This window comes from Lutjanus erythropterus, chromosome 3 (assembly GCF_056507025.1).
Source record: "Lutjanus erythropterus isolate fLutEry1 chromosome 3, fLutEry1.hap2, whole genome shotgun sequence".
Classification (NCBI taxonomy): domain Eukaryota; kingdom Metazoa; phylum Chordata; class Actinopteri; order Lutjaniformes; family Lutjanidae; genus Lutjanus; species Lutjanus erythropterus.
Window position 1 is genome coordinate 6,260,221 of NC_139319.1, and position 130,072 is coordinate 6,390,292.

Here is a 130,072-nt window from a genome sequence, read left to right on the forward strand (position 1 = left end):
TAAAAAAATAAAAAAACGCACTTATCAAAGATTTACACACAAAGCTACGAACTGTGAAAGGTACTGTTTACACACTGGTGTGTGAACGTGGAAGTTTGTGTGTGTGCGCAGTAATGCCAGTGGCACTGAGGGCCACATGTGTTGGTCCAGAGGAGATTGAAAGTGAATTGGAAGCTATTAATCTGACCTCCCTTTGCTATCAGATTTGGTTTGGAGCAGAATATATATTCACCCCACGTGCTCCATTTCTCTGCCACACAGCCTGCTTCTCTTTTCTCTCCGTCTTTATCTCTCCCTCCTGTCCTTCCTTCTTTCCCATCCGCAGGTACGGGTTTAGATGTGGAGAGCAGCGTTTTACATCTCACCCTTTGAAACGATCTCTATTATTCCCTCCACCCGTGCTGCTCTGATTATCCCTTCCCTATGTGAATGAACTCAGCTGTGTCTCCGCCTGAGAGCTGGTTAACGTGATATTTGCAGAGCCGCACTACGCTCCACTCTCACTTTCAGCCCAGCATCAGTGGAATCACACAGATGCGGATACAATGACAGTACTCCCTGCTGGATACAGCTTTGTTGTTACAAAGTAGGGAAGAGAAACCGCAGACCGTGACAAGTTTGCCTTGACGTTTCATTTCTTATGCAACTTTGCAGTTGATTCAGCATGGGAAATGTACAATTTAGCAAAAACAAATAGCAATTTTACAGGGATGGTAAGACTGTTGGCAGCACCCCAGTGTGAATATGTTAGACTGTGCACAACCACAATACTTAGTTCCAATTGAAGTATTTTTCTTAAACACTTTTGTTGTGCTTCTTTGATTCAGTAAACTGAGTTTGTTGTTTATAGGTGCTCTCTCGCTAAAGATGAAAGCCTTGGGGCAGCAATAAAGTTAAGATTTAATCAGATAAAGTTAGTGATGTAGCTTCATAGAGCAAGCTGCTGGAAATTGTGTCAGAGAGAAACAATTTGGCCTCCTTTCCTCAGACAACAGTTTAATTAATGTTGCCTGTCTTCATATCTACAGATCCAGGTCTTAAATAGAAACAAAAAGTCTTTAAAACTGCATCAAGCACAGTTTTTGACAATAAAACTGAATCAAATGACTCCCTCTGATATAAGGTGGTGTGTAATACCACAGATCCCACTGAGAATCAACACCTCGGGTTGCAGCTGTGCCGAGCAGCAGCAGTTTCCATCTTAAAGTTAATTAAGCTCTAAAGGCACTGACCGTCCTCTGTAAAACAAACCCATGTCACCTGCAGTAACTTAAAAAAACTAGTATCATAAATTCTAAATGTGCACCATTTGCAAAGCACCGAATGACCAAGAGGCAAAGTAAATGGTGCAGAAGGTCAAAAAATGCAAATATTTTCTCAGCAGTTGAGCAAACCAAGGACGACAAGCGAGTGAATACTGGACTTACATTTAACAAGCAGCCTGAAATACAACTGCAAGAGGAAGCTATACAAAAAGTGGTTGATCAGTCTTCTGCTACTGGTGAATCTGCACTTTATTTGAAATAAGTCTATTAGCTATCAGCAGCACAAAAAATTTTTAGACCATAGACAATTGGTCTATAATGTATATCATGTGATCCTTTATGTACAGTACCAGGTTTTCAATGCTCTGTTAGTGAAAAATACAGCATTTCTACACAATGAAAGAAAGTAAGATTTGTATATAAAGTCTATAACAGTGTCCTTGCATTTTATTTGTATGTACTTTTGCAGTCATCAGTATGTAGGATATAGGGAATATATACATACATGGGTATATATACATAAGACATATGATGTTTATGATAAGTAAATGTTAAATAATTGACAAACTTAACTTGCACTTTTATAATTTATAAAAATGCACCAAACTAACTTTAAAAAAAAAATAAAAAATACACAAAACCGTTAGTGTAAACATACTACAAGGAGTTTTCAACTGGTTATGAAACAGTATATGACTATATGACCTACATATGACCTTCATTAGAGAATAATGCCTGCCACCAAGTCGGATTCTGCTTTAAAACAGATGTGTACCTGGTTATCTGTGCTTTTGAATGTAAATGTTGCGGATTCTTCCTTTAACCAATGATTTGCACATAAATTGCAAACTGACATTCAGAATTTGTAAAGTATTACCAACCATTAATGTGAAAATGCATGAGGATTAACAAAGTATTATTATTATTACGTATTACTCTTGACTCTCTCCCCAGTAGAGCGTCGAGCTGCAGACCGGGTTTTTGATCCTCAGTGGGATCGGCAGAACTACAATAGCCATATTTTCACATTGAAGCGAGTCATTTGAGTTCTTTTGCGGTGTTAAAAATATCCAGAATATTGCTGCGCAGAGCAGTAACGGCAGTGTTTTTGTAGGCCGCTGAATAACATTACTTTAACATTATTCCTGTGATAATTGGTGTTTTGCACCCACCCAGACATGTTCCTGGGTTAAGCTATTCACAGTTTTGCTGTTGCAGCCACACTGTGATCCCAATCGTGTCAAGCTGCCGTTTCATGACTTGGCAAAAAAAAAGGGCCCTCTATGAGAAGTACACTTACATGTGAATACAATTAAAGTTGTACACTTATGCCCAAGTAGAGCAGAAGTACATTTCTGGTGTTGAAATTTCAAGTATATGCACTTGAAATGTAGTGCAGCTCAATTTGCAGGGCATAAAACATATCTAATATGAAGACTTAGAGTGTCAGAGTGCATTTAGTGCACTTGGACAATTGACACTGGTGCAACTGCAGTCATTGCTGACTCAAGTGCAAAATTTTAATACTTTAAAGCTGTCATATTTGTTAAAGTAACGTACAAATGTGCTACTCACTGTGGATTTGACTGGTAATAAATAAACACAGGCTTGTTTTATCTGATTTCAAGGGAAATCCAACCCAGTAGCGGGGATTAAGAGCAACCACACAGAAACTGATAATCTGATTTGCTTATGTAGGTCACTTAGAGGCATCAGTAATAACTTGAGAATATTTCATAACCAGTTATAATTTCTTTATAGTAGCTTTAAGTACAGGTATAAAAACACAGTTCTGATATTTGTAGATAATTAAAAATACTGCACTATTTTGGTAGCTGATGAAATACAAAAATACATACACCTTGCTAAAACTACAATCTGCGATATAGTTCTGTTTCTGAAAAAACAATTCCTGGCAGGTTCTTTAGTCTTTCTTTTCTTTAAAGGACAGAAGGAAACAACTGTGAAATTGACATTTTGGGTGTGTTAATGTGGATGACAGACAGAGAAAAAGACTAAAGTGAGCGGATGAGTAACACATAAGCCGACGAGACTCAGCAAGCAACAAAAAAAAAAAAAAGTGATTCACAAATGTAAGTCGCGGGGTAATCGGAAAAATTATGTCACATACAGCGATTTGGAATAAGTGCAGAGTGACGAAAGTTAGATCACTGCACATGACCAAAGGCATTTTTTTTTTTTTTTATCCCAGCTGCCAACTATCCCACTCTGCTTCTGCAGAATGATTTAACACAATGAAAACTACAAATGATTTACTGTCTAGAAGGGAAGGAGTGAGGAAGAGTGATAGTGACAGAGGGAGAAGGAGAGAGGGAGGAGGGAGCTGAGCCAGCAGCCATCACAGAACTCCTTAACAATAACTCCTCTTTTTACTTAAAACTCTGTCTTCCTTTCTCTTTTAAGACCCCTCTTCAAACCGTGCTCTTTCAGTCTGATTTCTATTAGCTCCTCAACTTGACCCCTGTCTTTTCTGAGTGTGCCCATATACTTTTCATTTGATAAAAATGAAATACTCCTTTCAAGTTGCTCTCCTTGACTTTATCAGAGAGCCCTCAAATTTTCTCCAACGTTCACTCAACTGTGAAGCTACATTTTTTTTTCAATTTCCACCCATATCACTCCATTGACCTTTTTCAACCTCACCAGTCTGACTGTTCGAGCTCCACATCTTTCCTCCGTCATCATGTAAAATATCATGTTTAATATTGTGCTCTTTTAATGTTTATTATCTGCTACATTATAACTTCTTATTAGTTGTCAATATCACTTCCAATATTACTTTTAAGTGCAACTGCTAATACTACTTTTTCTTTTTTAGCTTACTTTTGTACATACTTATCTTGCTTCTATTGTGATGCTATTAGAAATGCTTTCTTTGCAGTCATACACTTCATATTTTATATTTCACATTATTTTAATACCCTTTGTTTTATGTTACCGTAATATTTGACATAATCAGGCACAATAAAGTTCTGTCTTATCTTATCTTAAAAACTGCATTAAAAATGCCTGTAATGGCCTGTTATATTGTAAAATTCAAGATGCAATAAAAAGGCTGTGTACAGTTGATGCTTTGGTTAATAAATTGTGCGAGTGCAGCAGAGTGGCTGCATCCCTTGATAATATTCCTGCACAATGGCATCATAATCAATAGTAATGATGGCCAAATTATGAAAATAAGGCCCAGGCTGGAAAATGATAGTACTTAGAGAACTTTGAAGAGCTTTTTTTCAAACATTGCCACACAAGTCTGAAAATTATTGGTGTAATTTTAGACATTAGCATCCATCTTCATTCTTTCTTTCACATTTCCTTTATTAATTCATTCATTGTCCATTATTTGCATAATCGGTGGTTTTAAGGATTTATTTTTTTTCCAAATTAAGTCTCACTGCTGTACTCCTTCCTTGCCCACATTTTGCCGATATCCCTCCTGAGTAAAATTAAGCGCATCTACACACACATGCTACAAGTTCCGGGAGTTCCTGAATGTGTTCGGACACATAAAGACGATTTCACTGGTGGATCAATCCACAGCAGCACTCAATCTGAACTCACAATGAGAGAAAGTGGACATGGTCAATATGAGCCTTTTCATTTTAGGGAAGTAACAAGGACACACACACGCACATAAGTACACAGGCACACACTCATACATTCACTTTCCTATATTCGATTTCCTCCTTTAGTTACAGTGATTTGATTGGTGACGTGTGTCTTTGACACTGCTGCTGGTTTCAGACTTAACAGAAACTCCACCTCTGCTGGTTAAACTACTCATATTCTGCAAAAGGTTTGCTTTCATCCATAATTAATCATAGGTGTGTTTTGGGCGTACCGTGAGTCAAAGCAGAATCAGAGTTTCATCTCCCATTCCCTTTAAAAGCATTGTTATTTAAATGGCGCTTTCGGCAAGCTGAAGACGCGAATGGTTTACTGCTGAGGAAATGGATCAGCGTGTGGGAAGACATGCAGTGCAGCAGTGACTCTGACAGCAGGGAGTGCATATGTCTCCAAATCATCCGACAGGAGATTACAGAAGACTGGTACATACCTGCGGATAAGTGAAGTTAACACCAACATTTATCCTCACTGAGAGACAGGCCCTTGGCTGCTGGACCTTCTGCCTCTACTGTCTTCCAATCCTCTGTCCCATCATCAACTCCGTTTGACTACATATGAGCTAATGCATCAATATACGCTGCTATGCACCATATTCATCGAAAAGTCCGAACACAAGGAGGAGGAGGAGACTCACATCCTTATTGTGGAGGACTTCCTGCTTTACGCCTGCAAATCTTTGGTTGATGTGCTAAACCAACGAACTACATGGTGCCAGATTATTTGGTGCTAGTTGGAGAGATGTCTGCCTTTTCTGCAATATAATGGAACTAAATATCATAAGGCTTGTGGTGCTCAAAGTACCCAAAAAGTGCACTTGAATTTGAAAATTCAAAACCAATGTCTTGTTCAAAAAATCATTGTGACCAGTTTGATGTAGGAATCATGTTCTTTCTGCAACAGAATCTACCGGAACTACTTTATTTTCTACTAGAATGAAAGTAGCTCCTATATGGAGGTCTGTGAATTATCTTGAGTAACTGGGTAATGATTTCTAGAGAGAGACACTTGCTTTGAGTTTTGTATTTTTGTTTTTTTGGGTTTTTTTTTTTTGCTGCTTGGACTAATTTAGTCCTGTTCATTTGAAGAAAAGGCAGACTTCAGTGTAGAAAGTATCTCCAAAACTCACACCAAAACAATTAAGACCGACAAAGAGCACTACTGGCCAGGGGGATTTATGCACTTTAAATTTGAGAAGGAGCTGTCCTTTTAACACCAATATGCCCAAAGGCACACAGATGGGTTTAAAGTCTGTAGCCAAACCCCGTCTGTTGCACCACAAGGCTGCAACACTCGCCACCACAACAAAAACATAATCGTTGGACGGGTGAAGAAGTTTTTCTATCACCAGATCCTTACCAGCAGTGTAGATAAAAAACGTAAAGCTTTACCAGAGGGGCGAACTTGAAACAGTCAAATGTGGTTTTACTTAAAGCTGTTAAACAGGTGAATATCTTGACCTGCTGGTGGCACTAAATGAAGAATATCATTAGAAATCATTAGAATTTATCCTCTTGGCACCATAGATGACAATGTAATCAAGTGGTGTCACTATTACGAGTGCCAGTCCACCAGTATAATGAATAGTAGGCTGCACATCATTACACATTAGCTTGCATAAGATCTTGTTGTTAGCCAAACAGCAGTAGAACATCAGTTTTGGGTGCGAGCATAGCACTATTTGATACAAGAATACAGAACTTTAAGCCATGCCAGGCTTAACGTTCTGAGTCCATATGAATAATGTTCTGTTGAGATCAAGTTCTTAGCTCTCCGACAAATCTCTGACTCATGCGTCATCACCGTAATTGCACCACAGGACTGTAACAGAGCCTTTGTTTGTTCCTGGCAGTCGGTTTATTCACCACACATGAGCTTAGTTAGTGGAGAAAATTACACTTCATTCACTTGTGAGCTCTTCAAAGTAACACAGGAGAGACGGGGCAGGGACACTCGTAACAGAGACATAGAAAGAGACGCCGGGAGAGAGTGGGAGAGTCAGAATTAAAGACAAGGGATCAAAACACAGGGAAAGATGTTTCATATAGACATGAATGGACGGCTTGCCTAATAAGAACTCTGTTTTTTTTTTCCTGTCTCTTTCTTCCTCTTTCGGTTATTAATTCATGTCAGGCTCGACCAGTGGCTGATGTGCTGCCTGCTTAATGGAAAGGTAAGAAAGGAGAGTGTCTACAAACAGAGCATTTATTTCAGCCTCGTTCTTTCTATCACAGGAATCATGGCCTGGGAAGAAAATGTGGTCCCTTATTTATGGGACAAAACCATAAATCATGGTTCTGTCTGACACATGCTGACATCCATGCAAATAAACCAAAATGCATCTTTAAATATACGCAGCCACACATCCATAATATATTTGCTGCATTCATTCTATCACCATCTCCTTTAAAACACTTCCTATTGACAGCCTTTCCCTCCTCCTCCTCCTTCTCTATGCCTGCTTCCTTACTCTCTCCTTGGTTTCTCTCCATCCTTTCATTTGTCTCTTCCTCACTGCGTCTCTTTTCATCCCTTGTCTCTTTGCTGTTTCCCATATCGTATTCTTATCCTCCATCTCTGCTTCAATGAACTCCAACCAGTCAGTCTCCGCTTCTCCACACACTCACTCTTGCTCTTTACACTCAGCGGTGTTACTACTTACAGATATAAAAAAAAATTCTGTGTTTGGGGAGTTTGCGTCTAAGTGTGTGAGTCACACATGACTTCACTGTAAGTGTTGCTCTTAAGAAGCTTGATAAGCAGTCTCTGCTGAACCTGGGGGAAGCTAACGCAGTGCAGTGCTTGTGCTGTAATCCAGCTCTCCTGTCAATTTGTGCTTGTGTTTGTGCGGCTACACTGGTGTGACAGAATACACAAACACCACAAAAACATATAGAGCCTTGAGTACAACAGTACAAGCTGAGGATGACAAGTATTTCATAATCGAGAGGAGAGTAAATCTTTTGAACAGGAACTTTTAACCTCTTAAATAGTGTTTCTACATCCTGGTCCTTGGGGCCCACTGAAACACATGTTTAGGGGTGCTTTTCAATATGTTGAGTTTTGTAAGCTAGAAAAAAAACCGACTCAAAGTCTCATTGAAATACAGTTGAGAAATGTAACAGCTATTGTGCTTTTAATCCAGAAAAAAGGTAACTCCGCCACTTACATTTATTTGTTCACAGGCCAGTCTTTACTGGACCAATATGGCAGTGATGCTGATGTACAAACCAAAATGGTATTAAATGTCTATGTGCAGGAGCCACTGACCTGCATGTTTTAGACATTCCCCTGCTCCAGCACAGCTGATTCAAATGATTAGGTCTTTGTCAGGCTTCTGCAGAGTCTTGATGACAAGTTGATCATCTGAATCAGGTTTGTTGGAAGAGGGACACATCTCGCAGAGCAGTGTGACGGGGGAATCAACCAAACTGTTCTAGATCAAAGTCCCAAAACTGTTTCACTCCAGACACACCAAAGTAAAAGGAGTCTTAGTCCAGTATGTCCATTGGTTGATAGTGTTTACACTAAAATATACATTTCAAATGAAACAATTTCCAAAATACCAGGACGAATCAATTTTGGACAATAACCAGAGGTCTATAATGTGTAAAAAAAATTGTTGCGTCATAAATGTTGGCTCCTGTTTTCAATTAATGTGCAACTGCAATCTGCATATATTAATTTATTAAGGGAAACAGCTCCCCACAGAGTGAAGGTGATCTGGCTCAGTGACGGGCCACACAGCCCACTTACACTTGGCCCAAACACAGCACCTTCCTTCCCTTCCTCTCATCTCCTCTCACCTCCTTCTTCCACTCACATCCTCTCTTCCTCTCTCCTAAACCCTGTCAGAAGTGCCTGTGACAAATAGTCAAATGAGAAAGTAAACACTCAGCCTGAACACTGAACACTTATAAACCATTGCTTAAAAGAAAAAAGAAAAAAGAACGGTGCTGCATAGAGTCAGCTATGGTCATACAGTTGGCTGAGATCTGACTATGTCATGGTTCATGTGGCTACAAGACCTGGACCACCTGCAGCCTGTAATTCATCGCTGTATTTGGGCTGAGTGTAAGTAGGCTATGTGTCCCGTCACTGGGCCAGACCAATTTTGCTATGTGGGTCACGGAGTCAGCTGCTGGAGCGCAGCAGACAGATATCAGGACGCATTCTGCAAGCGAAGGAGAGCTCACAGGCTCAGCTCAGCAGGGGGATTTCAAAGTGATCACCAACTGTAGAAAATAAGTAGTAACATACTGATCTTGACTCTGCAATGTTTGCTTTAACCTTTAAATTCCTTATGAAGTATGATCCTTGGTCCTTATGAAGGACTGATTCAATCTGATATAACGTTACTCCATCATTGCTTGTTAAATTTCATCTGTGCTATATTTACTCGTGGTTTTCAGAAGTGGAGAATCTTTCCTGCAGAACTGGTGTTTGCAAACTGTACGACATAAATAAATCCCAAAGAATACATAATCCACCTCTGTTTGGGGCTTAATGTGTCAGATCTGCAGTGGAAAAACAGATGCAAAGCATCAGTAAATCTGGCCATTGATGTGATGTACACATTTAGACTTTGATCCAGCTTCTCATGCACCACATGCATATATCAAATAATGACACAGCAGTGCTGATTCACTGTGGGGGGGTAAGTTCAGTGAAATGAAACTAACTAGACAGAGTTTGTGTCACAGCTGAATTCATCAGCTACTAATAGAAAATTAAACTTTAATATATAGTTTTCTTAATGTTTCCTTTATAGACTAGAATTGGAAGACTGCTGAGTGATTATATGATGATGGATTAGGACATGAAAAATCTGCATCCTTGAAGATAATCCACCTCATTCACAGTATAAAAAGGATATGGGTTGGAGACCATGCGGATGCACCAGCTGCGAGGACGGGTTGTCTGTTTGAGGCAGAAGAAGACCACAGGTACCAGCTCAGGGTAGGGGACAACTAACACACTGGTATCACTGCTGCCATCATCATCATCATCATCTTCATCATCCCCATCACACTCCACCATCTCCTCCTCCCCCTTTTCGATCCTCTCCTCCTGAATTATCCCTTCCTCCTCTATTTCCTCCTCTTTCTCCTCCTTTTCCTCGGGACACGGGAGGTGGTAGGGGGAGGGCCCGCGGGGGGAGGAGGAAGCAACGGCATCGTTGCCATCACCCCTGGCTATGGCTGTTGTTGTTGCCCTGGAGATCGCTGCCGCCGACGGTGTCGTCGCTGTTGATGTTGCAACGCTGGGGCCCTCCTCCTCCTCGCTCGTCATGGCAACGCAACGGTCTGGGATGAGAGAAGCAGGGAAGACACACAGAGAAAGAAGAATTGAAATTTAAAAACCGCTTCATCGACTTCAGGTTTGAAATCAATTCTGAAAGCAGCAGTTCTTAGATCAGGATAAACAACACCGATCTTACATTTATCACGACTATGGAGGGAAAAAACACAAGCCAAAAACCTCTAAAGGCACAAGACAGACTCAAGAACTGAATCATCTTATAAACAATTTATGATCAACTAAAACTACTTTTTAAGATTACCAAAGGGCACATCCTTGGTTAAAGATTTGTCATGGGTGGAGGAACCTAAATTGTGTGTTAGTAGGAGTAGAGTGCAAACAATGTTACGTTGCAAATTGACTTCACGCACTACAACCCTCTCTACACTGTGGACAGACAGACTGTGAAGTCCTCTGACAAAATTAACAACCACTACCTGGTCAGTGACGACACATGTGGTCTTTATTCGGCTATTTCAACATTTAAAAAGTCATTACCAAGACCAGAGTTTAAGGTGACCAAGACAAGACCAAGACCAAGACCAAGACAGGTTGAAACAGAGACAAGAATCCCACAATGCACGATGCAGTTATGATAAAATGTAGAACATGCAAACCTTGGACACTCCTCAAATTGTTCTGAAAGATCTGCATTTCCATAAAGTCACCCACAGGAAACAAATAAAGATTTGTTCTTGTGTGGGAATTTTCCTTTATTTTCTATGATCAATCATACAAACACTAAGGAGCTGAAATCAACTGAACAGTCGTTGTGAAGGAAATTTTGTGAGCTGGTTAACTCATGACTGAAGAAGTTTCAGCAGACCTTGATGTATTATGCAGAGGACTGTCTTGAAGCTCGGTCGAGGAGCAACATGGAGTGAGTCATGGCGTAACTGCCACCAAATTCTGAAGATGTCCTCCTGTCGAAGAGAATTTAAACAATGCTTTTCCTGAGATGAACTCAGTCATGTTTGCAAGTCATATGCAATGCCTGCTACACCAGCTCTGTGTCAGACTGTTTGGTTTAAGGTATAGTGCAAACCCATCCTCCTATGGGCTCGGTCTGTGAGAGACGGAGACTTTTCCCTCATGATCCTCATTCAACACTCCTTATCCATGTTTTACAACCCACCTGACACAAAGCAGCTTTTTGAAAGCATCAGGTTTTCCTGGTGACTCTTGTCTTCGCCTGGAAACCATCATTAATTCCAGAATGTCTCAAACAGTTATGCAATACTTAAGAATTCACTTTTCTCTGTCTTTTCTTTGACAATATAGTCAATTTTTAAGGTCCCTAGACAAGACTTTAAAAATGTGGCCTCAAGACCAAGACTGATCTGAAGTACTGTAACACTACTGCCAGCATATCTTTCCATTTCTGTTGTCAGACAACAGAACAAGTATGAAATAGTTATTTAATCATATCTGATAAATGCTGCCTCTTATTAACCAATCTCAGGTTACTGTCAGGTAACAGCTCTGCTGCTTATTTAGCTATGCTGACATTTTAAATTAGTAATCACAGAAAAGGTTTGAGGCTACAGAAAAGCCTTTTTTGGCACAAAGCCCCCAGTTCTCACATGGCTGGCTTACCCAACTGTTCTGAAAAAGTTTAAGATTTACACACTCTGGAAACCATTTTGAAAAAGCTCAATTATTGGGTGACAATAACACCATTTTAGTCTGAACGGGGGGCTCAAATGGCGAGAAAGAGATGCGTTTGCAAATTTAACCCGCTCCCTCTTAAAGACTTTTATGGCATAAACATAAAAAGACAGAAAGACAATCTACCCTCGCACAAATCAGTACATTAAAGTAAACACCAAACTGATTTAATGACATGGATTTTATCATCAAATTTAGGGACAATCCAATATCTTTCATTTAAGTTATTGCACTTCACTTAAAGACAATTAAACAAGGCACCCAGCTGACATTCATTATTTCGCAAATATTTCTCTATCAGGAATAAGTCTGATCACTGGCAGAAACAAGAGAGAGACAGAAAGGGAGCGCAAATGAGAGAGGTTGTAAACGAGAGCTGGAGAGAGAAATAAAGGAGTAAAGAATGAGAGTGTTAGCAGGGAGAGTTCAGTGGTTTAGTCAGAGGCTTAGTGTTGAGAGGAATCAATACTGTGTAGCTGGAGAGAGAATAAAGGGAGCAGAAGTCCTGATATGACAGAGTGGCACCTGCCCATGGATTTCCAATGAGCGAGCTGAGCGCACAGTTCTCGTAAAAAAACTACTGAAAGCTCAAGTCCACTTCAGTCATGGCTGAGAGCTTTGGAAGGTCTTTAAAGTAGACTGTGTTCATTTGACTTTCAGGTTGTTTTTCAGGTTATTTTTATGACAACCAAAGAAAGGAAGTTTGCTAAGACAAAACAAAACACTTTATATTTGTGTTCCCTTATTTACACAGTCAACATGGAATCAATTTGGCAGCGGATGAAGAAGTGCAACAGCAAACGTTACAGTCGCCACACCTTGGGGAAAACAACAAGGTGTTTGGTGATTTCAGCTCAATTTTCAACACAACTTCCCGCCATGAAGCTGATTGGAAAATTTTACACTCTGGGCTCAAAACCACACTCTGTAACTGCTTATCACAAACAGACCCCAGACATTTCAAACCCATCACCTGAACACCGGAGTACCCCAGGGCAGCGTGTTCAGCCCCTTCCTGTTCACACTACACATCCATGACTGCAGCCCCCGACATGGAGAAAACTCTATTGCAAAGTTTGTAGATGACACCACCATCATCTTCTGGATTTCAAACTACAACGAGAGTTCACATCAGGAGGAAATCAACAATGTTGTAGAGCGGTGTATCGAAAACAACCAGCAAAACTGGTCTACATAAGTGGAGCTGAGGTTGAGAAGATGAACAGTTTTAATGTTTTGGGAATCACAGAGAACCTGTCATGGACATCACACATCTCCATTCTGGTTAAGGAAGCTGAGAAACTGCTGTATTCTTTCAGGGAACTTAAGGAGGCAAAATTTCTGCACCAGTTCTGACCGGAAACATCACAAACAGGACAGCAGGACTCTTGAGCAGCTCCCTAAAACTGCCCAGGACATAATTGGTGCCCATCTACTGACAATACCCATCTCATCCATGGTCTGTTCACTCTGCTGCCATCAGCCAAGAGATAGAGAGGTTTCTGCTGCTTTCTACCACACTACAGAGTCGATAGCACACCACCAAGAAAAGGAGTTTCATTTTTATGACTGAGGATATTATTTTTTCACCCATTCACAGTATAGAATTTTTTGTGAGTAGCATAAAAAGGGACTATTACTGCCATCTCATTACACAGCATTGTGTTGATCAATGAATGAACCACATAACCTTGTATATCTTCATCTTCCCAGAGAGAGGAAAGCCAGCTAATTAGATCTGAGATACAGGGGAAATGTCTTGTGAGAAAGGACTACTGTATAAAAGTGACAAGCACCGGGTTTCTGTTGCTAAATAACAGCAGGGAACAAAACAACACTTTTCAAAATACAAGAAATCTCAGTTCCTGGCAGAGAACTCGTCGATTCATTGGTAAGATAACATAAAAGTTTATAGAACCCCTGTGGAGAAATTTGGATGCTGCAGCAGCTGCTGAGTAATAAGATCGCTGCATGGAAAGTAAAAGAAGAACACAACTAACATGAAAACGAGCACTGTTTAGAACGAAAATCAAAATGAATAGATAGACAAATCGATAGATGTTGTTTTTCACAGTCTCGCGTTTTTGATCCCGATCAGCTGTAAACAAGATTCTATGCAACCACTTTTTAGTAATTTGCGCATTTGGATTTTATTAATCATGCTGAAAGGCTTGTTTACTAGTTCTTAAAAATACTGCCTGTATAATAACATGCCACTTATCAGAGGGGATCAGCATTGGATGCAACAGATGGTCCTGATGCAGGACTGATTTTAAGTCAAATACCCATCTGTGGATTCTTGTGCTCATAAAGTTACCGCAAATACAGACCTGCTAGGAAGATGAACTTCTCAGCAGAAGTTCGTAAGATTCCACATTGATATTAAGTCTATATAAAGAATCCAAAATATGACTTAGATTCTCTGAGTCTCTGTAGAGCCACCATTTCTTCCTTAAAACTGGAGCACTCATGGGAACCCTAGATCTGCAAACCAATAGGGAAAGTGTAGCTAGGGGTGTATTGCTGCAGTCTCCAGTCATTCAACATCATAATACTTAGTGTCACAGCTCTACTTCAACATTAACAGTAACAGCAGGTGTGTCATTATCTGCTACCTACAGATGGTATAGCATTAATGTGTGTGTTGAGTTTTCCCTAAAACTTTTCCTAACAACCCATATGGCTGAATGTGCAGCAAAACAGAAAAACCTGGCTGTAAAGTGACAATGGTCTTATGTCCAGAGCCTGCAAGTACAGCAACTTTGCAGTTATACATATAAAACAGTGGTTTTCAAATGTGTTCTGCCCAAAGCATCCAAAATATGACTTAGATTCTCTGAGTCTCTGTAGAGCCACCATTTCTTCCTTAAAACTGGAGCACTCATGGGAACCCTAGATCTGCAAACCAATAGGGAAAGTGTAGCTAGGGGTGTATTGCTGCAGTCTCCAGTCATTCAACATCATAATACTTAGTGTCACAGCTCTACTTCAACATTAACAGTAACAGCAGGTGTGTCATTATCTGCTACCTACAGATGGTATAGCATTAATGTGTGTGTTGAGTTTTCCCTAAAACTTTTCCTAACAACCCATATGGCTGAATGTGCAGCAAAACAGAAAAACCTGGCTGTAAAGTGACAATGGTCTTATGTCCAGAGCCTGCAAGTACAGCAACTTTGCAGTTATACATATAAAACAGTGGTTTTCAAATGTGTTCTGCCCAAAGCAGTTTTTACTTACAAAATAATTAAAGAAGTAATTTTAAACTTTGTAAAATTACATGTAGCCACACATTCCTTTGAAACAGACATTCCTCAAAATTAAAAATGATTTCTGCCTGGATGGGTCTCATATCCAGCCATAGTCCTCAATGTCCATCACATGTGGACAATAGCAAACCTCTTTTTTTAAATGTCTGAAGGTGTTCGATAAATAAAGCACACTCCCTGACTGCCTGCGGTGTGGCTGATGCTATTTGGCAACTTGGGTTTGCTTTGATGGCAGTTTCCAAAGACATTTGAGGGGGAATTTACCTCTGTACTGGGAACAGAGTGCATTCAAAGTGCTGATCATTCATAACTTTTTATATAGTTGTATAGTGCAATAATAATGTATGGTTCTCATAACATCCCAAGGCACACCGGAGTGTCCCGGCACAGCTTTTAGGAACTACTGCAGAAACAAAAGATGGTTCTCAGAAAACAAAAAAAGTGTCGAGAGAATGGCAAACAATAATCCTCGGGTACAAAGAGAGTGCATCTGGGTAGCTCTTTCCTATTAAAAGTCCTTTTCCTATTAAAATGCAAAGTGCAGGATTCAGTGACACATTACTGCTCATTAGGGCCAGTGGGACCGGCTAGCTGCTGTTTACTGTCTGCAGCAACACTTTGCTCTGGCCTCACTGCTGTGTTTGCAGCTGTTGTGAATTGTCCTTTACAGCAAGAGCAAGTAATGCACTTTGCATCATGAACATGTCTAGAAGTTTCAAACTTTGTGCCTTTGTTGAGGAGCTGCATAACATTTACCATAGTTTTAGGTGCAGAGGGAATTGTATAAAATGCGATTGCTTTGTGCATTCAGTCTCTGCACCATCTGCATAATGTACTCTGGTTTTCTGCATATTTCTGCATAGTCCCTGCACAATGGCTGGTGGACATTATAGCGTGATACAATGACTTCCATGTACCTGAAAGGGACACTTGTCATATTGTATGGTCTTGCACATTGCTGGTTATTTTCTCCTTTGATATATCACAGACCATTAACAGTCTGTAAGAGACAATCAGGCGAAGAGGAGTGAAGTAATTTTGGCTGTCCTGTTCACCATTGTTTTGAATGGACTCATGATGGAAATTACAGGTTGTGACCGTCCTGAAATATGTCAAGATTCAGCGAGATAATAGGTCATATCCATCAAGACAGAAATACAATGCAATTTTAAAATAATTGTCAGCATCACCGGTAAAATGATTTGGACTACCTTTAAAGAAAATTTAAGAGCGAAAAAGAAAAGTTCAAGTGCATGTTTCATCACGGTGATAATCCTGTGGTAAGTAACTCAGACATAAAGGCACAAAGTTCAAGTGGGATTCAATTTTCATCCAGTGGTGTCACACATCTAGGAGCTGCGTAGTTCAAGACGTGCTTGGATTAACAAAATGTCTATTTCTGGGAACAAAAAAGGAATACTTTTGAGCTGCAGTGATTAGTCAAATGTTAATGATCAGATTCCCCGATCATTAACCCTGAGGTGAGGTTCACTAATATATGACGGGACACGGCTCCCATTAATCTGTCAGAGACATAATAAGAACAAAGGCTCTAATATAGCCTAAAATAATGATTTCAGCCTTTGAAACTTTAAAAACAAAGTCTGACAAAATCAAAATGAGGTTACCTGTTATAGAACAGGTTCTCTAATGGTTAAAGGAACAAAATGATTATCATTGATTATCATAGAATATCCACATGGTGCACTGCTGGTTTACTCAAAACAACTGTCAACACATTCCCAAAAGTCAATCTTATTATTAAATCATACAGAGGATGAGAACACGCACGTCAACATTACTGCCACTGCCAGTGACCTGAAAAACTAATAATTCATTTAGAGGAACATCATGGTCTACTTGCATGTCTGCCGCCTTGTTAAATCTGAACTAATGATCCATGCTACTGAATCACACTGTTGAATAATAGCCGTGATTTCACTGGGACAACAGTGACTGTTACACAATGTTTTCTTTTACCTTTTATTTTTCAGCAGCATGAGCAACCAAGTAAATTTACGCCTTGTTGCAGAGGTGGGACAAAATAATTGTTTTTCAAGTCAAAAGTAAGTCTTGGTACTGAAGTCGTGAGTTTTGAATAAAAATTGTAATAACTGAGTGAAGAAAATTAAATCTAACAAATTTATATATTTTTTCTTTTTTCTCTGGGGCATGATGTTTATGTATGACTACATTTTGTTTTTTCTGGTAAACCGCCTGCCACTTTGGACAACAAAGCTAATTTTCTCCCTCAAACGTGTTGAGTTGGTACTCAGCTAAAAGGCAATAAAACAACACAGCCATCTCCTGGATGGTGTTGTTAAGTCCGAGTGGCGTATGTGTGTGATTAATGACATGTGTCAGGCACGGATTGACCTTTGCTGATCACATGTCAGCAGCCAGCTCATATATCATGGTGCTGTGCAAAGCTAAGGGTCACGATGGACATTGCAACCTACCATAAAACCACGAGGAGGGAAAGGGAGGGGCATTTGAAATGTACACGCACACACAGAAGTCTGTACAATGAATTATTTCTGAGAAAATTAAAAGACGGATTGAGTTTTCTGTCACATAACTTTGATTTATTGTATTTTGAGCGCCAATCAGACTAATGCATAAGAGGTACAGTACATACTGCACGCTGCACACTGCACACTGCACACACACACAGATTACCGGCAAAGCTCTGAAGAATTTAGATAATTTGCTTAGTGTGTTTATATTTCATGAACATATCCAGCATTTCACACCAATCACATGCACAGAACTTCTTGTCCTGTGGTACAATCGATGCTGCATGTTAAACTATTTTCAACATCCAGCAGGTTCCTTTGAACTCATACTGAAAATTTTTCACTAGCCTCACATTAACTAACTAATTTATCATGATCTTATTCATCTTAATGCTGTGATGAGTTTTCACTGTCTTGGCAGGATTTCCAACTTGTGCAACTTGAAAAACCTGCTCTGAAAACTTAAGTGCCTCAAACCACAGCAATCCCACATAGAAATGACTATAAAATCTATAAAAATTAACAATAATAAATAACAGATTTTAGCTTTGATATAGTAGTAGTATAGTATTAGGTATCACATTTTGATGAAGTTCAGGGACTTAGAGATGGTAAGACTGAAAGATGGTCTACCTCTGATGATGAAGAAAAAACTACTCCAGAGCTACAGAGGTGTGAAGAGTGCCTCTTTAACCTAATTTGGTTTGGACATACAGAGTGATCCGAACCATTAAATCCTATTTTGTTGGATCATTTGATATAATTTAATACACTGAGGCATTATTGTTTCTGCTGAATAGGTGACTTTTACAGGTGAAGCTGTGTTGTATTGTCTGTCTACCTGCCGTGGCTTATTCAACCAAACCTGAAGGAAGGCAAAGGGATGTGAAACTATTCAGGCGTAGTGGCTACCTAGTCTAGCAGAGCCTTATGATCAAATTATTTATCCCAGTCAAGTGTGTGGAACAGCAACAAGCAAACTAAAAAAAGAAGTGCTCTAGACTTTAGTGCCAGTTCTACTTAAGTGTATATAAGGTGCAATGTCAACCACGCTATTTGGAGACCAATAGCAAGTAAATGAATGCGCTTATTTGGAAAAATCAGTCAGTATGCTATTCTCTGATGTGTGTTCTTTCATTTTTTAGAGGCATTTCTTCATCAAAGGTCATACAGCATAGATAAGTTGAATTTTAGTGTGCTTCTCCATGCACCAAACAGAGCACTGAATGCTCTGTAATGATGTAATGACCCTTCCTTCCTTTTTGATCTCCTTAGGTACCAACAGGAAGTCAGCTGCAACAGCTTTCATAGAAACAAATGGGATGCCATCTTTAAAAGCAGTATACTGTTCTCCTTAATACTAGGGATGTTCCTGGCGACTAATTTCCTGGTCACTTAAACGCAAAATTTAATTTAGACTAGTCAACTACTCTAACACTAAGAAAACACTCAGAAAGCAGTTAAAACTGAGCAGAATTTATTAGTTTATAATGTTAAACATTGTCCGAAAAAAAAGTGCATAAGCCATTAATCAGAGTCTACAATCGCCAAATTCTCCTTTAAATGCCACTGAAGTGCGGACTACTTTGCACTGTGCAATACAAACCGTACACATTAACATACAAAATATGACAACCCACTAAACGCTTCACCTTTTCAGACCGCAGAAGATCAGTGTCAGCAGGTAAATGACCCAGTGCTAACGTTAGCTGTCAGTCTGCTACACACTGTGGCTAACGTTAGCAGTGCTAGCAGCAGCAGCTCCTCTGCTCGCAGGTTAATGTCTGTGTCTGTGCTGAATGTGGTCGCATGTTGCTCCAGTTGCTCCAGTTGAGTGACTATACACCAGTTTATTCTGTCACAGTCTACATTCAACATTATTTCCATTTTCTAGATTAAAACACTGCCAAACTGCGCTGGTTTTATGAGCTGTCATCTGTCTGACTTTGCTGATATAAACATCAAGGATTGGCTGGGCATTCAGGGCATAATATCTTAGATGCAGTTAACTGGCACTGTGCATGAATGGTGCCGACTAGCGAGGGTGCCGATGTTTAATCGTATAGTTGCCCAATTGTGTGCATCCCTACTTAACACATCCATGATTCTAACCACCACATGCTAACATTTTTTCAGCACACACTGCTGTACTCAGTGACTCAAAGTTAAATATTTTTTCTCCTACAAAAGACATTTCTATCTCAGTAAAATGCTCTATGAAATGGGCAGGTAAAATGCAGAATCACCCTTACATCAATATGCAATAAAAATATTTTGAAGTTCTATTATCTTAAATGTATTTCTTTCCCCATTTTTGTGGACCTTCAAATTCAAAAGACAATCATCTGCTCCATCCAGTGGTGCTGAAAATTGAGCCTCTCCTGGCCTGTTCCGACCTCGATCAGCCCAGCAGGTAGTTTTATATTCACCTGGCACTGTAGCATCTCTTTTTGGTCCGTAAAGCTAAACACCCCGCAGGGCCTCAGTGACTCAGTGGGCTTGGGAAGATGAGACACAGCAAAGAGCTGATGAAAAAAAAGGGCAGAAAGCGAGGGCCAGGCACAAACACACATGCTTTTATTATTATTATTATTATTATTATTATTATTATTATTATTATTATTATTATTATTATTACATGCATACACAGTGCGTGGTACCAATTAGCATCTAAGGCTAAAACCTATCTAACAATAAAGTGATGCACCATAAGAGAAAATGCAAAGGAATGATCAGAGATAACCCACACACTAGTATACCTACACATACACTTTTAGCTAACTGTTGCAGTGTTGGAAGCTAACACTTAGCTAACTAGGTCTGGTGTTGATGTGTTTTGATGTGACACAGATCCTCATTAGCGGGCTCCAGACCGTGCTGAAGGCTTAATGGCCCGTAGGCACACACACACGCATACACGCGCACACACACACACACACACACACACACACACACACACACACACACACACACACACACACACACACACACACACACACACACACACACACACACACACACACACACAGATAGAAATACCGCTACACACAAACTCATCAAGACCAAACTCAGTGAAACTATTACACGGGCAGACAGATGAGTGTGAACACACTCAAACAGGCCCATACACACTCATTAAGACCGTACCTCATCCCCACGCAGCCTCAGACAAGCACACAAACCCAACTGCAGGCACCAAAAAACCAAACATGGCAGGCTCTTAATGATGTTGGCTAACTCAGATCAAAGGCTTTAGCGGGCCCAGTAGAGCCCAGTGCTGCTCCCACTATCCCCCATTGACATTTCCCTCAGCTAACAACACAAGCCGTTTGCTCATCGACTTTCCCATAGAGAAACAAACACTGACAAACGAGCGCTTATCCCCGTCCGCACCAAACGTGCACACTTGCTCGGCTCTGGAATTGATCTTTAAGTGACTGAAGAAGGAGCAGGGCACTGACGGTTAGAGGTTCGATTCCCTGTGGAGTTCATCGGGTGGAGCAGGGCCCTAAAATTCCCATAAGCTTGACACAAAATGGAATAAACCCGTGCTACCCGGTGTTTCGACTGCAACACTTTCATCTCCTTTGTATTTAACAGAAATCAGAAGCTGGCAGAGAGCCACAAAAAAAAGACACAAGATCATTTGAACTTGATTTGTTGATTGTCTAACTTGATTTGCTTTCCCAGCTGAGTGAATATGCAGTGATTTCTTATGTTCCTGACAGCTGATTTATCATTCTTGCTAAGACGTGTATGTGAAGCCATTAATTAGACCAAACCACATGGAGGTTCTCACACTATACAAATAGTTTTGTGGTGAAGTGTGGAAACACATTCGACAGGCTTCACAAAAATCATTGCTTGTTTACACAATGTACACTCAAGTCCCATTTGAAATATAAAAAGCCTGTTTGCACAAATACTTACTTTTCAGGCAATTTTTAACCTAATTAGAATCTTTTTTTGACTTACAAATGAGTTCCAGGGAGAGCGATTGCTCGAGATTGCTTGACGGTGCATTGTTTTCAGACAGTAAAAAGGGAAATGTGAGTGTTCGGCTCATATATAAATGCTAAATTCTTTAAAGCTTAATGGAAAAACACAAAACAAGTAAAACACAGAAGAAAGTTCTTCTCACATCACTAAAAATCTAACTTTCTATCTATCGATCCATCTATGCAACTGTAGAGACGCACGTAAAGCTGTAGGTGAAATGTATCTCAGTGTGCTACACCACATAGCTCATGACTTCCTGTAAAACACAACATAAAACGTTAATGGGATGCTCGAAATCTGAGTTCTTTGAAGTCACAATGTTGCTAGAGGCCAGATCGATATTTGGCTGAAGCTGAAGGAAGGGAATGATGCAATGGGAAACTGGAGGATGGTTGAGAACATAAACTTGGTTTATGTTTGGTTCTGCTTTTGGGCTGCAGCGTTTGTCTCGTCCTACCTTTAAAACCAGGTCGGTTAGGAGAATGGTAGTAACCACCATAACTGAGCATTTTGGCCGCTTGTATCCGCGATCTCGTTCTTTCTGTCATGACTGCCAGTCATACCCCTTGATAATAGAACGTGCTACGAGCGACACATGAACATTTCACAGGTGTGTTGTTCGGTTGCCACGTCAACACATGAAAAACAGTATGGATTTACATGTGAGATTAAAACAAACAGCGACTAAATGAGTACGGACAAAAAGCGACAGGTCGGCTCACCAGTTTGGCAGTTTTTTCTAGGTCAGCGTGAGGGATTTGTATGTTTGAAGGGGATTCTGAGTAAAATCACTGCTCCTTCACATTGAAAGGAGTCAGCTGAAGTGGAGAAGCTGGAAAATGAGAGGGCTTCCTATGCAAGACTTGTAATACAACAGACTTAATTTATCACCTCAGCCACTTGTCATCAATATCTACTGATATGAAACTTCACTATCGTGACATACTTTTCAGATATATCACCCAGGCCTAGGATTCACCATGGTGTCACTCCAACAGCAAGTCTACCACTATAATTATTCACAAAATTCATAATTCCCCAGATGCACTTTGTTTGAATTAGTGGGACAACATCCAGTCCAGCTGCAGTGGAGAACTATGAAGAACTCTCTTTACGTTACTGAGTTTCAGTTGGTAACAGTAAGACGGTAACATAACAGCTTTAAACTTTGTTCGACATTTGAAGTTGCACAATGAATGATAAGTCAGCGACCTTTTCTTACAATTACATTTGGTGAAGAGCCCATTACGACTTCTTTTGGACTCAAAGCTCAAGGTTTAGGATTTGGGACGTCTCAGTCTTGACTTGAAATTTTATTTGGGACTTATATGCAAAGACTTGAGACTTACATGTGACTTGCAAAAAGTGACTAGGTTCCAACTCTGATATCATAAATAATGGTTTAGAAAATATTATGGTGCCACAAGTTAGACTTTTTCCAAGAAATCTACTGTATTCCTTTAAAAGTAGAAATGGAAATTAATTTGTGGCAACAGAAAATGTTTTTACCCTACAATAAAAATCCAAACTTCATTCAGGTGAAAGATAAAGGCTACTCAGGGGAAAGCAATATTGTTTCTGGAGAATGTAAAATATTAGACAGTACCTTTTAAAAACAGAAAGGACTGTCAATGACTTGTTAAAAGGAACAGTTTCTGCAAAATGCAGTCCTCTGTGGTTTTACCACTGTGGAAACTCACAGCAGCAACCACTTATCCAACAGCTCGCTCAAAGCTTTTCATGATAGCTGCTGACTAAAGGGATTTAAAATGCCTTTTGTGCACCAGTCAACTTATATTCACTTAGAAATAGTGTACATTGGTAAAGCAGTATCATTTAGAAGATGTACCCAACATCTACAGATGCTGCACTCATTTGCACCATCCATGGCAGTGGGTATATGTAGTATCTGTTGTGGATCATATCTCCTGTCACCTGACTACAGTATGTATCCGTCTTGGATCCAACACAAAGCCAGCTGGCTCCTCTCCATAAACCGCAATCAGCTCATCTCCCCGTCTTTCCGCAGCATCAAACAAAGGAGATGCCGCTGAGTCCTAAGTAGCTGTTTGGCTGCAGCGGCTGTGCTGGGATGAAATCATATCTGTGCTGTCTCTGCCTTAGCAACATTTCCTACTCAGATGAGAAGCACGTGTGATCGCCTCTGGGCTTTTCAGGGAGTAACTGTTACCGGTTAGGCTTCAATGATTTGCTCGAAGCATTCTTACTATTGCTGAGAACAGGGGCACTTGTGCTGGTGCGTGCAGGTGTGCCAACTCTGTAGGTGTTGATGAGTCTGCGGTTGGCAGATCTTTATGAAGCTACGTGTGGTTGTGTGGGAAATTTTTGTGTTTGACCAACAAGTGTCTATGTATCTGCCTGCTTGTCCATCTAGGACAAGTTTAACTAGTTAGGCAGGCCCATTTGGGGTCTTGCCATCCCCTCTAACCTTCACAAACTGTATGTACTGCGGGTCTAACTCCATTAGCCTATTTGTATGCATTTTTCAGACGGTCCCTTATGTCAGCTCCTCAGTTTCACTCCGCCGTCAACGACTGGTGCCGGGTTTCAATATCAGATCATGAGCTATTACAGCAAAAATGTTTATCTTTTCAAAGTGCGTTATCTGTGCACAAAGCAAAGAATTGTTACTCACTCATCTCCGAGATACTGTTATCTACACCACACACAGCAGACAACACATGACAGCTTTATCAAACAGTAGCATAAACTCCCCATAAACCTTACACCAGAAAACTGGCCCACAGCTTTTCATTTATCAGATATCTACTGTGCTTTAATTTAACACAACTTAATTAAAGAATATGCATCATGCAGGTCTAAAATTAACTTTTTGGTCTCCACTTGTACTTAACCACTGTTCCAGACTGAAGTTATTTGTTTTCACTTTACATAATAATAATGATACTTTAATAACTTTCTGTAACTGGCATCACTTCCTTGACTCACTCTGGTCCATCATGGGAGCTCTGTTATTTGTTTCTTGCACTTACTACAAAATTGATATCACCCTAGATGTCTGACCACAATCTGTTTTGATTATTCTTTTAGTCACTTATTGCTTCTTGTTTGATCGATGAATCCATCAGCGCAACCTGCAGTGCAAATGCAAATCTTTTTCTGACTGGTATACAGCAATTGGTGGTAGAGGGATGGATACACCATACTAGTACCTTGGATAGCAAAGGGATTGAATACAGATATCGATTGACTGGAGAAGGTTTGCTTGTTACTGAGTTATTTCAACTGAAACCTTAATGTTCCCAGTCAAGCTGGGACTGCTGGGCTGGGTGGTTGCCTTTCTTGTTTAGCCTTCATGTATATCACATAAACTTACAGACCACAATTTGCCAGGAGTACCTCTTACCGTCTGTGTAATCTATGTCTTCATCCATTTAGAGCATGTTTTGGTGAGGTTATGCTTTTTTGGTCTTTCATTTTATTTTCTGACCAAAATCTATGAACCAGATCAATACCATGACATACAACACATTAAATGACTATAACACCATTCATGTAAAACACACTTTTAATTTGAAATATTGTGCTGCAGGTGTATTGTGAGTGGAAAGTGACATAAACCCAATCTTACAATCCAAATGGTTAAACGGACCAGGCATGTGGGCTGCATATTAGCAGAGCAAACACAGAGCAAGGGTGACTTGGTTAAATTTATTTGGCTTCTCTATTTGCAACCAATTGTTTCCACCTGCTTAATCTTTTTAATATTCGCAATATATTTAATATCCTCCCCTTCTAAGTCCCACAATGTGTAGGTAGTATTAGAGGTGACACTTGCTTAAAATGAGCTGGCATTTTCATAAGCTGAGGAAATACCCTGGTGCTCCATACATGACAGCTAACCGAATTAGCCTTTAATTGATGGGGGAGTTATCCCATAAACCTGGTAGAGACAATGAAGGAGGCCAACGAGGGTTGAGGGGGAATTAATTTGTGGAGCTGATGTTATTTACTGCCTCTGCGTGAAGAGGAGGATGACCAGAGGGAGGGCGAGATGAAAGAATAACACAGTAAGGAGACGGAGTGATGGAAAGAGAAATATTCATTAAAGTGTTGTTGATTTCTCTGAATAGCTGCTGAGGAGGCATAAAAAAATCTCAGTGATTGAGATTAAGCTGAGGGGGAGGCGGAGCCAAAAAAACAATTTCTTCTGTGGTTAAAGTGAAGCCCACTGAAAAAGCGAGGTATGATAAAGATGCTGTTTTAAAGCATATGGCTCAGTCATGTGCAGCTTGTAATGCACCGGTTGCACAACAAATATTTTAACTTGTCACTGCAGGAAAAACACAGATAGACTTATGAACAGTAATTAGGGCTCAGTTCCATTAAGTGTCCCTGTAACTTTGACAGTGAGCTAGCATGCACAATAGAAGGGCCTCCCCGAAATGAAAAAGTCATCAATACACTTGTGAGTTTTCTGATACGTCATGTCAAAATGTCTGTGGTGCAACAAGTTCATTATGTTTAAATGGACAAAAAAAGCACATTTAAGGAGAAAAACAAACTGATTAAGTTACTGTGCACTTTTTGGTGTAAGGTAAGGAACGCAGCATCCATGAAAATGTAATACCAAAGCCACTCCCCCAAAACACGTGAAGACACGCAGCCTGACTACTGCTGGAGGACAAGTCGCAAACCATATCCAACTACCTCATGTCTCACTCACATGAAATAAAATACTCATATCTAGACAACAGCACAGGACGATCGCTGGTGACTCAGAAAATGACATAAATGACCAGTGGAGAGTACCAGCAGTGACGACTCACTGGACCTCAAGTCATGTGACATAACACACGTGGTTAACAGTGTAAAGCTGCTGTAGTTTGGTAAGATATTGGCACAAAAAACTATTTGGGTTGGTTTAAATTAGTCTGATTTGTGTTAAAATAAGCATGTTACGTATGTTATGTTAAAGGAAGTGGCATAACTCATGTGACAGAAGTTCACGTACAAAACAAGATTCAAGTAACTTAAAACTAAACAACACAGCTTTGACTTTTCGTGTCGCACAGCACTTGAACCGACCATTTGATTTATTAATTGCTATCAGGATGTGCGGAGAATTTTAACAAATATATAACAAAAGTGGTTCCGAAGTACATTACCTAATCCACCATAAAATATTTTGAAGCTGGTAATTACCGATGCAAAATACATTCTCTGTCAACGTACTGTATTTCATTAGTTTTTCCTCTCTCCTGGAAACAAAATAATTCTCAACCCTGCAGCCTCACACCAAAAATTGTTACACTGAGCAAAGATTTTATACATTAATATTATTTTGCACTTTCATTTACTTTTTTTTAAACCAGCATCAGTCCTGATCATAAATACCAAACATTCATTCATTTTCATGACTTTAACTCTTTAAATGCCAGTTTCGTTACATAACACCACTGCTGTTTTTTTTTTTTAAACGCACAAAAAAATAATTATTATTTTCCATATTCTAAGTGCTAATGGGATTTGTTAGGATGGGGATGACCACAGAATGGGATATGTGAGCGATGAGAAACTCATAGTCCATCAATACCTGCCTAAACTGAGTGATGGTCTCAAAAACAAAAGCAGTGTTTGTTTCGGTTTCCCTGATGGCTGCATCTCTGAATCCCCGTGTTTTTATTACATGAAAGCGTGCATGCTTGGGTGTATGTGAGCCTCTGCGGAGGTGTGTGCATGTGGGGTGCATATGATATGAGAATAGGAGCTGAAAAAGAAAAAGGGGCTTTGAATTTCTGTTTCAAACTCGAGCTCACGTTCTGTTTCAGCACGATTGAGTTGGAATGCCTCTGCATGTGCATGCATGAGTGGGCAGATGAGTGATGTGTGTGTGTGTGTGTGTGTGTGTGTGTGAGAAAGAGAGCGAAATATTGTAACTACTGCCTGCACAATATAATTTCTATCTCTGAACACTGCCATAGCGAATGAGAGCTTGAATTGTCTAGTGAGGTCACCATGACCTTGGCCTTTGACCTCTGATCACCAAAATCAAATCAGTTCATCTTTGAGTCAAACTGAACATTTGTTTCTCTTGAGAGAGCGTTCTTGAGATATCAAACATGATGCCGCTGAAAACAAAAGTCTTTTTAAAAAAACAAAACAAAAAAAAGGTAACTACATTCTGCGGGACAGGCTGCAAATATTCTGTGCGAGAGGCAACCTATTATTCATCCCATAATGGTTTTATCTAAGGCACTATCAGGATTAAATAAAGGACATGACTCTGTAATTTACAGTACATCATGAGAATATAAAAAGCCTCCATTAGCGGTAAAGTATGGAACAAATACCATCCTGAATCAATAATAGACTGGACCAGAATGTCTTTCATTCATCCAAAAACCTAAATCATAAATCAATAAATCTGACTTTCACATAGTAAAGTCATTTGACGCCATATTTCATACTTCATGATGAATATAATCACTTTTTCAAACTGTACTCGAGGTGATTTGAATCAAATGGGGGCATTTTGACTCATTGTGTGGGAGCATCATGTCTATCAGTCAAATAAGGACATGTCTATCAGAAGGCATGTGGCTGCGATATTAACTGCTCTCCAGATCCTTATGTTGCTGAATGATGATTTATAGACAGCTGTGCCTATCAAAGACAGCTGTGGCTATCAGCGTGTACGGTTGTTAAAAAGATGTTGGCTGTCAGGTAGCAACCAGCACACACTCTGTTCATCAGTGGAATCACTCTTCAATAGAGATATTTACCATGGAGCTCTCAGTTACCAGGACGAGGCAAGGGAGGAAGGAGGCACTCAAGGCAGCTAGAAATATAATACAAGTGCACAGTTTTATAGTTGTTTTTTTGCTTACTATGTATTGTATGGTGATAAAATATCATGCATGTATAATGGGATCTTTAGAGACCCATAGGGAAGTTTGGGCTAACAAGCAATCAAAAATGCAGCCGTATGCTTTGTGTAGCTGTACTGTGTCTTGATTTGTCTTAATTACATTAGCTGGGCTGTGGTGTGATTAAGTAATGCATTTATTAAGAGAAGAAGTACTTTTATTTAATTTGTTTTATTTTCTGATGTATTTGTGCCTATTTTCAGTGTCTTCTGTGTGATTGATGGAGTTTATTTGCTGACGTACACCTGCAAACCTTGTGCAAAATATAATAAAAACTTTAACCAGAATTTAACCAGAAAGGCTCTTGAGCACAGTCATGAAGGTGCACAAAAAAACTGACTAATCCATCCAGTAGTATTCGAGATAAACTGGACAACCTGTAGTTCCAGGTATCATACATGCACACTCACTCACTCACACGCACACACAGAAGCAATTACATGATAATAATACCTTCATTAGTTCCATTATACAGCAACAGTTCCCTTATAAAAACTATGAAAAAAGCATGCATTTTCCCTTTAGGCCAAACATGGGAAAATGGTAGAAATCTGGTGGAGATTTACAATTTTGAAGCGCACACTTTAGAATAAAAGTCTAATATCATATCATACATGTTTTTATGCTGTAATGGCTGTGGGATCAAACATTTTCGCTTTAATGGGTTTCATGGTACATTTTGTGAACTGGGCACACTGAGTGTACACTGAACACGCACACAGTTTATCATAGACCTGTTTTAGGTTTTGAGGTTGATTCCCAAAATTCTGCACAATATGGATTTGGATTTTTTTTCAAACAACCTGTAGTTTATACACACCTGAGGGTAAGAAAGGCTCAGATGTAGTGAGCAAAGACAGATGATTTAATGTTTCACAGCTCTGTCTGGACCAAATCTAACTGACATCATAGAAACAGTTCTGACTCTTCAATTTCATTTTCTTCAGTTATGTTTTCTAGTGAAGGTTATCAAAAAACTTCATAAATATAATTTGTTTTGCTTTTATAGATCATATGCTGATGCCCGCTATATATCAGCCTATTTATCGTTCCTGCGTAACTTTTAGAATATTTTACAAAAGCCACAATTTCTCTAACACACATGACATAGGACACAAAACTTAGATTTTATAGTCTGAAGTTCTGTGCTTTATCCTTAGTATACCCAGCCATCTACTATCTACGCCGCACTCATGGAGATTTAACTAAGCCACTGAAATTATTTCAGCCCACAAAGCAGTTCTTCCCCCAATAAATTTATATCTACAACTCCAGTTTGCAAAAAGAAAATAAAAAGAAATGGTGTCTTTCTCCCTATTTGTTCTTTCGTTTCGCATGCTTTACTGTTTCTCATGCTTTCCCTTTGTACATACATACACAGTGCCTTTCAAGACACTCACACACACACACACAATTGCAGACACTTGTACATGTTATGATTCCCCAAGTTCAACAGTTGTGTCAGTACATTACTTCTGATATCTCCATTTCTTCATCGCTTACTCTTACACTGCCTCTCTAGATCTCCTCTACTTGACATTCTTACAGCTGCTGTGCAGTTTCTTTTTGTAAAATCAGCCAGCAACAACAACAGGAATCAATGACATGCCGTTCCAAACTCTCTTATTTGTTCTCTGTGCATCGTAGACCGAGAGAAAACAGTCTTTGCATTTCCTGCTGGCCACTTTTCACATTCAATCTTCTCAATCTTTCGACTTCCTTTCTGCGTATTGTTATTACTTTTTTTACTCTTTTGCTCTCAAACACATGCGCTCTGTTCACAGTACATAATATACACTTTCACATGTCGGCAACAGGCTTGTGGACAAACACACGGAGACGGACGCACGCATGCACGCGGACAGGAATCCAATTTGCCTCAGCAGGCTGCACACGAAACACATGCTGTCTTGCTGTAACTTGCCTTATTGCCCCCTGTCTTATATATATATATATAATGCAAGAAGCTGTGCACACAAACACACACACACACACACACCTCCCCTATGTGTCCTCAATTATAACCCACCAAACACACACAGACGCTGAAAGGTCCATTCTGTGCTGACGACAAAATCATCATAAACCGGTTAGGCAATCTATTATGATTCTGTGGCAAATATGCTCGCACTAGCATGACATAATTATCTTATATGGACTAGTGTATGATTTATGAGACTGTTATTGCAGTGTTAGTCATGCTGTACTCCACAAGTCTAATGGGTAGTAGTTACACTATTACCATAGATGCCTCTAAAACCTCGGTCTGAGTGTTATGGATGCGCTGACCTGGAACACTGAATTGCAATTCTCACTGATATTGACCTAAGATGCAATTTAGTTTTAGTTTTTAGAAGTATGTGTATTATAACATGTGTACAGCTGTGGAGAATCATGTTAATCTGGTAGATGCTATTGATTACGGTTATGGCTTCAAACTATATAGGGTGCAGCCATTTTTTAAAGGTAAACTATGCAGGATATGCACCCCTTCCAAAAAAAATGCATAGGCTTATACGAAAATAATCCCTCTCAATCATGACTCACAACCCACCAGAAGTGTGTATCAGTCCCTGCATCTGCAGAAGCAATGCCGTCTGCCTGTACCTTCTTATTTTCTCTCTTTTTTCAAAACATCAATATTTTACCTCCTGGGAATGAGACTCAGCAATCAGCTATTTTTCTGCTGCATTTACAAACAGCAACTGACAAATTCTCCTTATTCTACCTTTAAGTATAGTGTAAGTATAGTATAAGACTGCAATTGAAGGTGCTATATACAATATTCAGCCTTATTAGTAGGGGTGTAACAATTCACTAATGCATCTGATGCATCAGACTTTAATGTGCAAGATACGAGCGCATCGGTTCAGTCGGCCCACATCAGTATAAAGCTGAACGTGAATCAGAAACAAATCGATGCAGCACTGGTGTATCGATACATTTCATTAGGATGCGCATATGTTTAATTTTTGGCATCAGGGAGCTGCCGTTGTAACTGTAAATATTTCATGCTCATCACAACTTCCTAGAGCCCGTGGTGATGTCTTAAAGTGTATTGATTTGTTTGTCATAAAGTCATAAAACCCAAAACTATTCAGTGTATTATCACAAAAGATGAAGAAAACCAGAACATATTCACACTGAAGAAACAGGAAGCAGTTACCTAAAACATTTTTTAAACCATTAATTTTCAAACAGTTGCCAATTAACCATCTGTCACATAGTGAAATCCTATGTTTTATGCATATGAGTCTGCATATACACTGTATACGTGTAATATTCTGTGCAGGAAGCACCTCCACAATTTCACCAACATGTCTTCAGCAGTGGAGAAAAAAAATAGATAAATAATGTTGAATGTAATGTATTGTAAATGTGATACATTCAATTTATTTGACAGAAGCTGTTGCCCAAAGCAACTTGCACACAAAGGTGCATTCAACCTTCATAGGAAGAGCTAGATATTGTTAAAAATGTGTTCAAATATACAACTGAGAGTGCATTCAATGTGACAGCAAAGTGTAGGTTTCTGTTTATCTTACATGAAGTACGATAAACATTAAAAAGGGCTTTCATTTCAATCAAAAGCCCAAAGAAAAATATTTAGTGCAGCATCCAGCAGCAAACTCATAATTGAGACCAAAAAGCCACATGAAGAATCCAAATCAACCAACAGAAACAACGAGACCACTGCAGCGGTCTAAAAGTCCAGCTGACAAAATCCATTACTGATCACACAAGGATACTGTATTAATATTGTAAAATAAATTGACCTGAATCAAACTCACTCCTGTTGTAAAACTCTTATCTGTATGGTTTTACTTTATTTAGTTTTTAACTATGTATTACATTTTCTTATCTACAATCCAGCAGTCCTTCTCCATCCACTGTCTAATAATCTCCACAGTCGTCACCACCCACCCACCCCTTCTCTGTAATTAACCTCCTCTGCTTGCCGCGTCTGTCCTCGCCCTGACCAGCATGAAACTGACTGAGCCGAGTGCATCTGTGTGTGACTCCGAGCATCTGTAAAACTGTGTTGTTGTGAGTTATAACTGCATTGTACGCACACACACGCATTCAGACGAACATACAATTTCTAAGTCCAACTGCAGCTTGGGCTCAAGTTATCATTAGCATGCACTGTCAAGCAAAATAGATAAATCCATAAACACAAAGACCTATTATAAGAAGTTGAAACTTCTTCGATTAAGTGACACCATTGTCAAACTGCTTCGCAGACAGCTCGGCTCAGGTGCCCCCAGAAAACGAGTTTGCACGGCAAGTCTTTCAATCACTGTTGCTAGACAGTTAAGCCCCTTTCACGGCAGACAAAAAAATCCACTGAGATCAACTAAAATCTGGCTTTTGTCTTTAGAGGGAAAGGGTTCCATTGACATTCATTCTCAGGTCAAATAACTTTGCAGTAGTCACTATTTTGTGCATTTTTTCAGTGGAAGCTATGGAAGCTTGTAACCTGGCCTGACTCAGTTTGACTTGAAGCCTCAGCAGTATAACTGTTGTGTCAGGGTCTGAACCAAGGGTTGTGTTTTTGTTAGACTATAAATTTGATAGGATGAGTATTGGTTTGGTTTACACTAAAGAAATCTGTGCCTACATATACTTGCAGCTGACTGGTTTGTCTGATGCCAGTGTTTTATCAGTTTAATCCAATTCCTCTCTCTCTCTAATCCTCCTGGAAAATGATTGAAAAGTGTCAGATCTTACTAACTTTATAAAGTTGTAGGGACAAATATGAATTAAACATTTGGTGTCCTCCTCTCCCTTCTCGCGATGACAGCTTATTGTCTTGTTTTTCCTTTTTTCCAGTTGTCTTGTTATAACTAAAAGTCCCACCATCCAAAGAAATTTTTTCACGCTTGGTTCAATACGATCTGGACCGGGACCACCTCTTTTGGTCCAACTGAGGTTCAGCTGTTTGGCCCAGACTGCGGTGCAGGCAAGGTTTTGTAATTTTGCTGCAGTCTTTTTTTGTCTATACAACGATGCTGTCACTGTTCATATTACCACTTTCTTCCTTCTGTTTATTCCAAACAACCTGCTGTTGCTGCAGCCTGAAGCATAAAACACATCTCTCCATACAGTATCAAACACTCTGGATGTTTAATCCAGCAAAAGTCAAAGCATGTAGGCTGAAACAGCTAAAGAAAAGGGCAGCAAATGAACATTTATGTAAAAGATTTACATATCACTGCCTCAAATTAGTTTTTACAGTGGACTCAGCCCACTCTCTCGCTCTCTTTACGACTTCTATAATTAACAGACTCATTCAGCAGGTAGCCTTCATTCTGTTAGCCAGACATTATAAAACTCAGTGGTGTACTGTGATTGCCCTGCAGAGAGAGAAAGAGAGCAGACTGGAGTGTTTAAAAGGAAAGGAGTAAGATAAGTAAAGAAAAGAGGTTGAAAAAGAAGAGAGAGGCAGAGGAGGGTGGAATAGGACCAGAAAGGGGGGGGGGGAAGAAAAAGAAAAAGATGTCTTGTCAAATCGGGGTGTAGCGACACGGCGAACACAACAGGGAGCTGACATAAGCACCAGTCTGCTCAGGGGGCAAACAGTGGGGCTTCCACAATAACAGAACTGCAGTGAACGGGGTGACTAGTTGAGAGGCTGCTGAATTATTCAGCTCCTTGTTCAACTTTTCAACAGCACTGTTTTAGCCTGTCTGTGTCCTCTTTTGACTGGAACAGGTACTGGGATGTGTGTGTGTGCGTGTGTGTGTGTGTGTGTGTCTGTAGGTGTGTGTGTGTGTTTGCACTTTCATTTATTGAACAAAAGTCAACTCAGCATGCAGCTTTAAAAAAAAAAAAAAACACATACCCAGTTACCATTTCCAATACAGCTACCACCTGCCACAAGAGACCAGAGCAGCTCCGCTCGAACATGAGAGTTCAGTGCCTTGCTCAAGGACAAAACCCGCTTCTCTGTTTTGCCAAGAGGCAGGAGTGTTTATTAGAGCCTCTGTCCTTGAATAAACAGCCCTGTTTATATGCCCTCTCCAATGCCCGGGGCTGAATCAGGAGAGGGCACATCTCTCCGACGCCCGGGGCTCCCCCTCGGGGGCCTTAAGCAGACTGGCTATTTTTGCCGATTCAGTCGTCTCGTAATGACAGCACCGACGGGTCAAACGAATGCTCATCTGGTCTTACCGAGGCAATTAAAGATGGAGGGAGGAAGGGGGGAGCGATTAAAGTGGAACAGGACAAGAGGGAGCGATGAAAGATGAAAGATTGACGAATGGGTCAGAGTTTGAGGCTTCCTGTGTTGCAAAAGGTTTCATTCCCTCTCCCAAGGTTTACACTAGCTCACTTTGTATTTCTCTTCATGTACTCAGAGGTCTTCTTCAGTGACGATGCTAACATGCTGATGTTCAGTGATAATGCTTACAGCTATCACCCCATCTCAGATTAGCATGTTAGCATGTGACTCGAGTCACAAACTTGATGACTTTAGACTCCACTTGACAAATCAAGGCCTGCAGTTCAACTTGAACAGACTTGAACAACTTGAATACCTGATCCCCTCCCCCAAGCCCAAATCTAGATTCTGTAATCCTGATCTTTTGGTATCTGTCTGAAAATTATTGGGGAAACTTACTTACAGTCTGAACCAAAACCTGACCGACCAACACAGAAACAGGTTTGTGGATTTCCACCACATATACAGTAGTACGATCAGCTGCCACACATAATATACTGTATATCAGCACTAATTCCATTTTAGTTCCTTCTAAAGCTGATGGATACAAAGATGAGAACAAAATATTCTTTTTGGCCTGTGTGGGAAAGAATTTTATTTAAGCTTCACAGAGAGCAGCACTTTCAACAAAGGTCTATTAAGCAGAAGTATTTCTTGGACGGTTTGGAGTTCAGTGGGTGTATGTGACAGTTAGATATAAATAGGCTTTTAGGAGTTTAATGTGGTGGATGAAAAATCAACATTCGTCCAAAAACAACAGGACATGGAACAATGACTTAGAACAAAAAAAACTAAAGATGCTCAGACCCAGCTTTTTTTCTCCAGATACCCGTTCGATGATTTAACTCTGGCTGTATTCCAGTAACAAGTTCTGGTCCATTACCAGTGCTGTCATTTCCCCAAATTCACAATTCGTATACCTCACTGAGATTGAAAACATTTTTATGTGTAGTAACACAAGCCATGGCTTGCTGTGGCGCTCCAAATCTGAATGAACGAACTGTTGCCAGCAATTGATCGGTATCAATGCTGCTATCAATCTGGCATATCAAATTGGTGCATACAGAAAAAAAAAAAAAAAAAACATCAGAGACATTCGGTACGGTAGATTTCAAAACCAAGAAAGCTCTCAGGAAAGAATATTTCAATGTCCATCAGATCTGGTGGAATACAAAGCAGCTACACGAGGGTGGGCCTGAAGAGGGAGGGTCACAGGGGTCGTCAGCGATCAATAGGTTTGTTCCTGCTGGGAGTACGATGTGCACAGCAAACAGTTCACAACTCAGGGCTGAAGAGATGAGGTCGTGTGGAAATTTAAGGGTTTTGGCCGGTGGCGGTGTCAGAACAAAGGCCGTGACAGACAACGAAATCAATAGGTTTCCTCCTTGAGGCATTTCAAATTTTACACCACTGAAGCCAATAATTTGATCTGATGTTGGTCAGAAACAAACAAAAATAATCAAATTGGTCAGTGAGGATAGTAAGCGATGAAAAGTCATGTCCGACTATTTCATTCTATTCGTGCTTGTTTAAGTTTGCTTCCCAACCAATGACATTTGCTGCTCAATCTTCTACATTAAAAGGACTGCGCTATTTATTTTACCAATAAAACTAGACTGTCAAGCAATGCAAAATAGTTTTTTCTTTTAAACTTGTCCGGGTTTTGAGACATGTGCTCCAACACAATGGAGGTGAAAGGATTTTTGAGAAGAGTATTCAAGAATTAAAAGCAACATCTCTCTCCAAGAACAACGGGCCTCATGCAAGAACCACTCATCCGAACAGATTTGTTCTTGGACAAGTGATTCAGGAGAACTCACTGCTTTCACCAGTCGTCTCTTATTTTGAATTTTCTTTCAGATACACACACAATTTATGACTGACTCAGACCTGTGCAGTTAGTCTGCTGTTATCCAAACCAAGGCTCTTCACTCCTGACTGTATAATTCATTAGAGCTCATCAGAGTTTGAAAAATAAATTACACCTCATAATTATGTCGACAATATTCTGTGTGACTCTGCATTTTGAATTATACTATTAATTCTAAATTCATCCATATAGCCTAACAATATCATCATTAAGTTAAATTTGCAATTACCTGCTGTCAGGCCGTATCTTCACATGCAGGTTTATGAAGTCGCTGTCCAGTTGAACGTCCTCCATTGCATTATCATTTATAAATGTCATGTATTTGTCAAATGTTTACTTTGGCTGCTTCTTTGATATAAAGTAATTCCACTGAAAACAGTGAGGTCTGCAGATGTTTCTAGAGAAAGATATTGCCTCTGCGTTAGATACTATGCATGAAAAGTGAGGAAAACTAGCTTTTTTCATCTGTGATTTGGTTGAACTGAACCTTTGAAGCATCACCTTGGTCATGTGAAGTCATTTAAATGTTAAAATATTGCCCCTGACAATGTGCATCCGTGCCTGACGCTCTTTTTGCAACAGTGCCTCTGGTGCTTCTGAAACAATGGTGGAAATCATGCAGGACCATTCAGGACTCAAAGACAGCACACGGTGTGATAATTTGGGATACATTGTGTGTTGCAGGTGTCATTCAGACCCAGTGTTTTCTCAGTTTTATTGAAGAAAACCTGACACATTCATCAAAAATGAGCTGAGAAGATGAAAACGGCTTCGCAACCTGACACACGTTTGAGACCTGTGAATTCCATATTCCTCAGGTGTATCCGAGTTAGCAGGCTCGCATTTGCATGTGTGCAACGCGTGTTATAACTCTTCCTACGTGTGTGAAGCATCATCAGTGTGGTTCTCAGCGTGTCCCCCATTAGTCTAGATGTGCGGGCGTGACAGTACCAGACCACTAGGATCTATGGCAGGTAAAAATAGACCGTGAAGCAGCTGTAGCGCTCTGTAAGCTGGCACTAACACAATCTGTCTGTAGTCACACTATCGGTCTGCAGTGCTGAGGGACACAGGAAGCCGTGTCCATAAATCACGCTTTTACTTCCTGGGTTAAAGGACCCGCAGATAACAAGAGAGCCGTTAGGTGGAGTGTAAATATACATAACCTAGTTAGTGTGAGTGATGCGTCACTGTCACTGACTGGGAGAACTGGGAGCTGAGCAGCGTGTTACGGCTCTAATTTGTACGGCAGAGTTTGTTTTAAGCTAAAAGTGTCACCTCTCTAAAATAATATTTTCATTAAGCAAAATTAAGTTACCCTAAAAATTTATGATAAGTTAAGTGCATACAAATGTTGCTTAATGGCCACATGGGAAATAGCCTCTGTTCTTGATTTGGAAGAGGAAAAAATATAATATTTTGACAGTGTTTATTTGGTTCTGAGCCTGATTAGTTTTTGGAGAGGATAAGAAAATAACTGTTCCCTCAAATTAGTTATTTGTACCCTCAAATTATTTAATTTGCTCCCATTATGTAATAACCTGTGTCCTGTAATTACTAAATTGTGCCCCCACATTACTCGATTCATTGCCTAAAAGGAATATTATTAGGTTGCTGTTGAGATCGGAAGTGAAGTTTAAGGTTTTCGTGGCTGGGGAGAGATAGACAGAGTTAAAGAGGTGGTGTTAAAACACATTTTTTTTATTTTAGATGGACGTTGTTTCAGCAGTCATTGTTTGGCAGTTATGTGGTTGTCCAGTCCGTACATTTCTGTCTTTGTCTGCCACCATGACACCATGTACGGTATCCACTAATAACCAGACTGGCATGAAATTTGCAATGCATAGTTACAGTTACTGTCAGTCTGTTCTCATTAGTCAGTGGTCAGTAACCCCCACGCTTCAATTTATGAAGTTGTGGGTATCCTTCTCCAGCATTTTGTTAATGACATCTAAATCAGATGACGCAGTATAAAGAGTAAAAAAGTCTGCATATGGAAGAGGTGTGGTGGAAGGATCGATGGATGAATGAGTCAAGCAAACAGAATACTTCACTTTGACCCACAGGCAGGGCTGAAAATCAGCACCAGCCAGCAGCCTAATGCTGGTAAAATATGCAAGTGGCTGGCAAATTTGCGTCACTCACCAAAAAAAAAAAAAAAAAAAAAAAAAAAAACACAATGGCAATTTATTGAAATTTGAACATTCGCTGTCATTTGGCTGCACAAAATGCACAAAAAAGTGAATTTTGCACTGCGTTTAGAAGGCCAGGATTGGTGGCCTGCGTGCAACCAATAGTCACAGTTTAACAATTTTTAACATATGTACTCTATGCAAGTTAAGTTATGTAACTTATGTCCGAAACTTAGAATAAGTTCAATAGTTATGTAAGTTAATGTATATAACCTAACTTATCTAAGTCAAACCATGGTCTAGTAGTTTTGTTGCGTAAACCTAACCAAGTAGTTTCTGCGCCTTTATTTTGAAAATCTACAGAGATGCTTTATTCTCAATATTGTTAACTATTGACCACGGAGCCTTGTGCAAAAGTGACACTAGAGAGGCACCTGCAGCGTCAGAGTCTGAAGTGTACAGCCACTTGTAAAGCTGCCATATTTTACGTGTTGGGAGCGAGATGGTGCCATTACTAGAACAACAAAAACAGGCCAAACCTTTAAGTTTCCTTGATGCTTTAGTCATGCTAAGGCAGAATTTATTTGGTGACTGTATGGTCACCATCAGCAGGGTAATTTGGTATAAACCACATCTACAGTAAAATATAACTAAGAAAGTGTCGAGAGAGAGATACATGATAACATTTTTATCTTTACACGTTCTAAAACGTTCTTTGTCTTAAGCTCAGTCGATTAAAATAAATGTACTGTGTGGCAGTAATGTGCTGATGTTACTGAGCAACATTTCAGTTTCATGTCCCTGGTTTATATCTACTGCTCACACTATCAACAAAACATAAATACTTCATAACTCAGTGGTTCGAGATTTTATGATATACAGTACAATAAATACAAGGTCACACATTCCAGCTCTGTGAGAAGTGTGATGTTCCAGGGGAACATATATGTCATCTGCACAAAACAATACTGACAATGAAAATAAGTCTACATCCAAGCAGGAGATTTTAACGGAGGACATTTCAGTTGATGATTAAAAGGTTTAAACAAACATAGCAAAATAAATTAATAAATAAAACAGGACATGATAATGATTAACTTGCCAGCGTTGTTAAATTATGATGTATTGATTGTTTAGCATGTTAATGTCATGCAAATGCATTCCAGATAATTATAAAAATAATTTGGCTCGGTTTTTGGGTCATTACACACATTTAACACGTGCCATACAATTTCATATGGTAATGGAAAGACTGAACAACATTAATTAAAAGGACATATGGCTTGTAAATGACATGACATTTTTTTTTTTTTTTTGCATCTTTCCCAGCTGTGGAAAGTAAACTGCTATTCAAGTTCCTTTTAAGAATTGTATTGTAAATGCATTTTTTTTCTGTGGTTCATCATTAACATTTTGAAAGCTTACTAATGTAACTAAAGGTATGACTAAATTACTGTTGTGAAAAAACAAACAATAAAAGCTTAAGTATGCAACAGCACTTAGAAAATCTTTTCAGATTATGGTAATGTTTATTTGCTGAAACGGGGCCAAATAAAAGCAAATTACAACTCGAGCATTTCAAACTGATTATGCAAACGCGTTTGTCTAAGATATAATTTGAGCTGTTAATTCTACTGGAATAAAACAGACTTTCTAATGGCCACACATTTTTAATGTTTGCTTTCTTAGGAGCAGGTTTTTTTTAAAACATAGTCTAATATTTTATAGCTGATTGAAAAGTTTTGTCTAAAGATAATAATTAGGCATAATGAACAGATGCAGTCAGATAATTGATGTATTATTAAGAAAAAAGATGCCTGCTATAACTGCATGACAAATGGTCCATATTTATGAAATTAAAGATAAATACCAAAAGGAACATTTAATTATTCTATTCTATTCTATTAAGATTTACATTTAAATAGAAAGCAACATTTAGATGTTGCCTCTGTAATTAAACACCTTTCAAGGTGAGGGATAAGAGCAATCCACCGGTGAGCAGAGAAACCCCACCACATTATGTTTGCTCAAACTTTTAACTGTGAAAACACATGCACATTGTGATATGATGAGCTAGAAGAAGACAGCTACTTAATAAATAATTTTGGAAATTATTTACACGGGATAAACTTTTGCGAGAAAACATGCTAATGAGACAGCAGTTTTTTCGAGCTAAACTGCTAATGTCAACCTGCTGATACGCTCATGATGACAGTTTTCACATACTAGTTTTTTGCAGGTGTAAGGTTTAAAATGTTTTCGTGTTAGCATGCTAATAGCCAAACTCATCTGGCGTAGACTGTTGGTATAAGCCTGACACTGGATGCCTATTTCAGGCAGCATTCTCCTCAACCTCCAATATCTGCATCTGTTTTCATCACCCTTCAAGCTAGCAATCTACAAAAACTGAAAATGGTAAGTTACCCTAACCCGAACACGAACAATCTAGCAGTGGTTATATTTTCTTTTGCAGGGATTTAACACCAGGGTTTGCCTCCCTGAACGTTCCACCAAAATAAGTTCCCCCTGACTCTACTTTGCAGGGACACGGTCATTTATATCCTGAGGTTTGCGCCACTCGAGACAACTGTGATTAGATTAAAGAAATACAGACAAGCCTTTTTCACCATATCGCAGCATGAGAATGTGTGCAGCCAGATCTTTCTCTATAGGTCTGGTTTTGCTAGACTAGCATGCTAACAGTTACTAATTAATACTACACACAAAGTAGAGCTGATAATGAAAGAAATGCAGACTAATTATTTTTAATTTAGATACAACCCAAATACTCATCCATTATAAGAATCATTTGGATATTTTATTTAAGGACCTTGGACATTTGAACCAAATTTCATGGCAATCTATCCAATCTCTGAAATTTGTGAAAATTCCATCACCTGTGATGGAAACATAATTATCAGTTTCTTCTTCTTCTTTCATTTTAAATTGTCGGTCATTCAGTGTGCGAACTCAACAAGCCATCCTCCGCTATAACAAATGACAGCTCATCACATCAGTGAGTCACTATCCCCATCAGGGCGTCTAATGGCTTGGATTCAGTCCCTAACACACACACACACACACACACGCACGCAACAGTGACACCAACAGCTTTTGATTTCAGTTTAGTCACAGAGAACAAAAGGGGATGCCTCTCACACCTTACAGTCACAGCTGTGAGACTAATGATCGCCGGCGGCTGAATATCGACAAACGAACACACAAACACGCGAAATGATATAATGAGGAGTGTGTTTGATGAGGTCAGGGGGCAAAGCGGGGAGGTGCGGAAGGTCAGGGATTGGGGGATCAGAAAAGACTGTGCTGAGGTAAAGACCGAGAGCAAGAGAGGCTTTATGAAATGAAAGATGGTGAGATTGCAGATGTGAGATTCGTGTGCATGTGAGAGTGAAAGAGGGAGAGAATGAAGGAGAGAGAGGGCGGGGGTGTGAGATGATGGATGGGAGGAGAAGGGAGGGTGCGTGGGGGTGATATGACAGATACCTCGTGAGTAACGGCAGGCTTGGGGCAAAATAACTCATCTGTAGAATTACACAGGGGGGCCCTGTTTCAGAGTGTGTGAGTGAATATGCACTACAGAAGCAGTAGAATATAGTGTATATATGTGTATGCAGATTCCTTTATGTACTGTATGTGCGGGGCTCTATGTGTGTAAGATGTGTGTGAGTGCAAGGAACCACGCAGAAAGAAGCAGAACCAGCCTGCAGAGGGAAAAAGAAAGGATAACAACCGCTCTCCTGAGAGAGCAGGGGCGGACTGAAACAATAACTCAGGCCAGGAATTGGACTCCAATTGTTAATGTACCAGACTGGTTATAAATTTGGCCACTATGTTCATCTGAGAGGGAAATTATCCAGACTACAAACTACAAAAGTGTGGGACTAAGCAAGTTTTCAAGGCTATAGGTGCAGCCGTACAGATTTTAGGGATATGAAGCAATTTAAAATAGTCTAAGAAGTTATGTCACAATGAGCAAAAAGAAAATGTAAGCTCTGTCAGACCATTTCCCTGACTTCAGAGGGTTAACTCACTTTCATTCTACTTCAGTGTAACCAGTAAATAACTACCATTACCTTTGTAAACCAGTAGGTGGTGCAGTCACTCACTGCTCTTAGCAACTATGTCAAGCCATGTAAGAATCTCTATCTCTGTTGCCATCGAAACAAAAGCTTCAAGGCACTCCTGAGTGAGGGAGGATCTTAGACAAGTTCATGACAAATCCCAGGGAAGAAGGTCTTCTCACAGGCCTCCTGAGCAATGGACTGTGAGGAGGAACTTGCCGCCCAGACCAATAATGTGGTAAGCATCTGCGAAGCGATACATGCAGACCAACTTTTACTCACTCTGTCTTCACGATACTCAAAACCTTCCCCTGATTCATCACTAGCAGCAGCCCTGATGCACTCTTCCACAGGTGACTTCTCCAAACTGTCCCAATGTTGTGCGAGGCTGATCAACTCAGCTTGCAGCATCTCAACTGTTGCACGCTCATCAGATTCCAACAAGAACTTGCTGAGCTCCTTCGTGGCTTCCATCTTCAGAAGGCCTTTTTCTCTTATCTCAGCAAAGCGCTTTGGACATTTGAGCGCAGCACTGCATATGCTGCATTATGGCGATGTGTGCAACCCACCTGGCCTCCTCATCCTTTTTTTTGTTATCTTCCCTGGGAGAGCAGTCTGAACTTCAGCCTTTGCTACTCCAGAATGCCACTGGCCCGCTCATAAAAACATCCGCTACCCTCTTCACACCCTCAAAATCTTGGGTAGACTCTCTCCAGTTATCTTTCATTCCTGTCACCAAGCGCTGTGCGGTTACGGTATCTATACCACTTTTTGCAAATACTAAGAGGGGAGGTCGGCTCATATTTCCTGGGAAAAACTGCAGCAGTCAGTATGGGTTCAGGAGTGCATCTTTGTACCCTTCAGTCTTGCTTCTGATGGAAGGTGTTATGGTCACATCCTTCTCAACTCTTGCCCTAAAAATGAGCACATCAGTGTGAAGTGCACAGTCAGTCTTATTTAAGCTTCCAAACAATTTCCTCAAGGCCTTGTCTTTGGCCCAGTTTCTCCAGTTACAATGAGTCTCTTGTCCTCACTGGTTTCCTCCCATGGCTTCATGCACTTGTGGGACTAACACAGCAATGTCACTGAGTAGTGAGAAAAATTATTAATTTGCCAGTATAATGCCAGTGGTAACAGTTAGCACAAGGTTGAGGACATGTGAGTAACACCATACATGTAGCTGGTTACAGGGCTCTTATATATTAGTTGCTCCATTTGTTACATTGCCAACACACTGTTTGATGTCTTCATCCATCCTCTCAAGGATCTCTTTCACAAGGTCCACAAATCACTGTCCAGACGATGACTCACAATCAATGACAGCAATGAGATTCTCGTTGCCTCGTTGTGTCCAATTGTATTGAGAACATCTCTGCCTTTCTTACTTCAGCAGCCATTGTCTGCCGAATCAACACTCCGAAGACCTCAGTGACTTTATTTCCTCGCGACCAGGGACCCTATTCCTTTAGTCCCCTTCGGCCTCTTGCTCTTCTCTACACAATCATCGGCTTTTTCAGCAAATAAGATGTTGACCTGCAAGAGAATTGGTATCAACTCCAGACAGCTCCCATGATGGACGGCTATGTTTCCCAAGCTATACGCAGCTTTACATTTGTGTCCTCTGCAGCTAAGCCAACATTGACCTGTGCTACATCAATCACATTCATGACACATTCCATGACCTGCCTCTTATTTCTGACCTGGTCTTTCTGTACTGCCATTTGCCCATCACTCAGAAGGCTATGGATGTCTGCTTTGCTGGCCCTGAGAAAATAGGCCTCTGCATTTTCCCTATGGGCCCCGCTGCTTTCATGCTCCTCCACTCTCTGATGGGCATGTTTCCAGGCCTGCATTCCTCCTTTGACAAATGCACTGTCACTGGCTGAAGGCTTTGGGAATGCGAGACACACTGAGCAGAACAAGGAGAGAGCTACCTCAGTGTGTGTCAGCTGTTTTATGATTGTGTCATCTTTGGTGTGAAATACTTTGGGAAGGACTCTTTGAGGGATTTGTTTTCGGCGGTGCTGAAAAAAATTAGTGCAAATCTTTGGACTGAGGATGAGCAGAATGATAAAGTATTACTGCAGTAACTTGTGTACCTGTAGATGGTGATAATGTCCTGTGCCTGTGTTACTGTGCTACATTACTGTAGCTTTTAGGTTATAGCGTATGCAATGTACTAGTTTCACTGGATGAAACATGTAGTTTAAAATGTCATATAATCACTATATTGTTCATTTTCTCCCTCTCGCCATCAAAATGTTAGCAGTAGGAACAGATGAAGATAGCTATGTACAGTAATCAGTCTCGTGATGGGCAGACAAATCATACCATCAGGTAAATCAGCACATGCACACACAGACATGGGCCATGTCACATGCACATCCACATACATACACACAAATATGACGTGCCTAATGCCATCCACCGGCCATTGCTGGTTTTATTGACCTGGAAACCCCAGCTGTTTCGTTCTACAGATCCAGCTTGACACCGTTTTGTTTTTTCTTTCATTTCATTTTGCCAAGTTCAACTATATCCTGATTGACTGTCCAGACCAGGCCAACCTGACGGTCAGTCCACCGGGAAAAGTCTGACTGCACTCAGTTCATGTCTGAAGGTGAGAGAGAGAGAACTGGGCTGAGAACAAAAAGGAGCGAGGAAGAAGAAGATGAAGAGTGCAAGGGGGAGACTAAAACAACTGTAAAGAGATAAAGACGTGTCCCAAGGTGAGTTATAAGGAAAAGAACCAACAAGAACAGGGAGGCACACGCACACACACGCAGACAGCTTAGCTCATGCTGACAGATAATGATGTATTGACACAAGTGGCCTGGTAGGTGAGATTCTCTGCACCTTTCCTACAGCGACTAATCCTTCAACAGAGTCAGACACACAGGGTCATCACACTACATCATTGGACTAAAGAGGGAGAGGACAGAGAGGAAGAGAGGGACGGAGGGAGGGCAGGGGAGGGGAGGGGTAAAATAATGTGCACCATGAAGGAAAAGAAGGTGTTGGTGACGGGCATCATCATTGTAGACTGAATGTAAGAAGAAGGTATAAAGAATGCAGGCGAGAAAGAGAAAAATGGGTGGCATAGTGGAGGAATCATTTAAATGCATTACATGAGGCTGCATGTCTTGTGATAGTTTATATAATCAATATGTCATGTTTACATGGAACAGACAGAACCCTGATTATTGAGCTGTATTATTCTGATAGCATAGCATGTGGGTTTCTGATAATTTGTGTTAGTGCATGTCTTGCAGTGGACTGGAAGTGAACAAATCAATGTCTTCACCACTTCTTGCTTGTTGCTGTGGAGTATAAAAGCTGCTCGCTCCATGGCGAGAACTGCCTAGATATATAGAGTTAATATAACTTTGTGCCCAGCCGCACTTCATTTTTGTTTATCTGTAATCCTTGAGGCAAGGGTCGTAAAAAGAGGTATACCAAAACTGCTATTATGAGCCTCTCCTCCATGGACATTTACTGCATCCACACCTGATGAAGACAAAATTCCCAGACCCAGATCTATAAACAATCAGAGCGACAAAACATGACCTGCAACCAATCAGATCGACGACACATTGGAAGTAGCTGAAGAAATGGTGGCCTGGTGGCAAACCCTCTAAAAATATATCCAAACAGACGACTTAAACATGTTTCTGAAAACATTTGAGGACAGAAATAGTCGACACAGTCACAGAACCTTGATTCATATTTTATCTGGCTGTTGAGTTGCACTCAAAACGTGCGACACGTGACTTTTCAAATCTAGACCGGTCCCCCTCCTCTGCACAGTCATTATATCAAACCTGCCCCATATTAAACAGATGTGATTGGCCAGAGGAGATCCTGTATGGTGGGAAATCTGTCTGAACAGGAGGGTATCTGCCAGAGCAAATGAAACAGGAGCTTGTAATTTCATCTGGTTCCCAGGCTAATTATGATCTTCTCTTCCACAGAAATTTACTGCATCCCCATCTGGTAAAGTCAAAACTTCCTAGCCTAAAATTGCATCTGTTCCTCTTTTTTATTTTATCTGGCAAATCATTACAGAGCTTACTGCTGACTGTTACCATCTTGTACAATGTTCAACTTCCCACTCCTCTCTTATTCTTACGTTGCTGGTCAATCCTGAATCACTTGCTATCCCACAACACCTTGGAATATGAGTCACTATTTTCATAGAAAATAAATAGTTGTAAACCACTAGTGGAGTACTACAGCCAGCTATTTGGGTTTCTCAAAAATGGAAGAAAGGCTTAGACGGGTGTGGGATATTGTGTTGTGTTTGCATGCACAAATACATGACAGGCATAGCAAAAGAAGATTATAATTGGAAAACTGTGAATCCTGTGAAAATTGCACTGGGATACACAGTCAAAGAATACTGCAAACATGAAGACATCAGCAAAAAAATAATGAAAACAGGAAAGGCAAGAAAGGAAAGAAGAAAACTGTGCAAGTGCTCAAAGAAATATAGGAAATGTTGTCTGACACTTGGGCAACAAGGAAGGAATCAGAGTGAAGAGAAGGATAGGAAGGATGTTGGTGAATATACACAAGATGAAAATAGGAAAGGAAGGAAGCAAGGAAGGCAAGACGGGGAGGACAGTTGTTAGGAGTAAAAGTAAAGTCAGAGAGGGCAGTTAGGCTTTCGTTAGGAGGCAAGAAAACCGGGTAGGAAGAAAGAAAGGAGGCCAGACAGGTGAGCCGATTGGGGGGGAAGGAAAGAACGGGGCAAGAGAGAAAGAACAAGCAGTAAGACAAGAGGAAGCCAGGTGATTGGGAGGTCAATTAGTAAGAAAGAAGTCAGCCAGACAGGAACCTAGAGCATCATTACAGAAAAGAAGATGGCAGAATGAAACACCACCATATTCAACATGTCTCCTACACCTGAACAGCCAGGTGCATGATTGTTGTGCAGCTGTGTTAGTCAGCTCAGAGGGATTCTGTACAGCTCTGTAGAATACCAGGCTTGATATGAGGATTAGGATCCGTGTTCTATGTAGTTAAATAGGCTACAGAGTGCTTAGGCGTAAAGTCAAGAAAGCAGTGCAGATAAATAAACACCGCACTGCACTTGAACACAAACCCACTCACATTCAGCGCTATAATCGGCTCTATCCTTTTTTATTAGGCTTTGTCAAGACTTTTAGCCCCACAGCCCACATGTAGGCAACATGCAATCACATACACAGCACATACACAGATACACACAAGAGCATTCCAATTGTGTAACATGCCGGTTTTATGTAAGTGTGTCGCACACCCACTCCCTGGGAGTTGACAGTTTGCAGAGCACCGAGGTAAAGAGGAGGGAGAAAGAGAGAGAGAGAAAGAGATGAAGGGAAACCATAACAGAGGGAAGGTACAAAAAAGGGGAAGATCGAGAAACGTAGGAGACCGTTCCACTTGTTTTCAACCAGTGTATACAATATGTAAGAATGCATGAATGCGTAGCATCAGCACGGTCTCACGGCAATTTGTGGCGCAGTCAGGAAATTTAATCTATCAGATTTGTGTACATGGACACAATTTTATTCATGACATTCAGCACGCCTTTCAAACTAATGTATTACCCACCGTTGTTCTCATTCAGTGGTCAAGTTAGCAATAATAAATATGCAATGTCTGGATAGACTTTCAAAATAAAGGTCGGGGATAGGTTTGAGGATAAAAACTACATGGTTAAGATTAGGAAATGATCGTGGTTTGAGTTAAAATATCTACTTCCTTCCACGGACCAGTGTGTTAGTGGCCAAGAAGAGAAGAAAGGAACTTTACTAAACATTTTGACAAAACTTTTTAATGACATATCCAGTCAATACTAAGGGTAGTTTCTGCCTAACCTCTTCAATGCAGTTAAAACAAACTCTCACGCAGTTGGTGTAAAATCTGACTATTCTCAACCAGACCAAGACCAATGAAGGTGAGTCTATGAGTGGGAAAACAAGCCAGAGCCTGATTCAACTGGTGCTACTAGTAGCGTGGTGGCTGAATTTTATTGCCTCACAGCAGGAAGATTCCTTTTTGTGTGGAGTTTGCATGTTTTTGTTGTGTTCATACAAGTTTCCTGGGTTGCATATGCGTTGATTTCCGTTCACTGTCTGGAGACTTTATGCTGCCTTAAGGCATGCACGGGTGCGTTTATCTGCACGTGTGCTAGCTGTGGTAAAAGTTCTTCCCTACTGCCTTCCACCCATCGCAGTATGTAAAACCAAACGAATGAATGCACTCTGCTCTGAGTGATCCGTCTAACACCAACAGGCATATTCAAATGCTCCCCTTCAGTTTGATGGAGCAGAAAATGCGAGGCGATTGCATCATCCATTTTCCACCAAGCAGGGTGTTGCATTTCCTTCCATCTGCTCTCAGTGAAATATGTGATGTTCCACCATCTATCACCACAGACTCTCATTTAGCCAGGATGCTTCTGCTCAAGCTGTGCGACAATGTGCCAGGAAAAGACGTCTAAGGTAGCACAACATGTGTAAACAATTACAAGGCGTGCTCGGCGTCTGAGTCCCTCGCTGAGCGGGAATCCAGAAGGGGCATTTTGCACTGTGGCTGAGTCTTTGTTTCTTGGCACTTTGCTTCCAGGCACATGCTGCATTTCAGAGAAGTCGTCAGAGGTCAGAAGTAGTAAAGTGGAGCGTCCCTGGAGCAGGTTCAGCACTTTACTTAGAGAAACTTTGATGAAAAAGAAACATGTTGCCTTGGGGAGTTTTGATCTTCCACTTACAAAGCCAAAAATCTCTGACCTCCACAGAATGCTTCTATACCTTCTTGACAATATTATTAATATCATTTTTCATAGAAGTTGGTTTAGTTTTTAAAGCTCTAAATATTGTTTTAGAGAGGAGCTCCTTTCTTTTCTACCCCAGTGACAGCCGTAGCAAGAGGCATTTTGTTTTCCTTCCCACTGGTACAACTATCCACTGAAATTTAAGGATGAACTGATTAGATTTTGATGTTCAGGTGTCAAGGTCACTCTGACCTCATTTCTATCCCGTTCTCGTAAAGGTGATATCTAAATAACGCTTTGAGGGAATTTCTTCAACTTTGGTGCAAGCGTCCAGTTAGACTTAAGAATGAGCTGGTTAGATTTCGGTGGTCAAAGGTTAAAAGCCAAGGTCATCGTGACCTCGTTAACCACATTTTTGGCCACAACTCAAGAATATATAATCTGTAAAAGGATAAAATAATGAGGTGATGATATTTTATATCCAAAAGGCCATAGATCAACTTCACTGTTACATCATATTTTTCTGCGGAAACATATACTCCTCTGAACTTATTCACTGGAATCACACATGTAGAGTGATTACTTCCATTTAGCCAAAAAATACACCTTTTATTAAATTCCTTCAAAGTTACGGGTCATTATAGTGGTTCTATGTTAACTTCCATCAAAGTCTTCACAAGTCAGTGGTTGGTGGAGTGACAGCTGACGTCCCACCCTTCTTAACTGGTCGCTGAGGGCCGCTCGTGATCAACAGCTGCTTCAGGTTGAAACCTTGTTTCAACTACAGACAGAGTAAGTGGGGGTCATGTTTACGTTGACAGCAAATCTCTGCTGGTTGTATCTGGCAGTTGTGGTGGCGTGCAGTATGTGCGTCATCATCTGTTGCCTGGTGAGGATATGCACTTTACTGGTGCGCTCTTCTAGTCTGTTTCAGATAACTTGAGAACTTGTAAAAACTTAAGCATTCAGACCAACAGTAGCCCTGTGTTTAAAAAATGCAGCCCTCTTATTTGAATGGAGCTGTAGGGGCTCACAAACACAGGGGCTCTGGCAAATCTACTTGAGGTCATCTTGCAAAAAAAGTTGAACCAATTTCAACTTTTCCTGTAACAGGACATCATCTGGAAGGAAGCTGTGTTTTCCGATCAAATACATGCAAGTGCACATTCCTGGTAGAATATTGTGCAATGTGAATGTCACATTTGTGCCACAATCCTGAGTATTGCACACTGTTGAGCAGTGTTTTGGCTACTAATAAGCCTTTAAACACATTAATTTATTTTAATGCAGGGCTGTTTTCAGTCTGAAACCCTGTTATGTGTTTTCATTAGAAGGCATACTGACCAGAGGATCAAGGAAAACTGCAGCAGAATTCTTCTTTGTTGTTCTATCAGAACAATATTATCTGCAGTCACAGTGCAGGCTGGTTAGCCTCCAGATTTGTTGCATTATTATGCAACACAAACACCAAATGGCAGTTACAGTTTCTGAATCACAGCTGAAGCTTTCGTCACTCTGAAATAGAATCTATAGGAATCTTTTACAATGCTTTTCAATCAGAACTCAAAAATAAATGGATGGCTTTCAAAAACAGGTGAGTACACACCTCTGCTTTGGTTGATTCTTCTAATCTTAATCAACTTTTGCTTTAAAGGAAACAGACACAGAGATGCAGTAAAAATCAAGACATGAGGTAGAAGTAGCTCCATGCTGCCACCATACAGTTTACAATCAGGGGAAGGTCTAGGAAATTATTTGTAGGGTGGCAAGAGGATGGTGCAGAGCTTTTAAGGGGTGACAAAAATACATATGCTGATTTAATCGTATTCACATATATCAATATTTGCTTGGATACTGTTGTCATGTCCTGTCTTTTCATTGAACATAAGCCCCATCACATAGCCTATTAGCATGAAATTATGACACATTATTTTATTAAAGACATTATTTTTTAAAATCAATCTAACTTAATGTGTCCACATAGATAGACAGATAGATTAAAACAAGCTGACCATCATGTCAAGTAATTAATTCATGCAAGAAATCCTGTTTTTAGAAGGTCAGAGTCGTGTTCACTGCAAACTGCGTGAAACAAGACACAATGGACGCCTTCTTTACATCTGTTTGTATTTTCTTCACGGCCATGAAGAATTGCAGTTACACAGCAGGACACAAAACCAGGACCAGTCTGCTCAGTTTCCCCTTCGATCCAGCACAACTGTGTTGTTTGAATTCAAGAAACATTAACAAGACTGAGAAACGATGTAGCGCACCCCACACCAACGGTGAAAACAGATTGACAAAGGAACCCACTCACAGGGTTACAGAGAGAAATGACATGAAAGAAGCGAAAAACATCTGTGATATTGTCGAGGTGTTTGCGTGTTTACGACCAAATTAAAATGCCGCACCATCATTAAAGAGCGCGACACATTCACCTGCTCTCTTTCAAAGCCCCCCCGTCTCTCATCACTCCCCTTATTCCAGCATTTCCCCATTTTTGTCTCCGCTTTCCATTTCCTCTGTTCCTTTTCACCTTTCTTTCTCTCTAAAGCTGCGGTACAATGGCTCCTCGGTCCTCTTTCAATTTTGTTTTCCTGCCTTTCATTCATTTAGTCGCTTTCCATTTTTCATTTCCCTCTTTATTTTGATGTGTTTATCCTATATCACTTTTTGCCTCTTTTCTCCTGCTTTCAATGACAGCCTCTGTGATTTTCACATTTTATAGTAGCGCTCTCCTTCTTTTGAAGTCTGTCCATTGCAGCACACCGGAACAAGCTGAATATTGTCTCCTTTTTTTCCAGTGCTTCGCTGGGTTGCAAGACAAATTTTGGGTCACAAGATAACTAATGGGACATGAAACAAGTAATATATATTTTTCTTCTCCATAAGATGCATTGGATTTGTCTCCAGCACTTGAATATTTTGCACCATTTCTTGTCATATTCTGATCACCAGACATCAGAATAGATATTGGAATTCTGCAAAAACCCCAGTTTTACACTGCCTTTCTGTAAGATGTGCCCATGGCAACTACAGCCTGGTTAAGGTTAAGCAAAGCTAGAGAAAGGTTATGGTTAATATAAAGGCAAACATTGATTGAAGGTTTGTGACTGAAATCCAGACTTAACTCTTGCCTTACTGTATAAGACACATTACTTCCTGCATTGACATTGGTGGTACATTTCCTACAGTTTCCAGTGGATTGGTTTATAGATTTTTTTTTTTCTTTTTTCTCTGCATCGGGGTCACCACAGCAGATCATCTGTCATCTGACCACGTATCATCTGTGACTCACTGGCAAAACTGGGCCCCACCCCAACCAGGCATGGGAATCTGATTTTATGATCCGCAAATCTGATTTGTCGTAGTCTTTTTGTGCTGGATGCCCTTCCTGACGCAACCCTCTCCATTTTTTCCAGGCGTATGGCCGGCAATTAGGAAAGCACTGTGTATTCTCAGTGGGTGGGAAGTAACCTGGAGTTCAGTGTCTTGTCCAAGGATACCTCAACATATGGACAAGAGGAAGTGAGGATCAAACCGCCTATCCTGTGGTCAGTAAATGAGCCACATCCGCCTGTGGTTGGTTTGTACATATGGGTCATAAAAGCAATCACATTGTGAGAATTACTGTTAATTCTCACAATGTCCCCCCTCCCGCTGGAGGTGGAGGGTGAATACAGGAAATGCCTAGTCCGTGGAGGTTGTGGTTGAGATGCAGTCTCATTTCCCACTTCCTCCTGTACCCCTGGCTACATCTTCTGTCTCTCCCTCCTGTGCTACCTCCCTCTTTTCTCACACTTTTCCTCAGTCAGTCTGACAGCCGTCCCCTCGGCCTGACCCTGCGCTCACCTCCATTTGCTTATGGGGCTTTCACCTTTCTTGGACAACGACTGCCATCCTTACCTCATTGTCCATCCCACATGGGCACCTTCTTTGCCTGCCTGGCCCTGTAGGTCTCTCTGGCCTCTCACCTTCTCAAACTGATAGGCATCAGCCGGTGCCTAGCCTTTGGCTCTCCATCCCAAACCGAGTCATCGGAGTAGCTTGGGGAGGGTCATCATGATTTCTACACCTAACCACGAACCCTATAGTAAAAACTGTATCTGTTGTCATGGTTGTTATCTATCTAGACTATATGCAGCAGTGTCTCCATGATGCTCTCACCCAGATTATATAGTATAGAAATGAGTATTTATAGTATGTAGTTAGAAAATATAGATCCAAGACAGATCTGACAAAGGGATGGGACTGAGAGAGTGGTACAATTACAAATCTGTCTGCTACTGCAGCACCATGGATTTATCACTGCACATCACAGTCAGGCTACTAATATTTCTTAGTCATGGTCGTGGCCATAGATTCTAACTTGCACAAACCTCAGTTAGATAAGGTTTTAACCCCCCTGCACCTGTGCTCTTTCTGCTACTAGGGGATTTTCAGAGGTAATGGCAGGTTAACCAGGGGGATGTATTTTGGTTTGCTAACAATGGGGATGGCGTACCCCCTAATCTTCCTTAAAATCAGCCACTGGCCTAGACACACTACCTGGTGTGGCAAAAGATGCAAAGATGACAAAGTCACAGAAGCAAGACCAAAGGAGTGCTACTTGCCATGAGCAGCAAGGAAAGGGTGTCTCTCTGCCTCTACATTTGACAGGAAGTTGTTACTGGATTGGTCAACACTCTTCTGTCTTTATTTTTATCACTTTGCAGGCTCTAGTAAATACTTTGTTGAAATGCACATGCTGGTGGCTGTAACTTAAGATCGGTTGAAGATCCTTTAATGACCGTTTAAAAGCTCCATAAAGCAGAGGGGAGCTGCAGATTAAGATAATTCTCTGCAGGTTAATCCCTACAATTGACCACTTTCACATTGTCACTTGATGCTTTTTTAATTCTAAAAATATCAATAGAGAAGACCAGATAAGACTGTTATTAAGTTAGAGTAGCGAGCCATTATTGTCTCTTTGATTTCTGTTTCACACACTGTGCACATCCTCACTGTACACATCTGTCATCCCTCTTTATCTCAAGGGAAACTTGATGGGAGCTTTATTTTCTCCGGCTCTTCGGTAGCCCATCCTACTTAACAGCCATCCACTTGAAGAGTGATCGCTCCAATATCACGCTCCTCTCTTCACTCCTCTGCAGTAGCACATATGTTCCAGTTTTCCTCAGCATGCTTTTCCTTTTTTCCTGCCTTCAATAAAGTCTGAAACCATTTTGGTTTACAGTAGCTTTGTGCTCGTTTAACTCCAGAGAGTGATTCTCCTTTAGCTTTTCTGTCGTGCCACTCTCGGGTCAAACGCCGCGCTGCTGAATAGCTACACTGTGACTTTACTTTCGAAAATTTACTATGAAAAAAAAATGTCAAAACAGACATTTTCTTTGGACAAAAGACCATCGAATTTGCTGAAAACATTCACGCTCCCAGCAGCATAACCTTGTTTTTGATTTAATGATTCCATTGTCCTCATATTGAAAACACACTTTACAATTCTAACTCAACAACTGGAAGGAAAACTGAAAAAAATAGCAACAATTCCACAACCTGGAGGACTGATAACAAGAAAATTACTACAGACAGATGCATGGGGACAAAAACTGCGCTTAATAAACAGTAAAAGTGAATGTACTGACTTGAAACATCCACAATATCCACTTATTTATGCCTTCAATTGTTTTATTAAGCCAGTTCTTGCTTGTTCCTCCAGAATTGTGAGTTAAATCATCTCTGTGCTGATTTTGCATGGCTTTTTAGCATTGTAATACATTAAAAACCACCCTGGCAATGTTTAGTCATTTTGGACTGCACTGCCAATAAAACATTGTTGAATTTGCCAGAGAAAGATGGGGAGAAGAGAGGAGGTAGATGTGAAGGGTACAAACAGATGGAGATTAGACAGGCTGAGCAAGAAGTAGAGAAAAGACACTAACAATCAAGTTACAAAAAAAAGGTGAATTTGATTAAAACGAGACGATTCAAAGAATACTGGATACAACTGATTACACAACACATTCAGCTCAAAAGAATTTGAACGAGCCTCACTTCACATTTTTGTTGTGAGACAACAAACAGATTGTTCTTGTTGTTCCTTTCAGCGAGTGCTAGCAATCGCAGCAGGTTAATCAACCAACAATTGTAATGAAATGAAGCGATGAGATGAAGATACAAATGATCTTGATTTTCTGGTGACATTTGAGAAGTGAGAGATGAGTCACTTCTTAAAAACAGCCAATTGTCTAAACATGAGGTGATCAAATCATCTGTACTTGTTGAGAATGATACAGTCATACACAGCATTAATAATAAGGGAAGGATTGTGTGAGGGGATCTGGGACTCTGCTGGGGTCACGTCAGTGTCATTTTGCGTGCAAAGTGGAATATTTCAGGACCAAGATGTATTTGTGCAAATGCTTTTTATTCATAAATGTGCAGTAACAGCTCAGTTAGATTGTGCCACAAATTACACATATGTTGTTTTCCAATTAAAAATATAATTTTACAAGTCAAGAAAGTCTTAGTTTATGGTAGTTTAGTTTTGGATGAAAACACTTAGTGAGCTACATCTCCCGTCTGGCACACTATACGTCATTAACACTAATTTCGCTACCCCTTGTAATGTTATCTTAATGAAGTGTTTTATCCACACACTTTTGTTCCTTTTATCACCCACAAAGAGAAAGAACAAGTAAGACTCATTGTTGCGTGACTACATCCTGGTACAAGAATCGCAGCTTCAGTGGCTAACGTTAGCTTTTGAGGGACAAAGTAATGATATCACTTTCATGACTTCTGGGTGTGTAGTCTTTCTAATTATGTTTCTTCACAGTCTGATACCTCAACAGTTTTATGACAAACTGTGACTTTCTTGACTTTGAAAATTATCTTTGAAATTGACAAATATCGTGTGTGTGATTCATGGCACAGATGACCCTTCACTAAGCCCCACCTCCAACAGCAACTGTGCAATCAGAGCCTAGCAAGAGTAACTAGAGCTGACAAGCTTTCCATTTCTCTCCATGTTGAAGATGCGCAGGAGGCTCAGAGAAGAGCGATACTCAGAGTTTCACAAGTCTGGATGGTGACGTCTTTTCTGTAGTTTCTCAAAAACATGAAACACAAGAGCACACATGTGGTGAATGGAATAAACTATGTCTCTCATCTGCTCCAACATAAGCTGCAAACATTAGCATTTCCAGCCAACTAACACTAGCTTACTAGCTGCAGTAACTTTACCTCCAGCCAAACTTGTTAGGTACCACTGCATCTGCATTTGTTATGTTGGGGGTTTGAGGAGGAGGATGCGGGCTGATGCAGAATTAAAGGGGGTCGACGGCGATGCATCTCTCTCTGGCTCGCTGTCTCAGGTCTAAAGGGAGTTAGCTCTTATCCTGCTTATCTTCTGCAATCACGGTCCAACTGGTTTGGCTGGGTGACCTGTCTCCAAATCTGTTGCACTAACCAACTACCTGCGCTTCCTTTCCCCACATTAATGAGTGTATTTCTGTTATCTATCATGTAGATATACCTGCTGTATTTCACCTTCCAACCAATATTTGCTGACATGTGCAGTGACATTAGCCTGAGTATTTTAGCATTTACATTATACCAAGTGCACAGCTGTCAGGTAATATTACATCTACACTGTCACAGGGTTCTTGTTTTAAAACATGTCAGATAATAACAATAAAACTGACTTTTTGGCCGAGTCAGGTTGTTAGCAGTAGCTTACATCAGCCAGCTACACTTATAAAATCTGCTTGTGAGTCATTATTTTAGCCGACAAAATCCACCGTCATCAGCCAGAAATGAGAGGCTGCTTTTGTTAACATCTCTAAGGATTCAAAGACCTCATGTTTCAATAATTAACCCAAATTTTGATGTTATATCTGCCACCGTTGTCACTGTAAACTGCATAAATGCAGTCAGAGAGTGGAAAGTTTGGCAGGCTTAGTAACAGTAACTAAGGAGGGCGGGGCTTAGCGAAGGGTCAATTAAAACAGGATCAAAAAATAATTGCTGTCAGCTGTATAGGAGTCGTGTTAAGTTACTGACAATGAAAACCCAACAAAAAGTCAACAGGCCTTCATTGGAAAAAGGGGCCATATTTATTTTAAAACTAAGTGTGTACAGTTGCACAACCTCAGATCTGAACCAATTTCTGTGTCTGTATCTCCATCGTAAAGCATATATACCACATACACAGGTTTGTTTTAAAAAGGACAGTATAAAAATATAGAAAATGATGACCACTACATCATGTCACAACTGAAAAATGTAGCTACATGAGCTATCTGCTGTGAAGCTGGAGGCCAAAATATTTTCTCACAGATATTTTCACTTGTCTAAACTCCAGAAGGGGTCAACTGCTACTGAAAAATCCGTTAACTGCAAATATTTCCAACTTTTTTTTTTTTTACTTCAATGGAGAGATTTCATGATTCCCTGACTGAATTATAATAATTAACCTTTGTTATTTACTCTCTATTTCCACTTATGTTGTTTTAGCCATGCGTCCATGTTTAACCACTGCATGACTGCCACAGACTAAATACAATATGAACTAAAACACACAAGCAGCATAAGAAACAAAACTAGTATCATTCTAACTTATTTTGTTGCACTCAAAATGTAGATATATTGTTTTCAATGATGGTGAGAAGCATTTAACCTTTTGCCAGATCTGATGTCACCGATGAGCCATCAGCAGGCAAGTCCCAGCGCTGGATGATACTGGATCATATCTGACATTCAAACGCCTCTGCTAGAGCTTGATGCAACAGTCTGTGGGAGTGGAACTACGCAGGAGCCATTGATTAGCTTGTGGGTGTGATAACAACCATATTTTGCTTCACAAAAAAAAAAAAAAAAACATATAATAGGCTAAGTCTTTTCTGCTGCACTGATACATTTGAGCGGTTTATTATTGATGTAAATCTTCAGACACGATAAACAGACAAGCAGTAAAGTTGGGCCAGTTAAACCCAGGCGCCTCTTACCACCACATGAAAACATGCTGGTAAATTCAGGTTATTTTATATAATTTGTTAAGGAGGGTTTGCAAATAACACAAGAGTAGCAGAAGAGAATGATGAGCTGAAATCATTTTTAGTGACTTCACCAATTTTCTGAAACAAAGTCAAGCGAGAAGGAGTGAAGACGATGAAACGCAGCCTGTCAGTTCTGTCAACAACATATTCTATGTACCACATCTGTAGCCATGCACTTCTTATATTCACCTGTCAGCTGAATTGTTTAAATTGTGCACTATTTAATGGTGCAGAGTCAAATACACACTTGCAAACAATACGACTGTATGTAAGGCAGCTAGCAAGTGTGACAACAGGCAAAGGAAGCGGCTCCACAAAGCCAATCACACTTGTAGTTCTTGGAGCCACTTTTATGTCCTTAAATTAAATAAAAGTGCTTCATGAGCCAAGTGCTCAGTGGCAAAGTTTGGTACTTGTTGATTAAAGTATTTATGACAACATTTTTGGTGCATCCCTCCAGCAAACCGTGGTGGTTAACCTGCACATATTTTACGAATCAGACAGTCTGCAGCAGGATCGATGAAGACAAAAGAAGCAGGTCAGACAACAAACAAGCAGCAAGCTAATGTTCTATGTTCAATAGTAATGTAAATCTATGTTTTATATCAACTAGCATGTACCTAGTTTAAATTATTCTGCAGTGGTCCTGCATGATATACCGAAATTATTATTATTATTTTTTTTTTAATAGTAAGAAACTGAAGTGAATTTTCACCTCGCCCAGCATTGAGGGTGTGTGAAGACAAGCTGCTTTTTTTCTGTTATTTTCCTCCAGTCTCTTCATTCTCCCCTCTCCTCTCTGTAAGTTCATGCAGTAAAATATGTCGGACTGGACCAGGATCTGATGTGATGTGAAGCTCAGGCTCAGGCTCTGCCTCTGCCTCTCTCTCCCCCAAAAGCTCCCCAGAACTTAGCAGCTGTTTGTGGGCGAGCAGCAGCTCTCCTGCCTCCACTCCGCGTGATCCTCCCAACGCAACACTCTACAAAACGACAACTCATGCTTTCAACTCGCGCTTAATACAATGTTGCCTGTGACACTGTATAAAGAGCGAGATATTTAGCCTTTTGTTGTGGTGCTTTTTAACAGCTATCAAAGTATAGGGCTATTAGCACCAGCATATAACTTCTAAACTACAGTGGCTCTGTAGGGTCAGATTGCCCCCCTATGAATTTAGAGAACATAGCAGCATCCATAGAGCACATTATGCCCCTGAATAAAAAAAGTTAGAATTTTGGTATATATATAACAACACTATTCTGTAGTGTATGACCAAATACTACTAATTTGTTTTGCCAGTTACATTTAGGGGGAAACCTAATTGCTGCTCTCCTGTGTCTCATGCTTTGCTTGGTTTAGGCTACTAAACCACTTGGTGAGATTAGATAAAGATTTCCGTTATGTTTGACTAAAGTCAAGTGTTCTTGCGGTTCAGAACAATATTAACACTTTCAATATTTAATCAAAACCACAATCTTTCCCTAAACTAGGAATGGAATTCTTATAATATAACACCAGGAGTATCTTTGACTATTTTGAGTACAACAGCTAAAATTTGAATATGGAGGAACAATCCCCAGTGGGACGTTAACTCCTGGAAAGATGCATCGCTTTGAAATCCTATTACTATGAATTGTAATGTGCTTTACTACCTTGACTCCAAGCTACTATTTTGTTATCTTCATTTCATCATTTCTCAAGCCCTAATTAACACAACAAAGGGCTCCATGTCCCTCGATGACTGCACTCAGAGGAGAAATCCTTTCTCAACGAACCCAATGAAGCCAGGCAAATGGGCAGTACACTTAAAAGACATGTCTAAGATTCTGTTTATATATAATTTTTTCATATTTCAGTTCAGTGCTGAAGAGACTGAAGAAAGAATACAAAATACAATGGCAGAGAATGTATAACATTTAGAGGTAACTATATTTTAATTTTTTAATATTGTTCTGCTTATAATAAGAGTCATAAATAAGTTGGCTTTGTATTGTTTTTATATTTTTGCAGTTTTGTTTTATTCAAAATAACTATTTGTGTATGCCTATTGAAAACTAAAGACAAGTTTTTTGTAAAAACACCATACATTTTTTTAAAAGACAAAAATAAATTTCAGGGCTCAACAATAAGGACTGCCCACTCACCCAGGGCAAGTTAAATACCACGTCAGGCAAGTAAATCTGGCAACTTATTGTGATAATAGATTAATCGTTAAAGTAATTTTCCTTTTAAATAGTTTTTGGCTTTTGTGCCTTTAATTTATAGGACAGCTGAATTGTTTTCAGGCTCTAAAATATGGATATTACCCACTTTTCTTTGTCTATCATCATATTAAACTTAATAACTTTTATATTTGGGTTTTAGCCTGAAAACAATGAGACATTTAAAGACATTTCCTTGGACTTTCGAAAAAACTAGAATGAGATTTTTTCACTATTTTTTAAAACCTGACAAGTAATGTTACTATTTATTGTCATTTAATAACCGCTAATAAAACAATTTGTACAGGGGCAAGAAAAAAATTACTTCAGGCAAGTAGATTTCTGACCTAAAAAAATCTGAAACAAATTCACATTGAACCCTGCAGTTAATATAAATGTCAGGTTCATTTCCTAAGAGGGCAAAATATTGTCAACATAATGACAAAACATTAAAAATGTTGTCCTTGTTCTTTATAGGAAAAAACAAAGATACTGAAGATTAACTTCATTCTCATTGATTAAAAGGGTTATTACACTCCACCAGAGTCCATGATGCCTCTGGCTCCCTCCATTGATACCGGGAAAAGTCTTTCAATTAACTAAAATAACGATCACAGCAACGAGAGAAACAAAAATGACTGTAACAAAAATACAGCGGCAATTAACAGCAGGAAAGAGAAGCAGCTAGCATCGCTAATTATGATCCTCCACACTGTCCAGCTATGAATGGGCTAAAGAAAAGACCCAAAGGGAGAGAAAATCACCACTCCTCCTCCTTCGGGGCATAACCATTATGACAGGTGGATCCAATGAGCCAGAACCAGCCAAACTCTTGGAAAACTGGGTCTGTGTGTCTGTGTCTGTGTCAGTGTGTGTGTGTGTGTGTGTGTGTGTGTGTGTGTGTGTGTGTGTGTGTGTGTGTGTGCATCCCCCTGGCCTGGCTGCTGGACTCCCCATGGCCAATTTCCCTGTAATGTTCCTTCCTCCAACCAGTGCTTATTAGGCCAGTTGCCAGCCATTACAACTGCACTCTGGGGAACGAACCCCCCCTCCCCAAAAAGAACAGCGCCTTACGAAACTAGTCCACTGGCCAGAGCACAGAGGTACACAAGAAGAAAACGATGTGCATTTTGGCTGATAGAAATTTTCTAGAAGAGGGGTTTGATTTGATTGTCAGCAGTCCCCAGTGAAGTTAAGCTAGAGAACGAAACAAGCAGTGGAATTCAAACCTCCCTGAAGCGTGTGTTTGTGTGTGTGTGTGTGTGTGTGTGCATTTTAGGTGATATCTGGACCCGGGTGTGTGTATACTGTAAACCTGAGGCAGGCCTGTCACACGCCTAAACGTGTAATTCCCAAGATAGATTCACAAGGGTATATGTCAGTGCCATGTCACTTTGAATGTATAAAGATCGAGAAAGTTCGCTTATTCAAGTATATTTTTGAGCCAGTAATCTTTTCACTTTGCCAAATACCTTAGTTACAGCTAGTCTGCTCTGAATATGGGGACTGAGTCTCCCCTCTATAAGACTTTTCACACCGCATTTAGCCTCAGGTTGAGAGATCAGTTAGCGTCAGGCTAAGGGAGCTGTTAGCCCAGAGTTTGCAGGGTTATCCCCTGAAAATCAACTGAACCCAGGGCTAAAAGCTGCCTGTGTGAAACAGGGCTAAAAGATTAGAAGAAGAAGATAATCAGCCAGGTAAAACACCTGCGTCGGGAGGCTTTAACCCAGTGTCAGAGTCAGAAGAAAAGCAGAGTAAATCATAAAGCCTGAGGCTTAGCTTAACCCCGGGTTAAGAATGTGTGTGAAAATGGGGCTGAGTTACGTCAGGGTCAACTCTAAGAATATGCAGTGTGAAAAGCCTTTATAAGTCACTGCCTGGATGAAAAATAACCACCAACTGTCTTTTGACCTCGAAGATGATGATGGAGCATAACCCAGAACAAGAGGCAGCCTCCAGTGACAATCCCCGGCCACATTTAGCTAAACTTTATATACTAAAAAGAGACAACAGTTACATGATGAAGTGCTGCTTTACCTCTCAAAAATGCTGATCTTCATTTTTAAAAACTCATTAAACCTGGAGGTTATTGACTTTAATTTATCCTGTAGCTCATAGTCTGTTGGGCTTTTAAATTGGTGTACTTTAGAAAGATGTTAACCTAAATAATGCCACCTTCAACATTAACACTACTTTCATACTCACAGTACATCCTAAAATAACAACCTAAAAAATAATTTGTAATTTATTAACCAGGTACTGTTTAACTTTAATTTGAGTTGATTTCTCAAATGGTAACTTTCACTTTTACTTGAGTCATGTTTTACAAGAGTAATTGTACTTTTACTTGAGTATAGATTTTCTCTACTCTAATCACCACTGGTTCCTGTATGAAACCAATAACAAGCATTGATTGCTTTAAGGAAGTAGTCATTTTTACCCAAAACATGATCTTTTTAAGCAGTTTTGTTCCTTAAATCTAACCTAAGCTTTATTTTGAAAGAGCCAACATGTCATATTTGTCATTGCTTACTTGACAGTGGAATCACATCCTTCTGACGAGGCAAACTGACACTGTCATGGTGGACTGGTGGGTCTATTACATGCTTTGACACGATAGCATGCTGCATGAGGACAGTGTGGGTAAAACCAAGGCACAAAGCAAGCAGTGGAAACTGCCCCTACTGTTGTGTGTGTGTGCACATGGATGTGTGTGTGCATGATGGATCATAGTCAAGAGTTCGAGAGGGTCAACCTCCTCCATCTGGAGTGTGACAACCCCGCTCATCTCTGTTCCCCTGCTCTGCTTTTAGCTCTGTGCTACCATTCATCCTAATCACAGTCTTTCTCTCCTGCTCTCAACAGCGAGCCAACTCTCTCTTATGTCTTTGCTCTCCAACTGCCTGGCAGCCGGAGCACCTTGGGACGATGGTGGCTTTTGGCAGTTTTTGAAGCGACTTTCCTCTTAGCAAGTTTGATATGCGCTTCACATTGCTGGCAACACAGCCACAAAACGTCCAAACATAGCCATGACGCTATCGTTACACTCCGACAGGCCGACTGGCTTATTAGGGAGCCAAATAAGACGGATCACACAAAACACAAGCTGTATTTCCACAGTTTTCTTCTGCAAGTCCTCTACAGGTCAACAGGCCACATTTTCACCTCCTAAATTTTGGCTCATTATTTCAGCGACTTCAAGGCGCGAAATCGCTTCAAAACAAAACCTGAACCTTTTTGTTCAAACTGAAGGCAACAGACTCAACAAATTCCCTCATGTCCACTTGTTTACTTTATCACTGAACAACCATGGGTATAAGCCAGCGTGTGGTTAGTCAACAAGTGTGTCGGCCAAGAAACGTTGGCCACAGAGGAAAGTTTTGTGGTCATCAGCCACCTGCAGCCAGTTTTCCCTCGCGATGTGATTTTACACTGTGAGTAACAGCTCCTTATTTGACTACAGCCACTCAATGCTTCTTTAAAAGGTTTGCAGAACTTAAGTAGACATTGTGTATGTTTTAGGGTAGGCTGGGGACAGTTGCAACAGGGGGTCACTGCAAAATATCTGATTTTTTCCCCATGAGCTGTCAGGCCATTTGTATGAATTAATCAAAACTCACTGAGCTTGAACCATAGTTTTGTTTTTTTCTGAGTAACATGGTTAGCACGTGTCAAGGTCAGTGCTTCTAGTTAGCACAAGATGTTTCAGGATGGCTGATAGGGCAAGTTGTTGCAACTGTCCCCATGCTAAGCTGCCACATCAAAACAGATCACACAACAGTATATTTCAACATAGACTAGTCATTGCTGCAGTTTGTACAATAAATACATGTTAAATAAAAATTGAATGCATTGCAAATTCAATTCTCCTTGTCTCACACTGAAATATAGTGATTTAATTGCATTTTTAACATCTGCACATTAACTCAATAACTGTTATTTAATAAATATTTCTAAATAACGTAATGATACTGTAATATTATTACAAAATAATCCACGCTTTTACAATACAAAGCTTATTGAGACAAAAAGTAAAAACTAATTAGGGAACTTTAACATACTTTTAAAATGCTGCAACTGTCCCCGGGGTTGGGGTCAGTTGCAACAAGTTATATGCAATGATAATTTAAAGTGTATTGGTAATTAGAAGACAGACGGAAGTTTAATATACCAAGATATCTGGTCTGAGTAACTGAGAGAAATGCGTAAAGTGTTGCATCCATCCCCTGTCTCCCCTACATGTTTCAGATTTCGAGTCACGTGGCGTCACATGAGGCTGTGATTTCTAACAGACATGGCAGGGCATGGAAGGCAGGCAGGCAGACAGGGAGGGTCTAACAAAAGACACCATCAAGTTGGATTATGGGAAGGGTTTTGGAGCCTTATATAGGTGATATTTTAGATTGACAGTGTGATCTTGATTCGCCAGAACAGATTACAGCGATACCTGCGATTGCATTTGATGCAATCCAATATAATTCTGTTGAGTAATTAATTTTTTCACCTTTTAACTCTGTCATGAATATATTATCTTTGCTGTTCATACAGAGGTGCAAGCAGACCCATTAGACAAGCAGATATTTTGTTCAAAATGTTGCTAAAGTCACCACTAGTTAATTAAATGCTTTTTCCAACTCTCAATAGAGCGGAATGAATCAGCACCAGGCAAACAAATTTGTCACCACCATGAACTGCTTCCATGATTTTAGAAATAAATGTGAGGGTTTATAGTAGTCATCTTTTCTAAAGCTCTTAACAATGGTTTTCATTGAAGCTTTACTCAAATAACTGATGCATTTTTTAACACAATTTTCTACAGCTGACTTGTTCTGCCTGATCAAAAGTCCAAAACGTCCACAAAGATATTCAGTTTGCTATCATAAAAGAGCAAGACAAGCAGAAAATCCTCACGTCTGAGAAGCTGGAAGCATATTTCGCATTTTTGCTCGGAAAACAAACACCTGATTAACAACATGGCAACGATAAAGCAACGGTGACACCAGAGAAAGGAAAACGGCGTTACATGTTCATCCTTTACAGATGCATTAAGCCACAACATAGATGTAACCAGAGCGTCTCACACCACCAATTATCGGTTAAACCCTGAGTCACTCTCTGGTCTCCGGGGCCACTGTGGAAAGACTGCAAAGCTTTAATAAATACCAATAACAACAGCAAACACACAGTGTTCTTTTTTTTTTTTTTTTTTCGGACTTGTGGTGTGTTTATACTCAGTAAAGATATAATAAATAAAAAAAACAAACAAGGCCAACATTACCTGATTTATTTATCACACTACAATTAATGTCCCCATGTTTTGTATACTAAAACATGAACTTAATATTGCAATATTATGTACCATTCTGACTATGTTTGAAGCAATTTGTTTCCTCCTGTCCCTTCCTTCTCAGACAGGAAGCTCAGGCAGGTTGCAGGAACACTGCAGGAGTGCCAGACGGGTGCAATATTGTAGTTTGACAGTGACAAGTAACAGCGAGTCCTCCTCTGTTAGTTGATCAGCTGTTTATAACTGTAAATCATCTGTCAATGAAAAGCAAAGCCCGTTCTCCTGAAAATAAAAGCCCACTGCTCTGAAAATACACCCTTCATTGTAGATCAGTGACTGTCTGCCTTCTACCTGCCAGACTCCATTAATATATTGCTCAGTTTAACTGTCACAAACATCTACTCCCTCTAAAAGATTACTGATGATTTCCTATGACTCATAAACAGACAATAACTTATTCAGTGAACATTCAGCATTAATTTAATGGAGCAGACTTTTCAAAAACTGCACACCACGGCTGTAGCACTGTTTCCTCAATCTTTGATGACGTATCATGGCCATCCTGCAGTAAATATATTACAGATTCCTCCTTTAAGAGAACAACTCATGTCATGCAATTCATAAAAATAGTCAGGACATGCTGTTTCAATTTAACTTAATAAATGAACCTACGGTAGCTGCAAATGGAAAGTGCAGGGCACTATAACATCGTTCCGACAAAGTGGTGCATAAATCTGACTGAACATTTCTTGGAAGACAAAGGAACCATGATCATAGAGTCATCAAGATGTTGTTTCCTTTTAAACGACAAACAAACGGCGTCCAATAATCTGAGACTCAGTTTGTCATCATAAGCATCACAATAGATGCATTGCATGCGATTTCTAATGGAGTGTACAGCAGTTCATAACTATAAATTGCATCACCCATTTTATCAGAAAGAATGTCACATATATCAGACAGATGTTATATGTCTTGGTTTGAATGACCTCTTTCCTCAGTTCTCTGTGACTCTGTACGTGGCTGTAAATCATGAGCCTCGGTATCACTCTGCCTCCGCGTGAGATCCATTTAACCACTGAGAAGCGATAAGGGAGAGATCTATAATCGCTGACTGACACAGGTTATCGCAGATGCGCTGAGGGCAAAAGGTCCATACAGAGAGGAGAGAGAAGATTTGAAGACGAGCAAAACGGTGCAGCAGGTGATGGATGAGAGGGGAGACGGTACAGTAGAGAAACTGCAGGGAAACAGAAGAGATCTGCTGTGACGTTACTATACTAATAATACACTCCATTTTTACATGAAAAAAATGTATGTAAAATAATGAGAGAAAATTAGGAATTACAAGCAGAGGGTGAGGTCTCTACAGATACAGACACCACACACACACTTCTAGTGGGTCATAAGAGAAAGAGATTATGATTATATGAGTCTATGCATTGTTTTTAAGGAACATATTGCATATTATAACATTTAAAGAACCTAATACCAGAACAATAAATGTTTAACACTAAATATGACATCATGAGCAACCAACTGGCCTCGTACATTATGAACTGAGTGTGTCTGTCTCTGCTTACTTGAGAATAATTTAATTTTTCATCCCAGCAGTGTTTGACCTGGACACAAGAAACCAGGTTATTTGGAGAAATCAGGTTAAGTCAGGAAACCACAGAACAAATAGCACCTGTGCAGTAACCTGGTTACTGTAAAACCTGCGTTAACATGCAGCTGTTCAGTAATCACGTCACTCCCATGAATACAGTCATATTTTGGAACCATGGCAGGCTGAGTTTGATGGTATTAATTACAGTCTTCTATATTCTAGCTTATTAAGCCTTGGGTTTAATTTTCATAGTTTTGTAATCTTTTTCACTATGATAACACTGAACTTCCAAGGTTATCTCTGAGATCTGAGAACATGGCAAAATCACTACTGGCAGAGTAACACCAATGAGCAGTCTGACTATAAAACAGGTTGTTGCTTAGTCAGATTATCTAACCCACTTTTTTAGAGGTCAAACTTGACATGAGAGGTACTTTTCTCTTTTAATCTGTTATTTGTTCAGTTCAATTGCTGAAACACATATCACCTATAAAAATATATACAAAAGAAACCAGGTTATTTGGAGAAATCAGGTTAAGTCAGGAAACCACAGAACAAATAGCACCTGTGCAGTAACCTGGTTACTGTAAAACCTGCGTTAACACGCAGCTGTTCAGTAATCACGTCACTCCCATGAATACAGTCATATTTTGGAACCATGGCAGGCTGAGTTTGATGGTATTAATTACAGTCTTCTGAGAGAACAGGCTCTAGTGAGAAAGTGTAGTTTTATGTCGGAGTGTAAAAGTGTCTGTGCACTTTTACAATATTTTGATGCATTTTTAGACCTCTGAAAGCGACTGTTCTTTATGTTGTTGCCATTTTATGTTTTAATGAGATTTTGTCAGATTTTTATTATTTTGGTTAGGCAATATTGCTCCTGAGTGCAGTTATTGATTTATCAGAAATTACTGATAACTCTGCACTATCAATTAATAACATCAAAGGGATTTTGCACACTGATCTCTGTGTTTGGTTCGTCTGTTCTGGGTTATTGTAGAAATGGATTCTGTAGAAATGGACCTGTGCTCTCTGTAGATATAAACAGCTCATTCTAAAGTTAGCAGTAATTCTGTTACTTAAAGGACTATTCTAGCTTATTAGGCCTTGGGTTTAATTTTCATAGTTTTGTAATCTTTTTCACTATGATAACACTGAACTTCCAAGGTTATCTCTGAGATCTGAGAACATGGCAAAATCACTACTGGCAGAGTAACACCAATGAGCAGTCTGACTATAAAACAGGTTGTAAACAAGCCAGCAGCTTAGTCAGATTATCTAACCCACTTTTTTAGAGGTCAAACTTGACATGAGAGGTACTTTTCTCTTTTAATCTGTTATTTGTTCAGTTCAATTGCTGAAACACATATCACCTATAAAAATAAATACAATTGTAGGCACTGGAAAATGAAGCATTGGGTTTGGATTAAACAGTGCACACGGCATCTTTCAACCACGCAGTCAGATCAGCTGGAGGCACCACCCCAGCAGGAGAGGAGGAGAGCGGGGACAAGAGCCATGCTACAGCTGGGAGCTACAGCTAACTTCAGGCTGCTCCTGACTAATGTCCAGCCAGGAAAATGAACTTATGAAAAGGGCCAAGAGACTGCTGTGCCACATCCTACAGGGACCCTGAACACAGCACATCAAACTATTGCGCTTGATGGTCAGATCGTACTCCAAGCTGACAGGATGCAACATGCAAGACTCCAGCAGGATGACGAAAGGAGGACTCTGTTTTTTTACTGGGACTGACACCTGCAGGTCGGTTGATTGATTTGTTTGTCATTATGATCCTGTCTGACCAAATTCCCACTGGTCCGACAGTCGCTGGTGTTACTTTAATGACAAGAAAAGCACTAAATCTATTACGGTCAGGGAGCAGGACTTGTGCAGACCTGATGCATTTTATTTCTGAGTGAGAGGCTATTTACTGAACATTTACTGACTCCAAACTAATTAACACCAAGACAAACAACCAGCACTGAATAGTACATTGGCTCCCAGCCTCAGAGGACAGAAGAGCTGAGAGAATTAATAGTTTATTTTTGACGACATACGTATGTGTGAATTTTACTCCGCTGACAACGTTCTTAAGAAGGTCCTGCCAGTTTTTACGTAATTACACACATTTCCAGCTCAATGATGGATAAATACCAGCTGTTTGTGACCTGACTTCAAACCGGAGCTGTAAGTTTCACTGTAATTTATCATGTTGTAGTGTTTGCCCCATAGGTTAACCTGATGAATCTGGTGCTAGCATGTTTTTAATGAGGCTAGTTCCACAAGAGAAACTTTGAGAACGTTTAGCCAGTTTCAAAGCCAATTAAATAACGATAGCAGTTGGTCGCACGCTGTAACCGTTGTTTCATGTCGCTTTTTGTTGAATTTTATATACAGTGACAGCTGCTTAAGCTTTTTTTTCCCCCATATGAAAGCTGGTTTGATCCTCATCATTGGTGTATGCCTAATGCATATATGTGTGCGTCTTGCTGTATGTTAACTTACTTCATAGCCATGCCCTGAAGGAAATGATACGGCACCACGTGAAAAAGAAATGGTCAAACTGCAGGAATTCATGTGCTTGACAATGCTGTGCAACTTTAATTTGCATTTATTTAGGTTACCAGGTAGAGTGCACACATTTAATTGATAACTCACCCCATTGAACAATCAGTTTGTTGAGGAGTGGGAAGCATTTTTTTATTTGGTTACCTATTTTTTCATGGATGAAGCTTGGTGCCTTGTTGCTGTTGTTTACTTCAACCAGATGCCAATTTAAAAAAAATGCACTGCAGGATTATCTCCTGGATGTGTGTGTATATACAGTATGTACTAACTGTATATGTTGTTTTTTGTTGTTTTTATATTTTATCCTATTCCATTCTGAACTCAATTAATTATCTGTATGTTGTTTTTTGTGTGCAGATGATAATAAATGACCTTGGTTCCTTGATTCCTTAACTGATCTTCCACTGCAACAAGACGAATCCGTGCTCCCTCTCATAAATGGAATTCCTACAACTTAAATTAGAGATAGCAAGGTTGTCGACGGTGTGCAGGTGAAGTGATGCAACAGCTTTACAGATGGTTCAGAAGCAGGAGCAAAAATAACAGGATACAGTGTGCCAGTAGAGGTGGGTGGATTTGGTTCGGTTGCAAAGGCAGAGGGAGAGAGACCAGGAGAGAGAAATAAAATGGAAATGGAAAAAAAAAGGGTTTCGAAGGACATAAATTACATGGTTCCAATAAAAATCACTAAATAAAATTAAAACCATGGGCATTTAGACTCAAACGTGCACACGGACGCACGCACATCGTCTTTGTGTCTCTGAAGGCCTTGTGTCTCTTTTGCTTCATGGCTCCCTTGTTTCCTCTCGTTGCTCATCCCTCTCATCTGTCTATCTTTCTGCGCTCAGCTTTGCTTTAATTATCAGCTGGCTGCCACCGACACCGAGTAACCACTCCTGACAACCAGGTGTGGAATGACAGCGACGCACACACATTCTTGCACCCAGACACACTCAGATTCACACTTCAACAGTATGCATGCAATCATGTGCCTCCATAAACATAAACAATGGGAGACACCGGCAGATATGAACAATAAGACTCGCGCAGTCGCACACACACAACCTGTGCATGTGTGTGTGCGGTCTCTCAGAAACAAGCGGTGGGAGCAGCAAACAATGGTGGCGATATTGCAGCCTGGTTGGAAATGAGAGTGGGGGCGAGAGAGGATTAATTACAGGTACGAAGGAAATGGAGAGATGAGAGGACAGGGAGAAAATATGAGGAGGAGAGGAGGCGCATGAGAGCGGAGGGGAAGAGACGGGGACGTGGAAAAGAAATAGAGCTGTGCAGGAGACAGTGAGGAGACAGCGAAGTGCAGGTTGAGGAGGAAGAGGAAGAAGAGCGAGCGAGGTGGGGAAAAAAAAAAGAGTTGCTTTGTGGCTCTTGCTAACAGGTACATGACAGACTCATCAGAAATGACATGGTTTAACTTGTTCAAACAAACTTCCTGTGTTTGCTTTCCTGATGAGTAACCTGAGAATAATGACTGTTGTTAGTAAAGATTATAAGTAACATTTACTTGTGACTAAGTATTGGGCCCAATCATAGTTGGCATATTACAAAACAGTGATATGAATCTTTCTTGTAATGATCATTTATAAAGCACTGAGAAGGCCAAGACACAAGGATGTCATCCTGCTGATAAATTATGATAACGGTAGGTCATTTTTCAACGAGCCACCACCAAACCAATAACTGTCGACTGTGGATGTATTCGCTCCCTTCCCTTAGTTTCATCTGGGAGATGTGTGACAGCAGGGACGTTCCACAGCTTTTTACAGTCAAATAAATAAAAACTCAGAAAATATCAATGAAGGACATATTCTTACACTTACACTCTTGTTAAACAGAAAAATACAACTCACCTGCTTCTGAATTCAAGTTTCTGTTTCACTGAACTAAGACGAACTAAGGCTTAACTGCTTAACAATCACCTTCATTCAACAATGACTAACTACGGTTTGGACAAAATATTTTCATTCTTTAGAAGCAGACTATTGAATTAGCAAACTGAAATGAAAAAAACAGCAACCAGCACTGGACTCAGCCAATTGTGGATAACCTCTATGGCCAACAAACTTCAGTCGCACCCCATTTGCATTTTGAATGCAGTTCCACTCCCACTGCATTTGTACAGTGTTAAACTTTGTGTTACACTGATAGCAATCATAGGTGCTGTGCACTGAAGCAAGACAGGTTTTCTTGTGATAGATGATCAGAGGTCTGACTTGGAGTTCAAAACTTCCAAACTCTACAGTGATTGACAAAAACAGGAAAATTACAGTATAAGAACCTTTAAAACTGGCCTGGACTCTCACATTTTCAATGACTTCACCTACAGCATGGATTTAAGGAAAAAGAGGAGAAAAGGCTTCCCTGCCTCCACGGACAGACACAGGCTAAGTGTAGATGCCACCGGTTTAGTAAAGGTTTTGCGGCTGTGAGTTTGCAACAATCCTCACACCTCATTTAAATTCATAGTCAAACAAGCATTATGTGTTATATATATATATATATAACACCTAGAACACAACAAAAATGCAATCACATAAAAAAAAATCATAAACAAACTGCAATTGCAAGCAGAGATCACTTCACCGAGAAATTGTCTTGTTGCATTAAATAAGACACTAGTGATGTCACAAGAACAAATGCTTCAGCACCAAGTAGCCCAAAATTCTGAAAACTTGAAGGTACTCATTTTTCAACAGTACTGTGGTTAACAGGGATGCAGTTCTCCAGACCTGATGGGGGTAACATAACACCTACAAGTGTTCTAGTCTGCAATTAAATACCAAACAAGGAAGGACAAAAGAACAACAATACAGTGAAAAGTGCAGGTGCAGTAATCGCTCCGGCTGTGTAACAGCGGTAACAGCTGTGTTTGAAAGTAAATTTGTGCTTGAGGTGAATTATCAGAGACAGTCATAAATTGGCTAAAACTAGCATGTAAACAGTGCCATGTAACTTTTTACAAGAAAAAGAGAAAACTTGTAACTTAGCAAAGCACTTGAAAGACAAACCTCCAGATGTAACACTACATTAACAACGTATCCCATCGTATCCCATCATTGTTATCCTTATTTTGAAACACATAAATTTACACTTTGAACCAAACTGTATATATAACAGTGCACTGAATCAAAAAGTGTATCTAACTGTGACATTAAAATTAAATCAGAAAATGTGTGCATTGTTACACCCTGAGTCCAGACTGATTATTTGTAATGTTTGGTGTACCTTTGTTGTAGTCAGCTGCACCAAGATGAACTTTGCCTTCACACTAATGTTGTGTTGCATTTGTGTTGCACTCTGTCCGCGTTGCATTGTGTTGTCATTGCGTTGCATCAGATGGAAGTGCCAAACTTCAAAGGTAATCTGTGGCAAGTTCTTCCAAGTTATTTTCATTGAAATAATGAGCAGAAAAGTTCACATCGCTTGTTCTCTGGAGTAATGATTCATGTGAAAATTAGAAAAATTATTAGCAGCCCAAACATGCTTTAACACTCCAATTCCAGAAACATTAACATACAGCATCTTTCACCGGGACAAATATCATTCAAAACAGCATAACTGCAAACTTACTTGTATCTGGCTGCTACCTGTGGGTGTATTGTAGGTTGTGTCAGCTCAGGTTTTGTTTACAGTTTGGCACACATACCTAAGCTTTATGCATACTGATGAGGAACGAACAGATGCCTTTCCCCTCTGCTCTACTTTCACAATAAGAGTACTCTGTAGAGAGGACAAGCAAAACCACCAAAGCAACAATGTAGTCCAAGTAACTTTATCTCACACTCGCTGTAAAAAAAAACCCCAAAAAAGCCAGCAGATGGTAAAAATGTATAATGAAGGAGAGAGCAAAGGAAAGAGAATGTGTAAGTGATATAGGAAGCAGATGAAGAAATGTAGATGTTATTAGGAGCTGATATATCTTTGCACTGTGCTCACAAGTCTCCTGTATCCCATAATCCCTTGGCACTCTGATTTTCTCTACCAATTAGCCCACAGAAATCCACCAAAGGCACACACAGACACACACACACACACACACACACACACACAGATCTAATCAATCCAGTTGATTAAGGTCCTGGTCAGAGACAACTAGTCAATTATTTGTGTGTGTATCTGTGTGTGTGATTACCGCTGCGTCCTAGGGCCGCAAATGTCAGGCTTTCTCTCACTTTAATCGCTTTTGCATGACAGTCTTCTTTATTTCAGTCCACGCACAAAATATAATATTCACCTCCACACACACACACACACATCTTCAGAGCTGCAGGCATCAGTGTGTGACTGTGTGTGATCCACCCCACAGAGTATCACAGTTCAGCCCCTGCTGCTGCGTTATTATCCGAAGTCTCCAAGCACAAAGGGACACTTGAAAAAGGACAAATCACCTTCCTCTTCTCAGGTTTATGTAATGACATTAACCACAAAAAAAAGCTACATTACTCCCACGTCAAGTAATAAGCCTCACTTTCCACAGTACAGTAGGGCAGATGTAGATTTTCCCAGCAGCACTTCAAATGCTGTAATGTTTTATTTCACCAGTTATGTACTATTCAGCATGATCATTTGACACACAGACTCACACATGCAGAAACACGTTTACATAAACAATATTTATTGTATCCCTTCAGGGTGATGGTTCTCACTTTGTGGATTTTCTGACTTTTTCAGGCAACACCAGTGCAGCACTGTGCACTCCTCAGATTCAATTCAGTTACTCAGAAATTCAGATGAGACCGTCAGATTCAGAGATCTATGCGTCTTCAACCACACCTTCATCACAATGTCTGATCTGAGAGTGAAACTCCTAGGTCCAAATCATTATTTAAATTCTACTTCTTTTGTTCTTTGTTTTTTGAAGAGAGGAAAGAGATGCTGCATCGGCTGAGACAAATAAAAAAAAAGAAAAAAAAAAGAGGTAAAACAACTGATGAAGTACGAGAAATAGGGCGACACTAGAGCTCCTCTGTGGTGTTTTATTAGTCTCAAAACCTGTGCACATAAAAATCAGGCTCATGCACGTGATGTGAGCATGCAGAGCGGCCTCCGCAAGCAGAAAAGCAGAGGGAGCATTTCTGCTCAAATATGGCAAGTAGTATCGAAAGCACAGGTCTGTGTAGCATGAACACAACCCTCCTCACGTGCTGACAACCAGAGTTGGGAGAGTAACTTTAAAAATGTTTTCTGATACAATTACTAATCACTGATCACTAATCATTAATCTGTTTAAAAACCTAATATTAAAATATTAATAAGAAGTGGTAATAATAAGTAAGTAACATTAAAGTAATGTAAAATGGTGAAATTGTTTAGCTTGACATGTTTTATGTTCGAGTGCTCTCTTCTGATTTACGGACAAAATTTTCACACAGAGAAAGCATTTTATTTTCTAATGATAAGAAATTGGCAACTGTAAGATTAGCTGGTTTCAGTTAATTTAAAAATGCATTTTATGATTGTAATCCATCCAATAATCCCCATTTTTTTTTTACTAAATTTACCTGGAGTCTGATAACATCTTTTTTTCTGTACCTTTTATGAAATACAGCTAATGATGTAACTCCCATTACATGTAATCTGTTACTCCCCGAGCCTGCTCACAATTGATCAATACTTGCACACTTGTCAAGTTAATTTTCTTGATGGGGATGGAACAGACATTGGCTGATACGTCTCCTCCTGTCCTCGTCTCTCATTTGACTCAATAATAGCCAACTAGATAATTACAACAATAGCAAATTATGAGTCAATAATGGCCACAAGTTTGAGAAAAGTATGATGCAAAAGCATGTGCTGCCTATAGTTTTTGCACTACAAATTATTTTTATAATCTGTATAATTTATTATCTTTTATTTCCTAGATAGAAAAGCAGCACACAGTACAAATACTGTGGACATTTCAACACAAGAGTCAAACTTGGCAAACAAATAATCTACAGAAAAGTTAAAATAAAACAAAGTTTGCAAGGGAATGATTTTAAGCCATTAATTCCTGGTTGGCAAGTGTGTTTTAATCTAGTCTTTTTTACTTGTTTATTCTAACATATACTGCCTAGAATGGATGAGGTTTACAAAGAAGAATTAAAGATGAATTAGCTTCCCTGTAATCACAGTTTGATGTTTTTTTCCTTGCTCCCATTATTGTCTTCGTTGTGCATTAGTGCGCTATTTAAAATGTTCTAACGTGGTAAGATTCATCATTCATTGAAATGGCCAGGTTTTGTCCCTGCTTGGCTCTTTCTTTGATGGAGGAAGCGCTGGCTCAGCTGTTGACTGAGTGGAGTAAAAGGGGCTGTTAAACTCACATTTGAAGACCAGATAGAGACGTCTGAACCAAACGCCAGAGGATCATTTAAAATTTTGGAGTACGGCTGGAAAATTTCCTCAGGACAAAACAAAGTGTTGAAAAAGAAACAAGGATCTCCAGTTGATTAAAACGTTACATAAACCTTGAAAACAGTGGAGTAAGAATATTGTGGGGACCTGCTTAACAATGCAAATTTTTCCCTGTTTGACATTTGAGACTCTGTACAATCCAGCAGTCACAGAGGAAATGTTAACGCTGGCTCTGTTGGCTCTGCATTTTGACTCCAAATGACCAGCCACCTCTGAGCAGTTTGGGAGTCGAGGAAGTGCTCTGAGGGTGTCAACTAGTCATAACGTTTGTGTGTCCAAGGAGCACAGCCTCCATAAATGAGGGAGACAGAAGCCTAAATATAGATACGATGGTGGGAGAAGCACAAACACTCCACGACAAACACTATTAAGGCCGGGTCAGAGATGGAACTGGAAATAGCTTCACACACACACACACACCATGAACAAAAAAATAAGGAACACACACACACACTCAAACCTGTAGACCATACAAATGAATGTATATTACAAACCGCCATTGATAAAACTGACAGAAATCTGCTCGTTACATCAGCTTCAGTGTTCAAACAATTAGTCGTTAAAAAAAAAAAAAAAATCAATCAACATGAAATTATTTGACACAGATTGATCGTGGAAGAGGATTATGCTAAGCCCTGTACTTCAGTACAAATTCAAGGTACTTGTATTTTATTGAACGGAAGGGTATGAAAAATTGTCATCTGCCTGCCAGACAAATGCAGGTGAGTAAAAAGTACAATATTTGTCTCTGTGATGTAGTGGATTGAGTTTTTCATACCCTTCCCGTACAATTAATAATTGTTGAGATATTTCAGTCTGGACCAAAGAGGTGGACGGAGCGATCAACCAAAATTGCCATCTGTGGAAGACAAAAATCATTTTTCAACCATGTAGTTAACCTGTCCAGTCTAATTTCCTCCATTATCTGAAGCCACTGGAAAAACTTTGAACTGATGTTTGGCTGGGCAAGTTCATTCTTAAAAGCTTTGTGTGCATAAAAGACAATTGATCATAAATCTTGATCAACACACGTTTTAACAGCGTGTACAATAGGGACAAGGTTAGAGAAGCTATGCGTGTAAATCCCATTGAAATTTTATTGACTCATAAAGTTGTTGGCCTGTGTCCTTTTGATTTATTTGTCAAATGAATTTTGGGACCCTGCATGTTCCTACTATACTTTACTCATTAAATGTCTCATAAAAGGCGGCGTAATGACGACAATAAAAAGAAAAAACAAAGACAGAATTTTCACAGTCAGGGAGTCCCTTGTCTCCTTGTCATTTGCTCTGTTCATCAGCTGTATTCCCTGACTGCGTCTCCTCTACCTGTCAGCCCCCCGGCACTCAATTCTCTTTGCACCACTGGGCCGCACTGAGTGTGTGCCTCTGTGTGTGTGTGTGTGTGTGTGTGTGTGTGTGTGTGTGTGTGTGTGTGTGTGTGTGTGTGTGTAGGTGGCCCCAGCCTTCCTTTTGAGGATATTTAAAGCCTTTTGGGAAGCTTTGCAGGATGGAAGAGACAGCACCTGTGTGTGCGTTTGTGTGTTAGTGTGTTAATGTTGCTGCATGTGTGTGTGTGTCAGCCTCGTCCTCAGAGGGCAGTAATGATCTGCGGTCAGGGTCAGGGGCCCTGAGTTATGAGAACATATTGATCCCACTGAGCCTTGCAGTGATTGAGGGTTGTTTGTGTGGAGAGTATCTCCCTTCACCGAACTCTGAGTGCTACAGGGTGGACAGAGGGGAAAAAAAACACTCACAATCTGTCTTCCACAGGTGATGTGCAACACACTATCACCCCTAAGTGCATCCACTCTAATAGCACATGATCTTGTGAACAACCTGAATTATCCATAAAGACAGCGAACCGCTTCGTTTCATCAAGGTTTCCCTCAGGAAATCGGTTAGCAGAGGTGGATAGTGATGAACTACTCTAAATAATTGCTGCAAAGCAAATATACAGTGTGATTAATTCATCAATCACCCGCTGAGCAGAAACAGACAGATCCTGATGCATCTCATCTCGTTATCGGTATTATCGATGATTTAAACAATCACCTCACTCATTAAATATATAACCTTTGCTGTTTAATGTAGCACCGTTGATAATTTCCCCTGAAGCTTGAAAGGCTGATATTATATTTCATAAAAATTATGTTAGCCGAGACGCTCCTTATTTCACATGAGGTGGAGCACCTTAAGCAAGTGTAGGTCTGTAACTAACAACAATACGACAATATTCATTATCACTGAATTTCATCATGAATCAACTTATCGTTTAATTTAGCAAATCCAATACACAGTGAAAAAGCACCTATTACAATTTCCTAGATGTCAAGGTAGCCTCTTCAGATTAGGGCTGGGCAATATGGCCAAAACTTTCCCTCATGGTAGTGGCTCAAAAACTTTTTCTGGCAAACTTTTTCAGAAGCCAAAAAGAAAAAAAAAATCACACCCTGCCCCTACCCCAAAATTATTAATCAATAGTTGGGGAAACAACTGATAAAAAGGATTTAAGTTTAGTAAAATACAGCTCATGATAGCATCAACAAACTCTCCAGGGGGGCCCATACCCCAGTTTGGGAACTGCTGCATCATGGTATATATAACTTTATAACACTGTAATAATAGATATAATCATGTAATTGTTCAGGAAATTCAAGAATTGGTTTAAAATAACTTTATAATTTCCTTCTTTTATTTGGAACATTTGCGAAAACAAAAACGGCTTCTTGTCACTTTCTTCTTCTGCAACATTGGCAAAATTGCCTTAAAAGTGCATTACCGCCACCAACTGTCACCCTCGTGTCACGTGAGAACTTTGTAACCCGTTTGCTGCCCAAACCATGTTAACTTGCATGGCAGCTGGATTCACAAGATTGCGAGATCATCCAGGCCAGCTTTTCCTGAATATACAGCAAAGACACTAAGTGATAGTTTGCATACTTTTGCATGGTATACACCCTCATATCACTCAGCCCCACTTCAAATTTATTGATTTGTCCAAACAAAATCACATGATTAACATCAAACGTGTGCCCAGACTTTTAGGCATAAATTTACTACAAAAAGTATTTAATTTATTACTTGTATATGCAGTATGATGCTGCTGAAATAAAACTCAGAAAGGAAATATGAAATATGACTCAAGATATACAGTCTCTAGAAGTATATGATTCAACTTTTCCCATTGTCTGTTATTTAGAAGAAAAAAAAGCAAACAACAATAGCAATAAATTGTAATACTGAATTGCAATACTTGTAGAATGTCAATACTTAAGAATTGTAATATCATGTTGACCCAGCCCTAAAGAAGATGCATTGACTATATAGTGAAAAACCAGCAAATCCCTGTCTTTGCCTTTCTTTTGTACTTCTATGTACATCTGTTTGTCCCTCTGTTTTGTCCCTACAACTTGTTGAGATTTGAGAGTTGTAAGCTTCAGCTCCTCTGTAAGCTTGTGCGACCCTAAGGTTACCCATTACACCCTTCCCTGCAGAGGTTCATGGAGATGTCTCAATGCTTTTCACAGAGACATAATTCCAGCTTAAGGGCTGCACACTTACTAAATTGTGGGCACAAGGACTGCTAAACAGGTGAGAGATTAAATGAAATACCAAGTAGTTAAGTGTCAGCCTTTGATAAATTCCGACAGTCACCACCTTTCTGCAAGAGTTCTCCAAACACCTCGAGGCAACTGAGGTCCAAAAAAGCCAAACGGTTAGTACTCAAACTCAAGGTGCATCTGACACAAAAACTGTTAAATTATTTAACATGGCACAGAAGTAAACAGTCTCTGGCAAAGAGGAAAAGGCAGTTATAAGTCAAAGCTTGCTGACAGGGACAGATGGAGATTTCACAGAAAAGTTGCTAAAAGCATGAATTTACAGACTCTGGAAGTGAATTGCAGAGTTAAATCAACACCCCTCTGACATGTCTCGACAAAAAGCTCTACATGAAGAGTTTCATGCCATTTATAGTAAAGCCATAATTCAAAATCCAAGGCCGGTGTAAAATGACATGTAACCTGGTATCAGGAGCACAAAAGCTGGAGCTGTCAGCAATGGAAAAGTAATATAATTCTCTTTTATCCTTACAGGTTTACATTAAGAAAAAGCCAGAGGGCATCCTCAGCCCTCAGTGAACTGTTACTGCATGTTTAACGATGGTGCATCTGTAATGGTATGTCTTGGGACTCATTAGTTCAGCAGACTTATGCAGGGTCATATATAATACAAGACATAGAGGGTCAACACTGCTCCCTGATGCCATATTCTGAGATAAAGCTACCTGTGCACACTGCTAAATGAATTCGACACTGTTTTCATGACCACCATGATGAGGTCAAACAACTGTCTCCCTTATAACCGGGTCTCAGCATCATTAAATCTTGATGGGAAGAAGCCAAGTAGATTTCCATCTTACTCAGTCCCCCAGACGAACTGGAAGCTTCCCCAGGTAAAGGATGATCTGATATGTTCTGACATAGTTCGGGACAGGTATGACAGCCATCTGAGGAGGATTGACACTGTTCTGAAGAGAGTGGTCCGTCTCCTGAGGATTTATTTCCATTCCGTGTGTTACAGCTAGATAATGGCATGTTTATCCAACACATTGTGTATCTGTGGCTGAAATACTGCAGCACACTGGTCTTGAATGCTGACAGTGAAGTGATTTCTTCTCTATTATATGTTTTGCCTTTTTCCCCTTGTCAGCATTTAGTTCCTGTATGTAAGCATTTATGCAATAAGCTCCAACACTAATGAGCCCAAGTTAAATGCCTGTAGATATTCTGTGGAGTTTTCTTTAAAAAAAAAAAAAAAAAAGTATGTTTGCATTCAGTGTTTCTCACAAGGCCTGTGAATGCATTTAATTCTTTACATAACATTTGTACAGATTATTCTCAATATATTTTGAAAACTTCCTAATTTATATACAGTCTCCTCTTCTGCTGCCACATTCCTGTGTCTTGGCACCGTAACATCACAAACTTTAAAACAATGAAACATTACACTGGGTGATATGTCCTGTCCTTCTTCCTCTTTATGTTTATGGCTTTCATGCACTCATTTTTTTTTTTTTTTCATTTCACAGGAACTGAATTGTGTCATCCACATGTTTGTGTTTTTATCTCAGATGAATGATGCGCCTCTACTTCCTCCCACTTTACAAAATTGAAGGGAAAATATAACCGATACAAGGGCTACCATCCTGGATTGGTGATGTTATTTGGAGCCAGAGTCTGCGCAGTAGAGATCAGGTTAAAATAATAGTGATATCTATCATCGATTGACACTTAGCAATAGCAATAGCAGTAAGAAAGTAGTCCAATAAAATGTCCATTAGGTTCATTTGAATGCATTAAATGCAGCTGCCATAAACACATGAAACACATGAGACAACACCGTGCAGAATGAGTGCATATAAAACAGGACAGTTCAGCTTGCCAGTATAGCAGATTTTGGGATTTTTTAAAGTCTGACAGCTATCAAAGATCAAAGGGCTCGGACACACAGTGGGAGCTCAGAGTGGCATCGCTCCCCCATCGGGTTGACAAAAGCCAGCTGAGGTGGAGGAGCTGCAAAGTGTTGCTGGAGAGAGGGACATCATGCTTGGACAGCTGCCAGTGCAACTCAACCTCAGATATAGCTGGACGGACACCTATCAGACAGAATAGCTTACTGACTAAGACCGGTAATATAGGAAATTTATTGCATCACCTCAGCCCCTTCCATCCTTTTGGTGTACACATGTCAGTCAAACCCCACACGATCAATAATTATCATCATCTACCGATATGAAGCTTAACATTTTCACCTATATCAGCCAGGCCTAGGAGGTCCCACCTGTACACCTGGCCGTCTCATTCAGCTGAAAATTACATCACCCCCTATTTACAGAATAAAATAAGTACTTAAAACCAAACTTTTCAGAAAATGACCACTTGAACATACATCTGATCGTGGCACAGTTTATGACCTATACTGCCACCAGCCACCGGGGGAGATCAAGATGTTTGTTCTTCATTTTTGGCGAGCTGTCATGTTGTCCATCTTTATATACATACAATGGTTTGTACACATGCATTCTAGTCATATACAGTAGACAGAAGTGGACAAAGCTTCCAGCTCTTAAAAGTGTGGAAGTCCCTAAAACCTGCATTCTTTCTAATGGCCAGTGGGGGGTGATTCTGTAGGTTGCAAAAATAAGTCTGACTGTATTGAGTTTAATACAAAAATTAACCTACTTCTCACCTAATTAATTACCTCAGCAAACAGTTTCCATTATGAATGGACGACCCAAAATCCAGGCACCACCCAAGTTGCAGTATGTCATTCACCAGCTCCACCACCACCAACATCAGGAACACGGGCACTATCTCCACAGTGAATTCAATGTGGGGAAACTCTTCAGGCCTTCCCACGCCACCTTGCAGAAACCTCTGCTGCAACACCTGAGGCTCAAGGTGAATGAAGTACTATTGCGGTGGATTGATTTTATGTGTGTAAGTGCAGGTGTGATATAGACTAGGTCTTTCGCCTTCACATTTTTCAAATTTTAACACCTACAAATGACAAAGATATCAATTCAGTGATGTATAAACATAATTTGTAATTATGCATTTCTGAACCACAATTTTACCAAGCACTGTATCTTTGTGGCCCAGGTGCTATTTTTATTGTCCCCGGGAAAACGGGACATCCTTAATTTCGAGAGCTGAGCTCAAGACAAAATGGGGACTCACTCATCAAAACACTGTAGTGCTAGTAGTGTTTAAAAACTCCACAGGGTGCCATTGCATACAAAGCAAACAATCACAACCACACACATAAAAACCCCACATAGGAAACTGATTGAGCAAACATGTTCTGCAGCAAAGAAGTGAGCAATGCTCGAAAAGAAAAAAAAAAGTAGAAAGACCTTTTATCACACACACAACTCACACAGGCACTAACAATCCCGAGGCGACCCTATTTACCCTTCCTCCAAGACAATCTTGAGCTCCATACTGTAGGTTACACACACCTCCTCAGCCAATAACTGTGATTGGCTCGTGGTCATTGGCCTGAGACCCCCCACCCCCTGGACACCACCACCATGGCCAGAGAAATGGTGTCTGACCAAGTTGATTCAGTGGATAAGGGGATTAGGTGGGAGGAGCGGGGTTGGCTGACCTTGAGGGAATGTCAATTTGTTCTGGTGCTCACTTTCCCGCTGTTGCTCCCTCAAACGCTCATTCTATATTTGTATAGTAATATTATAGCCCACTGTCCTCTGCATATTTTATTGTATGGGTTGTACTCTTCCCCTAGCAGCACATGTTCCTGCTCCGAGCCAGTCGCCGTGTCAGAATACAGTGTGCTTTCTGGTCTCCACAACAATACCACAACTAACAGTTTCCATCACATTTTGTTCTGCTTTTCTAAAATGATTACTATTTCTTGCTGCCTCTCACACACTTGAAAATACCTGCTCAGTGTCAGCTTGTTTAAGACTCTGCAGCCAGCAGCAAAGGCTATAATAAACATGCATTTTTACTTTGTTTTTGCAATGTAGCTAGGCAATGTTTCCAGTGACAAAAAAAACAAGGCAACATCCAGAGACAAAAGGGTGCTCAACTGTCTCCCGGCAACAAAATTTCTTTGTGCTGACCAAATACTTGTTGCCATCAAAGAGCCATGGATGTACTGGACAGCAAAGGCAAAGCAAGCAATACAACTGCTGTATTACGTGTTCACTGAATGTGTCTCTCTGCCTCGCACACAAAAACTGCTGTTTCTCCCCCAGCAGCCGTGTCATCCAGGCATCCAAAGATCATCCAGTTAAAGGGACTACAGCCAGCATTAAGCCACACTAAAACCACACAAGCCCCATGAGCCACCGGATGCAGCTGTAGTTGTGTGTTGGATATATGTTGCTTTACATCGATAAGCTAAGCCACTTTCCCCTCAAAGCCAGAAGTTTCCAGAACACAGACTCTGTAGTGGTCATTCATCCCCGCTACACCCTAAAGGAAACAATTCAGGGTTGTACACTCTTAGAAATAAAAGTTGCTAACTAGAACAATAATTTTTTTTAGCTTGTCCCCATAGGAGAAGGCTTAGGACCTTTTAGAAAGGTTAAACTTGGAACACTTTAAGAGAGTTATACTTAAAACCCAACATAAACGGTTATACCTAGAACCACTGGTGGAAGCTTCCACCCAAATCCCCTTATGAGAAGTTCTACAAAGAACACTTCTGTGGTGTAATGATTTCATCCAGAACCCTGGATTATAGTTTACAAATTTACAAAAAATGGACAACTAAGCCTTTAAGCCAGGAGTACGCTACTAATGAAATTTTAAAAATGGCACATTATAATGTACAGTTTGGCGGATTTGCAACCAACAAAAGAAAAACACTTTGCTTTGGCCTTGGCTAAACACAACCATTCTCCCTAATGCTCCCAATGTACCATCCTTTAAAGGGTCAAGTTCATGAACTGTGACACATTTTTGGTTTTATATCTCTCAACATTTGGTCTTATTTCTTACATAATCTCCTTAATCAAAACTTGGAAATTCCACCCTCACGTGAACGTCCAGGATACCAGTTAGAGTGAGTGTGTTGGCAGTTCTACCTAGAGCTGTAATCAAGATCTCTTGAGAATTAACACCAAATCCAATTTCAAATTGAGCATCTGTTGAGTTGTTAGTCATTTCTTGAGGGACCGTTTCAACAGAACCATTTAGGTACTGGTTTGGCCCCACAGCTCTCTGGCATCTCTGGTCCTTCCCACAGAAGAAAACGCACAAACAGAATTTGGTAGAAAACCAAGCCCCTGCTTCGTGTGCTCATGGAGAGGTGAATTATAAAGACAAAGTGGTGAGGAAGCAAACACTGCAGCCCCACTGGGACAAACAGGTATGTTGTCCTATCTGAATTTATGTATGACACTTGGTCTTAATATTACCACAGCAAAATAAATCCAGTGAACCCATGTGAGTCTTTCTTCAAGGCTTTGCACACATCACACTGGTGTAGTCCTTAGGGTAAAATAAATCCTGGGAAAGGTGAGGAATCAACAGTAGGTACCGGTATGTTTTGGGATTTAGATAATAGAGGCTGTAAGTCTTATGAGTCAGGCCATAAATACCTGCTCTGGCTGGGAGAATCAAGACAAATGGGTAACACCCATTGTGACTCAAAATACACAGTGGCCAGACAGCAATTATACTGTGAAAAACTCCCACGTGCGAATGAGTTAAACTATGTTTATATGATGTGTTTTTATCTAGAGAAAGTCATAATAGTTGGTAGTTTTTACTGGTGTCAGTGGTTCTCCCACTAATAGTCTGGTTAAAAATAATAAGGTTCAACACATTCACAGCTGGGAGATACCCAGGACAATTTGGTTACTGCTGAGGAGCTCAGCTGAGGCAGCTGGGAATTTAGTGTCTTGCTTGAGGCCACCACAATGGTAAGATGAAAGCCTTACTCCATCTCCCAATGATCACAAATCTCTCTGGGGGGGGGGGTTACACGAGCAGCCTTGTGGTCATGACCCACTCCTCTAACCTGCAGGCTACATAACCACCCATGTGAAGATGACATGTCAGCAAAAAAAAAACCCTGTTTGAAATACAAACATGAAAAAAAAAAAGTATAAAGTGGTATTGAGGTTCTGATAGAGATGTCATGTTGCTGTCACAAATACTGTCCTTGTTTGATAGGCCAAACATGCACTGGGGAACAAGTAATGAGCCAATTACACCCCTGCTTCTGATCAACCTTAATGATGAGATGAAATGTCATCCTCTGGGATTTTAATTGCCTTCCTCCTCTTGCATCTTTACTCTTTAATCGCATTTCTCCAGCGGCAATGATACAAAGTGTTTTGTTTATTAGGAAGCAAGCTGCAGTCAGTATCTATCATCTATCTATCTTTACATCTCTTCCTCTTCCCTCCTCCATACAGAGCCTAACATGCACTTCCATCAAATGAATGAATGAATATACTGTATACATACTGTACATATGTATGTGTGTGTGTGTGTGTGTGTGTGTGTGTGTGTGTGTGTGTGTGTGTGTGTCAGGGCATCTATGTTCTAGGGTATCCATCCATTGTTCATTAGTTTTAGCTCGATATAAAAAGATCTTATAGGAATGATCTCGTATCTAACCTGCAGCTATAAACCTCATGGATTTCAGAAAAGACGGTGGGTTACTCGAAATCAGTTGAAAGAGCGTCCCCTGTTGCCCGTTTCATCGCCTTACTTCCGAAAATCAATACAGACAGAAGAGCTAAGATTATCCTAAACAACCATGTCAGTATTGCACTAATCCAATCTGAGGAATCAGGACGAATATTTTCTTCAGGATTCATTTCATTCTTTCTTACAAAGAGTCCGCTTGTGCAGAGAAAGAGAGGGAGACAGAGACAGATGCGCCCCCGGACCTGTTGACCCAGAGCCATTTAAAAAAAAAAACAAAAAAAAAAAACCAAATTCATTATCCACTGCGCGGTTGGACCGACCTGCATGGGCGTCACGTAATTGAAAAGGCTTTTATTTATTTATTTATTTTCAGATAAATGTGCTCTTCTCTTCAAATCAATAACTAACAGAGGCTTGAAACCAAGTAACAATCACATGACAAGCATTATACGATTTTGCGCACTGGAAAATTAACGATCTTAATTATATCATCTCACATTGTGAATGTTGTTTTGTGTCTTTGGGCATAAGTTGTCTTGGTTTTGCCATGCGTAATGAAGGCCTGTGAAATCTTTTTTTTGAAATGGTCTCATTTTCTCACCTAAAGGCGCATTATGACGGTCTTCATAATTGTTTAAGGTGTCAAGCTGATGTTGAAAAGTGAGAATGTATAGAAACAACCAGAAATTCACGTCTCCGTGAAAAAAAAGTATTGTTTTTTGTTCATATTTCCCGACTCTAAATAACATTATAACCAACGCTTTTACTGTGTTAATGCTTGTTCTGAGAGCATGAGATATGAGCAACAGGAAATGTGAAGAAAAATGTTGCTTTTACCTTTTCAGACATCAAAGAAGAGCGCGTCTACAGTTGTTCAGGAGAAGAAAAAGCCCGTAAATCCGTAATTGTAAGATCTACTTTCCAAATTCTTGTCCCCTCCTCGCTGTAACTCCAGAGCCTCTGCTGTGTCTCCGCTGGAGAGGTTTGATATCCGAGCGATTTCCCCTTAAAACCAAAGCAAATATCCGAGCAGGAGCATTCCTGAGTCCAGAGCACTCCGACAGTACCTCTTCTTCTTGAACATTTTCAGGTTTGCGCAAAACTCAGATGGCAGTTCATACAGAAAGAGAAAGAAAGAGAAGAGAAGCTGATGAATTGGACACCTGCGCGCATCAAAGCCGGATCCGACGGTGCGCCTCGGGAATCCACGTGTCTCTGCTGTCCTTCTTTCGTTCCCGTCTTTTTCCTTCTCTTATGATCACCGAAACATGAGGACTAGTATTGATGAGGGGCCAGGGGAGTAATCGCTCCATCAGCGCAGACTGACGCGCTGCGCCCCGGAATCCGGAGAGGTTATATCGGCTCTAGATGGCAGGTCTGTGTCGCTAAACCGTCGAAGAGAAAAAAAAGGGGGAAATATTCGACGAAGACGCGCATGGGTGTCTCCTGGAAAGCCTCAGTGCCCCCCGTCTCTCCACTTTCAATCAATGCCCCCTCGACCCCACAGCTTCCCCAGAACGATGTCCCCCGATGAAGGTAGATCAACTGAAGGTGATCGTCCGCCGCCCCCGCCGTCAGCGGGTTAAAAGTACTGTCTCCCCCCGCGGTTCGTCTCTCCAAACTCGGGGAATTCCTCAACTGAGGCGCAAATGCGACCTGCTGGAACGAAAGCTGTGAAGCTGATGGTGAACCCTCACGGAGACAAAACCAGGCACTGGAGACTGACTACATCTGCCTGTTGCGATTGTTTGGTGGGTCCCCAGTGCATCTCCAGGCAGGGAGGGTGGAGAGGGGGGGGGGGTATCAACAGTTTGCTGAACCTACGCACAAAACATCGACGGGCTCCGCGGGTGATTTCATCTCAGGGAAAAAAAAACTGAACCGGGACTGACAGCCTGTGAGCCTCTGACTGCTGTCCTGTGAATCCTGTATGATTGATATGTTTTATTTTTTAACAATAAGATGATGTGAAGTCATCAATTATCCTACTAGACTTAAATCTAATAAACATTATTTATAGGCTGTGTGTCCCTGCGTTTAATTCCACAAGCCACGAGCTCCGCGTCTCCGCCGGAGGATAGGTGGGAGGCAAAAAGGCCCTTTGAGGTGTCGGAAATGAATATTTTAACAGGGGCGCGGGTGTGTGCGCGTGCGTGCCAGAGAGAGAGAGGGAAAGAGAGAATCAATGGTGAGCAATGGTGTGTGAATGTGTGTGCGCAAGAGACAGAGAGTGGAGGAGAGAGGGACGGGAGGCAATGCCAAGTGAGGGAGATAAAACACTAAAACAAAAGTCACAAAGAAAAACAGTAAGTGTGTGGCGAAGGAGGAGAGAGAGACAGAGGGAGACTAACCGTGTGGGCAGCAAACAGATTCTCAGTTCAGCACCACGGACAGCGGCGCTCTGATGGCACTGGATCACTTTTTAATGTTTTCATTCACTAGGTTCTACAACCCTTCTCATAACAAGAAGGATGGAGGGGGGCAGTTTCCCGGCGCAGATTCAGCCCTGAGTAAATACTGTGGTACGTCGTTACCGGTTTCCATTCCCGGTTCAGGGTCGGCCACATGTCGGCATGCAGCTTGGACTGACAGAACCCCCTCATTTCAGCTTTTGCTACTTTATTATACTAATGCCACCTGCCACAGCCACCTCCCCAAAACACTTCCATCGCCTACAGTGAATTAGAAATACATAATTAGACTACACTTTTTTCTTTTTTTTCAGAAATAATGTTAAAGTTTAAATATTAAACGGACTTACAATATTATAATTAAGGCTGCACAATATGCCAAAAAAGTAATATTGCGATTTTTTAACTGAAATTGCGATTGCGATATGATTAGTGGGAATGGTCATTTCTTGCATTATAATTTTTATCTTTACTGAACAAAACAACAACAACAACAACAACAACAACAACAAACCAAAAAAAACCATGTTGTCTTTAATCTGAAGAAAGAGTTTTAGGTCACTGCATATACATCACTACAGCATCTCATTATGATGTTATTTTCTCACACATTTTTGATTTTTTAAAATATGCAATTTGGTTCTGATTCTGCAATTTGGACAGTGCACTTGGCCATATTGCAATTTAATTGTGCATTACTTTACATATAGTTAATAGATTACACTGTAATCTGTTCCTTGTATGTATAAATTTACTTGGCAATAAAAAAAGATTCTGATACTTTTAACTAAGTAGAAGTGTAAAAAAAAGAAAAAAAGAAAAAGAAAAAGAAAGAAACATGCAGGATGTGGTCCCTATTATATTTTCTATCTTGTAAGTTGTCTTGGCTTTTTGGAGGAAAATTTGACAACCTCTGCCACATAGTATACTGTATGTGGTCTTATATTTTAGCAGCACACAATGTCATATCTGGCACAACCAGGGAAAAGATGGAAGTGTTCAGTTGTTAAGTAGGGAGGTGACAGACATATTTCTAGGCCTATTGATGCAACAATTGAAGCTGGAGCACAAAGGATGAGTCTACAAAGGACTTCTCAGATTAGCTTCCCAAGATGTTCCTGTTCTTTTCAGTTGTCGCCTTCAATCTGAGGGTTTTTTTTTTCTTCTTCTTCTTCTTCTTTTGGCTCCTTCAAAGACAATTAAGCAACAATTTAATTAATTATCCTATTTAACATTGAAAGTGCTCTCTATCTTGCTCAAAAGTGTGTATCTTACCCAAAGTGTGGACCTTCAGAGGTAATTAAAAGTATTTTTTTCCTGTGTTCCTGTTTTATATTGTTTATTTTATCATCATTATATTCTCGTTAAACCTCTGATTTTGTTTTTAATCTAATTTATAAGATTTGTATCCTGCCATCTCAGGTTGTCCTACATCACTCCATCAAAACAAAGAGCTCTGTGGCTCGTCTGCTGGGAGCCATAATGTGACTTCCCTGCTGTGTGCCAGATTGTACCTGGTTCACCAGAATGTGGCACGCCAAACAAAAATTAGCAATCAGCCCGATATTGCTTACTTGCTGGGATATAGCCTACTGACAGACAAACAAGTGATCTATCATCGTTTAGTGCTTCCCAACCATCCACCAAACAACACGTAATTTCCTTTAAAATGGACGATTTGATATTTAATGTCAGAGGTGACAGCTGTGAAAGTGAGGAGTGCATTTGCGGTGACAGTGACTGCGAGTTCCAATCAATTCATTTACCTTATGGCTGTAAATAAATGTCAGCCACTACATTGTTCTATTGCTGCCTAACTCAGTTAGTTTAACTGATTATATTGATCTTCAACAGACACTGCAGTCCTTGGGGTCCTGACTTGGCAGATTAAAATGAAAACATACGCATAAATTCAATACACCCTGCCAATGCCAAAACACTCAAAAGCAGACTTCACATACTAAGGCACACACACAAAAAAAAAATAATCAGAGAACCAAGACACTTTTTTTTAAACAAACAGCCAGTTCCATTGTTGATGATCCAACCCAATCGCTTCAGTCTGAGAACAAATACCACAACTTTCAAATCGTGTGCAGTGCAACTTTCAATGTCCGACAGGCGGCAAAGTCCAACTTTGGGATCTTTGTCTCTCTCTCAAAACTGTGAACTACTTGGTTAAGTTTTAAAATTATCATATGACTAATGTTAAGCAATGTTTAATTTTTTGTTTCACACAGGATACCAACCCCGGCCTCCTGGGAGAAAGTCCTCTGAGAAAGTCTGCATATGGTGAATGTGGGATGGATGGATCAGTCAAACAAACTCAAATACAAATTCTTGTAGATGTCTTTGTAACATCTTAATCAGACTAATACACTAATGCACTTTTCTCTGGCCTACCTAAGACTGCAACTTGAATTGTCTTGAATTAGTCCAGAACAAAACCACCAGCATCCTCACAAGATCCAAAAAAGTTTATAAGATCCCAAAAGATCATATAACACCGAAATAGATGTCTTTGCACTGGCAGTTCATACTACAGCTGATTTCAAAATCCAGCTTCTTACCTATAAGGCTTTAAAAGGACTGGCTCCCTCCTACATCTCCAACATTGTCTCTCAATATACTCCATATTGTCCTTTGCGTTCCCTTTGATGCCTGTTACTTAACTATTCTTTGATTTCATAAGAACACTTTTGGTAGTCAAGCCTTCGCCCACCAAGCTCCACTCCTCTGGAATAAACTGCCACTGCATATTCAGGAGGTAAGCTCTGTCGATACGCTCAAATCCAGGCTGAAAACATCTTTTCTGTTCACTCTTATCTCTCCCAATTTCACTGTCTGAAATCCAAATCAAAGGCTGTTCATCCAACTTGACAAGTAGCTACCCCAACCCTGCTATTTATAAGATCTGACAATTTGACACATGTACTGCATGCCATTTCAAATACTAAAGTTACGGCTGCGCCATGTCAGCTGGAGCTGATCGCAGCCATTCTACACAATGCTTGTGATTCCACCAGCAGCACCTTTTCTTTTTGACAGATGCTGCATCAATTAGCACAGAGCAGATCAAACGGACAGGAAGTCAGACACAGTGAAGGTAGGGAGAATCCGGTTAATTTTCAAAATAAAAGACCCTGTGCAGACTCAGAATCATAAAGACAGAAAGAAAAGAAACCATATAGAATGCTTATCCATGGTAGACGCACAAAGAGCAAGGGAAGAGGACCTAATCAAAAAAATCTGAGCAAGTAAACGTAATCAGACAGGCAAAATGCTCCGCTGCTGAAATGCTTCTGAAACGCTGCTGGGGGGGGGGGCTGCAGCCGTGTGAAGAACAGATCAGAACCATGGTGCAGACATGCCGTGCTTGGTGGAATCAACTGGTGATGAGAACACAGAGCTGCTCTCCTCAAACTGAACAAGACATGGTACTCCTGTGGTAACTGGATGCTACTCATCTTAATCTCCATCATCATTAGAACTATTTGTAGTATTTACTTCCTATTGGCTTTGCACATCAGTTTGCCCAGCGGCCCCATTCAACACTGCTGTTGCTGCCCATGAAGCAAATGTTTGCTTCACTAGAGCTTGTTAAGCTCTGAGGCAGTGGGAATGGAGCTAACCGCAAGCACTAGCCTAAGTTAATACTTTGATAAAAAAAAATGTTTATTTTAAAAAGTCCTCTCTCTTCTTATACTCTCTGTGACCTGGGTCATTTTGGTTCATTTATTCCCTTCTCCCGCAGTAATGTCAGCAAAAGTAGCCTGTAATCAGCCTGTAATCAAGCCAAAAAGATGAAGCAAATTATGTCTCTGTTCAATAATCTGTATTCTTCTCTGTCTGTGTCCTCTTTTTGCTGAGAGTTATATCGACCTATGTCCATTGGCAAAACCACCCCTGAAAATTACAGCAGTTATGTTCTTTGATCTGCCAGAGACATAACATCCACACTTATTTTCACTTACATGTATTCATGTGACTCTAAAGCTGGTTATCCAATCCAACATTTGAAATGCTTCAACTCCAAAAGTGAACTGTAGTGTCCGCCAGCAAAAACGCCCTTATTTCATCCCTGCAGAGGGCTTAGCAGGTTTGTTGATCTGAAGGCTACCAATAGCCCAAAGTTAATCCACCAGGTGCTGACTTTTTTGTCTTTCATAACCAATTTTCTCTGTTTGGGGACTAAAACTGCCAATTTCTTGGTATTTCGACACACACTGGATCTTCTCCCCTGACTACTTGCATTTGAAGCCGCTCAACAATGAAGGGCAGTGAGTTATGAGCAAACACAGGCAGTCGAAACATATTTTTGTCCACAGCCAGTAAAGCAGATGACATGTCTGGGGATTGTGCCAGAGATCTGTCCATTGTTGTGTTTTCTATATTGTTTGCCAATAGGGCTCGATAGAAGGGAGATGGACCATTCATAGCAAATTTATATGGTCATTTAATGAGATTTTGTCAACACAAAAGTGAATACAAACTTCGGCTCTTTTTATTGTGCGATGTCACCATGATCAAAAGGCACTGCTGACTATCTGACCGGCAACCTTCAACTGTCTCACTCAGCCCAGAAAACTCTGGCTCCACCAGCGAAGGGAGCAGGCAGATTAACACTCAACAGATGCCTGCCAGGCAAGCGTCCGACATACATTCTCGTGCTGGGTTTAAAAGAGTCTTTGTCTCCCCACTACATGTCTGTTACTTTGCTGTGTTCAGCCTCTGAAGCTTGAAACAAAGTTAGCTGCCAAGCCAAACCGAGGAAGCCATGTTAACAAAAGAATAGTGCAAATAACAACAGCATGAATGAAACTAACACGTTACTTTTGCAATTTAAGTATTCAGACATTTAGTTGTGTTTTCAAAACCACCACCTGCACCTGTCCATGTCAGGGTGGCTATTTTTGCATTTCACACAGAGGACAGCCATAGAGTCTAAGAGTTGGTGGACTCCGAAATCACAGATTATCTCAAGTCAGGTGTGGAGAGGGATGTCTAGAACTAAATTTCTCATGATTAAGAAAATCTTTTTGAGTTAATACATCAACACCATTTGCGTGCCTGTGGAGAGGCTTTTTAGTCTGGGAAGTCTTGTCCTTAGTCCCACAGGAACAGACTGTCAGACATGTATTTAAAAAAAAAAAAATCTCCATCATTATAATCATTACTTTAGAGTACAAAGATTAACTAGAGAAAACATTGGTTGGATGATTTTATGTCATTTGAAAAGCCAGTTTTCTTAGGCTGTACAAGGCTGTGTTTTATTGTGTCTCCTGTAATGTTAATACTGTAAGTGTCTGTCCAGTTCCCTGGCAGATTTATAAGCAGCTAAAATACTGCACAGGTGCGCCTGTCAGGTACACATCTTTGTTAATAAAGAGTAAAGGGGATTTTGCATTCCTGTTATTAGAGTAGAGTTAGTAGGCAGAGTTAATACGTTCAAGCACTTGTTCAGTAGGTCACACCGTAATCTAGTTAGTTTTTAATGGCATCTAGTCTTTATGCACATACGTCAGACTCAAGGCCTGCAGGCCAAATCTGGCCTGGAATGTCATATTATGTGGTCCACAAAAGCTTGTGACTGTACGATGAATGAATGAAGTGATACAGCTTTGCAATGTGTGTGATTGAGACAGAGCTGCTTGTTTGTGTGCGAGATGAATAGATGCGCATTTCCCACGCATAGACTTCACTTGTACAGGTCGTCCGGGTATATTAACAGCTGGTTAAGTGTATGCGGTGACCCAAAGCACTTTCATTCTTATCATCTGTCCGAGAGAACAATAATTGACAAAGTGGACAATATTACAGTCGCTCTTCCTCAACCTGCTCTAAGAGTTACAACTCATCTGCTGCTGTGAAAACAGAACTGCAGGTGAGGAAAGTTTTTCACACGATGAAGAAACTGAACAAATCAAACACACTGTCCAGACAGAGAAGAACAGAGAGTGGCAGGGCAGGACGGTGTGTCTAGGATGGTGTGTACACTTTGAGAGACTGTAGAAGTCCTCTGGCGCACCAGTGATATGTATATAAAAAGTTAACTTACAGTCTTGTGTAGGACCTTCAACTTTAGACAGTATTCAGAAACGCAGTATTGAACTGTAACTTCAAGGTTCACTATTCCAGGTGATGAACCTACAGTGTAGTACTCGCACACTCGGGCACATCACGTCTCCCCCTTCTTTATCTCACACACAGCAGCTAACAGAAACGCACAGAGAAGCACAGCGGTGGTGACAGCGTGGTTTATCAAAATCTTATTGGATTTCACCTTGTACTCCGCCACTGCAAACAGAACAAGGAAGGTCAAACGGGCTCCAAGACGCTGTGTGAGCAATCCCACCCCAGAGGCAGAGCGGTCGTTGTGCACTTCGGCCACGTTCCAGCTGTCCGCTCAATGCCTACTTGTCTCTTTTCACATCAGGTCCTCATACATACCGGTGATGGACAACAGGGAATAGAGGGTAGACCACTGAAATATGGCAAGGAGTGTGACATGGTAGAACACGCCCTGATTGATTTTTATTCCAAGCATTCGGCATGCTTGTTCAGGGCAAACTTACAAGGTGAGCAATAGTAGAAGAAGCTAAAAGCAACTGGTAGCAAGGGCAGTGAGGTTTCTGAGTTACGGCATCCAGAAAAAAAAAAAAAACAACATCTCAGTACCACTAGAATAATGACAAAGAAGCTTCATTCTTCTTTTCTTCCAGACTGGTATAACTGTTTTTATGCCCGTTTCATGTTAGAGTTAAAATGAATGTTGAATGTTTGCAAAATGAGTAAGTTTCTGTTCATGGGTTGTAAGAAATCATTACAAATCCTGTGGAGGACTAGAGGTTTCTAACAGTTAAATTGAGTGACGTGAATAGAATCTGGCAGGCAGTGAGACAGGCAGCCTGGTAACTCAAACTCCTGAGTGTATTTTCAGAGGGCTTTTGTTTTTAGGGTAACAGGATTAACTTTACATTTACAAACATTTGACAGTTATAAACAGCTGATCAATTCACAGTGTAGGACTCATCGTTGCTTGTTATTGTCAATTTACAATATTACATACATCCTGCAGAGCGTCTGCAGAGCGTCTGCAGCCTGTTGGAGCTTCCCCTAGTCTGGGGCAAAGGTAAACAACCCATTTCAACAACAGATTGTGTATCAAATAGGTTGAAATCCTATTTAATATGCAGTCTGACACCAACTCGCTATTTGGAGTGCTGTACTCATTTTTGCTCACACAATTGCTACATATTGCTCTTTCAGCAGGAGTTTAGAAGCCAGTTTGAGGTTTGATTTGTTACATAAGTGAACAGAAAGTGGCCTGAAAATTGACTCACTCATTTTGTTTGATTTCATTCTGGAATCTCAACTCTCTTCATGTTTGGGAGGGATTGTTGGGTTTGTTGCAACCACTCTGGCTGAGTGATGTATTTTTCATTTTCACCTTATAGGGAAGCTGCAGTATTAGTTGCTGTAGGAGCAGTTTACCAAATTATTTTCCTTTTAGTCAAAGAAATACAACATTTAATTGATATTTCTGTACACCAACCTGTACGGCTGCATTGATCTCATCCACATTTGTTGCCAGATGAGGTTCAGTTGTTTTTCCAAACAATAAAACAGTCATCAGTTAGCGCAAAACCAGACCTATTTGAATCACTGAGAAAATATCAGAAAAATCTGAGATAAGAGCAGCTATTCAGGCAAAGCAAAACATGCACAAACACACACACTCTCTGGATGGGTCATAAATCATAGTTCCCTTATACATGTAAAATTGCACAGGTGTAAACAATGCTGAAGTGCACACAGGCAGATAGTGGATGTTATGGATGGTGTCTTAACAGGGTACTTAGAGATAGTCATATATCATATTCAGTATCATCATGCAGTTCATGTTCTATATCACACTGACATTCACTGACTCTTGTAGCGCTGTTGATAACTTCTACTGGGGAAAATGAGGTAAACACATCTCTTTTTGAGTAATTCAGGGAAGTGATGAAAGCCAGCCAGTTAACCAAGATACATGCAAGCTTAAATTAATGAGATTAATATCAATTAAGGTTAATATTTAAAGAAAAATACTTTTGGCATTAACTACAATGATTGGAAACGTGACATTGCTCCTGCCTACATTACACAACACCATGATAAAAGTGCTAATCCCAGAAATTTATGGAGATTATTTCATGATCTGAAAAATTGGATATCACTCAACTTTGCTCCCCGGGGCACGCACACGTACAGTATTCCAGTCACGGACAGTGAAGTGCTGATCACACATAAAGAAAGGCCCCCTGAGGAGAAGTCCTCGTCAAAGTAAGGACTAGCTGCAGTTTGTCCTCCGGTAGGTCATCCTTTTCACCCTGCGACACTGTCAGTCTGAGACCTCATCTAGACAAGGCTTTTATCACTGAGGCTACTATCGCTTTGATGCAAACAAGCATCAAGCATTCACTGAATGTAAGGTTTTACAAGGTTTTTCTGTGTCTTTAAAGTGATGGTTCTGATTATTTGAACTGGGGTTGCAAGTTGAAGTTAAGCAATGAACTGCTGCGGCCAGCAAATGCATTCTAGACACCTAAAAAAAAAACAAAAAAAAACAACAGTCTAAGTGTACACACTATTTAGGATATTTTTACCACCTTACTTTGCTACCAGACAGCCTTTTCTGATGGGAAACTACCAAATATCGCTCTCTCCAAATGGACCAAACTCCACAGGCGAAATCAGTCATTTTACCCTGCAGAACATGGGAGTTGCTGCAATGATCGGTTAGTTTGTTTAAGTATGTGTAACTTTAGTGTTCAAAAAACAAAACAAAAGGTTAGTTCAGATTCACCGAAGTCACACAATAGTACAAACAAGCTAACAGATCGAGGCAGCAGTAGACCAGGAACCCCTGTGTTCTGCAAGGTAAAATTACTGATTTCGCCAATGGAGTTTGGTAGTTTTGGAGAGTCTTCTATTACAGTCATTTCTCCTCAGAAAAGACCGTCACAGAAGAGTTAAGTGGTGAAAATATTCTAAATATAGCATACACTTAAACCGATGTTGGTGAAAATATGTTTTGTTGCTGACCCAGTCCACAGCTTCTCTAAACCCAGAGCGGGCCGACCGGCTTCTACTGTAGCAAATACACTGACTACTCGTTTAACCCCACAGGAAATAATCTGCACTGCTCCTTTAAGCATGTTGTTGTACTGTGTAGAGGGACTGTTAAACTAAATTTCTCCATTAAAGGAGGAAAATTCAACATCAACCTGTAAAACAGAGAAGGATTTTTTTTCTTACCTGGAAGGGAGCCGCTGACAGATGTTGGCTGTAGTCGGCCTGATGGGCCATTGAACAGCCGCAGCAGGGGGATCTTTGCAGATGAGTCTGTCCCTGCTCCATTTCAACTCGCTTGTGGTTCTGCGTCAGTTGGAGCGACCTTGATGCAGAAGGAAAATGTCCTCAACAAATGGGCCTTTTCATGTCACAACAAAAAAAAGGAAAAAGAAATTTGTATGAGGTCACACTGACATGGATCAAAGACTGTGAATGAGGTTTGTGACAACAATTCATATATGCAAAGATGGACTGAGGACGTCATCTCTGGCTTTGGGAACCTGTGATCAACCTTTGTCGCCGTCTGACATTTTGTGGACCAAACAACTAATCAATTAATTGAGAAAATAACCAACAAATTAATTTATTATTAAAATAACTGCCCTGGAAAAAAGTTACTTCCAAATAGCATGACCTCTCCGGCACTTAACATATTGCCCCGAGGCTATGTATGTATTCCTAACCACACGGAGTACTTTTTTTGCTTGAGACGGAACAGACGAGATTTGCTGAATAACATGATCAGTCACAAAATAAACTTGTACGAATTAAGTTTTGACTGAAAATCAATGACCAACACAAGGTCAATTTAGCCACCACTAAAAAAAAGTTTGTGTACGCATCAGTGCTTTAAAGGTCAGCTAAAATTCTCAAATACTGCACTCAAACCACAGCATAGAGCACCATTCATACTATTCTTGGCACAAAGAAGCAAGACAGATACTTGGTCTAAAGTGTCTGCTGTAATGCCTCAGGTGTTGGAGTATGAAAGCCACCTAAAGCTACATGAAATTACAGGGGAGGGCAGTTTCAGTAGTCATCCTGACCTCTTTTTTCTCTGCCTCTTCTGTCTTATTTTAGCTACAGAAGACAGACGGCAGTGAGAGATGAGAGAAGAGGAAAAGGAATTAGGAAGAAAGAAATGACTGAAATAGATAGTGTATTATATTCGCCCAAAAAATAGCTTTTAGTTATTTTAAGTTGGTAAGTGTGTAAGATTTCCTCTGACCTTAAATTCCCTCATATAATTACAAATTATTCACATCTTACAAGTGCAGCATTTAAGTGAGACATATGTCCAATGAAATGACCCAAAATGGCAGAAATTTAACTTTTCAGCGTCATCCATAAGTGTGATTAATTCAGTTAGTTTCACTTAATATGCTTATTGATTTTCTATGACTTTGAAATGCTTCGGTTACATCCTCCCTCCGCACCCTCAGCCGTTAATATATCGCTCCATTTTCGTCATTCCATCCCTCTTTTCCCATCATCACAGCCGTACATCTCTCTAATCCCCTCATCGATATGCAGAGTGAGAAAGAAATGATAGTTCTTTTAAAGACACGCTGAGATACGCAGATCTAGACAGAGAAAAGGGTTTTGGTTTTAAACCACCACAGTGATGAAAGCCGTCATATATGAAAGCATAACAAACAAAAGCTATTATTTGTGCAACAAAAACAAAAAGGAAACGGCATGCCAACAAACTATTTTTGTGAAAAGAAAATGCTGTGGCCAAATGACAATATCTCAGTGGCTGCAGTTATATAGAAATTAAACAGCCAGGCCACATCCTACATACAGCAGCCACAGACATTAATATGTTCTGGTGTTATGCTATTTCTCTGTACAGCATCTGCCACAAAATGGTAGCTTGGTTATTGATGCCTTTGTGATGGTGGAGGGGGTGGGTAGGTTTGGTATGGAATTGTGTCAATAAGGGGAGAGTAAAGAGCAAACCAGACAACGCCACCTGGGGAGTTTCACCCCAGCGACTACTTTAAAGTATCCTTAATATTGTTTTTGAGGTAGCTGGTAAGGCACACAGGTTCAATACTGAATAAAAGGATGAGACACGTTAAAAGCTGAAGTGTTATTTACAATAAGCAAAATAATCAAAGCAAAAAGCAGGGGCTGGAGCTGCTGAGAAGTAAGATGATTAATAACCAAAAATGGAAGTGGTAGTAGTAGTTACAATTGATACTAAAAGGCTTTGATAGAACTTCTAAAACTGAATAACACAGAAGTTAAAACTCAGCCCAACATAAGCAACACTAAAGAAACTAAGAAACTGAGCAGAGGCCAGTTGCTGAGAGGCAGACTACACAGATTAGCTACCACTAATCACCACAAGTGGGCACAGCAAACAACACAGCAATCCTCAAACAAAAATGGTGCAGTCTATGGTGTTCCAGTGTGACTACTCACATGCAAAAGTGCAGGGACTTCACCTTGGGTGCCTAGCCTCTCACCAATATAGCTCTCCGCTCCTGAAATAAAGAAACTCACAAAATAAACACAAACAAGAATGTATCCTACTCACTCACCACCTCATGTGTTGGGCTCTGATGGGTGCAGGTGGGCAGGAGGGAAGTCAACTTGTACCAGGCCAGCCAACATATTTCACTTGCTAAATCAGAACTAGAATTGCAATGCAGGTAAAACTGCACATAAAGAGGTGCTTTTGGCACATACCTGGTGCAGACAAACAAGAGTAGCCACAGCAGGGACAAGGCATGAAGCAGGAAAAGGGAAAACAAAGGCCAACAGGTGCCATTTATTGCCTGGTCCTGATTAGGAGGTTGGCCAAGGGAGGAGTCAGACCCAGGCTGCATTCACTCTACTCACACTGTCTGCTGCAGGAGTGGGAGTATTCCCACCACACCTGTGACATTTTCACTATAGGCTGGATTTTTGGTTCCAGTGCTGATAGTGGGGAGAAAAAAAATCTGACACTGATATATTCTAATTCAAAACGACATGATGACACTGAAACAGTAATATTTCACTGGCTTTTCAATAATTATATTTAAAAAATAGAACAACTTGAATTACAAAAGCATCAAATACACATTAATTTCTGCCAGTTAACCCATAAAAATAACTGCCATTAAATGTTTGCAAATATTACCAGAAACTGGTGAGTGAAGCACATGTGCAAGTCACTTGAATATCTTACCAGTATTTAGCTGGTAGCTGCTAATTTAGAGCCCTGATATGCACATTTAAGCACACGTAGCCTGCATGTAGCTAATAATTAGCTTAGCATGCAGGCTAGCCACCTAGCTAAGGTAGGTGACATAGCTTTTCTGTCTAGCTCATTATATTACATATTTATTTATGTTTCTCATGTCCAAAGCCCAAGCTTGCTCTTCTTTTATTTTATTTATTTTTATTTTATTTATTTGTCATATTGTATTTTATATAATTGTTTGAGTCCCCTGAATTTTTATGTTTCTTTTTTTAGAGTAAACCTCTTTCAGCCATACTGATATGAAATAGTAGAGTAAACACAGGTGTAAACAATGACTAATTGAGGCCCTGTCCCATTTAGTGTAGCAGAGCCTTTCCAGTGAGCCAACAGGCGTCAGAGTGCTACTCTGACTCTGTTTGACCAAATGAAACGGAATCTTAATTAGTATCATTGATAAACACGTGTTTACCCTGCTATTTCATGTCAAAATGACTGCTGTGAGAAAGAGTCTATTGTATGGTTAATTGCAACTACAGGGTGTAAAATATTATGTATCACAACTGCTTTTTTTAAAATTTTATTTTACTGTCACTGTAGTATGTGCGGAGTTCACAGCAGGACCTTAATCTCGGCAGAGGTCCGGTGCGCGCGATGGAAAACTTCCTTAGTAACCAACTACCATAGCAACCGCTGGCAACATCGTTTGGGGAGACCTCTGCTGTAGCTAGTTCATATGGGTTTCCCTGTTAGCTCACTCGCGTTTAGGTACAAGTACCCGGAACCTTGGTCCCTCGGACTTGTTAGCTAAGTTGCAGAAGCTGAACCGGGACGGGTGGGACGCTGCCGATGAACATTTTTAACCCGACTAACTGCTCAAGAATTAACGTATTGAACTAGCCAGTGAAAGCTAGCTCCACCGCCGCTAAAGCTAGCTAAAGATAGCGTTACACCCGTCGGAAGTTGTGAGGGAGTCCGCTCGTTTTCCGAGTTTGAGACGTGGATTTTAATGACATCGAGGCTTCTGTACAGAAAGAAGGGGAAAAAACACACGGTTTAAGGTAAGACAGCTCGGTTGTCACTGCAAGATGATGAGTGTTTTTTTTTCACAATTTGCCAGCTCCCGAAGTGACAGTGAGATTCAGTGTATGGCTTTGTGACCGACATATTTGAGGTTTAATATAGCTTAGGTGCAACTTGAGGGTTTTGAATGGGAATACATGCATCCAGTTTCAGATTTTTCACTTAAAACAATCACCAACACTGATTGATTCACATTTTGTTAATGTATGCTGTACATGTAGAGGTGTGTAAGCTTGCAGGGATTTTATTAATTATTGCAAGAACAGACATTAGACATATTTTTTTGGCTTGTTGTAATATTTTCTTAAACTGTGGATCTATTATTTTTACTTGTACATGTATTGTGTAAAACTGTTTGTAACTCATACAAAGTTCAACAAAGTGTTGAGTATCATGGATTATACCTAAACACCTATGTATTAGCAATAATAGCAATGATGCAGTGAGTTAATGCCTTCCAGTCACTGACTACTGAGGCCTCTACCATCCTAACGTCGTGATTTAAAAGTGCCCTAAAAGTTAAAAATTGAGGATGAAAAGTATTAAGGAAAGTGTATAAAATATATCAACAATATCATCGTCCTGCAGTGCTTCATAGATTCCTTTGCCAAAAAATCATATTCTTAATATGAAAGAAAGTATGCTACACACCACAACAAATATCAAAATATCACGATTTTTACATTTACATTTTTTTCAGAAAAAATGAAAATGCAAAAATGATCATTCCCACTGATCATATTGCATGTCACAATTGCAATTTCAGTCAAAATAATTGCCTCTTTTTTTTTTTCTTTTTTTTTTTTTTTTTTTACCAAATTGTGCAACCTTAACTGCCACTATAGGAGACTCCATTAGAAAACTCAGATGATTGTTTTTCTTAATGGCGCCTCTTACCTCTGTCCAGCTGTTTGCATTAGACATCACACTGTCACAAAGATAAAAAAAAAAATCTGCCTCCTTTCTCTGAGGATCTCTCTCTCTCTCCTTCCTCTTCTGTCTAATGACACTACAGTGAGATCATTATGTAGATAATTAAATGTGAGACTCATGCAGCTCCCTGGTGCTCTCCAGGCCCTGATGGTACATGTTGGTCGCACAAGCGTCTGTCCATCTGTCTATCTGTGTGTTCCTCCGGAGCCTATTATTGCTCTTTCGTGCAGCAGGGGAGGACTCTTAGCTGTCGAATGGACAGGACACTGGTGGCTTACAACTGTCACCCCATAAGAATTAAAGGGAGAAGATGACACAGTGATCCTGTCCTCTGTATAATCACCACATGGGATCCTGGATAAGTTTTAACCACCTGAAAATTACTAGTTATAATTCAAGTAATTAAATTTCTGTAGAGGTCATATTAAAGACATTAAGGGGGCACCAACCAAGTTTCCATAGAAATGTAGTGTACATTTTAACCACATTTCCAGAAAATCATTGGGAGAAATTGTGAATTATTGTGTATTTCCTAGGGTTGTACGATATTGATTATTTTCATACGATAATAAGATCATTCATAATTCCACATTTTTGTATTTTAGTTGCATTTTACTTCATAACCTTTATTTCACACACACCAGAGGGTAATAAAGGCAAAAATACAGTGCACACAAATGGATGATTTAATATTCTCAGATGATCCATCACACTTTCTCATGTGATTTACCATGGCGAAAAGAATCACAACTCTAAAAACGTGCATATGACTGTATGATCATCTGTTATATTGCAATATTTAATCATACTCAAATATAATCAATATATTACCCAGTCCTAGCTCTGACCAAACCAAATCTACAAAAACAAATAACAGTTTTTACTCTTCAAATGTAAATTTATTTTTTTTATAAAGTTCATCAAAAAACTTTACAAACATACTTTGGCTTTTATAGCACATTTTGCCTAAGAATTCAAGTTAAATGCTTTGACAAAATCTGTCAAATCAGGCATGTTGTGTTGTGTTGCATTTCTCTGAAACTGTAAAAAATAGACATGCTGGCGACGACATGTTTGGCTTTCTAGTCTAGTCTGGTGAAGTCTGCAGTTTCCATTACACTTTCCATTACACCTCAGTTAAGCTAAAGACTCTTACAAAATATTTTTACCCTTTTTTTCTTTTTCTTTGATAGAAACACATTTACTGAAGAAGGATTAAATATCAACCAATTTACAGTGTTTATACCATAATTTCAGAATTTTTATGTTTCTTAAAAGTAACAGTGATCTGGCACTGAAATGGTTGTAAATTATGATCTGAATCCTCCCTCAATCTGTCTTCCCTGTGACTTTCAAAGTGACCCCTCTGCAGCTGTTGAGTAGGAAGAAAAAAAACAAATATTTTTTCACTTACCTCCAGTGGTATCCAGTCATGTCATGTGGTTTTGAGAATCTGTAATTTGGGTGAACTGACCCATGAAAAAGCCTGCAGCGTAACATAGGACGACAAACTTCCAAAACTTCCAGTGACCAAACGTGTGGAACAGATGTCCAGAGACATTTCCTCTTCCTCTCTAAATACTAACCTGGTGCTCTTGAGCAAACCACTAATCCTTCGTCTGCTGCAGTGGAGCAACCAAGATCACTGTTGCACTGGGCTGTAGATGTACAGAGTGTGTGTAAGGCAGAAAGGTTCAGATAAAGTACATGTGGGTTGGAAAATAGAGGTTTAAAGTCAACTGAGAATACATCACATATTTATGAGTTATGAGCCTTAAGATACAAGATATCCGTGTTGGTGTGTGTGTGTTCAAAGGTTTCTGTCAGTGATTTGTGACATATTCCTTGGGGGAAACTGCACAGCCATCCAAAGTAGGAACGAGGCCTGATAAGCGAGTGCTTTGCTGCTTCAGAGCTCTGTTGTTGCTGCTTAGCAGTTATGATAATGTGATAATGTATCAGCGAGGCAGATAATCATTTCTCTGATGTCAAGAATATGCAGTGTTCCCTTTGTGTATTTATATCCTATATGTTGTTTGTTGTTGTTTTTATTAGTGAGGAGGATTAGCCCACTCCTGTCCATGTGGCATCTTGTCATAGATAGATGGATGGATAGATGGATAAACAAGACACACTCAACACACTGTGATGCTTAAATGGACACTTGTACAAAATTTTGCCCACACAGATACACCACATGTAGCTTCACAAAGTCCTGCCAACTGCAGACTCATCAACACCTACAGACTTGGCCTACCTGGATGCATGCACACGCAGCCAGTGCACATACACAAACACACAGACAGTCTCACACACACTCTCACACACACTCAAACACACACGGTTAAATGGTGCTTTGCAGTAACGCCGGCGGGCCAAGTGGTGAGGTTGCTCTGCACTCAGCAGCACTGCATTTTTACTGACTGCCAGCCAGTAGCTCAGCACTTCTGTGTGTGTGTGTGTGTGTGTGTGTGTGTGTGTGTGTGTGTGTGTGTGTGTGTGTTTGTGTGTGTGTGTGTGTGTGTGTGTGCGTGTGTGCGTGTGTGTGTATGTGTGTGTGTTTGTCCGTACGCTTCTGTGTGTCATTGAGCATCTGTCAACATATGTGAGTTGACAGCCAAGCATCTACGTGTTGGCAAATGCATTATTCATCATGCCACACCAACAGTATAGTGTGTGAGTAGATGCATTAGTATGCACATATAATGCTTTTCTTTGTCCAATTTGTGTGGAGCTGGACCTGCTCCAAGGCCGGCTCCCTGGCTGCGTAGCCCAGATTAGTGGCCCCTGACTGGGCTGCGATGGCAGAGAGAGCTGCCTCATCATCCGGGAGCTCCAGGGAAGCTGCAGGCCTCCAAACTCTCCTAAAAAAAACTCGCATTTTACGGCAAAGTGTCTATCTCTCTATCAGCAAGTGAGTAGACTTATGCTCTTTTGTGCTTGTGATGATTCTTTAATGGCCAATTATAATACATGCACTCAGGGCTTTGCACTGATTTGCTGAGATGTCTTCTTGACAGCTGACAATTTGCGCAAAAAAAGGCCCCAGAGCCTCATGTCTCTCTGCCATTCAGTTGAAGCCATAGATGGCAGGATACTGGCAGCAAATTCACTCTTGGTTTAAAATTTGATTTTATAAATGATGCGTCTACAAAGTTAAGGCTCCAAATCCTAAAAGTTGTTTCTTGGCAGATTTTAAAAAAAGATTGCACTTGCTAATCAGGAGGATTTGGAAACTGAATTATCTTAAAAAGTCAGAATACTTAACAATTTTCATGAAATTTAAGAACCAGTGTGTAGGATTTAGTGGCGTCTAGCATTGAGCTTGCAGATTTCAAACACTTCATCTCTCGCCTAAAAAAATCTCCTCTTCCAAGTGTGTAGGAGAATATATGGTGGCTGTGAAACCTTTACAAGACACAAAAGGACGAATGTAGAGCCAGTGTTTGAATTGTCTGTTTGGGACGGCAGACTCTGTGGAAGAGGACCAGCGCCCTCTGTAAATATAACTGGTTAATTCTGACAAAAACTTAAGGAATGTTATTAAGGCTGCAACTAATGATTATTTTCTTTGTTTGAGTGTTGATTGGTGTTTCCCAAAGCCCAAGATGACATCCTCAACCCAAAGATATTCAGTTTAGTAAGAAACTAAAAAGACACCAAAAAATATCCATGTTCGAGAAGCTGAAATCAGAGAATTATAACTTTTTTCTTAAAATGACTCAAACCAATTATTCAATTATCAAAATAGGTGCTGATTAATTTAATAATCAACTAATCTTTGCAGGTCTTACTCTTATTGTAAGTCTCATGTAAGTATAAACAAATAAAAATACGCTTATATATTCTATTTCTGCCATATTCTGCCAATAAATCCCTGTAAATGTTACACGCCAGACCTTTAAACCCCATTTTTGACACTATTTATGGTTGGCTTTTTCATTTGTATTTACATTTATCTCTTTCTACATATATGTAGTAGTCTTCATCTTGGTGGGTTATAGAGTTGGGCCATATGCTAAAATTTTCCAAATGATCATCGTCAGCCCGTCCATCGGCAGTTGACGATATCTTTGTACCCAAAATAAAAATAAACTCACAGAGTGTCTAGAAATTACATGTTCCCACACTTATTTTCCATTTTAAACGGAGAAATACAACCACACACCTTCTGAATTCAAGTTTCTCACTTAATTCAAACTTGACAGAAAAACATGTAAAACTCACCAAAACGGTCTACGTTCGTCTCTCCACTCTTACAACAATCACCAACTCTGGTTGGTCAAAATAAATCCTTAATTCACAGCGTGAACAGAGTGTAAAGAGTCTGACTCTGCAGGCTGTTTTCCTCTCCCTCCTCACCCAGCTTTGCTCACTCATGGTCTGAGTGGGTGTGTACTGCGCCGCTGGATGAGAGCGCGCTGAAGAGCAAATGCTGTCACTCTGCAGACCATTACATTAGCAAATGAAAACGACAAATATTACCCTAAAAATCGGCCAAAAAAGCAGTCGGCGATGGATTCAGCCCATCGTTGATAGACGATATATTCGTCCACTTGCCAAACCCTAGCGGGATCCGCCATTCCTGCATTAGATTGAGATAGTCATGCAGCATGTAATCCAGAGTTAGTGTTTTTCTCATCATTTCATGACTGATATCAGCCTCACTGTTTACTGTTAATTATTTGGCTATTCATGACATGCTAGAAGAAAGCTAATTGCTATATATATAATATTGACCAGTATTTAAATCTTTTGGATCATAATTGCAAGCTGAAGTTTAAAGGAAATCCAAATGCACAATAGCAATCTAACTATGTAATCTGGGGTCTTATGATCAGAAAAGACATCCACATCAGTTGTCCTACTCAAATGAGTGCAAACAAAACCTCTCTGCTCCTTCTTAATCTGCCTCTTTGAGACTGAGGCACCTTAACGAAGGGGAACTTAAGCCATTATATTGCTACAGAATTCATAGACAAAAACAGTAATTTACTTTGCTGAACACAGGAGTTGCTGGTCTGCAGTGGCAGTAGTCCTGCAACTCCTGTGTCCTGTGAGGTAAAATTACTGTCTTTGTCTAAGAATTCTGGTGGCTTTTAAGAAAGGTTAGATAAAGGCTTCAGTTCCCGTCCAGAAAGCAAAGGTAAGTAGTAAAGTATATAAAAGTATATATAAAGTATATCATACAGTTAAGCTAATAGTGATTTTTCAAGGTGGCTAATTTTGCTGCTGCCCAATAGCAAAATTAATACTTATGTACCTTTATTTTCACGCGGATTTTTGTGGATGCTTAATGTCACAAACTTTAGTATCATATATGCATTTTTACTATTCAAGCCAAATCTCCAGAGGCTTTAAACTGTCTCCCAAACAAGACTGAGTGAAGCTGGTTTAGACTTTGTTAGATCTTCTGCCTTTCCCAACACTTTGGTAGCATTTAGCATAAACGATGACAGAACAGCTGGACTAAGCATGAGCACGCTGTGGGCAGTTTACTGATTGCACATTAGAAGATTCTGAGCATTGAAGTTCACAGAATTCAAGCAGCTACTTCTCAGTGCCATTGGGGACAAGCAGCATGTGGACTTTGTCCATGCGGCGTTCTCATTTTCATACTGCAAAGGCAGAGTATTTCCTTTAGTCTCAGTAGGACATTCAAGTTCAAAGGCAGTCTGTCAGCTTTATCTGAAAACCTTTGCTTTTTTGTTTCTGTTGTTTGTGTGAGGAGAATATATCTTGTAATTTAGGTGGAATTACCCATTTTCTACATCTTCTTTCTCACTTCTGTTTGTAAAGAGGTAACTTAAATAAACTAAACTTTCTGGCTATCTCCCACTTTCCAGAGAAATCCTCTCTTCTTATCTACTCTAACCTTTTACGCTCTTTGTTTCAGCTTCCTCGCCCTCTCTTTCTCTGGTCTCTCAGTGCCGTAAATGAGCTGACAAAGAGCCTGAAGCAAAGGGACTGAGCTCCAAACACCAATCTGGTCCCTGCTCAAATGTCAGCCACTCTTACTGCACACACAAACACACAGAAATCTTCTTTTCTCGCTCTCCGTTCCTTCTACGTTTCTCCTCCTGTCTGTCCTGTCTGTCTCCCACCCACTCTTGCTTCCCTCCTCTCTCAGCATGCTTATTCTCTCTCTCTTGACATTTAACAGTCTGCACTCATCTGCTCTGTAATTTCTTGTCATCTCCGGCAATCTAGCTATCTAAAGGAAGGTTAAGGATGGGAGTTAAAATAGACAGGACTGGGTCGAGACAAGGGACGGTGATGTTTGCCGGCATGTTCACAGCTCCTGCGGCGGTCGTAAACAGAGCCGATCATTTGATGGAGCTGAAGTGGTCATTATGGGACTGCGGTTTAAAGCCGAGACAGCTGTGAGCATATCGCGTCTGTGTGACACTGTCACAGTCTGGGACAGTCACGAAAAGTCTCTGTAAATTATACTAGGTCACAAATATAGCTGGATGTTGTTTGTCATTTTTTAATATCAGTGCTGGTATGATGAGTTTTGGTACTGAAACAAAAAAAAATGATGACCTTTCTTGAGACTTATTTCTTTGTCTTCATTTTAAAAAGGAACCTAACAAGTTTACAAACGAAGATAAGATAAGCAGAAAGGACTTTGGATCTCAAAGTCTAGTCAAATTTAAGTAACTATATTATCATGATACAAGAATAGGTAAAGGAAGTTATAAATCAGATGGGACATTCAGTGACAATTTTCAGTACAAAGCAGTTTTTCATACTTTGCACTACAGACACATTTGTATCTGAACAACAACAGCGTTAAAGAATGGACACTATTTTCTTGCGCTAGAAATGCTTTTGAAAAACAAAACAAATGAAAAAACAAAACAAAATGAAACTGAAGTACCTGACTCAATACCCACAAGGTTAAATGAGAAGATTGTGTGATTTTAGTGACCTGCCCCTTTAATTGCCTCCATCACATTAAAAAATGTGATGCTATTATTCTTTCTTCAGATCTCTTTATAAACCTGTATAAGGAGATTAAACAAACACAATATATTTCAATTAGAAGTCAAATGTTAATTCACATATTTACAGTCAGATTAAATTGAACAGAAGCTGCTGATGGAAAACTAAATCAGATCATCTCCAAATCCTTTCTTTAAAATACAAAATAAATATTTTTTTCCCCAGATAAGATTAGTCTTAATAGCTTATTTCACTTAGTATAAGCTACTGATTCACAAAGAGACATCAGAGTTTCAAGAGAAGTGTGTTTTGGGGCATCTTTTCCTTTATTAATAGGATATAACCCTCAAAACATATTAGAGAGAACAATGTGTATTTTTCTTTGACTGAAATGAAACACTCAAATATCAAGCCAACGCTACAAATCATAGTTATGACATCATACTATAATGCTGTACATTTTAATTTGCAGTTGAGAGCCTTTTAAGTGCAAAAAGCAATGACACAGTGTCAGTATCATCACATATCCTATACATTACACTGGACATTTCAACATTTTTGACAGTAAAATGGATAAAAGTGATAGCTATCACCATTTAAGCCTTTAATATCATTATTATTATGTTTTTGAAGTGTGAAGCCTTCAACACTACAAATTTAATTTCTTATTTTAAGATTAAATGAAATCTGAACTAAACCCTTTATGATCACATCCCTGGTCATATTCTGCACCTATTCAACAATAAATGCCCCCATAAATACAAAAAAATCAATTTGTCACTATCCTTATACCAAAATTCAATAATTTTTAAAAACAAAATATGATGTGCATATGTAGACTTGACCCAAACTCTCTGAACTAGTAGTATGGCATCTCTCAGCAATCTTCAACTTTTAGCGGCACAGATATAAGAATCATTAGTTAGTGGCACACCCGCTTTTTAACATTAAGTCTAAATCCCATGTCACTCAGAAACACGTTGCGATATGTAAGCTAGATATTCTAAATATCTAAATTTAGATATACTAAATGCTGTTTCATCTGGACTTTAAGAGAGCAATCATCCAGATCATTACGAAAAATTTGTGAAGAACAAAAAGAAACAGTCACCAGGGAAAAAAACCTGTCAGCAGTAGTTTTGCCCAGTGAATGTATACATTTTAAAAAGCAATGTATTTATGCCTGCATCTGCCAGTGGACGATCATGATAAGAGTAGGCATAATATGTTAATTCCACCACAGGTTAGATTTCATATTCTCTGCAGTTAGGTGGAGAAATATATGTGCATATTTCTAACAGCGATGGGCCAAAATGTGTCGGAGAATATCGGATATTGGCAAAAATCCAATAACACGATTCTTATGAGCAATAGCTAGATGGCTAAAATGAACACACATGTGAATTTACATGTAAATTCAGTTTTATCCTTTAAAAACCAACCCTGATTTAGGTGCAGCGGTGTGGTGGAGCAGGGTGGGTTTTTGGGTGGGCATCGGAGCTGTATTATGGGGGGATGGAGGCCCCGTGGGCAAGCGAGCTCCTGTGGACGCACCATCTGTTGCCCCTGGCAAACAAGGGCAGCGGCATGACCTGGATCGTACAGACCAACATACAAAACAACTAGCTGAACACAGAGAGATGGGGAATGGGGATACAGGAGTGAGAGGATCTAAAGGATAGTGAGAGTGATAACAGCCCTTTGATGCACAACAAGGGTCAAAAATAACCTGTATTCATAGCCTACTATAATAATCATTTTTGTTAAAACACAAATAAATTTAATATTTAAACTATGTTTGTCACTTTGTTACACATGGTGTACACATTACTGATTACTGATATAATTAGTATTGAATTGTAGTACATCTGTAGTGAACTGTGCATAGCTGGTCTAAGTTGGTGGAGCGATTTGTCTCGTTAATTTCAATCACAAATGAGACTCTGGCATGCTGACTTTATGCAGCCTGGCAGGACGTTTGGTTGCCTCCGGGCTGCAGGCTTTAAACCCTCGTCTGGGCCCTGTCCCAACCAGACGGCTCTCCCTCCACCTGGCCATGTGGGCTAACCGACTTGAAATGTCAGGCATGCTTGCGACAGGCGGTAGGGTCCTAGTCTAGTGACAGCAGGCCTGGCCTGGCCTATTCAAAACATTAACCCAAGTGCAGTGCTGCACCTTGATTGCCTGTCTGCCCCCTAGTAACCAGCTCTCCCCTCTCCTCCAGGTTTGGGTTTAGGCACCAAAACTACTTGGTTAGGCTGAGGAAAAGATTGTTTGTCTCGGCCATGTGTGTGTAAATAGCCACATTGGCTATTCCACCCCGGGCGCAAAAAGCATTGTTGGCAACAGACACACTGGGTTCTAAATCCACCTGCAATAAAAAATAATGATTTGTGGTCATCAAAAAGAAGATATTTAATGCCTACATGGAATATTAAATAGTAAAATATACTTATGTCAAAGATATAACAAGAAACACTCAGACATGCATGAAATAACACAGGCAATGAGAATGGGTTATGTTGTGCATGAGAAGAGCACTGATACAAAAATGATTTTTATTTAAAGAATGAAAATACGGATTTGTGATGATCAAATGCAAGGTAATTCAAGGGTATTTACAACACAGGGTTGTACAATGAAACTAGAGTTGTAGTTCCTTCATAATTTACACAAAATACAACATACACATGATTAATTGAATTCAGATGGAAACAGTGAAAATATATCATCTTCACATTAAAAGATGATGAAGGCTGAGGTACTAAATGTGCTTCATCTGTCATGAGTAAGGATAAGAAAGGAAATTTATGGTTAGTCCCATCAAATATTCAGTAACCAGTTCAGCATCATATATGCAAATATGCGATGATGCTGACTTAATTATGGAAACTAAAGGGAACCCATGGGCATTTCTTCTTTGTTGTTTTGGTGATGTTAACCATCTGATGTGCTTGGCTCACTGTGAGCTGAGTAAATAGTACAAAATAGTGGAGAATGCGCAACCAAACTGGTGGCACTGAACTTCATACTCCGCTGATGGCCACTGGGTCTGTAATGGATTGATGGATCAGCTTAGTGAGAACATTTTGACCTGTTCACAGGTGGTTCCCTCAAAACATCCATCAAGAGCCACAAGTGACCAACAACTGTGTGAGCGAGCGAGATGGTGAGAAATGTGTGTGTGTGTGTGTGTGTGTGTGTGTGTGTGTGCTTGTTTGAGAGTATGAGAGAAGGGAGATAGAGTGAGAGAGGATCAAAGACTTGACCGTGTGTGAATGTGTGGTTGTGTGTGTGTGTGTGTGTGTGAGTGCATGTGAGACAGAGGCACACCGCCAAGGCTGGTGGCTGTCAGGTTCAGAGCGGTGTGCCCACGGTGTGACATCATTACTCTGTGGAAGATGTGTCTGATGGACAGGCTGTGTCCTCTCTACCTCGGTTTTGATTCAGGGTCTGCATATTTAATCAGACTGCAGCGCTCCACTGACCCCTGCTGACCAGTGTCAGTAGTGTCACAAAGCTCTGCTGCCCTCTCTGTATTCACCACATGTACAAAATATTTGATATTAAGCTTCCTCATATTGAATCCCATTTTGTTGAATCCACATCCCAATTATATCAGATTTGTGAATGATCTCCCTCTGTCTTCTGCTTCCTTTTATCTAGATGTCAAATCAATAGATGTTTTTACCTGGATTCACCAGTGTTAGTCCCTGTCATGTTGTGATTGCTTTTTCATCCAAATTACCTCATGGACAAGCGCATGAATTTCCATTTTAAGAGGACCAAGTGGAAACCATCCCTCTTTTCAGAGTTTTAGTTTAAATACAGTCTCCCTCGCCCTGTTACACCCAAGCAAAGCAAAAAGGACTGGGTTTAAAGCTTTACAAATCAGCTGTAAACTGAAAAATAATGAGTGTTTGAAAGTCCGAAGGATTTTGTTGCTTCAAATCTAGTAATATAATCTCAGTGTAGAGTTCTGCAGGTTCCTCTTTGTCATTTCTTCCTCTCAGTGTCTGATAGAGATGGATGTGGTGAAATGGCGCAGACATCATCAGTCTCACTTTTCCTGCCCGATGTGCCATCTTGCTGCCATTTACTGAAGAAGAAAGTTTACAAATTGTAGAAAATGGGAGCTCTTCTCCCTATTTTTTGATTTAGACTGAAACTGTTTGCTTTTAGCTTGCGTAGTGGAACTTTAAAGGAAAAATAACAAATCATAAAATGTCCATGATGTGTCTTTAGAGATCAAGGAAACATGTTAAGTTGAAATACTCGCTTCTATTACATGAACACTGCAGCTGTGGTGTCCCCATTTCTATTCAGGGCCGGAATAGCTGTTTTAGTTTGACCGTTTCAGATTAATGCTGAATATTCACCGACTAGTTAAGTGTCTGTCTGCTAAGAAATCATCAATAATCTTTTTGAAGGAGCAGATGTTTAGAATGGTTAAACTGAACATATGTTAATTGAGTCTGGCAAGCAGTGACATAGGCAGTCACTTAACTCAAAGTCCAGAGTGTGTCTTTTCGGAGCAGTGGGCTTTTGTTTTCAGGACAACAGGCTTAACTTGACCGGCAAGTCATTTGGCAACAGGGGCGAAGGAAAAAAATCCCTTTAAACAGGCAGAAACCTGAGGTAGAACACACAGACATGTTCGTACGTTTGTTGGTACGTACATCCCACAAATGACTTAATAATTTGCATCACATGGACCCTCAGAGCCACATTCATGCAGAAAATCATCTTTAATTGCTGATATGGCTGTAATAGTGTTTCTGGGTATTAGTGGATGTGTTAGTGTTCCTGTAACAAGGAATCCTTAATCAGCTAATAATCTGCACAATTTTCCCTTTTGTCTTTTAACACAGTGGGTGGATTTGTAGCACCACAGGGCGAGGAATTAATTTTGGAAATGATTTGCTGAATGACTTGGCTGGTGATAGTGGACTCGGTGAAAATTGCTGAAATTGGAGTTATGTGTTAATATTCATTATGGTCTTTTGAGAAGAGTGCTCGGTTTGACCCAGAGGATCAGACAACACAATATTCTTGCTTTCCGAAAAGGTCAGTGCAAGACTAGGCAATTTTTTTTTGCTCTGATTTTGCTGATCCAGTAGACCTGACTGATTCTTGTTTTATTACCAGACACAACACAAGCCCCGACTTTAGTTCCCCTCATTGCAGAATTCTTGCTTATTGCTTCCACGACAGTCTAGTATTGCTGTTTGCTCCTTCAAAGTGTGGAAATCTATCTCGCCTTATATATATTCCATATGCTTTGCACCAGTGTTTTGTTCTCATTTTGCTTTCGGTGTTTCTCTTTTGTGTACAGCTGTTAGTTCCTATTCCCTTTGATCACAATCTACAAGCCAATCTCCTGTGTTCCTGCTTATATGTAAATATATGTGTAACTGCATTTGACAGCACAGACCAGTTTGTTTGTGCTTGGTCTGGCTGATGCTCTGAATGATTTGAGCTGCGCACGTTGACTGTTACGAAGTTCTCATCTCAAATGTGTTGCTTGATTGGTAGATGGCTCACTGACATGTTTATGACCACTTCATGGAAAAAAAATGAGATTTTCGATTACACAAACTTGTTTCTGCACTCGAGAGCCAGACACTCATTAGCCTTCCCCTCTCATCCACTATTTTTTCCCCCCATCCTCCTCCTGTCACTCCCATTTTCTGCTTCGATTTTCTTGCTTTTTCTCCTCCTGATCTCTCTCTCTGTTCCTTGTCATTCTCTTTATATATATCTCAGTGTATCAGCAGCTACTCTAACAAGTGCTCAAATCACCCAAACAAATCATTGGCAGACAGTCCAGTCAAACAGATGGTGATTTATACAGGTTCAGCGGATTTGCACACAGGGTAAAACACTTAGGTACCTCTTACAAAATGGTGTAGTTGTCATTCTTTGTTGATACAAAATGATAAAATGAAACTGACAGCAGGGAGATGAAAAACTGACTGTGCAGATTTCAGACAGAAAGTATAAAAGACCAAAGAAGCACAGAACAGAGGGGAACTTGCATAAATACATTTTTCCAATGTAGAGGATATTTATTCAGATGCAAATTAAAGAAGCACATAAACTGTAAGACCATAAACTGTGTCATAGAACTCCATTGTTCCAAAAACTATTAAAAACCACAAATGTTCCACACTGTTGCACTGGATGACATGTTCCTTAATTACCATGAACACAGGCACACATAGTTTATTTTGACTCAGCCCCCACTTACACCTTCCCAATGCCATAAATACTCACTTGTGCTCCAAATGTGCTACAATATGCAGTAGGAAATTTTATACCCAAAATGCACTATTTACTCTGGGTGACTAACGTTCGCCCTTAAAAAATCATCTTTAGTACCAACCAAAAGTCAGATTATTAATGGTTTTGGTCATTTTTGAGAGATTTGCTGACGGTACTGTAAGTAAAATATGGATTAGTACGAGCTTTAGCCTTTTAAATGAATGGGCATAATAGTCTATAAAATTATGCTGATGTAGATATTTGGGAGTTTATCAAAGCTGATAACGATTTAATGACCAGTTGTATTTTTTAAATGAAGACATCACATAAAGAAGCAACCTTGATACAGAAAAATATGAGGGTGCGAGCTTTACACTACGACACACATGCACTTACACACAAAATCAATCATCGAGACCTACGCAACCACACACACCCAAACACCTTGAGCCTCAGGTGTTGTGGCAGATTATTTCCCCACATAGAATTGATCATGGAGATCAAGCTTGTGTTTCCAATGTCAATTTCCTGCTGTAAGTGTGTATAATAACATTATATTTAATTTGTAAAATTAAAAAAACAAAAAAAGAACTTAAATTTGGGACAATCATTGTTAAGCCTGGGACAGTTGAAAGGAGAATTAGGGACTCTAGACACTGAAGAAAACCATTCATTTCAAGCCCATTTCAAGCCCCTGGATAGTTCCCATCAATTTTAATGCAGCATTTTGATTGAACAGAGATCTTTGTCAGGCATTGTCAAAATCATTTTTGCACTTATAAAAGTTGTTTGGATGTGCATACCCCCACAACCTATTTGTTTTTGTCCAGTATCAGCATATGTCAAAAGTGGTAAATGTATGTGAGACTAGTAATATTATTGTTATTATGTTTATTATGATATGCTATCATATTACACTATTAATATTACATGTTTACTATTGTTATTATTCTATTATTTCTGCTGCTATTGTTATATATTTATTATATATTTGTGCTATCTGTTGCTCTACATTATAGTTTATCATATATGACTATATTATTATTATTATAATTGTCAGTATCACTTTGCTCTTGCACACCAGATTGTTTCAGACTGTGTCCAAGGTCCAGTGATCGTCAGTGCCTTCCTGCACCTTATTTATTTTTTTTTATTTACGTTGCCACTGAGTGTACCTGTGCATCCTGTGTACTTGTTTACATTTTGTGTATTTTGTTTTTCCATATACTGCATGTACCTTGGCTGCTATAACAGTTTCATTTACTACATAACATGAGACAAAACTCTTCACATGTTCTCTTCTTCAAACCTCTTTGTCGCTGTTTTTAATATGTTTTTGTTGTAATTGAAATTTGGAGCCAAGCCAACTCGTAAAATCGTTATTGTTGCTGCTTTTACGGCCTTGTGATTTTTGGGATCATGCCTGGATGTCAGTGGTCTGCATGAAAACAGATAAAATAGAAGCACATGATGGAACTAGAAAAATGTCATCACATCAGCTTAATTTGTCATACAGTAAATGAAAGGCTGATTAACGGAATAATTAAGTGTGTGTGTGTGTGTGTGTGTGTGTGTGTGTGTGTGTGTGTGTGTGTGTGTGTGTGAGGGAGAGAGAGATTAACGCTACACACACCACTGCCCTCAGCAACTTTGTTCTGCTGAATTATTCAACTCTCAGGCCTGTCAGGGGGTCTTCTGTGTACGTATGTGTGTGTTCATCTTTGCAGGACCTGCATTTCTTCATCCCCCCATCTTTTCTCTTCATCTCCACCTCCGCCCACTCTGACCTAGCCTCTGCCTGTGTGCCATCCTGACAAGATGAATATGCATGGTTATTGAAATGAGGGTCATTTCAGCACTGTTTGCCATAGCAGAACACACACGGGAACTGTTGCCATGGTGAGGAGCATTTTATGCTGATTGACCCATCGAGCGAACTGACATATACATATTTTATCTTTAAAAAACAGCAAACTTTAACAAAAGTTGAATAGAAGAATAAAGGAGGAAAAATCTGAATAGCATTTTATCTCTACCTGTTACGTTATGGAATTTTCCAATTTCAGGTATCGTCCTAGGACCTTGGAGACATTGAGAGGCCTGCACTGATTCTTGACAGACATACTGTCTCTCTTCTGGACAGAAGATGCAGCTGTCTTCTCCATCCAGATAAACAAGGGAACAGCCTGATAGCATTGCTATGGCAGCTGAGGTCAGATAGATGTTTGTTTTGTCTCTCTGAACAGAGAAGATGTAACTGTAATCTGGTTTGGATTTCACTGGCCCTGAGCTAATGGGAGCAAAGGAAGCTGAGCTGTGGTCTCAGAATTAGTGTATTCATACTTGCCATGTTTGGATTTGTAGACCAACAGACTAATTCTACGCACTGTAGTTGTGATTGGTCTGACCTTATTTGGGTGTAGATTCATCATGACCTTTTCTTTGAATGTTTAAAGACTATGTCAGAGGACTGAAACTCCAGAATTGAAGGGGACATCAGGACAAAGCGTGCACTGATTATTTCTTCATTCTCCTTGGACAAGTATTATAAACCAGTTTCAGCGTAAGACACATTATGAAATGGCACACAACTAGTTCAATTAGGAGAGACTCATTCTGAGTGTAGAATATTTTTTATTTGATATGTGCACAATTGAGAGAGAATTGTAAACTCGATGGAGTCTAGGCATTGGTGGTGGTGGTTAAGGGTTAGCTGAAGATCTGGATGTGATGACTTAATAAGTTGACCCACCTTGACGAGACCCTTTCCAAGTATTCCAGCATCTTCGTAATCTCTGAGCCCACTTTACTTGATGGACTGTTTCTGTGTAGGCTTTTCAGCCACCTGCAGCACAGGCACCACCATTCATTTCACAGCCGTTTAAACCTGAAGGCACCATCAGCGTTAGGCGGTATGATGCATGGATATGAGCCGGTGATGTATGAGTCCAGTGGATGAAGGTGAGGTATGGACTTCCATTGATGGAGACAGATAGGCTCTTATCCATCATTATGTCAGGAATAAGGCCAGAACACTGAACGACATTGATTCTTGAGGCACAATTATTGTTTCATTTAGGCCCACTTTGTAGAGAGGTCAGGGTCGGTCACCACTGGAGCTGGAGTTAATTCAGTTTTTATTCAAGGATGCTTCAAGAGGGTCAATGCTTGAATCCTCTGGTTGAGTGCTGGTCTTCTTCACTCCCCTCCTCAAACATCAATACTGTGTAGAGGCTAGTGAATTGAAGACTTTTCAATGCATCTTTTGTGATAGCTGCTTTGATGATAGTTTGCCACTTGATTTTTCTGTCATTCATCTAATGAACCAGATGTACTTTCATTTTAACAGTTATAGCTGTCTAGTAAAGTACAGTCAGGTTTAATTATGTTGCCCAAAGTGACAGAAGGCTTTACAATCTGTGCAGCACATAACACCATAACACCCTTGATTTAGATGAGAAAAGCTTCACAAAAAAGTTTTGTGCAATGGGAGAAACATCAGCAAAAGAAACATGTACTAAGGCCAAGACTAAGTGTGAATGAATCAGAATGTGAATGAACATGTTCAGATTAATTTTAATGCAACCCACGCACCCTGTCCTAAACTTCAGCTGCAGCTGCATTTTAATGTGAGGTTGTTTTTGGTAAACAACCTCACTTTCATTCACATTTTTTGCCATCTATTGTATGACATTGTAGGATCCCACACATTACTTCTCAAACAGGCACAACAGGCTTGTAGTCTGCAACAAAGGAGGAGATGCACACTGAATGTGCCTCCCCAGAACAATAGAACTCAATTTTAATGACTGATGGTTTGAAGATTTGTACAGTATAACTTGAATATTTGCATTTCCTGAAGAAAATATGTGGTGCCATACTACAGAACTTTAGAAATATCATGTTTGACTGTTACTGCATGAATTAAATATTAATAAATAGCAACTAGTATTTCTGGTGCTGACAAGCGAAGGTGGCAACGTTTAATCATATAGTCGACTAAACACACACATCCCTATTAAGTAGAATATCTCAATAACTGTGACAAGTTAAGTAATGGTGCCAATGAGATGGATATGTCTTATATCTGAAAATTAGAATGATATATATGAGCAGAAGGGATCCAAAAACTGAAAGAAGAAAAAGATATAAGGACTGTAAAAGATGAAGATTGAAGATCGCATAAGATATGTGATTTCTGCAGGAGTCACACAATGACTGATTCTGCTGTGACTTTTTTTTTATTTCAAACCGATACCGGGTATTCTGTCATGCCTCTTTTTGTGGATTGCAAGTATTTTCCAACTGGGGACAGTACCGTCCAATATATGAACTTAAGAAGGAATTTTTGTAATGCTGAGAGGTATTGTTGGTCTCGCTGTTTTCAAATCCTGATGGAATATTTTTTGTCGTTTTAGAATTTCAGAGAGCTGTTTTTTTTTCCTGAGAACTTCAAAAGACAAAGTCTTTCCTTTCTTCCTCACCTCCTTTCACTCTGCCTGCCTGTTCAGACTTGGACAGAGGTTTGGGGCAGAGGGAGATGAGCAGAGTTAGGTGAGGTAAACCGAAATGTGATGTTTGCTCACAGAATATTTATCATATATCCGTCTCTCTGTTGTCAGATACATCCATCTGGCTCACAGCCTCTCCCTCTTCCATTTGCACTCAGCAAGTCCCCGGAGTTTTGAGTCCCTCGACACTTAAAAAATGCAACCTTCGCTGAGTGCTAACGCACACAGACGTGCGCACAGTCACGCACACCAAACAGAGTTAACGGGCCTTTTAATGCTGAATGGCAGCTCCGCATTGAGCCATATATGAGCCCTGTCCACCTGTTTAAACAGGAGGTTTATGAGCTCTGTCATGAAGCTAGATGGGATATTTCAAGGTCTCAGGCCATTAAACACACAGATAAACACACACACAGTCAACATTTGAATAATTACACCTGTACCTGTTTTCTTGTTTGTGGTGCTACATAATAGGCTGCATAACAATAGATGCACATACAGCTGTAGGTCACCTTGGCAACAGCTGTCAAAAGGTAGATGATTCCTGTCGCTCTGTTAAAAAAATAACACACATAAACATCTATGAGGGTACATACAGTCCATTCATCAAACCTCTAATGGTGGGAAAGCTGATTGCTTGGAACTGGCTTTCACTATTTTAAGAAAAGAAAAAAAAAATACATTGCAGGATCAAATCCCCACCGAACATCACACGGGGGTCTGAGCATTCGCGGCAGGCCGACCACTGAGACCGACTGTGAATGTCAGAGGGAGAAACAGAGTGATGGCGGTGGCGGCATTTGCTTGCATTGCAACCGGCTGCTTCTCCGTATCCTCTCACCTCACCTCTCACACTTTCTGTTTCTGTCTCGTCTGTGCTCCCTTATCCCTTCTCTTAGCTGACTCCTGCTCCCACATCTGTGCCCCTGCTCTTGTTTTGAAGCATTTCTCTTACAGAACACAATTCCTCTCTCTTCTTACTCTCTACATGTCTCCATCTTACCTCCTTCACCACCAGGCATATTCTATATTTCTGTTCTTGATCAGTTACCTGACACTACAGGTACGATCACATCTTAATTTGTTTTTTTACTAACGATTATTTTTGAAACGTTTAATCTATCTTTTTTTTTTTGATTAATTGATTCATTTATTGATTAATCTAATTATTATGTTGTTATTATTAAATTATATAACAATTCATTTTCAAAAAATACATATCAAAAACTTGTCTCATTAATATTTCATTATTTTATTCAATCATAATCCTAAAAAATAGACACATAAAACACGTTCGAATAATGATAATAGTGGTATATTTTAAAGATAGTCTAATTTCCACCTGATTTAATAGACTTCATGTCAGATGCCTGATCAGAAAAATACTGGACTTAAAATTTAAAAGGAGCTATGGTGCATATTAATTTACTAACTAATCACTATGTCAACCCTTCACTGAACTGGACAATCAGTATATTGACTTGAAACTTAAACGGGTTATGACATGAAGTTATTTCACCAGAGTCATATGCAGGTAATATGATTACTGGCAGTGTATTTTTGGTTCAGTGTGGGTCAAACAAAATAATTTTCATCATTTTTCTGCCGACTGAAAAGAATTAAAGACAATCTTTAACATTAGTTTTTGCCATTTTTGTCTCATATGTGGCCGATGAAGTGAGTAGAAAGTACAAAACGGCAGAATAACACCAGTAGATGACACGTGGTGTAAAGTTAACGGCAGCAGTGCAGATGTCACTTTTAACACAGACACAAAGTGAACAGGATGCTGCAGCTGCAGGAGGAGCACAGGTCGCTCGGTGCTTCACCTCCAGCATTCGTGTGGAGCAGTTTGTCCCACTGTGATAAGTCACGTCCAGTTTGTGGAGTTAAAGAGAGAGAAACTGCTGTGTCTCTGTCTCTCTAAAATACAGCCACACTTTATATGATCGTGGTGTGTGCTGCTCTCTGCAGCTTGTTCTCTGCGTGAATTTGTGCTCTGACCTGGCTGTTCTAGCAGTTCACAGCGACTCGTTGGTGCAGGATATGCAAAATTGAAATATTTTCGCCATCGATTATGTTGTTTTCGTCTACGAAGAGCCCCAGCCCTAAATGAAACATAGCGAAAGAGTTGTTTGTTGCCTTTGTGTTAATTTAGATAAATACATATGAGAGGAGACTGTCAAGCCAAAAGTTGCATGGACTCAAATCTATATTTGTAACAGAGGTTTGGAAACTTGCATAGTCAGAAATATTAGCATGGGTGGAATCAAAGTGTGTTATCTAACGTACAATGCAAAATATACCCAGTCCCCGTAACTGTAGCCAAGAAAATTTGACCTCTTAGGGACACATGAAAAAATCAAGCATACAAGATTGATATATCTAGGATTTGGCAATCTAAATGAAAGACAAACTAAATACATTTAACATAACTTTCAATTACAAAAATTAAGACAAGGGACAAAAATAGAGATACTTAACATTACAAACACAGAAGATGATATTAAGGCTTTTTAATGTACATTTGATCTGGGCTTAAGTCCCATATTTAAGTATTGACTGATATATAAAAGAGTTCTTCAGTCTTACTGTATTAAATCGTATCTCTGGTTTATTGTAACAGTGTGTATTCACTGTTCAGGACATGGTTGGGATCAGAAACAAAGTTGTTGGCCAGTATTAATATCTTTTTTATGCTAGGCTGGTTTGAAAAGTTTCTCCAGGGGTTTCCCTGCAATCTTTGAGCAGATTTTCATTTAATGGACTTGACATTGGCTTCAGAGTAGTGAAGAAAACTATTGCACCATGTATTACTGTAGAACACTCATAACCACAGACATAAAAAACAAAACTGGAATTTGTTTACTCGTCCCAAAAGACCTAAGGTGGCAGAGATAATAAATTCTTTGTTTTGTCTTTTTTGCAGACAAATTCACTGTGATCTTTCCATGATAACAGATGGTCAATCGTGACACCCAAGTATCTGTATGAAAATAACTGCTTGATTTTTTTCATTATGGATAACAATAGGAGCTTTATGAAAGTCAGATGGTGAGCCAAATGCAATCTGTTCAGCTTTCTTTGGGTTAATCTCAAGAGCATTATTATCACTCCACTTCACCACTTTGTTCACACCATGTTTGAGGCTTCCAAGTATTACTATGCACTGATATGACAACATCTTTCTTCTTACTCTCAAAACCTTTTGGTTTTGTCCTGCAGCTACCTCACACTGTATTGTCACTCCTCTCAGACAGCACTGCAGTGCTCCTAAAAAGGGCTGAGACGAATCACTGCCCCCATCAGTGCAGTGATTTCATGCTACTTGAGTTTAGCCTCATTGCTCTCACCTGCCAAGCCAACCGAATTAAAAGGTGTTGTCACATTAAGCCACAAAAAGTCTTGCAGTGATGGAACAGTCAGTATCTTGGTGCTAAAGTCAAATGAAAACGTGTCTTTGTCTGTTTGTTTCTCTGTATTTACTGGGGATGCCCCGATAAAACTTTTTCACTTCCGATACATTACCGATATTGCAGTCTTGGGTATTGGCTGATACCGATATCGATCCAATATCAGCGCGAATCATACATACTTTTATTACTTATTTTGTAGTGTGGAATGTTAGAAAATGCTTGATCAAGTGATGTTACTCAAACAGAGAACAATATTCAGCAACCAGAGTCACCTATGGATAGAAGTGCTGGAGCGGAAAATGGACTGCTTATCGGAGCGCTTATATCGGAGATTTTAGATGCAGTCTGATAAAATCCGATACTCGTTTTTTTGGATGATATCGGACCAATATCCGATATCAATATCGGATCGGGACACCCCTAGTATTTACCACAAATACAAGTGACATATCTATTAAATGATACACCTGAAAAATATTCAAGATTGATCCTAATCAGTAACAAAGAAAGATACTGACATTGTTATTCTAAGAGGGTTGACATGCATGACACACCATTTTTTCCTTCCTTTTCACACTGGTGGTGGAGGCTTTCCTTGTTTTCTTGAAAAAACTGGTCTGATGTGGGCTGATAGCGTGTTTACACCGACATCACAGTTTGGTCAGTAACTCAGATAACAGGCCGTTTCGGAAAAATACAATGGAATGCACAATGCTGATTATTCAAGCCAACTTCAGGATGTCTAAAACCACAGAAAAGTTCAGGAAAATGTGTGGAAGCTGCTAAAACTTACAGAGAAGGGCTTGGTCAGCAGGAAAGGTCACAACTTTTTGAGAAACTAAGATTACTAGGTGGTGAAGATTCATGAACTGTCTCCCTCATCTTGGAATAACAACTGGATGGTGTTAACCTTTAGTTGCTAACCCGACATGGTGAACTACCTTGGTATTGGAAAGCGTACACAACTGTAGACCTTAAATGTTGCAAAGTTTTCATGGTGTCTGGATGGTGAAAGAGGCACATTATCAACTCATTAATGACATATGTATCATGAAAGCCAATATTGGTAATCCACTGATCTTTACAGTTTGGACATTGAACTAAATATCTTGTTTAGGATTTAGAGTTCAATAATCTCCTTGTGCAACTTTTTAGATCAAAATGCTGATCTGTCATAAACATAAAATGTCCATCTTAAACCATTTTTTTTAAATAAGTCAATTGATGGAAAACAAGTTTATTAGTTTTACAAGCTTATGATTTGTTGATCAAAACTGACTGTTTAACTTGCAGACAATTTCTACTAACTAAGGTTGTTCAGATGAAGTCTTCTCATGAACATGGTAAATCTGACCCCATTTAGAGGCAGCAAAAAATCAGGTACAATGGCAAGTTTTTATTCCTTGTCTATGGTCGGTGCAGCCAACATGGCATGCAGTGTCCGTTGATTATTTGTGTTATTCAAGAAATGTTAATTAACCTCACTTGAGTGCATTAAGATGTATCACGTGGCTGCCTTGTCAATAATAAACATAATTTCTTTTGGTCTGTAGAGAAGGACATTAAAAAGAACCATAATTCATGTCCTGCAAAGTCACCCACTACACACCTGTGAAATAAGGGAAAGTCTATGTCAAATAGGTCAACTGTCAGTTTTTTCTTGTACTCTGCTGCCATCATGTGGCAAACATCATCACTACAGCAACATTCAACCCTTAAATTGCAGTCAAACTTCTTACCACAGGTATACTGACTCCACCTGTTTCCCTTTCCATCACATTTTACTGTAATTAAATAATTAAAAACAGTTCCCACAGCAGATATACTTCGCACAGCTTCCGCATCTCCTGCCATGTTTAATCAGTGGTAGGTTTTCCACAGAAGTCAGCTGGGTATTTAGAGAATTCGAGTAATGCTTTGTTCTATCACACCTAAACACAGATAAGCAGATTAGCAGGTAGACGCTGAATGCAATCCATAAGATGGCAGAAACTCCACCCAAGCAAACAAGTTCAGCAAACCACAAATGAAACACTTGGCATCTGCTGAAGAAACTTAAGTGTTTGTAGTGTTATCCTTGGCATGTTTAAATCTGAAAAGTAAAGTGACTCGATTCCCTGTATCATTGTTTGTTATTGATTTCACATTGCATCTCTTTTGTTTTGGTGAATAAATTACAAATTCCTACCATTATCTCATGTTTTTCTCATGTTTTTGAGTCTAAGTGACTAAGATGACAACAGCTTGTTTAAATTGGTCCAGAAGACAATTTATCACTCTCATTCTGCGACATAAATTAAAAGATGGAAAGTGCTTGTCCAGTTCCTCCCACTGAACAAGAATGAAGCTGAAACATTCTGGATATGAGTGCTGCCATTTTGCACTGGTGATGTCATTTGGAGCCTAGACTACCCAGACTACACAGCAGGCTGACGCGATCGTAATCAGAGGTCAGCTGCGAATCATGGCATGAAACCATGTTTTTATATAATCTAATAACTAATTAAAACCAAACTGATCAGAAAAGATAATGCTTGAGCGAAGATCACTGTAATAAGAACTACTTAAAGTGACAGAAACCATCTTTGGGAAAAATATATTCCATGTGTACCTGGTAGTTTTGTTTGTTCCATGTCCCACGTATTAACACTGGGGAAACAGCATTTATGATTTTTAATGCAGCCTGCCACCAAAGGGCGATCGAGATGATTGGCTTCACTTTTAGAGAGCTCTGATTTGTTCATTTTTTTCTCCCGGAGCCCCCAGAGGTGACTGAGATTCTTCCAGGTGAGAGGCCCTAAGATTTACAAATCGAATCACAAATTTGCCACAAACCATAAAACTGTGATGGAAGAGGAGAAGGGTGATAAAAATGCAGAGCAGTGTGACACACTATCAGCCCCCTCATCCATGCAGGCTCATCCGCCGAGTGTGCAGCGCAGACTCCTTCTGCATCATCATCAGTTTCATTCAAACTAGATAAAATTCACCAAAACACCCCGGTTTGTCTTTCCACTGCCCCAACAATCACCAACTCTGGTTTGGTCAAAATAAATCCTTCATTTATGGCGTAAAGGAGCACAGAGTCTGCAGCACAAGTGATGCTGGACAGCGGCTTGAGAGCGAGGCTCCACAGGTCCACTGATTTTATAATAGAACTGGAGGATCCACACTTTTAATTTCTCTGACTGTGTGAAAATCTGATATTTTCACATCACAGATGACAAAGAGAGACATTCAAATGCAAGTCTTGTTGGCAAAACATACTTGTGTGGGCACACAGGAATATAGTGCGGAGCACTCCACTGAAAAAACAGACTAATTGTTAGATATTCATATTGTACTGCCAAGTCTGTTTCAAGTAAAGAAAATCTTTGTCAGAGGCTGCCCTAATACAGTCTATGCTCTCATCAAAAGTAGTAACGTGTGATTAGGATTAGCATGATTAAATGTCATCACCCTTGCTAGTTGGCACCAGAAATACTAGTCGGTTCAACTATTTTTGAATATTAATTCTTGCACAATTCAAGTTGACTGTTGTATCTAAGGTGTTATGCAGCTGCTGCCACTAGTTGGGGCTGCAGCCCCATCAAGCGGCAGCCCCTCTCACCCAGCACGTGTGTCCAGATGGCCCAGGCAACACCAGATGGTGTTATCATCAAAGTCAGCCAGATGACAACTCAGAAGAACAGGGCGGTTTGGCAGCGTATTGCTATAGAGAAAATGTAAATAAGGTTGAATGTAGGCTGTGACATATTAAACTGGTATTAGCCACTTGACTGGAACAACGTGTAACAACATTCAACACAGATACAGACATTAACCTGCAGGCAGAGCAGAATGTTGTTGCATGCACTGCTAATATTAGCCTAACTGTATAGCAGGCTGACAGCTAACGTCAGCTCTGGATACGTAAATGATGTTGTTTGTTCACAGACCCTGTGATCACTTTCGGTCTGAAAAGGTGAAGCATTTAGTGAGCTGTTGTCATGTTTTGTAGGTTAATGTGCAAAATTCGTACATTAGTGGCATATGTTTCAGCAGCATTTAAAATACAATTTGGTGATTGTAGACTGATTAATGGCCTCAAATGATTCTTAATACACAGTATTTTTTCAGACAATGTTTAACGTTATCAATGGTTAGATTGTGCTCAGTTTGACTGCTTTCAGAGTGTTTTCTTACTTCCAGATGAGTCGACTTGTCCACATTAAAATTAGCATTTAATTGACAGGTAAATTAGTCACCAGGAACATCCCTGATCAAAGCCAGTCATTCTGTCATCATAAAACACAATTCATTCAAATGGTATGTCTCACCGGATGCACACTGCAAGTGTAAGTCCTGATATTGGTCACTTGCTTGAAGTGGCATCGCGGCGTCCACTATCTACGTTTTCCAAGTCCCCGGGAGACAAGAACAAGGTCCTAGCTGCAATCTACACGCTGAAAATGCTAACAGTATGAATAGCTGTTACTTTTTCTTTTGCAGTTTAATGCCAGAGCTTGCCTCCCGATATGCAAATGTTCCACCCTAACAAGTTCCCCATTGATACTATTTTGTAGCAGCACTGTCGCAGCATCCTGGGCTTAGCTCCGCCTAAGATGTTTGTGATTGGTTAAAAGAAATGCTAACGAGGCACGGTGTTTTTTTCCGTTATTGCAGAATGTGTTTGCGTGGAGCCAGACCTTTGTCCAGCACTGAGCACTGAGGAGGGAGGTCTGGCTATGTGAGACCATTCAAATAGAAACCAAATAAAACTCACGAAACACATCATGGTTGGCTTTTAACTTTGTGTTCTCATGAGTATCATGGCTGCTTTGTGCCTCCTGCATCCATTTGTAGCGTTGGTTGTGCATACTACGGAAATGTATGGTTCAAAGTATATTTCTTGTCTTAGTTTTATTTTAATATGAGGCTTTCCACACAATCCTTCAGAATTCAGTCATTCATTTTAGATTGAGATACTTAGAAATGGTAGTTTCACAAAATATTATTATTTTATAGTCTTCAGCTTTGGTTTTCAGTTGCTTTTATTTATTACTTTTCAACTGTCATTTAGAGCCTAAATAGCCAGCAACTGAAGATAATATTGATTTTGTGTCTTATTAATTATTTATTTGGATTAAAGGTGATTTTTTTTTTCCATCCTTTATGCAGCTGCAGGGGTTGTTAATACTCAGCTGGTGCAGTTTGTGAACATGTGCACTATATATTTAACAGTTTT

At 39.9% G+C, this 130,072-nt stretch overlaps 1 protein-coding gene across 1 annotated transcript; it reads right to left on the reverse strand.

Moving 5' to 3' along the window:
• Nucleotides 1-9,719: 9,719 nt before the first annotated feature.
• On the reverse strand, nt 9,720-88,257 carry LOC146329522 (uncharacterized). The gene is made up of 2 exons (XM_084714438.1): nt 87,804-88,257; nt 9,720-10,213 (listed from the first exon to the last, which is right to left on the reverse strand). Exon 2 carries the CDS (start codon nt 10,197-10,199, stop codon nt 9,720-9,722), a length of 480 nt encoding a protein of 159 aa, XP_084570564.1. The 5' UTR covers nt 10,200-10,213; nt 87,804-88,257.
• Between the last annotated feature and the right edge of the window lie 41,815 nt (nt 88,258-130,072).

What these genes read in the sequence shown, in the direction of transcription:
- LOC146329522 (XM_084714438.1), bottom strand. Translation starts at nt 10,199, where the DNA reads ATGACGAGCGAGGAGGAGGAGGGCCCCAGCGTTGCAACATCAACAGCG.